At 42.4% G+C, this 133,480-nt stretch overlaps 1 protein-coding gene across 4 annotated transcripts; it reads left to right on the top strand.

The window, feature by feature from the left end:
- Positions 1-16,253: 16,253 nt before the first annotated feature.
- Positions 16,254-91,943, top strand: HSD3B7 (hydroxy-delta-5-steroid dehydrogenase, 3 beta- and steroid delta-isomerase 7). 4 transcript variants are annotated; one of them, XM_087714098.1, is made up of 10 exons: positions 16,254-16,403; positions 16,498-16,553; positions 18,592-18,848; positions 28,137-28,200; positions 61,349-61,513; positions 77,341-77,484; positions 83,794-83,902; positions 86,747-86,846; positions 88,839-89,001; positions 90,734-91,943. In XM_087714098.1, the coding sequence occupies exons 4-10, from the start codon at positions 28,188-28,190 to the stop codon at positions 91,171-91,173; spliced, it is 1,134 nt and encodes a 377-aa protein (XP_087570224.1). In that variant the 5' UTR covers positions 16,254-16,403; positions 16,498-16,553; positions 18,592-18,848; positions 28,137-28,187; the 3' UTR covers positions 91,174-91,943. The 4 variants fall into 4 exon arrangements, with proteins under 4 accessions (XP_087570224.1, XP_087570222.1, XP_087570225.1 ...); XM_087714096.1 differs by lacking the exon at positions 18,592-18,848; XM_087714099.1 differs by lacking the exons at positions 16,254-16,403; positions 16,498-16,553; positions 18,592-18,848 and adding an exon at positions 27,756-27,820.
- The last annotated feature ends 41,537 nt before the right edge of the window (positions 91,944-133,480 follow it).

The raw sequence follows: 133,480 nt of genomic DNA, 5'->3' as shown, positions 1-133,480 counted from the left end.
CCCCACCCTCTTCCCTAGCTGCCCAGTGGATGAATGTTTTTTTTTAATTTGCATACCTATTCTGTCTATATAAATATTATATATATAGATATATATAAATATATAAATATATTTTCGTTTGATCTTACTGGCTTCCTACTTGTAAATATGTTAATAATTTGTGGATTCATTACTTGGTGCCAGATAGCACATTTTTATAAAAGTCATTAAACTTTTATTGTACAAAAATGTATGGCTTTTGTTCTTATTTCTGTGCTCTGGATCTCCTGGAAATACTTCAAATTTCATGAATAATACTGAAAATTCCATTAGTGGGCTCCAAAATATTTAAAGGCTGCATGATGGGCAACTATAGGTAGAAATAACTGGATTGAAGTCACCAACTGAAAAGTTCACTGTGTTATTTAACCCATTTTAGTCATAGGTCCCACTAGGATATTGCAAGGGGAAAGAAGGCCAAGCTTGAAATTAAATTCTCACGAAATAACAGAAGATCATTACATCTGGTTTATCTTTTTCTAGGAATCATCTATCCAGATTTGCCTTCTCTTACTAGTGCATAATGTATCTGCACCAGCATTCCGTTCTTTCCAAGTCATTATAATTAAGTCTGAACATCAATCAGTTCTTCGTTAATTAAATCACAACATTTTGGAGAAAATGCAATTTATTTGGCATGTTTAATTATTTGTAGCTGCTTTAGAAATGTTCCATCTGATTATAGTGAAATAATTCTTCCTTTCATGGAAATTAAAATGTTTTTTTCAAAGAACGCTATGCTAAGGAGTAACAACTTAAAAAACTTTTTCAGGCAGTATGTGTGAGAAGGGCCAAACTTAGAAAAGTTAACGTATAGTTAATAATGCCAGCTTATTATAGCAGTAGCACTTACATACTGCTTCATAGTGATTTAAAGTCCTCTCTCTAAGCAGTTTAAAGTGTCGGCATACTGCCCCCAAACAATCAGGTTCTCATTGAACTGCTGGCAGTCAGCAGAATTAGCCTGCAATACTACATTCTAACCACTGCACCACCACAGCTCTTACATATTGCACTACATTATTATAATAAGTCTTCATATTGAAACACATCTCTAGTGGTGCACAAAATAGGAAAAACAACAGAATCCTGCAAATCATGGAAAAAATGATAAAACAAATGGCCTCCCATACATATACAGCTAGTCCTCGACTTACAACAGTTCTTAGTGACTGAAGTTAAATGGCACTAAAAAGTGGCGAGAATATTCCACATTATCTAAAATTATATGGCAATAAAAGCTAAAATACTTTACCCGGTAGGGAAGCACAGGTCCTTGATTTACAACAGTTCATTTAGTGACCATTTGAAGTTACAGTGGCACTGGGGGGGGGGAAGCAACATGACCATTTATCACACAAACATTGCACCGTCCCCCATGGTCTCAAGATCAAGATTCAGACGCTTGGCTACTGACTCATATTTATGACGGTTTCAGTGCCCCGGAGTCAAGGGATCATCTTTTGTGACCTCCTGACATGCAAAATCAATGGGGAAGCCAGATTCACTTTACAACCATGTTACTAACTTAACAACAACTGCAGTGATTCACCTAACAACTCTGGCAAGAAAATGGGGTAAAACCCACTTGAACACTCCCTCATTTAACAAGAAACATTTTGGGTTCAATTTGGTTAAAAGTCCAGGGCTATTGGTAACTGTGTAGTCAGAACAAATGAGGCCATTGACATATACCCAGTCATTTTTACTGAGTTTCATTACATTTATATTCATTTCAGCAGATACACTATTTATTTGTTTAGTCTCCCACTTCTGCCTCATGTTTTAAAAGAAGCTTGAGTCTGTCTGCGTTGAAACCTCCCACTTTTTAAAAAAATTACAGGACCATTTTTCATGCCCATTTCCAGACTTTAAGCAGGCAAGCCTAAATGAAATAGAAAGGTTCTAGGAAAAGGAAGGAGGAAAGGGTCAATGGAAAATGCCAATTGATCTTCAGGGGTGAGTGAGTGAGTGAGTGAGTGAGTGAGTGAGTGTGTGTGTGTGTGTGTGTGTGTGTGTGTGTTTGCAGGAACTTTTCATATGTTTCTTTATCCTTTTTCTTATTGTTTCACAGACCATTCTAAATTTTTCCAAACCATCTGCTACATGACATTCTCAAAACGTACAATACAGATTGCCCTTAGGATCATAACTCAGCCCAAAATTTCTGTTGCTAAACAAGGCCGTTGTTAAGTGAGTTTTTGCCCCATTTCACTATCTTTCCTGCACCATTATTAAGTGAATCACTGCAGTTATTGAGTTAGTAACATGGTTAGGTGAAGTGAATCTGGCTTCCTCATGGACTTTGCTTCTCAGAGGTTCACAAAAGGGGGATCACATGAACCCAGGAGGCTGCAACCTGACTCATAAATATGAGTCAGTTGCTAAGCGTCTGAATCTTGATCATGTGACTATGGGGATGCTGCAACAGTTATAGGTGTAAAAAATGGCCGTATGGCACTTTTTTCAGCCCAATTGCTAACTTTGAACAGTCACTAAATAAGGTTGTAAGTCAAGGATTACCTATATGTTCATTGCAGTGATGGTTCCTAATCGATTTACTACTAGCTCACAGAGAGGGCGTTTTATGCGTGCGCTGCTTGCTTTGCTCACACACGCGCCCGCCATGCATTGCTGCATACGTACAGTTGACTGAAAACTGTTCTGTGCGTGCGCAGAAACATGCCGATGAGAGCAGAAGAGACCGGGGAACTGGTTTGGGGGTGTGGCAGGCCTGGGTCGTTGCCGGTTCCAATGACCCAGGCCGCCACACCGCTACCGGTTCAGGCAAACCGGTCCAAACCGGTAGGAAGCGACCACTGGTTTACTGCCTCCTTTTTCTCAACTGATGTAATGCTCAAACACCTGTAATCCACCATAATCACTAACATAATTTTTAATGTACATTAATTTATTGCATTTAGTTTGGAAAATAGTGCACCTTTTGTTGTTGTTAGTTGCAAAATCGTGTCCGACCCATTGCAACTTCATGGACAACATTCCTCCAGGCCTTCCTGTCCTCTACCTGTCCTCTACCATCCTCCATTTAAGCTCACGCCTACTGCTTCAATGACTCCATCCAACCATCTCATTCTCTATTGTCCCATTCTTCAGTTGCCCTCAATCTTTACCAGCATTAGGCTCTTCTCCAGTGAGTCCTTCCTTCTCATTAGGTGGCCAAAGTATTTAAGTTTCATCTTCAGGATCTTCTAAAGAGCAGTCAGGGTTGATCTCCTCTAAGACTGACCGGTTTGATCACCTTGCAGTCCAAGGGACTCGTAGGAGTCTTCTCCAGCACCAGAGTTCAAAGGCCTCAATTCTTTGGCCCTCAGCCTACCTTATGGTCCATCTTTCACAGCCATCCATTGCAGCTGGGAAAACCATAGCCTTGACTATATGCACTTTTGTTGGCAGGGTGATGTCTCTGCTTTTTAGTATGCTATCTAAATTTGCCATAGCTTTCCTCCCCAGGAGCAAGCATCTTTTAATTTCTTGGCTGCAGTTCCCATCTACGGTGATTTTGGAGCCCAGGAAAATAAAATTTGTCACTACCTTCATTTCTTCCCCATCTATTTGCCAGGAATTGAGCGGGCCAGATACCATGATATTAGTTTTCTTAATGTTGAGTTTCAAGAAAAACCTTTGCACTCTCCTCCTTCACCTGCATCAAGAGGCTCGTAGTTCTTCTTCACTTTCTACCTCTTTACTTTCTGCCTCTAAAGTGCATCTTTAGAATGGGATTAATACATTCGTGCTTGCTCTTTGCTCAAACTTAATCAATACAGAGATTTAATTCCAAGGTCTTGTGCAGTCATGAAGACCTTGAACAAGGGTCAATCTGTTCCCTCCACACAAACTACTTTCCTAACGGGGGAAAATGCCTTTGGCCTCCAACAGATCAGCTCAAAGTTTATCACCCAATCTATCTACCAGAAAAGCAGCTATGTGCGTGTGGCATCTTGTAAAACAAGCCATTTTATTACCGCACGGATTTTCATGGATTACAGTCATGTCTGATTCATATCGGTGCAGAAATAACTATAGCCCCTGTGGTCATTTTTAAGGTGGACTGCAACTTCGTGTGGTTCTTTCAAGGCCACTCGCCGTATGAAAACTTGTGGTTCAGAGGTGGTATTCAACAGGTTCTGACCAGGTCTGGAGAACCGGTAGCGGAAATTTTGAGTAGTTCATAGAACCGGTAAATACCACCTCTGACTGGCCCTGCCCACATCTATTCTCTGCCTCCTGAGTCCCAGCTGATTGGGAGGAAATGGGGATTTTTGCAGTAACCTTCCCCTGCCATGCCCACCAAGCCACGCCTACAGAACTGATAGTGAAATAAATTTGAATCCCACCACTGCTGTGGTTCCCCCTTCTGCTCTGTTGAAACATTTCTTAATGCAGTCCATCAATAAGGATGATGGAATATCGTTTGGTTTGCAAAGTTTAGACCAAAGGTCTCCGAACTTGGCAACTTTAAGATCTGTGGACTTCAACTCCCAGAATTCTCTAGCCAGAATACGCTGATGGGAATTCTGGGAGTTGAAGTCCACAAACTTTAGCATTGCCAATATTGGACACTTTGGGTTTAGACCCCAATTTTTGCTGGGGGAAAAGGTAGGAAAAGATGACTAAAACCCAGTTAGGATGATAAAAAGCTTTTATGTTTTGTGTGTATACACATACACATATACATACACACACACACATTTATGTATATATGTCTCTGTCGGTGTGTATGTGTGTGTATACACACACGCACACGCACACGCACACACACACACACACACACACACTTTATATGAGTTTTTAAATGAAACATAACCTGTTTACCAAAGGGGAATACGGGATCAAGGGCACATTCAGAAGTATAGAGTCCTTCTTCCCAAAAATAAATATTTGTTTTCATCTTAGGGCATTTTCCAGGAGGGGGGGGGAAGGGAACAGATTTCATCCTAGTAGATCTTAACGTAGCGTAGGATCTGCTCTGTGATCACATTCCCACCATGCTGTAATTTGTAATCACTGAGTTGCCTAACACATTGAACCAATTTCAAGCGTACAACCAATATTACAGGAGTCACACAGTACGTTATGTCCAAACTAAATAAACATACTATATCTTTGGTCAAAAAAGCCATCGGTCTTTCTTTTCCTATGCTTTTTTTTTTTTTTTAACCTTGACATTCACTGCAGGGAGGCAAGAGGTAAGAAAACACACCCTTCATTTCATTGCAAATTTCACACAGAATCGTAAATTAGTTTTACCCATGGCCTAAGCATGCTTTCATTTCAGTGACTTGTATTAATGTTCAGGGAGGACTGAGCCCAAAGGTGGGCCTATCTCTTTTCCTCTCCTGCTTTAATTATGCAGGATGCAGACACAGATATCTTAATGTGTGCAGCTTTATGTCTTCATCAGATCTCTGGTTAGGACTGGTGCTGATAGTGTGCAAGATAAAAGGAACTGTTTTGTGTACAATAAAATAGAATAGAATAACGGAGTTGGAAGGAACCTTGGAGATCTTCTACTCCAACCCCATGCTTAGGCAGGAAACTCTATACCATTCCAGACAAATGGTTCTTCAATATTTTCTTAAACACTTCCAGTGTGGGAGTATTTACAATTGCTGGAGGCAATCCTTCATTGCTGGATCTATCGATTTCTACACAATCTAATATCTTCATGACTATCTCCTTATCTTGCGGTATATCTTATTTTTCCAGTATTGTGCAAATATAATCCTCACTGCTGTTAAGACATTTAATATTAAGTAAATACTTTTCTTATCATTTTTTTTCTGATATTATACCTAATAAAAACAATTCTGGTTTAAAATCTACATGTTTTTCTATCATCTTTTCTAGCCGCCTATGTATCTTTGCCCAATTTCTTTTGCTTTGACGCAAGTCCACCATATATAATAAAATGTGCCCGTTCTTTGGTTTCATTTCCAACATTTGCTAGACATATTTTTAAACATTTTAGCTAACCTAACAGGTGGCAAATGCCATCTATAAAATATTTTATACAAATTTTCTTGATAAGAGGTTGCCTTATTTAATGTATAGTTTTTTCCCCATGGGTTTTGCTATTTCTTAAGTTATAGGTTATAGCCAAAAAAATTTTCATTGTACCATTGTATCTTTTATTTGTTCATTTTCCATTTTCAACTCCAGTAAAAAGTTATATATCTTCTTAATTAGTTTTTCATCAGAGTTCAATAGTGTTTGATCAAATGAAGGAAGGAGGGAAGGAAGGAAGAAAGGAAGGAAGGAAGAAAAAGAGAAGGAAGGAAGGAAGGAAAGCAGGAATGAATGAATGAAAGGATGGCAGGAGAGAAGAAAGGAAGGAAAGCAGGCAGGCAGAAAGGAAAGTAGGAAGGAAAGTAGGAAGGAAAGGAAGGAAGGAAGGAAGGGAGGAAGGAAGGGAGGAAGGAAGGAAAGTGGGCAGGCAGGCAGATGGGCAGGAAGGAAAGAAGGAAGGAAGGAAGGAAGGAAAAGAAACAAAGAAAAGGAAGGAAGGAAACAAGGAAGGAAGGGGGGAAGGAAGAAAGGAAAGCAGGCAGGCAGGCAGAAAGGAAAGGGGGGAAGGAAGAAAGGAAAGCAGAAAGCAGAAAGGGGGGAAGGAAGAAAGGAAAGCAGGAAGGAAGGAAGGGAAGAAGGAAGGAAGAAAAATCAAATACTGTAAATTCTAAAAAGCTGGGCTTTTATCAGTGACCTCCAATCAGTTAATTTACTGCTGGATCAGCAAGATTTGATCATGACTAAATAACCTTATGCAAGGCCATGTCCAAAGAGCAAGGCCAAATGATCCCCAGGCCTTTTCATTCTGCATTGCATGTAACCTCCTTCTAGTTGTAGCTACGTGTCACTATTCAGCATGGCAGAATTGAGAACCTGTTTCTTTTGGTCTTTTGGCCCTCTGCCATTTTAGACTCAATCCTCCCTGGGGGCGGTGGGTGTTGAATGCCAGCTAGGTTGTCCTCAACATACAACCAAAATTGGGACCGGAAAATTCATTAAGTGGTACAGTTGTTAATCGAGACATCACATGACATCATTGCACCCTTTCCTTCACATTGACTTCGTGATCTTGGGACGCTCGAAGTAAAGGCAAGTTGATTTCTAAGCACCTGGATAGAGATCAAGTGACTGTGGGGACACTGCAGTGGATGTAACTGTGAGGACCATGTCACTGAATAAATGGTTGTAAGTTGAGTACTACTAGTAGAGGCTCAGAGGCCCAAATGTTTCCAAGTGCTGGAGCCAAAAATGCTATTCTACATCTAAATTAAGAAGCAGGGTCAGACTGGCCTGGAGGTTTTACTATTGGAGAGTCTTACTATTGGAGAAAAATGTAAGTTTTCCTCACAAAGGAACTCTGGCCTTTTAAAATTTACTTGTGACCACAAAAAAATTCCAGGTTACCAGTACAGTTAGTCCTCCACTTACAACAGTTATTTGAAGTTACAACGGCACTGGGGGAAAAAAAGATTTATGACCATTTCCCACCAGGGGCATGTGATTTACATTCAGATGTTTGACAGCTGACTGACATTAATGGCAGTTGCAATGGTCCAGGGTCATGTGATCCAGGAGTGGGCTTCAAACATTTTAGCAAGGAGTTCTCTGCCTGGTTACTGGGTGGATGTGGCCATAGTGGGCATGGCCTAGACGGCCTTCTGCGCCACGCTGGGGGGGGACATTTTTGCCCTCCCCAAGCTCCAGGGGTTTTCCTCGAGCCTCCGGTAGGGCAAAAGCGGCCTCCCCAAGCTCCAGAGGCCCTCTGGCAGAGGTGGGTTCCTACCAGTTCGCAACTATTCGGTAGAACCGGTTCGTCAAATCTACCGAACCGGTTAGAAGAGGTTCCACCAGTGGACCCGGAAAGCCGGCCACACCTACAGAAGAGGTTCCAGAGAATTTTTGAAACCCACCACTGGTCCTTGGATATGATTATTCTACACTATCACGCTCATATTTATAAAACTCAGTGCCTGTGTGAAAGATAAGGATGACTACTGCGTTTGTGGTGCAAGCAGAACATTGCGTGTGTTGAAGTTGTTTTAACGCAAACCAAAGATGCCTTTTAAAAAACAAGTTTACATCATCTTCTTATGCATGCCAGTGCTGTGTGTGAAGTAATTTAAGGTGGTTCTGACAAGTGTCGTTGGCATCTTCATATCTGGTCACATGGGCGGCAAGCCATTCCTATCCGGTCACATGGGTGGCAAGCCACTCCCACAAAGGAGGCCACACCCACAGAGTAGGTTCGAACAATTTTTGAAACCACCACTGCCCTCTGGAGGCCTCAAATGGGCCAATTTCTGGCCTTTGATGTATTCCCTGAAGGAACAAGGCAGGAGGCTCCTGGGGTAAGTTAACAGCACTTTATTAAAACAGAACTGAAAAGTAGACAGGCTAGCGGTAGATCGGGACTCCGGCCTGCTTGACAGCTATTTATACGGAGTTGTCAAGCAGGGAGGCCAATAGGCGCGCGTCTGACAGCCCGCGGTCAGCCATGCAGCGCCTTAGCCAATCAGGCGTGGCCTGGCTGTTTCTGGCTGTCAGTTGTAGAGACGAGGACTAGAATATTCTTGAACTTCCGGTAGGCCTGTTTTTCGCCCTCCCCAAGCCTCTACGCACATCCTGCACTTACCTGCATCCGAAATGATTCCTAGGAGGGGCGGGGTGGGGTGGTTGGGGCCAGCCGTGAGTGGATTTGGGGGTTCTCCTGCAAACCCCCAGCAATCATCCCCTGATGTGATCCCCTTTTGTGGCCTTCTGACAAGCAAAGCCAATGGAGAAACCAGATTCACTTAACAACTATGTAACTAGCCAAATGACTGCAGTGATTCACTTAACAAATGTTGCAAGAAAAGTCGGAAAATGGGGCAAAGCCAACTTAACAACTTTCTCACTTAACAACATAAATTTTGGGCGCAATTGTGGTCGTAAGTCGAGGACTACCTGTAAAGGAGAATATTTGCGTGACCCGTCAAAACCACGGTCCACTAAAGCGTGCCCGATCAAAGCGCGTACGTGACGTCATCAGCAGCGCGACAAATAAAATTAAAAATAAATTAAAATAAAATAAAATTAAAGCAAGCCGATTCACATAAAGGTAAGGGTTAGGGTTAGGGTTAGGGTTAGGGTTAGGGTTAGGTTAAGGGTTAGGCTTAGGGTTAGGTTTAGGGTTACGTTAAGCGTTAGGGTTAGGGTTAGGGTTAGGTTAAGGGTTAGGCTTAGGGTTAGGTTTAGGGTTAGGTTTGGGGGGGTTAGGGTAAGGTTTTCGCGTTAATTTTAAATTTACCGCTCACAGCGTGCCGTTTTTGTCGTGCTGTGATGACGTCACGTACGCGCTTTCGTCGAGCGTGCTTTAGTCTACCGCAGATTTGTGGTGGAACCAATATTTGTAACTCAGAGTTGGAATGAGGGGTCCTTGTTGCTCTCTGAGCTTAGTTGTTTTCTTGCAGATGTTTTATTGCTCAAACTTGGTAATATCACAATAATATTACTTTATTGGGGGGAATGAAATATCTGCCACAAAACAACCAAGCTCAGAGAGCAACAAGATCCCCTAATTTCCAGATTGCACAAGAGGCAGGGAAGTGATCCATGCCTTTAAAAAACGTGTGGATTCCTGCTGTTATATTCAGCAGGCCTGGAAGCGGTGAATTATCTTCCACAATTTTGGTGGCCCTAGAAAAATGCCATGTTTTGGCCTCTCTAAACAAAACTTGGGGGACACGGTGGCTCAATGGCTAAGACGCTGAGCTTGTCGATCAGAAAAGTCGGCAGTTTGGCGGTTCGAATCCCTAGCATCATTTAATGGAGTGAGCTCCCATTACTTGTCCCAGTTTCTGCCAACCTAGCAGTTCGAAAGCATGTAAAAAAATGCAAGTAGAAAAAATAAGAACCACCTATGGTGGGAAGATAACAGTGTTCCGTGTGCCTTCGGCTTTTAGTCATGCTGGCCACATGACCACGGAGACGTCTTTGGACAGCGCTGGCTCTTTGGCTTTGAAACGGAGATGAGCACTGCACATATATGCGGAGATGGTGCTCATCTCCGTTTCAAAGCCAAAAAGCACTAGGCATTCAAACCGCTGAACTGCCAACCTTTCTGATCGACAAGCTGATCGGCTTAGCCACTGAGTCATTGTATTCCTTGATCAGGGTATTTACTTCTTGATTGTTGGTCTGATGTTAATCTTGGTGTTAATCTTGGTGCTAATCTTAGTGTTAATCTATGCTTGATTGCTGGTGGGGAGGTGTTTCAGTCTTTTTATTTCTTTTTTTTTCTTTTTTAGCTTGTTTATTGTCTCTTTTGCACAGTATGCAGATGTTGTTTATGTCTCTTTGACCATTGATGGACAATTTGTCAGATTGCCAGGTTTCCGGGAATTTTCTAGTGTTTGGGGGGATTTGGATGGTCACAGATTCCCAATCGAAAGTATGGTTAAGTCTGTCCACATGTGAAATTTTAAAAAAATGTCATATCTTCTGACACAACCCACAAATCACTCCCACCAACACTGACCTGGCAAGCTACTAGAACACAAATTGAGAGCTAACCTCATTCCTTACTCGCACTGATGATGCTGGTTTGGGTAAGGAAACATCTCTAAGCAAACAAGCAAGCTCAGAGAGCATCAAGGACCCCTCATTTCAACGCGGAGCTACAAATATTCTCCTTTATTGAGACCCCCGCTTGCTTTGTCGCCCCCTAGTGGCCTCCTTTCTGCTAACTCTGAGTCTATGAAATTAATCCAAGTTTTTTGCCAAGCCAGATCGAGCCAGAAACCGACCCCGAGACAGAGTGACCGGACCCACGGGCGAGGCTAAAAGGCGGGTGGCAGAGAGAAGAGGTCAATACACGTTTGGTACGGCCTCTACCCCACCCAATGAAGGGAGGGGAGTTTGTCCCGAGCGGAACTTCAAAAGATGGGCGGGGAGCTGACCAGCTAAAGAGGAGAGTCAGCGCTCGCCGAGAAGAAGCTGGGAGAGAGTTGCGATCTTTGCAGAGAAATCGGACGGTCCGCGGTGTGGGTTGCAGGTGCGTATGCGGAGGAAGACGGCGGCCCGGCCAAGGGTCGCGTGCCGAGAGCAGCTGCCTTCTGCCTCTGAGCGCGTGCAGAGCGCCTTTCTGCCGCGGTTGCAGCCACTTTGGGGAGGCGGGTGTCGGTCTCATCACTGGAGACTTTCAAACCCGATTGCCTTCCCACCCCGCTTCACGGCATCTCTTGGCAAAAGATGCAATCCGGAGCCCCCGGATCGAAAGTCCGGGCAGAACTGCCCCCCCCCCTCTCGCCCTCGCCGAACGATTTAGCTCGGATCAATTCCGTTCAAACCGATCTTCCTTTTTCTTGAAAGCTTCACTTAGCCTCCCTCCGTCCTCCAGGCTCTCTCTGGAGGTGACGAGTTATACTGCCCATCATCCCCGGCCGCTAAGAGTAGCAGGTGATTGGGAGCTGCATCCTGAACCCCGGGACGCGGGAATCTGATGAGGGAGTAAGGGCGGCGTTTTGGAGAGACTCTTTTAAGTTGGTTTCTTGTTCTTTTGCATGTTGAAAGGAGTTTTTTTTTCCCCATCGAAATATTAATTTGCAAACTCATCTTTCCCAGTTTAGGGCGTTATGATTCTCCGCATTGGCTTTGTCCATAAATCACAGTTTGCACCGCGATGAAAGAAAGAATTCCATTTCCTAATTTGGGGAAAAGGCTTGCCAGGATCTCCTTTGCACGAATAACAGGCGCAAAGGTGTTATTCTGCTCTGTTGGATAAGCCCTCTGGCTTAGGGTCTGTAGAGATTCTCAGCTCTCCAGGTCATGGTTCTCCCACAGGTGCCTTTTCAGCACCCTTGGGACATCCTTTGGCTTGGCTTTCTGGCTCCAGCTCTCTGTTTTCTTCCAAAGGAGGGCAGTCATTTATCAAAGGAAGGTTTGGGCTGCACTGCTTCTCTGCAGGTGGCCACATCTGGGGGAAGAGGAAGGAAGGAGGGGGGGGGGAATCCTTGCTTTTGGCCTTACATGCAAAACAATTTGGACTGGATTAGTATTGGATGAGGGAGCATAAGGAAATGCCCTAAATGTGGTTTGAGCGGGATACAAGAGAAAATCAGTGGCAAACTATGGTTATACAGAAAACAGCTTGGGTGGATCCAATGGATCCTCTTTATTTGGTTTGTCAGGCATGTATGAGAAAACAAATATAAGTATGAATGTAGCATATAAACATATACAGTAAGTATAAGCAGGTATATGTATATACATAAGAAATTAGTACAAATAAATAAGGACGTTAGGCACGCTGGTGCGCTTATGGATGCCCCCTTACAGACCTCTTAGGAATGGGGTGAAATTCACAGGAGACAGTTTAAGGTTAAAGTTTTGGGGGTTTGAGGCTGTAACAACGGAGTCAGGTAGAGCATTCCAGGCGTTGACCACTCTGTTGCTGAAGTCGTATTTTCTGCAATCGAGTTTGGAGCGGTTTACCTTGAGTTTGTATCTATTGTTTGCCTGTGTATAATTGAGGTTGAAGCTGAAGATTCGTTGACATGTAGGATGTTGTAGCAGACAATTCTTTGTACTACGCTTAGGTCAGACCGTAGGCGGCATAGTTCCAGGTTGTCCAATAGCCCAGAATTTCAAGCCTGGTGGAACTAAGGTATTCTATTGTGAGCAGAAGAGTGGAGGACTCTTCTCGTGAAATACCTCCGGACCCGCTCAATTGCGTTAATGTCTGTTCTACAGTGTGGACTCCAGGGAGATGAGCTGTATTCGAGAATTGGTCTGGCAAAGGTTTTGTATGCCCTAGTTTATAGTAAAATGTTACCAGAGGAGAAGCTTCGCAAAATTAGGTTAACAACTCTTAATGCCTTTTTGGCAATGCTTTTACTGTGAGCTCTGGGGCTTAGATTGTGCCATACCTTCACACCCACACAGGTGATTTCTCTTCAGAATCATCCCAGGATCACCCAGGGCCATCTCTGCAGGGATATAGGGAATCCTTGACTTAAAACCATTCATTTAATGACCATTCAAAGTCGCTTACAACAATTTTTCAAACTAATGACCATTGCAGCATCCCCAGAGTCACACGAGCAAAACTCCAGTGGTTGGCAAAACTGGTTCATAATTATGACCATTGCAGTGGCCGAGGGGGTCATAGGATCCCTTTTGCAACCTTCTGACAAACAAGCATCAATGGAGAAGCCAGGTTCACTAAACAATTATTTTATTAAGAACTGCAATGATTCACTTAACAATTGCAGCAAGAATGGGGCCAAACTCACTTAACTGCCGTTCCTCTCAGTAACAGAAATTTTGGGCTCAGTTTTGGTTATAAGACGAGGACTATCTGTAAAGCCTCTCTCCACATTACTATTATACTTTGGCCCAACTATGGCTACAGGCAGGGCTGTCTTAACCCATGAGCCTGATGGCCACTTACCCCTGGGCCCCACAAGCATAGGGATCCCCCGTACTAATCTGTGTATGTTAACCCTTCAATGCACCATATATCATATAAATACAGCAACTCTACAGCTTACTGAATATTATTGTGCTTTTCAACACCGATTTCATTGGAAGTGCCAATAAAATAAATATAAGTTATCGACCATTTACATTTTTATTCCTGTGAGTTGTTGTCGTAAGGGCTTACGTACACTGCTTTGCTTGGAGACCCTTAATGCTGTTAAGACAGCCCTGGTTGGAGGGCTCTGAAGAACCTGTTTAAAATGCTCTGAATCTGCTCTAGATATGCTTCTGCTTCTCTGGCCTCTGTGGTTCTTTGTGGTGGCCTGATTGCATCTCCCATACTTGGCATAGTATGGGAGATCCAATCAGGCCACCACAGAATCAAATTGCACAATTGTTTCCCGTGACTGATTACCTCCATTCAGCTGCTGCGTTCCAGAAAGGACATCGGTCATTTAAATTTTTTTGCAGAGTCACACAAACACAGAATAAAATACAGGTAATTCTCGGCTTACGACCGCAATGGAGCCCAAACGTTTCGGTTGTTAAACAAGACATTTGTTAAGTGAGTTTTGCCCCATTTCCCCACCTTTCTTTGCCACAGTTGCTAAGCGAAACTCTGCAGTTGGTATAAGTTAGTAATCCAGCTGTTAAAATGAATCTGGCTTCCCCATTGACTTTGCTCGGCAGGGGATCACATGACCCCGGGATACCATAATGGTCATAAATAGGAAACCATTGCCGAGCGTTTGAATTTTGATCAAGGGGATGCTGCAAAGGTCATACCTATGAAAAACGGTTATAAGTCACATATTTCAGAGCTGTTGTAACTTTGAACAGTCACGGCCTAATGGAAAAAGAACTAGAGAAAAAATTTGGAACTTTGTTATTACGGTATATATGTTGACAGCAGCAATACTATTGAATGCACAAAAAGGGAAGGACACTTCAATTCCTACTATGGATGAATAGTTGCAGAAGTTGGTGGAGTTGGCTGAAATAGCTAAACTGACCACTTTGATTAAAGAAAAGAACATGTGCTTTTGTTTCTACGTGGAAACTACTTCTGAACTTCATGCTTGAACTTCATTCTCCAAGAATACAACTCTGACTTGGGTTTTACAGATTATTAGACTGATAGATCTTTATAGAAATGGCTTGTTCATATTATTATGAAAAAGCAAAAAGTTGTTGTTTGGTGTTAATGCCTTATTTTACTGCAACGGAGAAAGTCGGAAGTCAATCTTCTTTTTCTTTTCTTTTCTTATCCTTCCTCACGTCTCTTCCCCTTCTTCCTCCCCACTGTTTTCCTATTTACTTTTGTATTTTGTATCTTATAATAGATGATAGATAAATTAGATAGATAGATAGATAGATAGATAGATAGATAGATAGATAGATAGATATAGATAGATAGATAGATAGATAGATAGATAGATAGATAGATGATAGATAGATAGATAGATAGATAGATAGATAGATAGATAGATAGATAGATAGATAGATAGATAGATAGATAGAATTAATTCTTTATTGGCCAAGTGTGATTGGACACACAAGGAATTCGTCTTTGGTACATATGCTCTCCGTGCACATAAAAAGACAAGATACATTCATCAAGAATCCTAAGGTAAAACACTTAATGACAGTCATAGGGTACAATGAAACATGCTTCATAACTCACTAAAAATGTTAAACCGGTAACTTTGAACTGTCACTAAACAAACTGTTGTAAGTCAAGGAATACCTGTACAGCTTGTCGATCAGAAAGGTTGGCACTTTGGCAGTTTGAATCCCTAGCACCATGTTAATGGAGTGAGCTCCTGTTACTTGCCCAGCTTCTGCCAACCTAGCAGTTCTAAAGCTTGTAAAAGTGCAAATAGAAAAATAGGAACAACCTTTGGTGGGAAGGTAATAGCACTCCATGTGCCTTTGGCGTTTAGTCATGCCAACCACATGACCACAGATAACATATTCAGACAGCGCTGGCTCTTCAGCTTTGAAACAGAGATGAGCAACGCCTCCTAGAGTCGGGAATGACTAGCACATATGTGTGAGGGGAACCTTTACCTTTACTTTACAGCTTACAACCACAATTATAGCAATAGCAATAGCAGTAGACTTATATACCGCTTCATAGGCCTTTCAGGCCTCTCTAAGCGGTTTACAGAGAGTCAGTGTATTGCCCCCAACAATCTGGGTCCTCATTTTACCCACCTCGGAAGGATGGAAGGCTGAGTCAACCCTGAGCCGGTGAGATTTGAACCGCTGACCTGCTGATCTAGCAGTAGCCTGCAGTGCTGCATTTAACCACTGCGCCACCTTGGCTCTTGAGTCCAATATTGTTTTATTTCTTCTGCAGTTAGTATTATTTAACAGGATGAAGAGGCAACAGAGTATGACCACTAGGATTGTCATCTTTCCTATGTAAGTAGCTGTTTTATTGCTTTGTGTGCTTGTTTCATCCTTAATATAGTAGTGCAACCAATTAAAGTCTTCCTTTCTGTATCTCTTTGTGCAGGCCATTCATTGGAGCAAGGTGGTCAGTGGGTGACTTCAATACACAGAAGGACAGTAACCTTCCTTTTCTATTATTTTGTGTGCTTGTTTCACCTTAATGCAGTGCATGCGATTAAAGTCTTCCTTTCTGTGTCTCTTCTTTGTGCAGATTATTGGAGCAAGGTGGTGAGGTGGTGGTGCAGAAGACGGAGAAAAGGACAGTAACCTTCCTTTTCTATTATTTTGTGTGCTTGTTTCATCCTAATGCAGTGAATGCGATTAAAGTCTTCCTTTTTGTGTCTCTTCTTTGTGCAGATTATTGGAGCAAGGTGGTGAGGTGGTGGTGTGCAGAAGACCGGCAAGGCAGTAATCTTCCCTCTGTAAGTAGCTGTCTTTCTTGTTTTGTGTGCTTGTTTCATCCTAATGCAATACATGCAATGGAAGAGTTCATTTCTGTGTCTCTTCTTTATGCAGGCCATTCCTTGGAGTCAGCGATACTGAAGAGTGGCAAGGACAGTCATCTTCCTTCTGTAAGTAGCTCTTTTATTGTTTTGTGTACTTATTTTAATCTTATTGTAGTTTATGCATTGGGGCAAAGAATTCAGTGACATCGTCTTGGCCACTCCCATCCGGTCACATGGGCATCAAGCCACTCCCACCCGGTCACATGGGTGGCAAGCCACTCCCACAAAGAAGACCACACCTACAGAAGAGGCTTCAAAAGATTTTGAAATCCACCACTGCACCAGTGGCATTTCACTCCAGCTTTTGCCCAAAGCCACACACCAGGAAGCTGAAGCAGACCCTGAGTTAGAATTTCTGCCCACCCCTCCCACCTGCACAAAAAGACCCCAAAGGGGGAAACTCTCTGAAGGAAAACAAACATTAATTGCACGTATCCAGCCCAGGTACCGTAGTTTGAGGATCCCTGATTTAGTGCAGTATAAAAAAATGCAAATAATTTTTCTGTGGACCACCAAAATTTTCTTGCGGAGCACCAGTTGGTGGCTGTAGTTAGCAATAGCAATAGCAGTTAGACTTATATACCGCTTCATAGGGCTTTCAGCCCTCTCTAAGCGGTTTACAGAGTCAGCATATCGCCCCCAACAACAATCCGGGTCCTCATTTTACCCATCTCGGAAGGATGGAAGGCTGAGTCAACCCTGAGCCAGTGAGATTTGAACCGCCGAACTGCAGATAACAGTCAGCTGAAGTGGCTGCAGTACAGCACTTTAACCACTGCGCCACCTTGGCTCTTCCAAGAGCACCTGTTATCCTGACAGGTTTCATGTAGTCCTCGATTTCCAATCATGGATGTAGTGACTGTCTGAAGTTAGAACGACACTGAAAAAAAAATGACTTGAACTTACGGCTGTGGCAGCATTCCCCTGGGCACCTGCTGAAAATTTGTGTGCTCTGCAACTGGCCTCTATTTATGAGAGTTGCAGGATCTCAGGGCCACATGACTGCCTTCCCAGCAAGCTTCTGACAAGCAAAGTCAACGGGGGAAACTGTATTCACTTAATGACCAGAAGACTCACTTAACAACTGCAGTGATTTGGTCAGCAGTTGTGGCAAAAAGGTTTTTCCCCCTTACTTGTTTTTAATGATAATGAATTTGAATGAATCATGGCCACGATTCAACCACTGGCTTAGTTAGCAATGGAAATTTGGCTCGCAACTGTGGTTGTAAACTGATGACTACCTATACAATGCATAGGTGTGTTATCTTCAGTCTGCTATTAGTGGTCACTCAGTGATTAGAAAGAAGTGCTGCTTCGGCTGACTGCCGGCTGACTGCAATTTAGCAGATTGAATCTCAGCAGGCTCACGTTTGAATCATCCTTCCATCCTTCCGGGTAAAATGAGGACCCAGATTGTTGGGGGCAGTATGCTGACTCTGTAAACCGCTTACAGAGGCTGTAAAAGCACTCTGAAGTGGTGTATAAGTCTAAATGCTATTGCTATAGCTAACTGCACCACTGCAAGGAATTCGATCCTCATCAGGCTCAAGGTTGACTCAGCCTTCCGTCCTTCAGGGCAATGCTGAGTTCCTACCGATTCAGACTGGTTCGGCCGAACTGGTTGTGGTTTGGCAGCCTGGGTCGCTGGAACTGGCGGAGACCCAGGCCTGCCACAGAACCGTTTCTCCCGGGGGCGCCCTAGGCGGCGCCATCTTGTTTTTGGCTTCTGTGCATGCGCAGAACAATTTTTATTGTACTGTGCATGTGATGTGAACGCACGCTCTGTGCACCCATGAGCAAACCGGCAGTAGTGGCTTCCGGAACCCATCCCTGCTTCAGTGGTGGGTAAAATCAACCCCCAGATTGTTGGGGACAAAGATCCTAACTCTGTAAGCTGCTTAGAGAGGGCTGTAAAGCTCTATGAAGCGGTATATAAATCTAAGCGCTGTTGATATTGCTATCATTCAGGGTCCAAAAGTGAGCACAGCAACCATGAAAGTGTGCAGTTAATGAACATTAATTAAAAAAAAAAGATCCGAAACATCAGTTGTGTGGGTTGTGATTGTGATATTAACCGTTTTGGACCCTCCCTTCCCATCTGCAGGTGTCCTTGTTGTTAATGGAGAGCTTAGGGTGCTGACTGTAAAATCCAGCAATGTTTCTTAAAGTAGGCCTTGGCTTGGACGTGCCCGGACAACAATCCTACAGCTGCATTCGGTTATGTGCTTACAGGCATGCATTCCTGCAAGACTTGTTGAATAGCTCTCTGTTGGATGAGACTTAAGTTTGCTTCCTGAAACAGTTTGAAGCTACAGGACACACCTGCTTAGTGTGGCCCCCATCAGAGGGCTGGAGATACCTGTAAGACAGTTTCCCAACCCTGGCCACCTTAAGACCTGTGCATTTCAATTTTCAATTCAATTCAATTCAAATCATTCGTCTTAAATGGTATAGGGTTTCCTGCCTAAGGGGGAGGGTGGTTGGGCTAGAAGACCTCCAAGGTCCCTTCCTACTCTGATTCTCTCTTCTCTTCTCTTCTCCTCTCCTCTCCTTCCTTTCCTATCTTATCCTATCCTATCCATTACCTAAGAGACAGAATAGACCTGGAAGGTACTTTGGAGATCTTCTGGTCCAGCTGAAGCAGGAGACCCTATACAATTTGTGGCAAGTAGCTGTTGAGTCCAGTCCTTTCTTAAACCTTCAGTGACGAAGCACCTGCAACCTCTGAAGGCAAACTGAACCACCGGTTAATTGTTCCCACTGTTAAAAAGTTTCTCCTTAATTCCAGGTGGCTTTTATTCTTAACTAGCTGATAAGCCGGTGTTATCCGGGTATTTATTTATAGGGGGGAAATGTCCAGACCAAATGTAATGTCTAATGATGGCTTTTCCCCCTTACCAGAGGGAGCTCCCTTGTGTAGTACTGTGAAGTCATTATCATGGCAACTCCATTGTTCTCTACAGAAGAAGCCATTTTACGGCAGTACAGTAGAAGCCATTTTAAGGCACAACAGGCTGTATCTTAACAGAATACACACCCTGAGGGGTGTTAGGGGTGTCCTACCCCCACAGCATTTTTTTCCAGAGAGTAAGTCATCTGTGTACCAAGTTTGGTTGAAATTGCTCAAGGCATTCCAAAGTTATTCTGGAACACACACACACACACAAACACACACACACACACACAGAGCGAGAGAGAGAGAGAGAGAGAGCGAGCGAGAGAGAGAGAGAGAGCCATATATATAAATTGTGCAAGCACGAAACTAAAGGCACTAGCCTGAAGATGACGAGTGTGACCTTGTTGAAACGTCGCCAAAATACTTTCAATCTTACATGGGAAAGGACCCAAATACGCCCAGACCTGCATACCTATATCCGTGGAAATCTTGACAGTCCCCCAAATACTGGAATACTGCTATCATGTCACCCTTAGTTCCTCTTTTCTCCAGACTTTTCTCCAAACCCAAATCCTGCAATTGTTTTTCATATATTTTAGTTTCAGGCTTTTAATCATCCCAATTGCTCTTCTCTGTACTTTTTTCAAAGTCTCAAACATTGTTTTTGTAATGTGGTGAGTTATGCTAACTGGGTAATTCTGAGAGTTGAAGTCAAGAGGCCTTATAATGGCCAAGGTTGGAAAACCCTGCCTTAGGGGATCTTTGAAAGAAATTGACAGCTTGTCTGTCTACATCATTAAGGAAATTGACAGCTTGTCTACCGTATATCCAGCTGTTGAATGATCGATACCTGGTTCCCTGTTTTATTGCAGTAATAGTGAAAGCTAGAACTCCCTTAAAAGGAGAGTGAAAGATTGTGTGTATAATAAGCTCGCTGACCTTCTGCAGAAGCCAAATAGCTTGGGAGATATAAATGTCAGGTGACATGGGGGGGAGAGAGAGGGCCTGAGCTGACGTGTATTTTCAGGTTGTGCAAATCGTTAAAAGAGGTGATGAAACAGGCAGGAGTATACCAAAGATCTTGGTTGCAAATCTCCCATTGCCAGCACTATTTAACACTATCTTTCCCAGCACACAATTCTGCAAATCTCCATTCCTGTGCTCAGCACTGCTTTCCCCAGCATTGATTATTTTATTGATTTTGCAGCATCATCATTTTCAATGTGCTTTTCTTGATAAAAATATTGGGAATATTATTAAGGAACAATTTAAAAATACAGGTTGTCCTGCACAAGGACTCACTATATCCCTTCTTTTTTTTTTCTTTCTTTCTTTCTTTCTTTCTTTCTTTCTTTCTTTCTTTCTTTCTTTCTTTCTTTCTTTCTTTCTTTCTTTCTTTCTTTTTTGAGAAAAAAGTGTCCCACTGAATTTTCCCCACCAATTTCTGGCCTTCTTTGACCAGAAGAAGGCAGGGGAAAAATGTTGGGAAGATCAGATATGGTTGATCCACTATCAATACAGGAAGGTCTCGACTTATAACTGCAGTTGACCCCAACATTCAGTTGCTAAGCAAGACAGTTGTTAAGTGAGTCTTGCCCCATCTTACAACTTTTCTTGCTAAAGTTGTTAAGTGAACTACTGCAGTTGTTAAGTTAGTAGCATGGTTGTTAAATGGCAATAGCAATAGCAGACATATACTGCTTCATAGTGCTTTTACAGCCCTGTCTAAGAGGTTTACAGAGTCTGCCTATTGCCCCTAACAATCTGGGGTCCTCATTTTACCCCCCGCGGAAGGATGGAAGGCTGAGTCAACCTTGAGCTTGGTGAAATCTGAACTGCCGAACTATAGTCAGCTGGCAGTCAGCAGAAGTAGCCTGCAGTACTGCACTCTAACCACTGCGCCACCACGGCTCATGATTCTGGCTTCCCCATTGACATTGCTTGTCAGAAGGTCGCAAGGGGAGATCCCATAACCCCAGGACACTGCAACTGTCATAAATACATGCCAGTTGCCAAGCATCTGAAGTTTCATCTTGTGACCCATGGGTTGTAAGTGTGGAGAACATAACTCGCTTTTTTCCAGTGTTGTTGCACCTTGGAACGGTCATTAAACAGAAGGTTGTAAGTTGAGACGTACCTGTATAGTCTTGGCATACATGCCAGACATGCTTTGCTGATCCCTCCCAAGAACACACATTCTTGACCCCTGCCCCCGCTTCCCATCCAGGACAAAGCAACACAGCAGGTTTCGTTTCTTCCCCTGTACAATTCTGCAACTCCCACAAGTGTGGGAAAGAGGAGGAGGATGGGGCCTGTTGTCTTTCAAAACCCTTTGTGCCAGCTGCCCAGAAATTTCTTGCAGCCAGGAAATAGCTTTGTTAGCATTGGTTAACATGGTTCTCCAATCAAAAAATTAGGTAAGATAGGTGTGCCGATATTTGTTTTGGCAACCTTTCCCAACTTCTCTTAACCTTTGCATTGTTTTCAAGGAGCTAACAGCCATAACAGTTGCCCTGTCATTGGTCTTAGATTCTTTCTATATTCTAATAAGTAGGCAATTATTTAGATTACAGGTGGCCTTGTAAATATTAACCAGTTCCCAAGAATCTGAATATTCATCACGTGCGTAGTGCTGCAAAGGGTTGAGAAGAGGAGAGGAGAGAATCAGAGTTGGAAGGGACCTTGGAGGTCTTCTAGTTCAACCCCCTGCTCAAGCAGGAGACCCCCGTACTATTCCAGACAAGTGGGTGTTCAGTCTCTCTTTTCTTCTTTTCTCTTCTCTTTTTTCCTCTCCCCTCCCCTCTTCTCTCCTTTCCTCTTGCCTTCTCTCGTCTTCTCTCTTCTCCTCCCCTCCCCTCTCCTTTCCTCTTCTCTTCTCTCCTCTCCTCTTTTCTTCTCTTGTCTCTTCTCTTCTCCTCTCCTCTTTTCTTCTCTGCACAAGTCGTTCCATTAATTAATTGTTGTATCAGGAAATATCTCTTTAGTTCTAGGCTGGTTCTCTCCTTGCTTGGTTTCCATCTGTTGCTTGTTGCCCTGCCTTCAGGTGCTTTGGAGAATAGGTCGCGTAGATTTGGAGGGAATCTGAATAGATCTGAGCAGATTCAGAGCTGTTGTAACTTTGAATGGTCGCTAAACAAACAGTTGTAAGTCGAGGACTGCCTGCATTTGACGTTTAGAGCATGCCTCACTGAATTGGAGGGTACACAATAGTAAAAGGTTTTGCAAGCGAGCCAATGAGATGTAGTGGTTGAGGGTTTAAATTAGCAGCAGGGAGGCCCAACGTTCTCTCCCAGGCCAACCTACCTCGCAAGGTTGTTGTGGGGAAAAGCAGAAAGTTTGCCTGCTGTTTGTTGCCTTGAAGTCCTCAACAAAAGGAAAGAAATAATTAAATTTGGAGGCGTAAAACATTCAGACATCAGGTGGACTTACGTTAAAAATAGAATAAAAGGAACGTCAGGGCAAAGGTTTGAACCTCTTGCGTTGGTGGTTAAAGGTTGCTTGGGAGAGCTGAATTTCCTAAAGCTTCTTTTAAAAGCCAGTGTGGAGGATGGGTCTTCAAAATCAGCAGTGAGGATGCGGAAGCCCATCTGCAGGAAGTAGGGGCCCCCTGGGATGGTCTTGGGAATAACAACCGTACAGGAAGAGTTATTTGCTTTCAGTTGTACATTCCATAACAGCTGCATTTTTTAAAGAAGTTCAGCTGAACTCTTGTTAAATTGCACTATTTACAGCAAATCCCTGTATCGAAGTGAGATGAAAAGTTCACCCTGTTTGAAATTTCAGAGAATCAGTGCAGAGTTTGACAATAGAATGGAATCAGAGGGTGGGTTGCTCCCGCTTCGGCCCAGATTGGGTGAACTGGTAGTAGCGGCGGCGGGAGGCTCCGCCCACCTGCCCAGATGCTTCTGCGCATCCGCGAGCAGGTGCACACGAGCGAAACGGTAGTGGGGAAAAATGGAAATCCACCACTGAATGGAATGGAATAGAGTAGAATAGAATCTGGAAGGGACCTTGGAGGTCTTCTAGTCCAACCCCTGCTTAGGCAGTAAACCCTATGCCATTTTAAACAAATTGGATTGGATTGGATTGGATTTATTACATTTATATGCCGACCTTTTCCCCGAAGGGGACTCAGGGCGGCTCACAATTCAATCAGGGAAGGGGGTACAGACAGGGGAATAAAAAGACGAGACATAGCAATACAAAATTTAAAAACACACAACAACCATACCATTTGAGAAGGGGGGCAAAAACCCTTTAGCCCCAGGCCTGTCGGAACAGCCAGGTTTTAAGGGCTTTGCGGAAGGCCTGGAGGGTGGTGAGGGTTCGAATCCCCACGGGGAGCTTGTTCCAGAGGGTCGGAGCAGCCACAGAGAAGGCTCTCCTCCGGGTAGTCGCCAGTCGGCATTGGCCGGCAGATGGAATTTGGAGGAGGCCTAATCTGTGGAATCTGATCGGTCTATTGGAGGTAATTGGCAGCAGGCAGACTCTCAAATTGTTGTCCAGTCCCTTCTTAAAAGCCTCTAGTGTTGGAGCATCCACAATTTCTGAAGGCAAGTTGTTCCACTGGTTAATTGTTCTCACCATTAGGAAATTTCTCCTTAGTTCTAGATTGCATCTCTCTTTCTTCAGTTTCCATCCATTGCTTCATCTCTTGCTTTCTGGTGCTTTGGAGAATAGGTTAACCCCCTTCTTGTTTGTGGCAGCCCCTCAAATATTGGAACACTGCTGTTGTGTGTCCCCCTAGTTCTTCTTTTCAATAGATTAGCCAAACCCAATTCCCGCAACTGTTCTTCACGTGTTTTAGCTTTCAGGGTCCCCCAATCTTCTCTGCAGTTTTTCCAACTTCTTTTTTATATTGTGTTGACCAAATTTGGGTGCAGTGTCCCAAGTGTGGTTTTCCCAATCCCTGTACATGGGCTTTGTTGTAACTTGCTGGGTTTGGTATTTTTCTCAAAACGTGATCAAGACTTTCCTGATCATTAACTTTAGGCTGTCCTCGATTTACGAATCCAAAATTTCCCTTGCTAAGTAAGACAATTGTTAAAAAAGCTTTACGACCCTTTGGCCACAATTGTTGTTGAATTGTGAATTTTGCCAGTTGTTAAGTGGATCCTGCAGTCATTAAGCGGATCTGGCTCCTCCCATTGACTTTGCTTGTCGGACACTGGCTGGGAAAGTTCCGAATAGTGATCACATCATCCCAAGACAGTACAACTGTCTTAAATACATGCCAATTGCCAGATTTTGATCATATGACTGCGAGGATCCTGCACTGTCGTAACTATGAAAACCCATCAAAAGTCACTTTTTGTTGTAACAATGCCGTTGTAACTTTGAATGATCACTAAATCTCTGTTTGCAAGTCAAGTACCACCTATACTTCGATATTTCTCGTTCTTCCGTAGTTAATTCATGTTGAAATTATTGGCGTTGGAATGAATTGCTGTCTAATTCCAGTAGTAGCTTTGCTTTCTGAAGGAGGAGGAAAAAGTGAAATTTAGAAGAAAGAATATTCTGTGTACACCTGCTTGCGTGGCTACTGAAGGTGAAATCTATTGATTCTCTGAGTTAACAGGACATCATGTAATCTCCAAAAAACAGTAAATAACATTATAATATGGTGTAATGGTCCAGTTCCCAAAATTTATCAGGGTGTTCTAACTGAGGCTTCCAAAGAGCATGACACCAACTTTTGATCGTGACAAAAAACCCTTTTATTAATTTACTGAGAATTCTGCTCATTCACATCCAGCAAAGTCTTTCAAGGGAGGATTTACAGTCACAGACCTTCTCTGGCTTGGAGAGCTGCCAGGCCGATATCTGCAAAACCTGGCAAGGAGCCTCGGAGAGTCAGGAACCAATTAATCGAACCAATTGTCTCCACTCTCCTTTCGCTCCTCTTTTATTTCCTCTGGGAGGGGCTATTCATCCTCCACCTGTGGCCTTACTCCCAAGACAACTCCTGTTCTTTAGCTGTTCCCTTTATCTGACAACTCTGCGCATGCGCACACTGGGAACAGGCCCCAGCTGTTTGTCTGCCTCACTGATGTCTGACTCTGAAGGTAGCTGATAACTGTCTGATGGCTCTGGCTCCCTCTCTGCCATCCATACAGAGTCCTCATCAGAGCCTTCAGGATTGGCTCATGTTCCTCTTCAACCTCCTCACTGTCTGAATCTGCTGCCAGCTCTGCTGGCTGCTGGTGGGCCACAACACGGGGTGGATTCCCACCACACACTGGATCACAAAGTGACCCCCATTTTAGCCCAACTCACACATAGAATCCTAAGGAAGAATGACAAGCCAAGCCAAGAAATCTTCTCTATCTAATCTCATTTCATTATACTAGATCCTTCTCAGAATCCAATTAATGATAACGGGAGCAGATATGTTTCCATCGTGTGCAGCAGGAGCCTGCCTAACTCTTATATAAGGTTGTGTATGTGTCATCTGTGTGAAGCGTGTCGCCCTTAATATGCTTCTTTGTTGTGGTACTTGATGCACAATCCTTAGCCAAGACTTAGCTTTAGCTCCTTAATGCGATGACAAACCAGGCCATTTATGGATTTATCGAAGAAACCACAGTCAACACACTAGCTTGCCAATTACTGTCAGGCTCTAACAGCCATTGCACAGGAATGGTCCTAGTATTCTCCTAGTGATATACTTCAGGCCTCAATGTCTGAATCAGCGTTAGCCAGTGGTGGGATTCTAAAATGTTAGCAACTGGTTCTCTACCCGGTTCTCTACTCGGTTGCTGGGTGGGCGTGGCCATGGTGGGCGTGGCCTACTCAGCCTCCTGCACCATGGCAGGAGGGGGGTGTTTTCACCCTCCCCAGGCTCTGGGGCTTTCCTCAAGCCTCCAGAAGGGCAAAAATGGCCTCTCCGGGCTCTGAAGGCCCTTGGGAAGCCAGAAACGTACTGTTTCCGGACTTCTGGTAGGCCTGTTTTTCGGCCTCCGGAGGCTTCCCCAAGCCTCCAGGACAGCAAAAACGGCCCCCTAGGCTCTGGAGACCCTCCAGAAGCCAGAAATGGGCCGTTTCCGGATTTCCGGTACTTCCGGTAGGCCTGCTTTTTGCCCTCCCAGGCTCTCCATGTGGCCCTTGAACTTACCCATCATCCAAAATGGGCCATGTGTAGACTCCTGGGAGAGGAGGGATGGGGTTGGGTGAGTGGACCAAAGGGTCCTTCCAACTACTGGTTCGCCCGAACCTGTGCGAACCAGTGCGAACCGGCTGAATCCACCACTGGAGTTATCCCAAACCTCAATCCACTTATATTGGCATTGTTTGTTGAGATTTTTCAACTGGCAAGATTGGGGAACGAAACACGGTTTCTCTCTCATCTTTGCGGGGATGGATATTGCTTCTTAATGTTTTGCAGTTTAGGGTTTGCCATCTTGAGCTCTTGCCATCCTGGAGTTGACGGGAGTTATAGTATTTGGGGTGTTATGATATCTCGACGGCTGGGGAAAACTACATGAAATGTTTGTGGCTGCAGGTTCCTACAGCAAACAAATGTGGGTTTTGATTACAGAGAAGGGAAGGTAACGGTATGCTGCAGGAACCAGCAGACAAACCACAGCGAACAAAACTCCCCTTCTTGTTCCCGAGTTTTTAGAAATAAAGTGGGTAATTAAGCAGCCACTACCATCAGTCACCATGACAGCTTAGTACATGCTCAAACCCTTGGAAACAATCTTCTCCCTGTTCTCCGTTGCTGGCGTTTCTACCCGTGTTCCAGTCCTCCTCCTCCTCCTCCTCCCTTGGGAGACATTGACGGTCACTGTGCAAGCAAGCAGGATTGTCCCAGCCACTGGCTGTCCATTTTTCTCTTCTCTCTTCCCCTACTTTTTTCCTTCTCCGGTTTCGATTCCCTCCCTTCCTCCCCATCATTTGCCATCCTCTTCTGGCAGCAGAGGCTGCATTTTCCAGCCTTCCATTGCTTTGAAGGTGCCTTTCTGCAGATTTAATGCCTGGGGAGGGAGGGGGGAGAATTGAAATGCTGGCTCTGCAGCTTTGATGGTTTAGCGCAGTGTTTCTCAATGGTTTTAGCATGAGGGGACTCCAACTCTCAGAATTCCCCAGCCAGAGAAACTCTGGTTTAGCCTGCAACAAGGGTGGATTATTCTGTTTCCCACCTTTCCTCTGCCTGCCAAGCTTTGATTTCTACTTCTGGAGAACTTCACTTTGCAGTTGAGCGTCTTCTGTGGAGCAAATACTCCTTTTCCCTTTCCCTTCTCTTCATCCTCTCCTTCCTTTCCTCTCCTCTCCTCTCCCCTCCATTCTCCTGTCTTCTCCTCTCCCCTCCCTCCATTCTCCTCCATTCTCCTCCATTCTCCTCTCCTCTTTTTGCCATTTGGCAAAGACGGGGCCACGCGGAGCACTGCAGAATGGTTCTCGGGGCCAGGGAGTGCGAAAATGCAATGCGCGGAGGGTAAAAATTTTGTTTTGTTTTTTAAAGAAAATATTGAATGTTTTAATCTTTAAAAACAGAAAGAGAAACACCACAAGTGTTTATTGAATGTTTTAATCTTTAAAAACAGAAAGAGAAACACCACAAGAAAAAAGAAAAAAATATTTTTCTTGTTTTCCTCCAGTAAATTTAGGTGTGTCTTATAGTCCAGTGTGTCATATAGTCCAAAAAATACGGTTTCTCTCTTCCAAACAACACACAAGGAATTAAAATAATCTGAGTCATAAGGTGCATTAAGGAGGAAACATACTTCACCTTAATTGTTTTCTTTTTCTAGCATTTGAAGTCTTTGTTGATACCAGAACTGGAAGCCACCCAGGCAGTAAGAATGCAGATTCCTGGTAAGTGTCTCACAAGATACTAGGAATGCTGTAAGAAAGAAAACGGTAGCTGCAATTATAAAATGCCTTAGAGTGAATGTCTTGTCTTTCAATTCTTAAATATATGCAAGGTTGGTTTAAAGAACTTTTATTTTCTACAATACATCCATTTCTACTATCCTCTCTCCAAAGAACTCTATTTTCACCACGACTCACATAGATCTGTTCCAGACAAAGATTTGCAATGTATTATTATCCTCTCACCATACAGTACATAATTTATTTTTATCTCCAAACTAGCTGGATATCCATGCTTTGCTATGAAACCATGTGATCGGGCTGGCCAGCAGGCTGGATGAGTCACATGCTGGCCCTGTCCATATAAGGCAACTGGCAGTTAGAGCAGAGTTCCTTTCAGGTGGGGTGGGGGAGTAGAACGTCTAACTTCCTAGCATTGGCATATGTTAAAATAATACTGTTCCAGAAATACTGATGATCTGATGGTCATTTCAAAAAATCCTTTCTTAGCGAGCACCTAGAAGCCAAGAGGAACATACATGCCAAATTTCAAGTTTGTAGGCTTTACGGTTCTGGAGATTTCGTGATGATGCGTGGGTGGTATTTCGCTTTATATATGCAGATTTCTCCATCCATCATTTATGTAATTAAATAGTGCAGAAAAAAGACAAGAAGGAAACAATAGAAAGAAAGCAACACACTACAGTAAGAACAAAATTATATGTATCTTCCAATTCTTTTCAACTACATAGTTATTATGTGGAAATTGGTGGTTAGATAATGGAAATGGAATTTCTGCACTGCTCCTTCTAGAAATGCAGTCCTGCAATGCTGGATAAATAAATTTATTGACCAAATTTCATGGCGGATTGACGTCTTGATGTTCCCTGTGAGTCACGTACAAACGTAGATTAATTATTGGGTGGACAATTACAATGCAGAATGCTCAGCCTTCATGAAAACTGTTGTGGGAATTTTATACACAAATCTATTTGTAATATAAATAAGCAAAGTAAGGGGCTCCAACAGTTTCCAGGAACAACATCACAGCTCTCTATCCAGAAGCGTGCAAGGAAGGGTTAAGATCCTACACAGAACTCTTAATTTCCCAGACTCTGGTAGAAGACTTAAAATTGAGGAAGACACAGATCATCCACCATGGGTGAGAAAGGAATTTTTATAATATGTTCCTGGGTTGTTTTTCTCTCCTGCCTGAATATAACAAGGAGCTCTAAGTCTCTTGTTTTGGATCTGGAATAAGGGGCAGAGTGATAACAGAAAAACACAGTTGGAAGGGACCTTGGAGCAGGGGTGGGATGCTACGGGTTTGCTTGGGTTCGGGAGAACCCATAGCTAATGTTACGGCCGGTTCGGAGAACCTCCAAATCCCATCCCTGGCTGGCCCTGCCCACCATGCCCTGTCCCTGCCACCCACCATGCCTTTTCCAGGAGTCTCCACGCAGCCCATTTTGGATGTGAGGTAAGTGCAGGGCCTGCACGAAGGCTCAGGGAGAGTGGGGGGAACAGGCCTCCTGGAACGCCTCTGGAGCCTGGGGGAGGCAGTTTTCATAGCAATAGCAATAGCAGTTAGACTTATATACCGCTTCATAGGGCTTTCAGCCCTCTCTAAGTGGTTTACAGAGTCAGCATATTGCCCCCAACAACAATCCGGGTCCTCATTTTACCCACCTCGGAAGGATGGAAGGCTGAGTCAACCCTGAGCTGGTGAGATTTGAACAGCCGAACTGCAGAACTGCAGTCAGCTGAAGTAGCCTGCAGTGCTGCATTTAACCACTGCGCCACCTCGGCTCCTTCATCCTCCCAGAGGCTCAAGGAAAGCCTCCAGAACCTGAGGAGGGCGCAAATGCCCCCCCCCTGCTGTGGTGCAGGAGGCCTACTAGGCCACGCCCATCATAGCCATGCACACCCTGCAACCGGGCAGAGAATCCGTTGCTAAAAAAAATTAAGCCCACCCCTGCCTTGGAGGTCTTCTAATCCAGTCTCCTGGTCAAGCATGAAACCCTATACTATTTCAGACAAATGGTTGTTCAGTCTCTTGTTAAAAATCTCCAATTTTGGAGCATCCACAACTACTGAAGGCCACTGGTTGCGCCACTGGTTAATCGTTCTTACTGTCAGGAAATTTCTCCTTAGTTCTAGGTTGCGTCTCCCTTTGTTCAGTTTCCATCCATTGCTTCATCTCTTGTTTTCTGGTGCTTTGAACAATAGGTTGACCCCCCTTCTTGTTTGCGGCATCCCCTCAAATCATCAGCTTTGGAGCACCCACAAATTCTGGAGGCAAGTCCTTGATTCCCACAACTGGTCAATTGTTCTAAGAGATGGGTCCCTTGTTATTGAAACAAGCTCATCTGGTTTCAGGTTGCTTCCTTTTGATTTTGCCCAACTAAATTCTCTCAAACCATGTCATCCTATAGATCCTCTTTTTACAACTTCACTGGAGCCCTTTACCTCCCTGTCTCTTAGATGGCGGCCTCAAAGGGCACAACCTCTCTTCCACTGCTTCTATTCTTATTATTATGGTTCAATTGTATAATATTGTATAATATTGATAAGAGCCGAGGTGGCGCAGTGGTTAGGGTGCAGTACTGCAGGCCACTTTAGCTGACTGTGATCTGCAGTTCAGCGGTTCAAATCTCACAGGCTCAAGGTCGACTCAGCCTTCCATCCTTCCGAGGTGGGTGAAATTAGGACCCGGATTGTGGGGGCAAGTTGCTGACTCAATTTGCTAAAAAATTTGTAAACCTCTTAGAGAGGGCTGAAAGCCCTATGAAGTGATATATAAGTCTAATAAACAAACAAATAAAATAAAATAAAATAAAAAAATAAATAAATAAATAAATACATGCATACATACATGCATACATACATACATACATACATACATAAATAAATAAATAAATAAATATCAGACAGACTGGGTTTGGGAAGGACTCCCTCCTATCAAGTCCTTCCCAAGGACCTGGGATAGATACTTGTGAGTGTTTGGTGGTGTTAGAGGTATCGGTTGCAGGATGGAAGCTGGTGGTTTTTTTTGTCAGTGCCGATGGTGTCCATGGGATGCTCCAGATGTTTTGGAATTCTACCCAAGGCGCCTATGAAAACTGGTACCTACTTTGCTTTCTTTGGCCACAGTCGTTCTACTTCTGTTTGCAGGTTCTTTGTATTTTGTGTTTTTTTTTCTGGTGAGGCTGGTCTATCAGGGCAACCAGGACTATGCCAATATGGGATGGAGCATACTGCTTCCGCTTTTGCCTTTCAGCCCCAATCCAGGAGCATTTGCAAGTCGTCGCTTTCCATGACAAACTGTTTTTGTGTTGAATTAATGTTTTACTGACAAAAGAAATAAAGGGTAAAGATTCCCCTTGCACATGTGTGCTAGTCGTTCCAGACTCTAGGGGGCGGTGCTCATCTTCATTTCGAAGCCGAAGAGTCAGTGCTGTCCGAAGTTGTCTCTGTGGTCATGTGGCTAACATGACTAAACACTGAAGGCGCATGGAACGCTGTTACCTTCCCACCAAAGGTGGTCCCTATTTTTCTACTTGCATTTTTACATGCTTTCAAACTGCTAGGTTGGCAGAAGCTGAGACAAGTAATGGGAGCTCACTCCGTTATGCGGGGCTAGGGATTTGAACCGCTGAATTGCCAGCTTTTCTGATTGACAAGCTCAACATCTTAGCCACTGAGCCACTGCGTCCCTCTGAAAGTGAGACTAGTGTAAATCTATTTCAAGCTATTTATCTCTCATCAACTAGCCATACTCTCCTGGGATTCGAACCCTGGTGACTTTGTCTTTTGTTATCTTCTCTGGTTTGTTATTTGCCACCCATATTGGAGTTTGAAGTGATTCCAAGAGGCTTATCCTGCAGGTGCCCACAAGCAGTGGTGAAATTCATTTTTTTTACTAGTTGGTTCTATGGACGTGGGCATGGCAGGGGAAAGATACTGCAAAATCTCCATTCCCACCCCACTCTGGGGCCAGCCAGAGATATTATATGCCAGTTCTCCGAACTACTCAAACTTTCCGCTACCGGTTCTCCAGAACCTGTCAGAACCTCCTGAATTTCACCCCTGCCCGTAAGACAAGCCAAAATGTTGACATTACAGTTGTGTCTTCAACTTGACTCTCTTCATCTATCGGTGCTTCTGTAATGGAACGTGTGAATGACCTTGGGGAGATGAGGGAAAGAGGTACAGGTGGTCCTTGACTTATGGCCACAATTGAGCTCAAAATTTCCTGTTGTTAAGTGAGACCTTTGTGAAGTGAGTTTTGCCCTGTTTTACGGCCTTTCTTGCCACCGTTGTTCAGTGAATTGCTGCAACTGGTAAGTTGCTAAACCCGGTTTTCAAGTGAATCTGGCTTCCCCATGGAATTTGCTTGTCAAAAGGTTGCAAAAGCAGATCACATGACCCCAGGATGCTGTAACCGTCATAAATGTTACCAACAATCCAGGGGTGGGTTTCTCGGTTGGAACGGGGCCGGCGGCGTCCTCGTGCATGCATGCGGTGCGCGTGTGCACGCGCACAGTGCACGCATGCGTACTAGCGTCTGTGCGATGCTCCAGCTGCTCCTGGAGGATCGCGCAGGCGCTGTATGCGTCCTGCGCATGCGTGGAAGCACAGAACTCGTCAAAAACGGGTAAGAAGCGTGGGCGGGCGGGTGGGCCCTTCGCCGTTCCCGGAAGTTACTTACTTCCGGGTTCGCCGACTAACCGGTTCGCAGGGACCGCCCTGAACTGGTTGAAACCCACCCCTGCAACAGTCTGAATTTTGATCACGTGACTATGGAGGTAATGCAATGGCCATACATGTTAATACATGTATGTATTACATACATGTTTTGATCGTGTAATCCTAGAGGTTCTGCAAGGGTCATAAGTGTGATTAAACAGTCATTTTTTTCAGTGTCGCTGTACCTTTTAGCAGTCAGTAAATGAATGGCTGTAAATTGAGGATTATCTATAATCTACAATAACTTGGTAGTATGTTTGAAAAGCAAAATAAGAGCGTTCTTCTCACTGAATATCCCTAATATCTTGAAATTCTCACAACCCAAGTAAAATTATAGTTCTTATTTTGGTTGCCTTTGTTTTGATTTTTTTTTTTTTTAAAGATCTTCAAATTGATCTTTACAAAATGTCCATCTCATTATTTTGGCAACAGGACGGATTCTTTTCTCTTTGGATTTCTTGTGCTCCTCCGTTGTAATCCTTTATAATCCCATTATTTTCTTGTCTTGCTCAACTCAGTTTCTCAGCCAGATAGGGCCACTCTGATCCAGCTGCCTGCTGAAATATTTCAAATCAGAGTTTAGTCATTTTATTTAGTCAGCTCTTTTCTTAGGGCAAAGGCAAGATGTAAATTTAATCATTGGTGCCTGATTTGTTGACAGTAAGCATGTCCGCTTTCTTGGGGCTTTAAAAATGTTGAAAGGGGAGTATTCAAGTCTGCAGGCCTCAAGAGAAATGCTTTTAAAAGGGATGGATTAAACTTGGAAGCAGAAATGAAGTTGATCAGTATTTATGAATTCTTCTGTTCTTGAAAATATTGAAAACAATTGTTTCTGAGCCAGAACTGCATATAATCAGGGTGACCTCATTTGTTCTGTCAGAGATCTCCACATACCAAGAGTGATGTGAGGTGAGATATGATGCTCTTCATCTTTAAGATCATAATTTCATCCACCAATGTTTTGCATCCTTCTTTTGCAAAGCTCGGAATCTCGAAAGAAGATCTGTAGTTTGACCTTATAAATTATTTCCTAATATGTTGCTTGATGAGCTAATACAGTGATGGCCAACTTTTTTGTAAAGGTGTGCCAAAATTGGGTGTGCATGCATGATCACGCACATGCCCACACCCACAATGCAATGCGCCCCGCCCACCAGCGCATGTGTGTGCAACCCTCTGTGCATGCGCACGACCCTCTCCGCACAGTAGGGGGGAATTTCTGAACTTCCGGTTGGCCCTTGGGGCCTGTGTTTCACCCTCCCAAGGCTCCTGAAGTTTTCCTGAAGTCTGGGGAGGGGGAAAACAGCCTCCCCCGGCCCTCCAGAAGGATAAAAATTAGCTGACCGGCACACGCAATAATGAAATAGTTTCATTAGTGAAATCAGCAAAATGAACCAGTGAAAGCATATGCTTCCAGGTTTACAAGGATTCAGTGATGCCAGTTGTGTTTCACTGCATATGAATGCATATGCATATTGTGTTAAATTTTGCAACCTCGTAATCTCGGTTAGAAAGAACTAAGCTCCTGGACCTTGGGGGGAGGGGGAGGAAGAGTGTGGGCCAGGTTTTAGAATAATTGGGAAAGGGAGAAGGTTGGCTCATCAAAATGTTGGTTGTATTGTGGTCGTAAGCCAAGAACTATCTGTATAGGTTTTTTCAGCTCCATGTCTCAAAGTCATTTTAAAAGTTTTCTCGGGCAACAATGTAGAAGAAATTTGTCATTGACATTTATGTTTGACTCTGTGGACTCATTTTAGACTTCGTAAAACAGGAGTGTCAAACTCAATTTCATTGAGGGCCACATCAGGGTTGTGTTTGACCTCAAGGGGAGAGTGGGCATGGTCAGGGTGGGCGTGGCCAGCTCAACCTCACTCATGTCAGGGGCGCCTGTGGCAGCCCAAGCGCTCTGCCAGAGAAAACGGGCTCCCGAGCTCCATTTTCGACTGCAACAGTCTCCTGCAACCCTCTGACAGTAAAAACAGAGCACGAGGGGGTTCCACACTCCGTTTTTGCTGGCAGAGGCACCGTGGGCCAGTCCTTCTCTGTTTCCAGGGAGGCCCCGTTGGCTGGATCTAAGCACCTACAGGCCGAATCATGCCGCCAGGTCTTGAGTTTGATACCCCTGTCATAAAGGGACCCACTGGCCTCCCATCCAACAGCTAACCCCCATCTGACTCTGCTTAACTTCCCAAGCAGAAGTTCCCCAGATGCTCTTAACTGCTAAGGTTAAAGTAGTTTAGAATGGGGACAATGTCATAATTCTAAACATTGGATGATATCATAATTCTAAACCTTCTGCCGTAGCTTAATGTTTTTTTGCTGGAATATTTTCAGACAAGTAGGTTTGCAATGGTCTGGTTTTTACAAGCCTACATGAGAACAATGAACAAAGGGCCAAGGAAGATAAGTGTTGTGAACAATGTCATTTCCCAGTTTTCCTCTTGCTGCGTTTGCCAAAACAGACCATCACCAAAGGTTAAAATCCTTTTGTTCAGGAGCTGTGTTTTTAAGTTCAGCTGTCCAGCTGGTGAGTATCTGAATAGCAAGAGTTTTGTTCACCTGAACACATTAGTAACGATAACAGGATAACAGAGTTGGCAGGGATATTGGGGGTCTTCTAGTCCAACCCCTACTCAAGCAGGATATCCTACACCCCCTTTCAGACAAATGGTTGTCCAATATCTTCTTAAAATCCTACCGTGAGGGAACACCCCCCAATTTCCGGAGGCAAGCCTGTAAGATTTGAATGAATTTGAATGAAACTCTGAACACGAGGCTATTGACAATCTGTTTTATTTTTCCGCAGAAAGCAAAACTGGGTGACCTTTAATCTACCACCTTAAACAGAGCAGGCAGAGAGAGAAAAGCAGCTGTGTAGAGTTTGCAAATCCGCCCCCCCCCCAAAAAACCTCCTTGTAGTTTACACAGCTTGCATTGATCTGTTAGAAACATTGTTTTGTATCGTGCAAACCTCGTGATTTTTCTCAGCGCTCTGAAAACAATGGACCTTAGAAAGGGAAATAAATACATTTTCTGGCATGTAACTCTACCATTATTATCTCTCATTAGGTTGCTCAGAATACACATTTTAAGTTACAGCAAACAGAACCCACATTTTGCATTTCAAGAAGTCTATTTATTTTTATTTATTTTTATTTATTTATTTAGTTTGTCAAACATGTACGAGATGACAGGTATAAGTATAAACATGGACATGATCATATGGAATGAGAACCTACCCTGTGGGTGTGGTCTCCTTTGTGGGAGTGGCTTGCCGCCCAATAAATGACAGTAGGACAGGGACGGTAGGCACGCTGGTGTGCTTATGCACGCCCCCTTTGCGGACCTCTTAGGAATGGGGTGAGCTCCACAGTAGACAGTTGAAGGTTGAACCTATGGGGGCTTGAGGAAGTAACAACGGAGTCAGGTAGAGCATTCCAGGCGTTGACCACTCTGTTGCTGAAGTCGTATTTTCTGCAATTGGGTTTGGAGCGGTTTATCTTACGTTTGTATCTATTGTTTGCCCAAGTATTATTGAGATTGAAGCTGAAGTAGTCGTTGACTACTGTAGGACATTGTAGCAGACAATTTTGTGTACTACGCTTAGGTGAGACCGTAGGAGGCATACCTCAAAGTTGTCCAAGCCCCAAATTTCAAGCCTGGTGGCATAAGGCAGTGTTTCCCAACCTTGGCAATTTGTAGATGTCCGGACCTCAACTCCCAGAATTCCCCGTTCGCTGGCTGAGGAATTCTGGGAGTTGAAGTCCGGACATCTTCAAGTTCCCAAGGTTGGGAAACACTGGCATAAGGTATTCTATTGCGAGCAGAGGAGTGGAGAACTCTTCTTGTGAAATACCCCTGGACTACTTTAGCTAGGCTAAGCTTGGCAATTTGCCTAGAGCCTTTATCTCTGCAGTTGGCACATTAGGTTACAATGGAGCTCAGGTCAGCAGGGAATCAAAGGTCAAGTTAGGCACCCTCTGTGTATGCTCTAATCCTTCATGGACCCTTTCGAGCTGTTCCACTGATTAATTGTTCTGACTGTCAGGAAATTTCTCCTTAGGCTACCTATACAGCCCGCATGCAGACTAAGCTGTCTTCAGTTCTCATTTTAGAGTTGAAGGGGACAAACCAAATAAGTGCTACTGAAGTTCTCCTTAGCTGGGTTATTCCCCGTCTGAGCAACCTTGAGATGGAGAAGTCCTGTTTTCTATCTTAGAATCAGACGATTTCCCAACCTGTTTAGAGGAAGAGAAGAGGAAAGCCAAGCTAATGCGGGTCCAGGTTTCAAAAAGGCTTGATGCATCTTTCAAAAGAAAAAAAAAATTAGTCTAATACCATTTGCAGTTCCTCAGCATTTTCTTCCACGTTCCTGGTTAGAGACACACTACAATAGTTTGCTTTGCGAAATTGCCAACTCATGCGCTGTGAACTGCGGAGCATGCAAAAATAAACAAAGTACAGTAAAATAAAAGAGTTCTCAGTGTGCGCAAATTCCTCCTTAGTTCTAGGTTGAATCTCTCTTTGACAGGTTCCCACCCATTACTCGGGTGCTTTGCGGAATAAATTGACCCTTTCATCTCTGATAATGGAAGATGCCAATATTTCTTTTTTATTCATTTTATTCACATTAAAATCATCCCTAGTCTTTCTTTGTTAGACTAGACATATGCAGCTCCAGCAACCGTTCTTCATATGTTTTATTAGTTTCCAATCACGTAATCATTTTGTTGGTTTTCTCTGCACGCTTTCTAAAGCCACAGCATCTTTTTTGCATTAAGCTGACTAATCTTTCATACGTACACAAACAGACACTTTTTGTTATCCTCTTCTGCACCATGGTGATTTTTAGAAAACATTTCCAGTTTAGTTTCTAATTTCGTTCTCCTCTTTCGTGAGTTTCCTATTTTTGAAATGGTGGGTAGTATTTGATCTTGCTGTGTGCTTGTTTGTTTTGTGACTGCGCTAAAAGAGACTTCTTTATATTCTCGGCTTTCCTGGGTCGGCATTTCTCAGAACTCAGTGTAAGCTGAAACTGCCGGGAAAAGCTTATTCATTTTGGGAACTGGCACCACCACTATGTGGCATGCTCCAAATATCTTGATATCCAATATTTAACACTCTATTTCTTAAAAAGACTTGTAATTTAAAAAAAAAAAGCCAAATCAAATTGTAGGAAGTTAGCATCCACCTCTCTCCTAGAAAATGAAATATTTTAAGAAATATTAAAGGGCAGGATATTTCCCCCTAAAAGGGAGGAAGAAATTCATTCCCCTTATCTTTGTCAATGGACCATTAAGGCCTGGGCCAGAGGAACATATTTTTAGGCAGAAACAGACTCACTCTTAATAGCTGCCACCTTTGTCAATGGGCCATTAAGGCCTGAGCCAGTCTATTCTACATAACGAAGATCTACAGGCAGAGCTATAATAGGAATCCCAAAGTCCTTTCATTACATCACCACCCAGCAATTCTCAACCAAACTTGGATTCAAAGCATAGCCTACAGAGTTGCCTGTCAGGCCAGGCATTTAGATTTGGGATTCCACAGTTTGTGCCAACATGTCTGTCTTATTAAATTGGAACTTTAAGGATAGCTCTGCCTTGGACTCTGATTTAATTCTGCATGATATTTGGAATGCTGACATTGTGCCTGCATGGCCCCATGGGAGTATGACAGCCAATCAGAGTGCATTTCTTGCACAGGAGTAGGATCCCCCGGGGTGGGGCCCAACAGAGGGCATAAAACCCAGGGACTCTCAGCGAGCAAGTCCTCCTCCTCCTCCTCCTCCTCCTCCTCCTCCTCCTCCTCCTCCTCCTCCTCTTCTTCTTCTTCTTCTTCTTCTTCTTCTTTTTCTTCTTCAACATCTTCAAGGCATGTGATCACCTTTCCCCCCAGGACCTCAAGCCATGTGGTCCTGTCCACCATTAAAACCATCTTTCCAATTGGCCCCCATGTTTCCAGTGTCTTTTCCCCCACTTGGAACTGAACTCAGAAGGATATTTCTTCCAACAAAATAAACTACTGCTCAGAGGGAGAAAACAAACATCTTTGATCAGTATTCAAGTAAAAGCTAAAAGATGAAAAAGCATAAATCAAAATAAGGTTGTTTCTTTCTGAATTGAGCCAAGACAGTTTATTTTCATTCCAAATATTTATCCAATGGCGTTGTTGGCAAGTCTCTATCCATTAAACTTGGATCTAGGGATAGCCGATAATTAATTTAGAATGGGCACTAAACAGGCATATGATGATGATGATGATGATGATGATGATGATGATGATGATGATGATGATGTTAATCTTTGGTGAGATACGCAGCCTTTGGGGCTGGTTGGTAGCTCAACAGCTCGAGTCCTAACCAAGGACCTAGGAACTGTTAAGGTAACGTCGGAGGATATAAGCTGTTCCAAGTAGGGCGTTTTTTTGTAGAATCAGAATGTTCAAGGCTGATAAATTTAAAATTTCCAAATAGCGAGGTAGCCCTTTAGGTATTGCTCCAAGGGTTCCAATTACAATCGGGACAACACACAATTTTTCCCCCCACAGTCGCTCAACTTCAATTTGCAAGTCCCTCCCAGTACTTTGTGATTTTTTCTTGCTGCTTATCTTCAATTCGTGCATCTCCAGGTATTGCAATGTCAATGAACCATACTTTTTTCTTTTCACCTATTGTTATGTCAGGTATGTTGTGGGCCAAGTGCCTGTCAGTCTGGATTCTGAAGTCCCAGAAGATCTTGACTTTCTCATTCTCTAAAACCTTCTCAACCTGATGGTCCCAGTGGTTTTTGCTGTACTCAAATCCAAACTTTTGGCACAATTTCCAGTGAATGATCTTAGTAACGCAGTCATGGCATTGTAGGTAGTCAGTTTGTGAAATTTTGCTGCACCCACTGATCAAGTGGTCGACTGTCTCGTCTTTCTCATTACAGAGGCGACATTTGCTATTGGTGGTAACATGTTGAATTTTTGCTTCATGCAGTTTGTGGCTAAGGCTTGTTCTTGAGCTGCCAAAATAAAGCCTTCTGTTTCTTTTTTCAGTGCTCCTGATCTTAACCAGTTCCAAGTTAGCTTTTGGTCAGCTTTGCCTTCAATACTTTTCAAGTATTGGCTATGCATAGCTTTGTTTTTCCAATTTTCAGCTCGCTTCTCAATTACTTCTTTCTTATAGTCAGCTTTTGACTTAGTTGTCTTTAAAAGGCCTCCTTTATTTGCTTCCTTAATCATTGGTTCTTCACTTTTCTGGATGTAATCATTCAAGCTGTGTTGTTGTTGTTGTTGTTGTTGTTGTTGTTATTGTTATTAAACCAGAACTTCAGTCATCCAAAATTCTGTGTAATGGAATGAGGTCCTGTTACTTGTCCCAGCCTCTGCCAACCTAGCAGTTCAAAAGTGTGTAAAAATGCAAGTAGAAAAATAGGCACCACCTTTGGTGGGAAAGTAACAGCGTTCTATGCACCTTCAGCATTTAAGTCATGCCAGCCACATGACCATGGAGACGTTGAGAATGACTAGCACATATGTGCGAGGGGAACCTTTACCTTTGCTTTACTGGATTTGATTGAGGCTACATCTTAGTGTGCAGTAGGGTAATTTGAATTCAATTTTCAGAAGTCTAAGCAGGATGGACCAAGGTGAATTTACTCTGCTCAAGTCCTCAGTGTGATGTAGACTTTGGCATGTTTTTCAGCTCTTTGGAGCTTTGAAAAAGGAGGAGTTATAATGATAGTTAATGGCTGCTCTCTGTAAATTGAGGCGAAAAAGAATGTAGGCCGGAGAGTTTTGGTTTCTGTGATTTACAGATCTGTCTCTACAACAAATGATCCAATTGGCCAGACAGATTTGTTTATTCGTCCTACTCAGGTATCTGTTTCTGAAATCTGTTTTGCCTCCTTATGCATTTGGGTGTGGATGCAAAGCAGAGGTGGGTTCCTACCAGTTCGGACCTATTCGGTAGAACCGGTTCGTCAAATCTACCGAACCGGTTAGAAGAGGTTCCACCAGTGGGCCCGGAAAGCAGGCCACACCTACAGAAGAGGTTCCATAATTTTTTGAAATCCTTGGATATGATTATTCTACAGTATCATGCTCATATTTATAAAACTCAGTGCCTCTGTGAAAGGTAAGGATGACTACTGTGTTTGTGGTGCAATCAGAACATTCCGTGTGTTGAAGTTGTTTTAATGCAAACCAAAGATGCCTTTTAAAAAACAAGTTTACATCATATTCTTATGCATGCCAGTGCTGTGTGTGAGGTAATTTAAGGTGGTTCTGACAAGTGTTGTCGGCATATCTTCATATCTGGGCACATGGCCAGCAAGCCACTCGCACAAAGGAGACCACACCCACAGAGTAGGTTCGTACAATTTTTGAAACCCACCACTTATGCAAAGCCACCTAGAACATAAAGCAAGGCTCCATCAGAAATCGATTTAAAGTCACTTGCATCATTTGCCAAAACTCGAGCAGCATCTTGGAAGGTACTTTAATTTGCTGTGATCATTATCCTATCACAAGAAGATAGACATGGTAATCAGAGTTGGAAGGGACCTTGTAGGTCATCTAGTCCAACCATCCTGCCCACGCAGAAGCCCCTACACCTTTTCTGACGAATGGCAGTCCAATATCTTCTTGAAAGCCTCTAGTGATGAAGCTCCCACAACTTCTGAAGGCAACTTCTGTTTCATTGGTTGGTTTTTTTTCCTCACTGTCAGAAAATTTCTCCTTATTTCTAAGTTGAATCTCTCCTTGGTGGTCAGTTTCCATCCATTATTCCTTGTCTGTCCTTTAGGTGCCTTGGAAAATAGCTTGACCCCCTCCCCTCTGTGGCAGCCCCTCAAATATTGGAGCACCGCTACCATGTGTCCCCTGGTCCTTCTCTTCACTAAACTAGCCATGCCCAATAATCTAACCTCATTTCTTCCAGAGCATGAAAAATAAAGTTTCTGAATTGTGCTCAGATATGCTGTTCTGCACACACTCTCTCTCACACACACACACACTCACACACACCAGTGGTTTGGTGGGTTTATTAATTGGCCCAGAATTTCCCTTCACCAAAGCCCCAGAAATGAGCCAAAAGCAGACCAATGCTAGTCCATACAGCAATGGCCAATGAGCCCACGAGGAAAAATTAAATCCACAAGAAGGTTTAAGAGGCACGGTCGAAGTCAAGGCATGGTGTAAATCCGAAGCAAGGCAGTATCATGACCAGAAAACACACAGCTAGGAAACAGATGCATTGTTCCCAGCATCGCCTTTATCTGTCGGCTGTGCTAAATAGCCGGGGCGGGGCGGGGGGGGGGGGCAAGAGGGGCAAGGCTGCCTCCTCGTGAGTAATCAGGCTGACGTACTTTAGAATAGAATAGAGCTGGAAGGGGACGCAGTGACTCAGTGACGCTGAACTTGTGGATAAGAATGTTTGGCAGTTTTGCAGTCCGAATCCCTAGCGCCGCATAACCGAGTGAGCTGATTAACTCTCATGGAACAATGAGGGTGTTACCACAGGTTACTCAATGAATCAGGTTGCTCAATTAATCAAGTTGTATTGCTGCCCCCTCCTTGTTGACATAATGCCCCATTGTTTTGCAGCGTAGCGTGCAGAAAAATGCAAGGTGCAAAATGCAGACCTTCTTTTTCCTCTACTTGAGAGACCGCCTGCTGCCAATTACCTCCTCTAGACCGATCAGATCCCACAGACTAGGCTTCCTCCGAATTCCATCCGCTGGCCAGTGTCGACTGGCGACTACTCGGAGGAGAGCCTTCTCTGTGGCCGCTCCGACCCTCTGGAACGAACTCCCCGTGGAGATTCGAACCCTCCCCACCCTCCAGAACTTCCGCAAAGCCCTTAAAACCTGGCTATTCCGACAGGCCTGGGGCTAAAAAGCTTCTACCCCCTTCTCGAATGGTATGACTGTTGTGTGTTTTAAATTATGTATTGCTGCGCGTTGTTTTAATTTTTGTCTGTATCCCCCTCCCTTAGTTGAGTTGTGAGCCGCCCTGAGTCCCCTTCGGGGAAAAGGGCGGCATATAAATAAAATAAACATTCAACATAAACATTCAACATTCTAAGCTTTGTTGTTAAATGCCTGTCAATGCCCAGAAGTTTCATTTTCCACCTCTCACCTCTCTGTTTGAATTATGTTTTGAAACGTTGGTTCTGTTATTAGCTGGGTAACTTTCCCCACAACTTTGAAGAATGCTGTAGTGCAGTTTCCATCAATTCCTTGTCAGTACATTTCTTTTTTTCTAACCCTAACGAAAACAAAGGGCTCAGTGGCTAAGACGCTGAGCTTGTTGATCAGAAGTGTCGGCGGTTCAAATCCCTAGTGCCGTGTAGTGGAGTGAGTTCCCATTATTTGTCTCAGCTTCTGCCAACCTAGCAGCTCGAAAGCAAGTAAAAGTGCAAGTAGAAAAATAGGAACCACTTTTGGTGGGAAGGTAACACTGTTCTGTGTCCTTTTGGCGTTTAGTCATGCCGGCCACATGATCATGGAGACGTCTTTGCACAGCGCTGGCTCTTCGGCTTTGAAATGGAGATGAGCACCGCCCCCTAGAGTTGGGAATGACTAGCACATATGTGCGAGGGGAACCTTTACCTTTTTAACAAAAATAAAAGGGTGGTCTATGGATGGTTTTTAAGCCCAACTGAGAGCTTTGCATTCTTTTTTCAAAAATTGAAAGTATCTTAGCCATTTCACATGCTTTGTGAGTTTGAAACCATGGTTTCTACAAAATAAATAAACATGTATTCCCTTTTCATTGTGATTACAGATGATCCTCGATTTAAAGCCATTTGTTTAGCGACTGTTTGAAGTTACAATGGCACTGAAAAAAGTGACCTATAATCGGTCCTTGTACTTAAGACTCTCACAGAATCTCACGATCCAGTAATCAGAATTGAGGGCATACATTTTCAATGTTTGCAACATCCTGGGATCATGTGACCTTCCTAGCCAGCTTCCAACAAGCAATGTCAATGAGGAAAGCCGAATTTGCCTAACACCTGCGTGATTTACTTAACGTCATAAAATCAGGTGTTACTCACTTAACAAACACAGGTCCAATTCTGGTCATAAACCGAGGACTACCCATATCTGCTCACTTTTTAGTGCTGGGAAGCAGTGGCTAAATAATTCCAGCACGGATGGAAACGTTTCTGATCAAAGGACAAATAATTATCATTTTAGATGATGCTATAAGCCAGTGTTTTTCAACCTTTTTTGTGCAAAGGCACACTTTTTTCATGAAAAAAATCACGAGGCACACCACCATTAGAAAATGTTAAAAAAAATTAACTCTGTGCCTATATTGACTATATATAAAGTAATTTTCCCATGGCACACCTTACACTATGTCACGGCCACGGCACAGTGGTTGAAAAACACTGCTATAAGCAATGTCCTAGTATTTTAGAATATTTTCAGTATTTTGTCTTTTTTTTTTTTGGCTTTGATTTTGAGTGTTTATTCTAATTCACATTCTATCTTTTTGGTATGGGGTCAAATTTTGGGGATGATCCTAAATAGACGCCGGGTGGCAAGGTCTCTTTTTCGGTGTGACTGCGAGAAGCCTCCCAGCGGCCACCTCTTTGCCAGCCGCTTCCCGCCAGCAGCGACTGTTTGGAAGCTGCCGAAAGCTACCGGAGGTCGCTGAAAAAACTGCTGCCGTTGCCACACTGTTCTTCGCATCGGCCATGCACAGGCATCCCATTGCCTGCTGTGACAGAGGGACCTGGCCGGGCAACTCCAAGCAGAGCATTGCAGCAGGCAATGGGATGCGCACGTGAGCTGGCATGAAGAACAGGGCAGCAATGGCAGTGGCTTTTTCTGGTACCTCTGGTAGTTTTCAGCAGCCTCCAGCCATCGGCTGGGAAGCAGCTGGCAAAGAGGTGGCGGTAGGGAGGCTTCTTGGAGTCATACTGAAAAAGAAAGCTTGCCTTCCAAAGTCCGGATCAGCTGCTGTGGGAGGAAGGTAAGCCGAAGAAAGATCCAGTCATGGGAGAGGAAGCCGGGCTAGGTTGGGGCCTCTGAAGGAGGGGAAACAGGGGAACTGGCGAAGAGGGAGCAGGCGGCAAGCGGGTGACCACAGGGGCAAGGCCGGAGCCAGGGAATGGTGCATTCTCTGATGTGGCTGAGGCAGGCGGTGGCTCTGGGGAATGGCACGTCCCTGGGGCCCCGGGTGAATGGGTGGCATGCTTACTTACATTTGGTAGCTGAGCTGAGCGGGCAAGGCATGGGGGCAACTGGCGAGGCGAATAGCTGGGCCATCTGGTGAAGCAAAGGCAACATATATAGGGCTGGGATAGATGGGGTGAGCGTTGAGCGGGCGGACAGGGTGAGCGAGTGGTAACCAGGTAGGCAGAGCAAGCGAGTGGTGACCAGGCAACCAGGCGGGGGTGGTAGGCAAAGTCAACTTTGTTGCTGCCAATTTGGCAAATTTCCCCTAACAGTTCGCCCGAACTGGTGTGAACCGGCTGAATACCACCTCTGGGCCACTTGGAGGTTTATCTTTGTCCTCAGGGTCAGCTGAGTAGTGCAAATGGGTGTGGAGCCTTCCAGGAACTGCTGAAAAGACTGTGTTGTAGACTGGAAATAGATGATATCATATCCCTCCCGCTCTGGGGAGAGAGGGATGTTCAATTTTGATATAAATGGCCTCTTTCACCTTTTTTTCAAACCAATTATCCTTTCTGTGGAAAATGTGGACATTGCTATCTTTAAAAGAGTGGCCTTTGTCTTTTAAATGCAGATGGACTACTAGTGAATCTAGTCCTGATGGGTTTGTTCCATTGTGCCATTTGTTGATGAAGTGGTTGTTTTGTTTCCCCAATGTACAGATCTGCACATGGCCTATTCCATTGTAGTGCTTATATGTAAACTGAGCAAATGATTATGTACTATGACTCCAGAATCCCTCTCACTTGTTACTACTATTGAGTCAACTACCACCTATTCTATACCTGTGCATTTGGTTTTCCTTGCCTAAGTGTAAAACTTTACTTTTCTCCATGTTGAATTTCACTTTGTTAGATGTTAGGTATTAAACACAGAAATGATTTTTATATTAATATAATCAATCATATCACTTTGAAAGAATAATTGAAACCAAATCACTGTTCACTAATGAGCAAAAGCAATTGGTACGACAGGATTCATTAATCAAGATGAAAAATTGCTAGGAATTTTGGGGGGGAAAAATCTATCCTTATTTGTCACCATTGTGACAAGGTTTTGTATTTCAAAATCTCTTATAAACAAAAACTCAAACTTAAGATGTGGCACACCCATTTCTTCTGGTCAATTGTGCATCAACATAAATGAATAAAAAAAAGTGATGACAGAAGTTTGAATGGAAAGTGAAAATCTCTTTCTTTTTCTTTTCTGATATTTACTGGTCCCAAAAGAGGTGAGGAACTAGCCAGAAGAGAAACAGCTGCTTTTGCCAAAAAAAAAGAAAGGAAAAAAAGTGAGGGCTTTTCCATCATCTGAATAGAGAACATTTCCCACTTCCTTCCTTTAAAAAAAACAAACTCATTCTTCTAAGCTGAACAGGAATGTGTGTGTGTGTGTGTGTGTGTGTGTGTGTGTGTGTGTGTGTATACCCACATATATATATACACATTTATATATATATAGAAGTGTACATTAGTCCTCGATTTACGACCACAATGGAGTAAGGCAGTTGTGAAATGCTGTGTGCCTTATTTTATGATCTGTCTTGCCTCCATTGTTAAGCGAATCATTGCAGTTGTTAAGTGAATCATGCGGTCATTAAGCAAATCTCGCTTCCCCCAATGACTTTGTTTGTCGGAAGCCAGCTGGGAAATGGTGATCACATGACTCTGGGATGCTGCAACCATCATGAATACATACCCGTTGCCAAGCACCCAAATTTTGATCACATGATTGGGAGGATGCTGCAATGCTCGTAAATGTGAAAACTGGTCGTGTCACCTTTTTTCAATATTATTGTATCTTTGAACAGTCATTAAACAAGTGGATGTAAGACAAGGACCATCCCAGTGGTGGGTTCCTACTGGCTCGGATTGGTTTGACCGAACCAGTAGTGGTTTGGCGGCTTGGGTTGCTAGAACCTGCCACGCCCCCGTACCAGTTCTCCCGGCGGCACCGTAGGCTACACCATCTTGTTTTTTTGCTTCTGTGCCTGCACAGAGCAATTTTTATTGCACTGCTCATATGCACAGTGAACCGGCTTTAGCGACTGCCGAAACCCACCCGTGGGGCCCCCTTTGTGCCATATTCCGTAAAGTAGTTTTCATGGCTTCCCCTTCTGCTCAAAATCATCTTATGGGAAGGGATCTAAAAAGTGAGGATCTTACTGGACTGGGCAACCCTTGAAGAGTATTCGGCGACTTCAGCTTGTCCAGAATGCAGCCGCGCGAGCGATTGTGGATGCACCTCGGTTCACCCACGTAACACCTATCCTCCGCGAGCTGCACTGGCTGCCTATTGGTCTCCGGATATGCTTCAAGGTGCTAGTCGTCACTTATAAAGCCCTTCATGGTATTGGACCTGGGTACTTGAGAGACCGCCTGCTGCCAATTACCTCCACCAGACCGATTAGATTGCACAGACTAGGCCTCCTCCGAATTCCATCCGCTGGCCAGTGTCGACTGGCGACTACCCGGAGGAGAGCCTTCTCTGTTGCTGCTCCGACCCTCTGGAACGAACTCCCTGTGGAGATTCGCACCCTCACCACCCTCCAGGCCTTCCGCATAGCCCTTAAAACCTGGCTGTTCCGACAGGCCTGGGGCTAAAGAATCATTGCCCCTATCTCGAATGGTATGATTGTTGCGCTTTTTAATTATGTATTGTTTTGTGTTGTTGTCAACGGTCTGTATCCCCCTTCCTTTGCTTGAGTTGTGAGCCGCCCTGAGTCCCTTCAGGGAAAAGGGCGGCATACAAATGAAATAAAACTCTAAACTCTAAACTCTAAACAACCATAATAAATTTAATAAATGATGAGGAAAATATTAGAATGTGCAGCAATGAACAGTTTAACACTGGCGATTAAAGAGAAAGAACAAACAGATTGTTACATTACATGGGAATCATTTTATTGATGGCTAGAGAATAAATATAAGAATTAGAAGTAAAAATAGTTGGGTAAAATATAGAAAATATATCAATAGAATTAATATGATTAATACAGTTAAATAAATCAAGAAGGGGATTGTTATAGTATTAGACATTTAAGGTATTGGTAATAAGCTGGGAATAGATTAAATAATGAATATGATTGTAAATTTTAATTGCTGTTGCACAAAGTATTTGTACTCGGAATGGCACACTGTTTAATGGAAGATGGATTGTATATATTAAAATAAAACAAAAACTTTAGAAAAAACAAATTTAAGAAATCACCACAAGGAAGAGGAGGGAAAGATGGCAGTCCCAACCATGTGATCAGACAGCAATACTTAGACTTATATAGCGCTTCACAGTGCTTTTACAGTCCTCTCTAAGTGGTTTACAGAGTCATCCCATTGCCCGCAGCAATCAGGGTCCTCACTTTATTGACCTCGGAAGGTTGGAAGGCTGAGTCAACCTTGAGCTGGTCAGAATCAAACTGCTGAACTGATGGCAGTCAGCAGAAGCAGCCTGCAATACTGCATTCTAACCACTGCGCCACCACGGCTCTTATGGTTGTGACAGCCATCTTGCCTTTTTTGACATGTGGATCCCATGCTATTTGCCTTCTTTATGTATGAGATACTGGTGTACTTGTGAAGATTTGAGGCAATTTGTTTTGCAACTGAATGATTGACATCTTTTTTTTAACCATTTCTTTTTTATTTTTAATTTTCAAAACAAACATGACACAAAATCTTTTCTTTACATACTGTAGAAAGTGTTTCAGTTGGTTACAAAAGGTTTTCATGCATCTCTTCCATCGTCATCAAGTATAGATCATATTAACTCTAATATCTTATCTCAAATGTTTATACATGTTACCATAATCATACCTCCAGTTTTTTTTTGACTATCATTGTTTAGACGTGCTTCATCATAAAATATACCAAAATTTAATACATAACCACATACTGGCATTTCATTTACTATTTCTAAAATCCTCCAATAATACTGTGTCCTTATGTCCTATTCTAGCTAAACATCCATAATATTTAGTAACAAAATTTTCCAATTCTCCTTTTCAAAGCACTGTTTACAATTTACATGATTGACATCTTCTTTAAGATCAGTGTATTGGGTATTTTGGCTGGAGTGGGGTGTAAGAGCTGGTGGGATACAGTGGTTCCTTGTGAGATGCTTTATTTCTGCCTGACCATGGTAGAAATGGGTGTTGAATTATATCTGGGACATATTATTAAGGTCTTAGTGTAAAACAAAGGAGACTATTGGCTCTAGAACAGAGGTCTCCAAATTCAGCAACTTTAAGACTGGATTTCAACTCCCATTTGCTCCTTGAAAAAAAGGCAGTATTTACATTTGGCACATGAAAACTCAATCCTTTCTACTCTCATGCTTGTTAAAAAATAACTGGTCCCATAGGTAATTCTTGAACATCCTCAATCTAATGTAGGGTTTTTCCTCTCTTTGGATGTTAAACAGAGAATACTTTGCACAAACCATGGCATGGAGTAGGGTTTCTCAACCATGGCAACCTGAAAAAAGTGTGGACTTCAACTCCCAGAATTCCCCAGCCAGGATTTGCATTTGCTGGCTGGGGAATTCTGGGAGTTGAAGTCACGTACGTATATGCTGGGTGGGGAATTCTGAAAGATGGCTGGGAAATTCTAGGAGTTGAAGTAACATATATGGTGGCAGAGGAATTTTGGAGATGGCCGGGGAATACTGGAAGTTGAAGTCACACATATGCTGGCTGGGGAATTCTGGGAGATGGCTGGGGAATTCTGGGAGTTGAAGTCTACATTAAAGTTACCAAGGTTGAGGAACCCTGAGACAGAGCCTTAAAATCCATAATCTGAGGGCAAAGACAAGCCAAAGAGCAAATAAACCTGATGATTTAATGTATGATGGAATGGTTAGATTGTTGGATTAGAATCAGGGGTGGGATTGAAAATTTTTAGCAAACTGTCTTTTGCCTGTTTGCTGGGTGGGCATGGCCATGAGGGCCTCTGGCACCACAGCAGGGGGGGGTTGCCCTCCCCAGGGTCCAGAGGATTTTCTTGAGCCTCCGGGAAGAGGAAAACGGCCTCCCACAGCCTCCGGAGGCCAGAAACAAGCCTATTTCCGAACTTCCGGAATTTCCTAGAGGCCTATTTCTTGCCCTCCCCAAGCTCCGGAGGCTTTTCTTGAGCCTCTTGGAGGCTGAAAACGGCCTCCTACAGGGTCCAGAGACCCTGCAGAGGTCAGAAACATACCTGTTTCCCGACTTCCAGAACTTCCTGGAGGCCTGTTTTACACCCTCCCAGAGCCTCCACGCGAGCCCTGCGCTTACCTGTCATGATGAACAGGCTGTGTGGAGACTCCTGGGATGGGTGGGGTGGAGTGGGCAGGGCCAGCCAGTCCTTCCAACTACTGGTTTGGCGAACCAGATGTAAAATTAGCATTTGGTTCCCCTGAAGCGGTCCGAACCAGCTGAATCTCACCCCTGATTCGAATTACATCCATCCTTAATTATCAAAAAACAGCCTAGCCTACCCCACAAAGTTGCTGTAGGGATAAAACAAAGGGAGAACTACATGAATCTCATAACTCAAAACCAATCAGTGCATCTTGGATGAAAGAGGACTCTGAAAGAGCATTGATCAGTTTTGAGGGCTGCTGGGAGCTGTAGTTTAACACTATCAGAATGAGGCCTTTGTTCAGGGGTGGGTTCCTGCCAGTTCTAACCTTCTTCTTTTCTGTAGAAGAGGTTCCACAAATCTACAGGGCCGTTTAGAACCAGTTCCAGCTCCCTCCCCTCGCCCGTCCGCACATCATCAAGACTTCTCCACACGAGAAGTCCACAAGTCTTAAAGCTGTCAAGTTTGAACACTCCTGGGTTTTTTTTTTCTAAAGGGTTAGGGGTGCAAGGATCTTGTAACTTGACAGCTTTAAGACTTGCATACTTCAATGCCAGAGTTCCTGAGCCAACATGACTGGAGGAGGAATTCTGGGAGTTGAAGTCCACAAGTCTTAAAGCTGTCAAGTTTGAACATCCTTGGGTTTTTTTCTAAAGGGCTAGGGGTGCAAGGGTCTTGTGACTTGACAGCTTTAAGACTTGCGTGCTTCAAATGCCAGAGATTCTGAGCCAACATTTTGGTTGCTAAGCAAGAGCATTGTTAAGTGAGTTTCACCACATTTTACAAGTTGGCCACGCCATGTCACATGACTGCCAAGCCACTTTCACTCGGTCACATGGCCGGCAAGCCACTCCCACCAGGTCACATGGCCGGCAAGCCACTCCCACAAAGCAGGCCACACCTACAGAAGAGGTTCTAAAAATTTTGAAACCCATCACTGCCTCTGTTATACAGTAGTTCAGACAGTCTTCCCCAATCAGTCTTAAAGACACATACACACCTTAAAGAAGAGCCGGGCCTTTCTTATTAAACATTAAGAATCCTAAAAGCCTCCTTCCATCATTAAACTATGAAAAAGCAGCCAAAATAGAGTTCTGCTTTGTAAAATACAAAAATCTATTGAGCCCGCCCCCCCCCCTTTTCATATGTATAATAGGGCCAGCTATACATGAGATCAGCATTTCCACTGATGGCATTTGCAGGATTTGGAGAAAAATGGATTGACTCTAGGCTGCCCCTAAATTTTGCAGGATTTCTGTTGGATCATGATTCCTCCCAGAAATTAAATGCATGAAAGCAATTGACTAAGCCTTTGAGTAGTATGTGAAAGGATTAATTATTCTGAAATGGATTTGCCAGGAGAGTCATCCAGAGAATGGAAAAGTTCTCTTCCAACTTGAGCAACTAAGTCCACGTGCTCCCTTTCCTTTGCCATCCCTTGATGAATTGACTAGTTTACAGTACAAGATAGAAAAATATCTGAGAAACTCTAAATCACAAAAACAAAAATAAAGCCCAACCGAATCAAATCTGTCAGAGACCAAATAAATCATCCCCTCAGATTCCTGGGAAATGTAACCACAGCTGCCTATGTGCAAGTCTGCACCACTGCTATTTCCTCTATTTTTCCAACATCACATTCTCAATGAGCAGGATTCCGATTCATGGGGTAAACAGGAGAGGTGCCAGATAAATAGCAATCGCAAACGGGAAAGATTTGAGAAAATAGGATTTTCTTTCCGGCCAACTGTACCAGGAGCGAAATTCCAATGAAATCAGATGGTATTTTAATCAGATGGTACTTTGCAATGCAGATGCTTACTTCATTTTATTTTATAGTTAGCTGGAATGAAGACAATGAAATATTGTCTTCATTCTTGTTAATGCATAGGTTGGCAGCTGCTGCCCTCCAAATATTTGAAATACAAGATGATAAAATCTTTGAGACGGTTCTTGCGAAATTATGAAATCACTTCCATGGAAATTGAAATTGATTTCACCTGAATTTTTTTATGGAGTAGCAGTTATTTAAAAGGCTTAAGAGCCACTTTGGTCTATTGGTTAAGGCACCTGGTTAGAGATGTGAGTTCTAGCCCTACCTTTGGCATGAAAGCTAGCTGGGTGATGTTGGACCTGTGTTAGCCTCACTCAGCTCAACCAACCTTACAGGAAAAATAGGAGGAGGAAGGAGTATTAGTATGTTCACTGCCTTGACTTATTTATAAAAATAATAAAGTTAGATTAAAATAAAAACAAATAAGTCAATTAAAATATTACTGTTTCATGGAAATTGGTGGGAACAGGTGGCTGGGGTATTTTATACTAACCAGTGTGATTTCCCTCCTCCTTTTTTTTTAAAAAAATGGCTGATTAATTTACTATTTTATTTTACTTTTTTTTTTGCATGCTCCATAGTTTATAGCGCATGAATTGATTGTGCAGTTTTGTAGAGTAAACTATTGTAATGTGTCTCTAACCAGGGATGTGGAAGAAAATGCTGAGGAACTGCAAATGGTATTAGACTAAATTTTTTATTTTGAAAGATGCATCAAGCCTTTTTGAAACCTGGACCCACATAGCTCGGCTTTTCTCGTCTCTTCCTCTAAACAGATTGAGAAACTGCCTGATTCTAAGATAGAAAATAGGACTTCTCCATCTCAAGGTAGCTCAGACGAGGAATAACCCAGCCAGGGAGAATTTCAGCCACGTTTGTTTGATTTGTCCCCTTCAACTCTTAAATGAGAACTGAAGACAGCTTAGTTTGCATGCGGGCTGTAGGTTAAGAAGCAATGGGTGGAAACTAATCAAGGAGGGAAGCAACTTAGAACTAAGAAGAAATTTCCTGACAGTCAGAACACTTAATCAGTGGAATAACTTTCCTCCAGAAGTTGTGAATACTCCAACATTGGAAGTTTTTAAGAAGATGTTGGATAACCATTTGTCTGAAATGGTAGAGGGCTTCCTGCATGAGTAGAGGGTTGGACTAGAAGACCTCCAAGGTCCCTTCCAACTCTGTTATCCTGTTATTCTGCAGTCCTTAACATACAGCCACAGTTGAGCCCAACATTTCTGTTACTAAGCGAGGCAGTTGTTTAGTGAATTTTGCCCCATTTTGTGACTTTTCTTGCCATGGTTGTTAAGTGAATCACTACAACTGTTAAGTCATTAACACGATTGTTAAATTAATTGGGCCTCCCTGTGGATTTTGCTTGTCAGAAGGTGATAGCACATAATGCCAGGCCATTGCAACCATCACAAATAAGAGTCTATTGCCAATTGTCTGAATTTTGATCACATATCCTGGGGACTCTGCAATGGGTGTGAGTGTGAAAAACCACCATAGATTATTTTTTTCAGTGTAATTACAATTTCGAATGGTCACTGAATGAACTGTTTAGTTGAGGATTACTTGTATAGAAGTTGAAGAGTACTTGTACAGAAGAAAATTCACAACTGCTTCTTAACCACTAACTGTGGATGATATGGTACACTTACCTTCCCTACCAGTTCGCAAACATGAGTGGGCACCGCATCTGCACATGTGCACTGCCGTCTGCGCATGTGCAGTGTTCGTGCATGATGTTGGGGCTGGTGGACGGAGCCTCCCGTAGCTGCCGCTACCGGTTCACCTGAAGCGGAAAGAACCGGCTGAATACCACCTCTGATATGGTACCTTCCAAGTACAGCTAGTCCTTAACTTACAACAGTTCGTTTAGTGACCAAAGTTACAACGGCACCGAAAAATGTGACTTATGGACATTTTTCAGTTACAACCTCTGCAGCATCCCCATCGTCATGAGATCAAAATTCCTATGCTTATCAACTGGTTCATTTTTATGACGGTTGCTGCTGTGCCCCAAGGTCATGTGATCACCTTTTCCAGCCTTCTGAGCAGCAAAGTCAATGGGGAAGTCTGATTCACTTAACAACCGGGTTACCAACTTATCAACTGCAGTGATTCACTTAGCAGCCGTGGTGAGAAAGATCGTAAAGCGGGGCAAAACTCAAATTAACCAATGTCTCACTTAGCAACAGATATGGCAGGCTCACTTGTGGTTGTAAGTAGAGGGCCACCTGTATTTTGGACTGTACTCTCCATGGATGGAGCTGGCTGGGGGGGAAGTTGCCTAAAGGTCTGGGGGCCATCGGGTTGTCCACCTCTTTGACCAATTCCAGACATTCGGGGTTGTGATGGGAACTTAGCACGGGAGGAAGGAAATGAGTAGTATTACACCTTTCTCGTTATGACACTTCCTTTCTTCCATGCTTCCTCTTTGCTCTCCTATATGAGAGCTTGTGCGCCTCTGTGTTCTGAGACACGTTTCCGCACCTGGTGACTGAGACTGAGGTTCAAGTCTGCCTCCAGAAAAGTGACAACTGCCTCTTTTGTTTTTGCTCGCTGATTGTTTGGATCATTTTCCGCTTCGAGCTTTGGCTGGTAAGGCTTTCAAACACTTTACTTCGTTGTTTGTGTTAATGCACTCGTGCTAAAACTTGCTTACATTCTGCATGCATTTCAGCCTTGGGAACGTGTAACATTTCTACATTTTAACAGTGTATTTAATGCCCTTGCATAATATGAACCGCAAAATGGTTTAGTTTGAGTAATCAAAACAAATGCAGCATTTGGATCCTTACCAGTTAATTTTAGGCCAGAGTAAAACCAAGGGCATGTCTAAAAGGATGCTGTTTTTAAGACAGCTGCGAATAACCCCTTCTGCTAAGAAGGGGTTATGTGCTCAGTTCATTGTTTTTTTTTAAAAAAAAATTGTGTGAGAGTGCTTTAAAACAATAATGCGTGAAGATAAATGAGCATACGAAGGCTTAAAGAAATTATGAGTCACTAAAAATAACTGAGGAATTAAACATCATCTAAATAATCTGACATAATTTCTCTTGTTGTCTAAATTGTACGTGCCTTGGCCTTCCTGAGGAATTCTCTTAAATATTTGCCTGCTGTAGCCAAATAAAATAAAAGGCAAGTCAAGATTCTTCGCGAGATTGGTATGTGATAATAAAGACAGCGTTTTATTGCTTCAGGCTTAAAATACCCAGTTTCTCAAACTACTCCATCACTGGAGGTTTTCAAGAAGAGTTTAGACAGGCATGTGTCCAGAATGGTATAGGGTCTCCTGTTTGGGCAAGGGGTTGGATTAGAATCCACCAGATGCTCTGGGACGCTACATATCCTTTTCATGACCTCTTTTCATTGTTACCTTTGGGGAGGAGGCTTTGTGGTATCCGAAGTAGAACATCTGTCCTAGATTCAGTCACGGTTTTGTTCCATATAGCATCAAACTTGTGAACTCTCAAGTTTCCTCTTTCCGCTACGTATTCAAAGTGAACAGTGATTAATATATATATATATTGTGAGCGTTATGTATGTGTTGGATAGATATACACTTTCTCTTGAGAACAGGCTACAGAATTTCATTTTTAATGTGGGTCGGTGTGCTCACAGTAAAAAAACAAAACACAATAAAATTATCTTATAATTACATCTTGCATCTTATAATCAGAGGTGGATTTCAAATCCTGGTGCTACCGATTCGCTCTTCTTCATTTGTGTGCTCGCGCGCACATGCAATGCTTCTGTGCATGCACAGAAGCGTCCAGGCGGGTGGGTGGAGCCTCCCAGCACCACCACTACCCAGCCGATCCAGGAGCGACCCACCTCTACTTATAATCATATCTTACATCTTATTTTATATCTTATCTTATCTCATCTCTCATCTATCTTATCTCCCTTCCAACCCTATTACTCTATGTTCTGTGTTCTGTATTTAATTTGGCAAGCTGATAACACTGTTGATTAATAAATGAAATATCTCCGGGGCTGCTGGCATCTGTTGAAACCAGGGAACTTTTTCAGATGTCGCTGATCCATAAATGCTCCTCACCAGAACATTATTACTTTTGTGGAGTTGTCTAGGGTGTTTTTCTATATGGGACTGTCTCCCTCCGTATACCCCCCCCCTTCCAGTTGGATGATGAGTTCCCGTTAAGCAAAGAAATGAGATTGGTGTCTAGACTAAGAGGCATGTTTTCACTTGTGATGATGAACAGTTCAAAATAGAGGCTAGACGATCCATGATCTGTTATTTCAGAGATATTTGTTTACCAGATTCCTTCATGCCTTCAACACTGACAGAACTTCTAATGTAGGGAATGGAACAATTCGCTGCAGCCAACTCACTGTGCCATTTCACCATGGCCATATCGCCATGGCCAATTCGACTTGGCCATTTTGGTGCAGCCAACTAGCCAGGAGATAGCTGGCCGTGGCCAACTTGCCACAGGACAACTCATCACAGAAAATTCCAGGGGTGGGGGGGATAACTCATCAAAACAAATGCTATCTATCTGCCACTGTTTCTCTGACATAATTTCCATTTTTGTGAATGGAAATAATGTCAAAGAAACAGTGGCGGATAACATCGATTGCATTGAGTTATCCTGTGTGGAATTTCCTGTGGCAGGTTGTCCCACAGCAAGTTGGCCATGGCAAGTTGTCCCGTGGTGAGATGACTGTGGTGAAATGGCCACGGCAAGTTGGCCAGGGCGAATGTCCTTGACCAGAGTCCCCAATCTTTCTGAGTTGACAGTCCAAAGTGGGGGAGAGGAAAGAGGGATTGGTTCTCTGAGAGGGGTAGGCACATGTGCATGTACGTACACACACATGAGACTCGTTGCTCATGTGAGTGGGTACGTGAGTGCCTGCAATGATGCTCGGTGAGTGGGGCCACGAGCACCCACCCAATGCTTGTGGCAACGCTTTCGTGAATGAACTCTGAGCGCCACACAAGTGGGGCTTTATGTGTCCGCAATACTCATGGTGGCACACACGCAAGAGGGGGTATGAGTGCCCATGCGACTGGGGTGGTGAGCGCCTGCGACACTCGTGATGGTGACGTGAGTGGGGTCGCATGTGCATGTGCATGCACCAGCCAGCTACTCACATGGCCTGGTGCCCAATAGGCCATGGCCCAGTATTGGTCTGCAGGTTGGGGGCCTCTGTCCTAGACCCTCCAATGTACTGCCTCCATTGGAAAAGGTTCTTAAAAATTCAATGAAATATTCAGAGATGTATTTACCTTGAAAACAGCCCCGGTGAAGTACATGCCATAATTAATCATCAGGACTTGTTCTGAGGAGATGTTTTATCAGCGGTTCTTAACCTTTTCTTCATCACGGACCAGCTTAAAATACCTTTTATGGCCACAGAGAATGGCCACAGACCCCCAAGATTTAACTCAAGATTTAAATCATACCATTTCTTCATTGACCCCCCCGTGATGATATCGCCTGGGCGAAGGGGGGCAGTGGTCCGTGAACCGCAGGTTCGGAATCAATGTCTTATGACATTTTCTGTTATGTCATGGAATGTTTTATATGTTTTGCCAAATTTCAGTTCCACAGTAGCCTTCTGTCCTGGATTTTGGATACATTTTGTAAGTTGGCCCATCTGAGGTACCTTGGTTTAAAAATTGTTGCCCTACGATTAGGGGTGGGATTCAAAAATTTTAGCAACTGGTTCTCTGCCTGGTTGGTGGGTAGGTCTGACCATAGTGGGCATGGCCTACTTGGCCTCCTGCACCATGGCGGGGTGGGGGGGTGGGGGTTGTTTTCACCCTCCCCAGGTTCTGGAGGCTTTCCTCAACCTCCAAGAGAGTGAAAACGGCATCTCCGGAGGTCCTCTAGAGGCCAAAAACAGACCCATTTACAGACTTCTGGGAAGCCCATTTTTGCCTTCCCCAGGCTCCTGAGGCTTTCCTCGACCTCCAAGAGAGTGAAAACGGCATCTCCTGGGCTCCGGAGGCCAGAAAAAGGCCTGTTTCCAGACTTCCATGAGGCCTGTTTTTTGCTCTCCCAGTCTCCGTGCAGGTCCTGCACTTACCTGGCATCCAAAAGGGGGCCGTATGGAGACTCATGGGAGGGAAGGGGCTGGAGAGTGGGGCCAGCCAGTCCTTGCAATTACCAGTACAGCGAACCAGATGTAAAATTAGCACCCGGTTTGCCTGAACCAGTCAGAACTGTCTGAATCTCACCCCTGCCTACAATGCACTGTTTCACCCTGCTAATGCTTACACAGAGACAAACAGGAGAGTAAAAAGTCTTATTTGTAAGCCTCCCAGAATCACTGAGAGTGAGTAGGCGTCCATATAAATCTTCTACATAAAAACAAACCCCAATCAATCATAAGTAAGGAACACCTTGTTTTTGTATTTATTTGTCTGTTGGCAAAGAAATAGTTGGTCCTGATGTTTCAATTAACTCAGAGCATCCAAAAGACAGGGAGGTTCCACTTGGCAATATAGTCTAAAGTTTGGCTGAACTACTTGCATTCCTGCCTGCTACAGCGATCCTTCCATACTACGTTCAGTCCAAAGATCTCCCTCTCTCTCTCTGGACATCTTGGATCATGATTCACCAGAAAGCAGCCGGACTCTGAGGTTAGAGATGCACCACCCATGTCGATCTGAATATCAGAAATATCAGTGGTTTATTTAGTCTTTGTTTTCCCATTTTTGCGCTTCTTAAAAGTGGAATGTCAATGGACTGGTTTTGATGGAGGGAAATCTGTATTTGTATTTTGTTTACTTGTCTGAATTTGCTTCCCCACCCCCCGCCCCAGGCTCTTAGCTAGCATCTTCTCTCAGTTGGTTACATCTGAAAGGTAGTGCATTGGAGAAGACAGGTATATTTTTAAAAGATCTGGCTTCCCTTCTCGCTGACCATGGTGCCTGGGGGATTCTGGGAGTTGAAGTCCACACATCTTAAATTGGCTGCCAATTGAGGAAACACTGCTGTAGCATCTCGGGTTGTGGTCCAAAGTTCAAAACAGAGGAAGCCAGCAATTACCACCCTGTTTCATCTGTCAGCTTCCTTTTATTCATAATGTACATTTTTCGACATCCAGAGCAAAATAAGATATTGTGGAGATGTTTTTGCAACACATCCAACTAGGAGGAAAAATGTGTTCTTTGAACTGATGACAGGGTGATAAGAGATACAAATTAAAGAAAAAGAGACAGAACACAGGCAAATTAATCTAAACTTTAAAGTCGTCTTCTTTGGTCTTTTGAAACTAAGATATCATTAGTCCTTGACTTTCAGTCAAAATTGAGCCCAAAATGTGTATTGTTAAGCAAGGCAGTTATGAGTTTTGCCCCATTTTATGATCTTTCTGCCACAGTTGTTAAGTGAATCTGCAGTTGTTAAATGAATTATGCAGTCATTAAGTGAATCTGGTTTTCCCTCATTAACTTTGCTTGTCAAAAGCTGGTTGGGAAGATAGTGATGACGGCTATCTTAAATACATGCCGGTTGCCAAGCTCCCAAATTTTGATCATGTGACTGTGGGGATGTTGCAACGATTGTAAATGTGAAAATTGGTCATATCCTTTTCCCCCCCAGGACCATTGTTAACTACAAACAATCACTAAATGAATGGTTGTGAGTCAAGTAATGCCTGTATAGGTAAAACTAACAACCCAGAACAATAGCTGAGTTCAAATGAATTGTAGAGTTATTGTCATTGTGGTGCGGTCTATTATTTCTCTGGGTTGTGTCTCAAGCACAACGTCACAAAGTCCTTGATGTAATCTGTGGCATTATAGTAAGCTTCCTGGCTTATAAATAATGCCATGGATTTCAGCAATAATTAGAGAAGCACACACACACACACACCCTGCAATTAGGGTTGATTCGTGGATTTCTTGGTTCTCTCTTAGCTTGTTGGCTTTTTTGCAGACGTTTCCTTACCCAAACTAGGTAATATCATCAGTGCTGGTAAGGAGTGGGGTTTACTCCCAGTTTATATTCTAGTGGTTTGCCCTAGAATGGTCTTAGAGGTTCTTTGGTTGGGCTGTTTACTGTTGGCTTGTTCGGCCAACAGTTTCTTGATTGGGGTATTGTTTACTTGATTGTTGGTCTAATGTTAATCATGGTGTTAATCTACGCTCATCTGGGTGTTGATTGCTGATGGAGAGGTGCTGAGATCTCTTTGTTCCCCCCTTTGACTTATTATTTCTTTTGCAGTGTCTATAGCAGAGGTGGGTTCCTGCATAGGTAGTAACTCAGCCTGCTACACCCCCGAACCGGTTCTATTGATGGCACCGCCATTTTGATTTTTGTTTCTCGGCATGGACAGAACAATTTTCATTGCAAAAATGTAATCCCCCCCCTTTTCTAACATTGTGCGTTTGCGCAAACCTTTTTGCGCACCGAAGCATCAGTGATGCCGGCAGCAACCCACCCCTGGTCTATAGGTATTATACATGGCTGTGTATTGATAGCTAGTGCCAGGCTTCTAGAAAATCCTTAGTGTTTTGGAACTTGGTTTGGTCTAGGATGGTCACAGTTTCCCAATTGAAACTATGGTGAAGAGCTGATTCAAACCCATTTTCCCTCCTTGCCTACATCCAGAAGTTCCAAAACAAACAACTTAGAAAAATACTCAACATTTGAGTATTTGAGAACTTGGAGAAGTAGGGGAGCTGTTGTCCTTCTGGTAGACAGCAGTGATGCCAACAATCTCTAGGAGCAATCGCATGAAAGGCAGTGATGATCCGTGACTGTTGGTTCACTGCCTTTCTATTTGGAAAAGGCCACTTGGAAAGTCAGTGCATTTCCTAGAAATTGTGGGAAAGAACAGATGCATTCCAGCGGTTTGTTTTTTTTACTCCTTCCCTCCCCCTTCTGGAGTATTGTCTCAGGGTCCTTCCTTTTTCCCCATATGTGACACATGTGGTTTTACGGTTGCTCTTGAGTTTATAATCTCCGCCTAGGGAAATCTACTATTTCTGCTTTTGTTGGTTTGTCTACTTCCACTCATTCCGTTTTCTCGCAGTCCTGGTTTAAGTGTGCTCTTTGGTTCTCCTTTTCCAGCACAGATGAGGTTGACTAGCAAAAACCAGACCTACTTGGTCACGGGAGGCTGTGGTTTCCTGGGAAAACATCTGGTCGAAATGCTTCTGGAACAAGAACCCAACCTTGCCGAAATACGGGTCTTTGACTTGCATCTGGATCAAAGTATGCGCAACTTGGACAGAGGTGAGTCAGTCCCTTTTTTCTATGCATAAGGAAAGCGCACGTACCTGGTCATTGGTACGTGCTCACTTGGATTAAATCATCATTATATCCAGAGGGTGGTATTCTACTGGTTCGGACCAGTTTCCCAAACCGGTTTCCCCGAACCAGTTTCCCCGGCTCTACGGCATCCATTTAGGCCCATTTTTAGCAAAAAGTGCCTGTGCATAGGTGGGCACATGCTCACATTCATGAACCGGTAGGGAAGGTAAGTAAATACCACCCCTGATTACATCTCTGAGTTGTCCCCCTTTCTCTGAAGAGTTGTTCATTTGCATCTCCAAGCCAAAGAGATCAGAGAAACTCTGTTTCTGAGTTTGGGACCGAAGCTCCACTTATTATTTCTCCATGTTCTTTGTTCATAGCAATTTATTTCTTTGTTTGTTCAGATGCTAAGACATATCCGGCTCTTTGTGACCCCACGCACGCCAGGCCTCCCTGCCCTCCACTGTCTTCATGTTCATTGCATCAATGATACTATTTAACTAGCTCATCCCTTCTCTTCTCCCTTTGCCTTCCATCTTTCCCAACAGCAGGGTCTTTTTCCAGTGAGTTTTCCCTCTTCTCGTTTGGTGGCCAAAATATTTGAACTTCAGTATCTGTCCTTCCAAGGGACAGCCAGGGTTGATTTCCTTCAGAATTGACTGATTTGATCTCCTTTCAGTCCGAGGGACTCTCAAGAGTCTTCCTCAACACCATTTGTCTATATCCTGCCCTTATTATTTTTACAAATAACTCAAGGAGGCAAACATATCTAACACACCTTCCTCCTCCTATATTCCCGACAATAATAACCTTGTGGACAGGGGGGGGGGGGGGGCAATCACTTACCTTTCCTACTGTTTTGCAAATGTGGGCTTGCGTGCTCGCTTTGCTCGCAAGCACTACATCCATGCATGTGTTCTGCTTTCCGTGCATGCACTTTGCCTAAAAAAGGGCCTAAATGGGATACTGTAGAACCGGGGCTTATGGGCGGGGCCACTTGGAATTTCCGCTACTGGTTCGTGCGAACCGGTCTGAACTGGTAGAATATCAACACCGCTTGTGAGGTGAGTTGGGCTGAGAGAGTGATTGGCCCAATCACCCATGACTGAGGTGGGACTTTAACTTATGATCTCCTGAGTTCTAGCCTGGTGCCTTAACCACTACACCAACTGGCTCTCTTAACAATTATAGGGGGCACTTTTCCATGAAACAAAACAATAATTTTGTCCAAGAGGCCTTCTGCTGACTGCTGTCCAATACAAAAGGGTCTCTGTGTTCCATTATCTTTGGCGTGGGTGTGATAATACCATTGGGGTGACAGCCTCAAAGGGAAGGCAATTTTTTTTAACAAAAATATTTTGTATTGTGATTTATTTAGACTCTTCATTTCTAATGATTTTAGGAAGCAAATGAAATTTGTGGGCTCATAAGACATTGTAAGCAAAATCCGGATCTTTGGAAAACTTTGTACCCCAAATTGCTGGTTTAATATTACTTGCCATTGCTAGGCAGTGAGGAGAATGTGTTTTATTCTCTCTTCTTCCCAAGTTATTACTTGTTAGCATTATTAGTTTTATATTTATACCATTTGTTCCACGGAAAGAGCCCAGGGCAGAGTATGAAAGGAAAAACAACTTTAAAACAACCTGCAGTAAAAAAAATAATTTAATAAAAAACCTCAGCACTAAACCTATATGGCTTAAAACAAAACCCTATAAAAACTATAAAAATATAGCTATTAAAATAGGATTTGCTTTAAAAAGGCAATCTAATCCTTGAGAAGTTGTTATTCTATCTTATTCTGCCAGATTCTCTTACAGAGTCCTAGGTTAAATTAAGCTTTTATATAAGTGGAAAAATTAAATATTTTCCCCACCACTTTTGGTGATGAATGTATGTTTTTACAGTCTATCAGCCCAAACAATGCTAATTTTCTTAAGGTTTTTGGATGAGATCCTGTTTGTAAATGATGGCGGCACCTTCATATGCAAAGATCCTTTCCCCCCCCTTTTTTAAAAAAAGGCAGCTGTTTCCATTTTTCTCTCTCTTCAAGAGGTCTCTTCAAAAATTACGAGTAAAGTCTATATATATGATTTGTAGTTTGCAGACATAAAAATGCACAATGGCAGCCAATAATTCATTTTTTCCTCAATGCCTGACCTTTGAATTACTTTGGCACAGCTGAAATTGGCACGTTGGGGCATATTTTAAAAGAAATCTTATATTTAGAAAATTGTAACCTTGGAAAGATTGTTGCGACAAACTAAGCCCCTTGTTGGCTTACTTGAACAAAGGAGGGACTTCTTTTGGTTCTCAGTGAACATGTATTTTAACCCTCCTACCCAACTGGTTTCAAATGGGACCAGCTTCAAGTTAGCATAGGTCTGCATTTGTCAACTTCCGCATCTTTAAGATATATGGACTTCAGCTTCCAGAATTCCCTAGCCAGCTTGGGATCTTGACAGACTGGAACATTGGATCCTGTTTAACAAAATGAAATTTAATGTGGAGAAGCCTAAGGCTTTTTACACTTAGGCAGGAAAAACCAAAGGTACAAGTACAGATTACGAGAAATCTGGCTCAAAAACAGTATTTGTGAGAGGACCTTGGAGTCCTAGTGGATGATCACTTAAATACGAGTGATGTGGCAGCAGCCAAAAAAGCTAATACAATCCTTGGTTGTATAAACAGAGACATAGAATCAAAATCACGTGAAGTATTAGTGCCACTGTATAAATCCTTGGAAAGGTCACACCTGGAATACTGCATCTAGTTTTGATCACCACACTACGGAAAAAAATGTTGAGACTTTGAAAAAAAAAAGTGCAGAGAAGAGCAATTACGATGATTAAAGGCCTGGAGACCAAAAAATATGAAGAACGGTTACAGAATCTCTAGTCTAGAAAAAAGGATTAGGAGTGTCAAGATAGCAGTATTCCAGTATTTGAGTGGCTGTCACAAAGAAGAGGGGGGTGGGGTCAACTTATTTTCCAAAGTACCAGAGGGCAGGGCAAAAATCCATTCATTTGTTTCTCAATGGATGAAAACTAATCAAGGAGAGAAGCAACTTGGAACTAAGGAGAAACTTCCTAAGGGTGAGAACAGTTAACCAGTGGGACAGCTTGCCTTCAGAAGTTGTAGGGGCTTCATCACTGGAGGTTTTTAAGAAGAGCCTGGACGATCACTTGTCTGAAATATTATAGGGTCTCCTGCTTGAGCAGGGAGTTGGATTAGAAGACCTCCAAGGTCCCTTCATAAGTATTCTGATTCAAAGAGAAATTCATGAAGGAAAATCGCCTGACTAGGTGGCTCAATGGCTAAGACACTGAGCTTGCCGATCAGAAAGGCTTGGCAGTAGATGACCTCCAAGGTCCCTTCCAACTCTGTTACTGTTTATCTATGAAGGGTTGCTGGTCTTCAGGATTCAGTGTTACCTTCAGGTTGATGGTACTTATAGAACAAGATGAGAAGAATAGCATTTCTCTCTGTCCCAGTTGTGAGACCAAGGTGGCGCAGTGGTTAAATGCAGCACTGCAGGCTACTTCAACTGACTGCAGTTCAGTAGTTTGGCTGTTCAAATCCCACCAGGCTCAAGGTTGACTCAGCCTTCCATCCTTCCGAGGTGGGTAAAATGAGGACCCGGATTGTTGTTGGGGGCAATATGCTGACTCTGTAAAATGCTTAGAGAGGGCTGAAAGCCCTATGAAGCGGTATATAAGTCTAACTATTGCTAACTATTGCTATTGCTACCTTAGAAGTATCTGGTCGCTCTTTCTGAGAAACCATATGGTGGACCAAGATAAGTCTTGGCCTGAGACAATATAACTATTTTAAAACTCTTATGGCGGAACTATATGTCCTGTTCAGAATAGGCATAGATTTTAATCTATTTGATTTGTGAATTTAAAAAAAAGAACCAACATTGGGTTTATAGTTAAGATGGATTGACAGTGGAGGAACTCCGATCTTCAGTCATGGACATTTGGGGTGTGTCATCCAGTCCAGGAGATGAGTCTTCCATAAAAACAGCCAACTAAGATGACTTATTTCCATCACTGAACTGCCCTTTGGCAACCACAGACCTGCTGACCAGCTGTTAAAAGCATGGTACCCTGAGATGAGATACTGCTCTGAAGTCTCTTAAGAGGGTTTGGTCATGGAAGGAAGTGCCTTGTTCTACTTGAAGGTCACGCAAGGAAATGCTTTTCTTTCCTTAGGACCTTTTTGAACGCAGAAAAGAAAACACAAAGCCAAGCCAGCGACAAATATATATGTGCGTATGAGCAAAGAAGCAGAGAAGGGTCAGAGCTAAATAAAAAAACACACAGATGGTTGTAATTTGCTCTAAGACACACGCCTGGCCTGCATCCTTCAACCAAACCCTTTTTGACGAAGTGTTTTTGGCAAAGCGCAAAGCGCCTTCAGTAGCTAGCAACTCTGCAGAGAGATGATAAACAGGAAGAAGGGAAAATATGGACAATGCAATTTTCCTGCATTTTCCAGTATCCTTTAAAGATACTGCCAAGGTTAATGCCCAATAGGATTGGCTTCCGCTGAGATGGTGTGAATTCACATTTGGACTCTTCCCTCTTTGGATTTTGCTGCAGACCAGCTTGGTCTCCCTCCAAGACAAGCCGTGCGCAGCTTGAAAAATGTATTTCTAAAATGTGATTCTAGGAAGCGAAACCCCATTAAAATCCATCAACTTTGCAAGATTAAAATAGTTGAATAAATAAATAAATGGCAGCACAGAAAAGCCACTGAAGTCTTTTGGGCCAATATTCAATGCTGCATCCTTTAATTTAAATTCTGCACTGTAATATGTCATCATTAGATACCATCTCTTTCTCTGAAAGCAGTTGGCTTATAAACACGCACACTCTGCATTCTCCAGAGCAGGGGTCTCTAACCTTGGCAATTTTAGGCCTGGTGGACTTTAACTCCCAGAATTCCCTAGCCAACTTTGCTTTGCTGGCTGGGGAATTCTGGGAGTTGAAGTCCTCCAGACTTAAAGTTGCCAAAGTTGGAGACACCTGCCCCAGAGGCTTGCGAATGCTGGCCAGCTGATCATGCATCCCACTGTGTGTCATTTCTTTTGACCACTGAAGGATGCTTGGCATGTGACATTCTTCTCAATAATTGAAAAGTTGAAGCTCATAAGACTGGGCCTCAGTCCTTGGTTTGATGGTTTAATGTGGGATGGATATAAGTTCCACCATGCTTGGAAAGAATACAGGTCAGGAAACAGTCTCTAACCAGAATTCTTAATATTACCTGTACTAACAAAAACTGGTTTCCCCTCCCCTCCCCCTTTTAGCCCCATGAATGATGTTAGAACCAATATGAGCCAGGCTGAAATCCTATATCTTTGGAAGTGTCATCTGTGCCTTATCTCTCTGTGGTTCTCTACAGCAGGGTGTAATTGTAAACCTTGGAGCAGATGGACTTAGCGCCCCAAATATCTGTAGGATTTAGGTCTTCCGTGTCATGTGGGCAAAATGAGGCCTAGAGATTGTAAAAAGAATTATAGATAAGTAAAAGATTCGTCTATCAATGTGTCTGCCTCTGTCTATGTGTCTTTCTATGTCTGTCTGTCTGTCTATCTAGTATTTATATCTCTACCTATCTCTATTTCTATCTGTATGTATCTAGCTTTATCTACTTGTCAGTCTGCCTGCCCCACTCTCATCTCTCTGTCTATCTGTCTATCCAGCCAGCTACCCTTCAGCTATCAATGTATGTATTTATCTATCCATCATATCTGTCTTTCTCTCGTTCCATCCATCCATCCATCCATCCATCCATCCATCCATCCATCCATCCATCCATCCATCCATCCATCCATCTATCTATCTATCTATCTATCTATCTATCTATCTTCCCTTCCTCCCTCCAGCTATCATCTATCCATCCTTTATACAGCCGAGGTGGCACAGTGGTTAAATGCATCACTGCAGGCTACTTCAGCTTACTGCAGTTTGGCTGTTCAAATCTCACCGGCTCAGGGTTGACTCAGCCTTCCATCCTTCCGAGGTGGGTAAAATGAGGACCCGGATTGTTGTTGGGGGCAATATGCTGACTCTGTAAACCGCTTAGAGAGGGCTGAAAGCCCTATGAAGCGGTATATAAGTCTAACTGCTATTGCTATCCTTTACCCACCCACCTACCCATGCCCTGAGAGATGTTACTTACAACCGGACAACTAGCCCAAGAGTACAGGTAGTTGTCGACTTAAAACAGCTTAATAAGGGTTCTTCACCTAAATACTTCTGAAACCTCCAGGTCTTCCCAGGTTACGGAAGATGGTATGAACTGTATGAGACATAATAACTAGTAGGGAGGGCCAGTTGGGCGGAGCACTTGAAGCATCGCCAAAAAGTAGTGACTTGTTTCATTATAAATCCAGCTGTCATTGAAGGGTTCATTTCAGATCATTGAAAAGAGAAAGTGAAAGCAATTTGGGGAATAAACTTGCCAGGGACAAAAAAAAAAAAAGGAATGTGAGATTACTCTTAAAAATGTTTCATATTCCATTGTTCAACCATATTGCATGTTCTCATAGCTTGGCTAGCAGATCTGAACCAAACAAGCCAAGATGAACAAGACAATGCCAGGAAGGATCTGAAGATGGAAAAAGTCTAATTTAACTGGCTATTATCAGAGAACATTCCTATGATTTTTTTTAAATGACCAGGTTATGTAAGCAAAGGTTGCTATAAGCTGGAGACCTTGGGCAGCTGCTATCATCCTTGGTTATTCAAGTGTTTGTGAAGAAATAGAGTATTTTAATGCTATTTTTTGCCAGGGTCCTTGACCAAGACCATTGTAAATGTCCAGCCTCTCAACTGTTTATACCTTAATTGGACTGGAAAGCTTTAACTCAGCTGAAGTTGCTCAGAGACCGAACACGATAGAACCAGGTCCTATAATGGCCATTTGAAAGCTTTTGATAAGAAAAGTCAATGATGGAAGCCAGATTCGCTTAATGACAGCATGTCATTCAACAGCTGCTGTGATCCACTTAACAACCATGACAAAAAGGTTAGAATAGAATAAGAGTTGGAAGGGACTTTGGAGGTCTTCTAGTCCAATCCCCTGCTTAGGCAGGAAACCCTATAAAATCAGGCCTGTCTTAAAGCATTATTCAATGCCTTAACAATGGAAATTCTGATCACAATTGCAGTCATAAGTCAAGGACCGCCTATGTAAGGCAACTAGGGTGCATCTTGCAATTAAGCTTGGCTTGAGGGCTACCCAAGACTGTGTTTTTGAAAACCCCAAAACCCCAGAGATAAAATAAAAAATGGAAGTGTAGCTTCTGCCCATCTGGAGAAAAAGAAACCAGTGCGAGGCCCTTTCTGAACTCAGGGCCTAAAAGGCTGGTGGACGGAAAATGAAATAAATCTGTGGAACAAACCGGTTTTCAGGAACAGCCATGGAAAAACCCTGACAGATGGGTTCTTGGCACGTGATGTGAGCATTTTGTCACTACAGGATTTCCTGGGAGGGCATGAGAAGATTTCCGGTCTGCGCAATGGAAGAGGAAGAATGAATTATTTTCTGAATCTGAAAAACCTTCATAAAATCCAGGGAGATTTTTGTTTTGTTTTTTGTTTTTCTGTTTCCCTGGCCTTGAACTACTTTGACATCGCAAAGCCCCACGAGAATTTTCTTTCTGTTAAACACTAGCAGGATAGATCTCATTTCTGCCCTGAAAATTCATCAGTCTTGAGTCACCTGCAAGACTAGCAATTATGACCACTATTAACAGATTAACAGAGTTGGAAGGGATCTTGTAGGTCATCTAGTCCAACCCCCTGCTCAAGCAGGAGACCCTACACCATTCTTGACAAATGGCAGCCCAATCTCTTCTTGAAAGTCTCCAGTGATGAAGCCCTCATAACATCTGAAGGCAACTTCCGTTGGTTGATTGTTCTCACTGTCAGAAAGTTTCTTCTTATTTTTAGATTGAATCTCTCCTTGGTGAGTTTCCATCTGTTATTCTTTGTCTGGCCTTCAGGTGCTTTGGAAAATAGCTTGACCCCCCTCCTTTCTGAGGCAGGTCCTTAAATATTGGAATATTGCTATCAAGTCTCCCCTGGTCCTTCTCTTCTCCAGACTGGCCATGCTATTACTACAAGAAGTCCGTGTGTCCGGACCACAATTGAGCCCAACGTTTCTGTTGTTAAGTAAGACATTTGTTGAGTGAGTTTTGCCTCATTTTACAACCTTTCTTGCCACAGTTGTTAAGTGAATTGCTTCAGTTGTTAATGTAGTGACTGGGTTAAGGGAATCTGGCTTCCCCGTTGACTTTGCTTGTCAGAGAGTCAAAAAAGGGAACCCCATTTAGTGACCCTGAGATATTGCAATCGTCATAAATATATGAGTCAGTTGCCAAGCTTCTGAATTCTGATCACATGAACGTGGGGATGCTGCACCGGTCATAAATGTGAAAAATGGTCACAAGTCAATTTTTTTCAGTGTTGTTCTAACTTTGAATGGTCATTAAATGAACTGTTGTAAGTCAAGGGCTGCCTGTACATCAGCTACTATTATTACCGCTACTACTACGTATTTTTTTGCATTTTATACAAATTCAGCATAGGATTGCATTGCAGTGAACAATGTCCTGTGGATGTCTATGGAGATTCTCGGTCATCCTGGTGGTGGCTGTCCCAAAGGTGCTTTTTCCAGAGGCAACTGGACTATCCAGTTTTTCTTTGAAGATGTTTCACTTCCCATCCAAGAAGCTTCTTCAGCTCTGACTGGATGGTGGGAAATGGAAGCGGTGAAAAAGCTTCTTGGATGAGAAGTGAAATGTCTTCAAAGAAAAAAAAAGGAAGTCCAGTTGCCCCTTGAAAATAAAGCGTCTTTGGAACAATCATGACCTGGAGACTGAAAATCTCCATAAACACATCCCATGTAGGCTTCCAAGGGACAAATGTTAATCACATTTGAATCACGGGTAGCATTTTGGAGACTTTTAATCTACATTCTTCCTTTGTCTCTTAATGAGAGGAGGGCTGCTGGAGGTTCGCAGGGATTCAGAATCTAGCTAAGATTCTGTGCAGTTTGGAGAACCCCCCAAATCCCTCTCCTGGCTGGCCCCGCCCACCCTGCCCCACCCCTCCTAGGAGTCCCCACGCGGCCCGTTTTGGATGCAGGTAATGCAGGGAGGCTCAGGGAGGGCAAAAAAGGGGGCTACGGGAAGTTCAGGAAGGCCAGAAATGGGCCTGTTTCCATCCTCCAGGGAGCCTCCGGAGCCTGGGGAAGCCATTTTCACCCTCCCGGAGGTTCAAGAAAAACCTCCAGTGCCCAGGGAGGGCAAACCCCCACCACCACTGTGGTGCAAAAGGCCAACTAGGAAACTCCCACCATGGCCCTGCCCATCCAGCAACTGGACAGGGAACCCCTTACTAAAATTTTTGAAGCCCACCCATGGTCTCTTTCCAATTTAAAATGGTCGGTAAGGAAAATTTTAAGCCACTTGCCTATCAGAAGGAGGTAATAAATGCATTACCTTGGTTATGTCAGGGTTGAGGAAATCCTCATAGCCCATTCATAACACAGACCGTAACCAGAGTTTTTTGCACTAGTCCCCCCCCCATTTTAGGATTCTACAAGTAGTCCTCAACTTATGACGGTCACTTAGCACCCTTTTGAAGTTACGACGGACTCACCAAAAGCTACTTATGATCTGGTTCCAAAGTTCTGACAGCTGGCTGCCCCCTCATGGTCACCTGACTAAACTTTGGACACTCTGCAACCAGGCCGTATTTCTGGCTATTTGCCGTGTCCTGTTATCACATGACTGAAAATGAATCTTTTTTTTTTTTGTCAGAATCCAGGATTTATTTCCAATTTGCAGCAAAAAAAATTGGCCCATGGAGAACAATGAATTTGCCTAGACACTGCGGCGTTAGCCTTATAATTGCCATATGTGGCTTTCGCCTTATAATTGCCATGCTTAACGACTGCCCTAAGAAAAGGTCATAAAATCAGATTGATCGCATGATGACCCTGTGTATGACCATCATGATTGTCGGTGGTAATTTATGGCTGTAAGTCGGGGACTATCTGTATTGCAACCAGTCCATTTCCAAAGGAAGCCAGGTCAGCTAACTAAAAACCCCTATGGGCATGGTAAAAGATTGTTGTTCCAAATACACAATAATTGAACATTTATCCACACCTAATTTGCAGATAATTGCTTAATCCTACAGTTCTGGCAGTGCTTATTAACCTTATTGTTTCCATCTTAGATCTAGTTCATCTGATTTAGGATGCAGCTTGGCTTGTTTGATTAAGAGGCCCATATCAATCTTGCAAGTAATCTACTCTCTTCCAATAAGAAAAAATTTCAGGCTTCTAATGCTTCAGGGATTCTGTTCGTTTGCCAGGCATCTGGCAACGGTGCTGTTGCAACATTAAGCTGCAAAATTGATGTTGATCCCACAGGATTAGCCAGATAGGAATCACTATCGTGCAATCAGAGGAGCTAATGCTATTCATTTAGAGGTAGTCCTCGACTTACAACAGTTCATTTAGTGACCGTTCAAAGCTACGACGACACTGGAAAAAAGAGGACTTAAGGCCATTTTTCACACTTAAGGTTGCAGCATCCCTATGGTCGTGTGATTTGCATTCATATGCTTGACAACTGGTTCAAATTTCTGACTGTTCCAGTGCCCCCGGTGGGGCGGGGGTGGTGGTGGGCATCCTGCGATCTCCTTTGCAACCTTCTGACAAGAAAGTCAATGGGGGAAGCTGGATTCACTTAACAACAATGCGACTAATTTAAACAATTGCAGGGGTTTGCTTAACAAATGTGGCAAGGAGAGTGGTAAAATGGGGCAAAACTCACTCAAACAAATTTCCCACATGGCAACCTCAATTTGGGGCCCTGTTGTGATCGCACGTCAAGGATTAGTGACCTGTATTCTATTTATTGTAAAGCTACATTGACAGAGTCTTGCAAGAATGAAAGTACAATTTCCCCACCTCTCCTTTACAGCCTGAGAAACTAGGGAGGGTGTTTCCTTGTTACTTGTCCACTGTGGTGCTTCTGTTTTTTTTTATCTGATGCTTCCTTTGCAGCGTTCCTCCACCCATTGTCCCCAAGGCCTTTCCCACATACCATAACGCTGAGTTTCAAAAGTTGCTCCACATTTCTCTCCTGAAGCTTGGGGCATCGGTGGATATCAAATGCAGGCGGTGTTGCAAAATGAGACTCAAGGCAGGACCTGGGAAAGATAGAAAGATAATTCGATTAAGGCAGTTTTGCTTTTTGCTTAGGTCCAATATTTATGCCATACTTCTTAACCTGAGGAGCTTACATAGTAAGGTCGTCCTCTCTTTAATATACAGGTAGTCCTCAACTTACAACAATTAAATTCAAAGTTACAAAGGCACTGAAAAAAAATGACTTATGACCATTTTTTATATTTATGACCATTGCAGCAACCCCATGGTCACGTGATCCAAATTCAGACGCCTGGAAACTGACTCCTATTTACGACAGTTTCAGTTTCCCAGGGTCATGTGGTCACCTTTTGTGATCTTCTCACAAGCAAAGTCAATGTGGGAGTCAGATTCAGTTAACAAACAAGTTTCTGTAGTGATTCACAGAACAGCCATGGCAAGAGAGGTCGTAAACTGGAGCAAAACTCTCTTAACAACACTTAGCAACAGAAATTTGGAGCTCAATTGTGATCGTAAGTCGAGGACTACCTGTAAAGAAGTCAGAAGACATACAGTAGCGGAAAATTGTGGAAACTTTTTGGGAAAAGTGCACAGTATTTTTGAGGTTTGATGGCTAATAACACCACTTTTTTTTTGGGAGTAGTATCATAAAATTATATATCCTCTGTCCTGGTAAAATGGGTTTTAGCCCAGTTTAATCTTTTCAACCTTTGTTTGAGAGAGAAAAGTGGCTTTTTGTGTGGAATGCTAGACTGTAGGCCAAATTTCTGCAGTCTGCACCAAACAATCCTTGCCCTCAATTTCACATTGCATTGCGCCGTTTCATTTTCTATACACCCACATTATTTTCGTCACATCGCCTTCTGGGTGACCAGTCAACTCTTTGCATAATTACTTTAATTTTATTATTACGTTACAAACTCACTAAATGAAAGAATGCAAAAAAACCTCAACTAACTTGATAGCAATCACATAACACACTGACAAATGTCCTCCTCTCAACTTCAATACATGACATCAATAACTGAATCCTACTGTGATCTGGTTGGCTCATTACCAAAACAAGATGACACCTGATTGACTCTGTAAACACTCATGCTCATTGGTTACAATCAGATGAAGGAAAGCTACCTGATATCAACCTAAGCAAGTTGTGCTTCCTTTTTCTGGTTTTTTTGGCTATTACTTTTTATAGAATACAGATAATTGAACAAACTTTGTTGAATTAAATTATTTTTCCATTAATATATAATTTTATGGTACTACTAAGAAAAAGTGGTGTTATTAGCCATAAAACCTCAAAAATACACTTTTCCAAAAAGGTTTCCACAATTTTGGCCACTAGTGAGGAGGAAAGAGGGAGGTTTGGGCATTCTGGGCCCCAATTGCTAATCTCTTTCTCAGAACCAGAGCTAACTGCTACATACTCTCCAGCATAGTAAAATTCTAGAATTGCACCATGTTGTCATCCAGAGTTACAAAATTGTATTGTGTAATTTGTGGATGGTGTTGCCTAGAGTTCCCATGGCACAATTTTTGCTCCTCCTCCCCACCCCACCACGTCCTGTTGTATATAACCCAAAAGCAATGCTGTTGCAGGGAGGAAACACCTGTTCCGTTGCTCTGCTGGAGTCTGTTCCTTCCTTTTAAAAGCACAGTCCCTTCCAGGTGGTGGTTAACCCAGTTTGTGACTAAGATTAGTCATAGCGGTTGAAATAGTTCACAATTACAACGGTTTACTGAGAATATGTGCAGATGTGCTTGATAAGGTAGGTGGAAATAGGAAAATCAAGGGCCTGGTTTCGCTAAACTGCATAGAGGTTTTCCCATTATTCCCCTTTCTCTGCAGCACTCCACACCGTGATCTGAATTTTTGAGATATAGGTAGTCCTTGACTTACAACCATCCATTTAACGACCATTCAAGGTCACAACAGCACTGAAAAATGTGATTTACGACCACTGGTGGGATTAGGTTCTCGGCCCTAATAATTTCTTCCAACAACCAGTTCACCAAGCTACTCAGAAACTTAACAACCAGTACTCCCAAAGTGGTGCGGACTGGCTGAATCCCACCACTGCTTATGACCAGTACTCACACTTATAACCATTGCAGCATCCCTACAGTCACCTGATCAAAATTCAGTTGCTTGGCAATTGACATGTGTCTGACATGGTTACCAGTGGTGGGATTCAAAATCTTTTCCTACTGGTTCTTTGAGAGTGTGCTTTGCACACTTGTTCTTCGCGTGCAGCATTCAAAGACCATCCTTGGTGTCAGTGCTGGTGCTGGTGAGCTGGTTTTTAGCTCAGCTGAGGCCAGAGGTGGGTTCCTACCGGTTCGTCCCAGTTCGGTAGAACCGGTTCGTCAAATCTACCAAACCGGTTAGAAGAGGTTCCACCAGTGGACCTGGAAAGCAGGCCACACCTACAGAAGAGGTTCCAAATTTTTTTGAAACCCACCACTGGCTGAGGCGCGGCAATCTGCTCTGCTGCATGAATCACCTGAGGGTGGGAGGAGGGCCCAACCAGAGGTGGTATTGCCTGTTCTCTGAACTACTCAAAATTTCCGCTACTGGTTCACCCGAACCAGTCCGAAGCGGCTGAATACTACCTCTGATGGTTACACCATCCCGGAGTCACATTGCCATTTGCAACCTTCCCAGCCAACTTCCGTCAAACAAAGTCAAGCAGGAGAGCCAGATTTGCTTAATGACTGTACAATTTACTTAACCGAGTTTAACAACCATGGCAAAAAAGATCGTAACATTTGCCATGACTCACTTAACAAAAGTTGGTCTCAACTCCAGTCATAGGCCGAGGTCTCCCTGTATTTAGTTTTCTTCCAAGCAAGAAAAGTGACAGAAAGTTGCCTAGGTTTTCTAAACTGGGAGGTCTCAAAACTTTCTTTGTTTGATCATCTTAACCTGAGCAGTAAAGGGTTTTTTTGTGTGATACCCCTAATATGCTATGTATATTTATTTAGAAATAAAGCAGTATACCTGTACAATGCTACTATGAGATTACCTACATTCTAAAATATACCCCACAGATATTTTGTACCTCCTGTAATAAGTAAAGCTTAATTTCTTTCACTCTTTTTAAAGATTAAATAATAAATATAAATAGACAATTTATCTTTTTTAACCGCACTCCAGTTAATTGTCTTGTAGTTCCCTTGAGATGGTATGCCCCTCATTATGAGGATGATTGTTCTAAATCTGTAAGGATTCCAAGGGAAATCCATTGAGAGCAAAGTCAGAAGTAACTGTGAGCTCCCTAAAATAAATGTGAGAGCTTTCAAACCCTGATCTAGTGTACATTTAAAGTGACAATAAAGCTTCTGTTCCTATTCTATTTGATTCTATTCTATTTATTTTATTCTATTCTACTCTACTCTATTCGCGTCTACTCCACTCTACACTCTACTCTATTCTCAGTAACAAATAATGGTTTGGAAGAGTTATCAATGTTTCCCTCTTTAATAGCCTCCCTCCCCATGTTCCTGGATCTAATCTTATCAAGCACTATAGGTCAGTGTTTATCTATCTATCTATCTATCTATCTATCTATCTATCTATCTATCTATCTATCTATCTATCTATCTATCTATCTATCTACCTACCTACCTACCTACCTACCTACCTACCTACCTACCTACCTACCTACCTCTTCCGTCTCTTCCTCCCTCCCTCCCTCTTTTGTTCTCATTCTCAGCTCCCCTCCCTCCTAATTCTCCTTCCTCCATTCCTCCCTCTCTTTTTCTCCTTCCCAGCTCCCCTCCCACCCTCCCTCCCTGGAGATTCCTTCCATCTTAACAAATGACCCTGAGCGGTGAACCAAATTAAAAATAACATTAAAACCAATTTGAAGAACACTGACATTAAAAGACATTGCAGCCAAATATTGCTGCCTCAATGAACTTTCTGGTTGTTTAGAATTACACAAGGTCCAGAATCGAATTCTGGCAGGGTTTCCATTTGCTATTTTCAGGCACCATTCACATATTCCAACCCCCCCCCCCCCCAAGTTGGAGCTGTTGCTCTATTCTTGATGTCCTCTTGTTTCTCTTCTGCCCATTTGCTCTTGCCCGGGGAAAGGAACAAGTCAACAATACTGTATCAGTTTTATTCCATTGTGTGTTTCTCGCTTCTATGTGTTTTTCTCTGTTGGTACAGTTGTGCTGCAGGCTTCTGTGTAACACTTAAAAACATCATCCATCCATCCATCCATCCACTCTTTCTTTTGTTTTTTTATATGGTTTTTATTGAAACTTTTAAAAAGAAAAAGCAAAAAGGCAAGAATATTTAAGAAAAAGGGGTGGGGGAGAACTACAGAGAATTTGCTTCTGATATTCTTCACAACGGTTTTAGGAACAATTGTATTTTAACTCCTGTCTCTAAAGTTATTTCATAATATTCTCTTTTTTATAATCTATCTAATCTAAACATCAAAGGCATACATCCCAACTTCATTTTTCTTTTAAGTTTTACACAAAAAGCCCTTAAGAAGTTTTGAGGCACCCATTGATGTGGATTGTGTCTTTTCTCTAATTAAAAAAGTTAATTTATCTCTTTCTCTCTGTTTGGCTCTGGAAAATCAAAGTGACTCTCATCCAAGGAGACATCAGCAATCCAGAAGATGTGACGCCAGCAGTCAAAGGCGCCCATGTCGTCATTCACACAGCCGGTCTGGTGGACGTCTGGGGCAGAGTCCCACCCCAGAAGATCATGGCAGTTAATGTGCAAGGTAAGTTTTGGCAGGAAAACCTTTGAATGTCTGACCAGTTTCTCTACACAGCGCAAATGAGATCAAGATGCCCCTTCTGAGTTTGTGGAATTTGTCCCAGCAACAAGGGTATGGCAGGTGCACAAAATTAATTGCAGAAGGAAAAAAATCGTTTTGTTGCTGAATCTGCTTGCCTTATGGAGGTTAATGGAATTTTGTCATCGTTGTATCCATTCACGCACACCCCCATTTTGTAGAATGGAACCTTCAACGCTGTGCTTTTTTCAGCCTGTGGGAAAGATTCCACTCCACAAAGAGGATAGGAGCAGAGAAAGCCCTTTTTACATTTAGATTTGATTAAGGGGATGTCATTTCCTATATGTTGGGTTATTTACTCCATCTGCCACATCAAACGTATCTAACGTAACAGAAACGTCTGGAGGAACTTGAGTGTATATTCCAAGGCTTAAGCCAAACTTGATCATTTTTATTTGAATCCCATCTTTTAAGAATAAATAGAACTGGCTTCCCAAAAATGTTTTGGCTTTTTCTAATTTATCTCTTTCATCTGTGGTCAGAAGGGGGTGTATAATGGTGGGGCAGCATGAATGAATCTGAATGAATCATCTGTAGTTTTTCTGAGCCATCTGTTTGCAATTTTGAACCCTTTGGTTCAAAATCCCAATTTAGAACAACGGGAATTAGATTACTTGCTACATCCTTGATAGCACGTACTTTTAAAGTCTACTGGTAAATATCTGTCTGTCTATCAAAATATCTAGCCAATTCAGTAACCAAAGTTCCCTGAGTAGTTTATAACAAAACTAAACAATACAATTTTAATATAAGCGTATATTCAATAAAATCAAATGAAGTAATGGATGAAAATTAGGCCCTGGTAAACAAGCGACACGATGACTCAGGGGCTAAGACACTGAGCTTGTCAATCAGAAAGGCTGGCAGATTGGCGGTTTGAATCCCTAGTGCCGCATAACAGAGTGAGCTCCTGTTACTTGTCCCAGCTTCTGCCAACTTAGCAGTTCAAAAGCATGTAAAAATGCAAGTAAAAAATAGGAACCACCTTTGGTGGGAAAGTAACAGCGTTCCGTGCGCCTTCAGCGTCTAGTCATGTAGCCACATAACCACAGAGATATCTTCAGACAATGCTGGCACTTCGGCTCTGAAACGGAGATGAGCGACGCCCCCTAGAGTCAGGAAAGACTAGCACACATGTGCAAGGGGAACCTTTACCTTTTTAAATCTAAAACAGTATAAATTAAAGTACAATTAAAGACAATTCAAAAGCCTGATATTAAAAAAAGAAAAGTGCTCAACTGCTAATGTGGCTGCCGGATAAGTCTCTCTCATAAATGGTTAGGTCACTGATTTCCTTTTTGATCCCCAGGAAGCAACAGGCTAATCAGGTAAAAAAAAAAAATCTTGTTAGAACCAGAGGTGAAATTGAATACTACAAGAATAAACAGACAAAAGGAAGGACTTTTCTTTTCTTTTCTTTTTTTACACAACGTCTAATCCAACTTTGGAATTGGCCGCCTTGAAATGAGGTAATTTAGTTTCCCAAGAAGGCGGAAGAAATTCATGGAAATCAGGTAGATTGATGGCCCCTTGATGGTAATGCCGCTGAAGAACATCTGCTGGGAGATTGATGGGCTTCCTCCTGCAATTGGCTTTCCCCTGGAAGAACAGACTGCTGGAGTAGGTCTGCCAGAGAACCAACCCATTGATTATTTTCTTAAAACCTTGAATATGGAGACATGACATACTATAACCGTGATGGCGATACTTTGGCACGTGTGCCACAGGTGGCATGCGAAGCCATATCTGAGGGCATGCAAGGCGTTGCCCTATGTCAGCTCCAGCGCACATACACGCTGGCCAGCTGATTTTCGGCCTTCCAGAGGGCAGGAAGAGGCTGTTTTCGCTCTCCTCAGGCTTCAGGAAAGCCTCTGGAGCCTGTGGTTCTGAAATTCCGGTAGGCTCATCAGGCCCATTTTCCACCATCCACAGGCTCCGGAGCTTTACTGAAGCCTGGGGAGGGCAAAAACGGCCCAACGGGCCTACCGGAGGTCCAGAGGCTTCAGTGAGGGCTGCGCGCATGTGCAGGGGGGAGCACAGGGGGGGTTGGGGGTGCATGTGCCGCGGGAAGGGCATTGCACTATGAGTGTGGGCACAATATAATGATGGCTCATTGAACGTGATGGGAGAAGAAAATGAGATGAAAGCTGTAGGTGTTGTTTGTGAACAAATATGATCAACATTTCCAAGAACAAAACATTTATACCTCTGGCTTACAAGGCCTGAAAGAATTATAGTTGGTAACTGGAAATATTGCTTAGCTACTCTGTGAGAACAGAGGTCTCTTCTTCAGTTCCCTGGCTGCCAGGTAGGGCTGGGAAAGGGTCTTCTAGGAAAGCCAAGCTTTGTGTCCAGACTTTCTCACCAATTTTTTTTAAAATTATAATTCCTGTTCCAAATTGGTGCATGGGGTAAAATCATATTAGTGATGTTCAGTGTTGATACAAATGTTACATTGTATAGGACGGAAGGAACAGAACAAAAAATGGAATGGAACACAATAGAATTTGTATTTGAAATATCTCTTCTAGTTTTGTATTATTTTTCCTGATTTTATTTTTAACATTCTTCTGACCTCAAAGAAAGTTGCTCATCTCTCCACTCCCAGGGACCCAGCTGGAATGCCACAGGCTTCCGCCCTCGCCTTTTGCTGTGTGCCAGCCTCCAAGATCCTTGCCTATTTTCCTGGCCTTTCTGGAGCTAATTTGGTTTGTCTCCGGAGGCCCAATGCAATGATCCTTCTGATCATCAGGGAGAAGCTTCATGGGGCTTTTAAGAGAAACATTTTGCTTTTGAAGATTGTGCCTAGGATGAGTCAGGAGCAAAAATAACAAAACACACATATGAGGCATCTTTACGCTTTTGTTTGCATGATTAATGTCCTAGGGTGGATCAAGCAAGCAAAGAAAAGGATGATCCAAGAGGCATTTTATTGTTTTCCATTTAGCCTTTTGCAACAATACTTCGTAGCCAACTAACAGGCTCAGCTGTCAGGATGACAAATGCTCAATTTTCAAAAGAAACAACCTGTTGGGAAGCAGAATTGAGAGGTCTTTAGAGGAGAAATGCTCTGCTGTTCTATTTATTATATTTTAAAAACACACATTTTCTTGCTTTTACAATGACCCTGTGAGGTTGGACCACAGCTCAGCTGTTCAGAGTGAATTTCCATTAGGCTTTCCCTGAGTTCTAGTTTTAAAACTCAGCAAATCCCTTCTTCAAATCCACTAGTTTTGAAGATTATTGGGAGTTGAAGTCCATACAATTTGAAGAGTTTAGGTAGGAAAACGTGGCCTAGGCTCCCCTAAGATCCTACCAGGAGGCCTTCAAGTTGAAATTATTTTCCATCCTATGTTGAAATATATAGCTCAATGCTGGCGAATCTTTTTGGCACCGAATGCTGAAATGGGGGTCTGTGTGTACCTGCATGCACATGCCAGAAACCGGAAGAGCGGCTGCCCAGGGATTCAGGCGCACAACAGAAAGATGATTTTCTGGTTTCTTGCATGCGCATGCACATCGGCCACCTGGTCCTCTGGTTTATGGCATGTGCATGAATGTGCAATGAACAGCTGGCCAGTACACATGAGCACATCAAAACCCGGAAGATCATGTTTCCGGCGTGTGTATGCATGCTGGGCTCTTCCAGTTTCCGGCTCTCCCGCGTACCATAGGTTCGCTATCAGAGATATAGGTAGTCCTTGACTTATAACAGTTTATTTAGTGATCATTCGAAGTAACTGAAAAAAATGATACGGCCATTTTTCACTCTTTCAATCGTTGCAACATCCCCGTGGTCATGTGATCAAAATTCAAACTCTTGGCAACTGACTTACATTTATGACCATTGCAATGTCCTGGGATCATGTGATCACCTTTTACGACTTTCTGCTGAGCAAAGTCAATGGGAAAGCCAGATTCATTTAACAATCGTGTTACTAATTCAACAGTGTAGTGATTCACTTAACAACTGTGGCAAGAAAGGTCACAAAATGGGGCAAAATTCCCCTTATCTTGCTTAGCAACATAAATGTTGGGCTCAATTGTGGTGGTATCTGGGAGACTACCTGTAATATATTAAAATCCCATCAAACAAGCATGAAAAGTTGTAGTAGCAAGAAATGCACTAATTTTCATTTTCAATACTCTTTATATCTCTCTTTAATTGTTATGATTTATAATCAAGGAATCTCTGCTCGAAAACGTTTACTAGAATGAACAAATAAACGAATGAATGCGGATGTCAGTATATCTTGGGTTGAGATTTGACTTTTGACATTCACTGGATCTTAAAGCCAGCAGGTTTATTTCAAAATGCCAAACAAGACCAGATCAGACCAGACCAAGATGGCTTAAATAGCAAAGTCATTTAAAGAGAATAGTTTCCAACCTTGTAAAATTCTACATCTCTGGGTTAATCTTTTACAAACAGAGACTTTCATTTGCAAGCCAGAAAAAGGAGAGCCCCTCAGATCCCCCAGTGATTGACACCTGTCAATCTCCTTTTTTGTTTTTGTTTTTCAATGAAAGGATGCCTACCTAAACTGTTTGGATGATTCTATTTTGCTTCCTTGACAAACCTAATTTTTGTCTCAGAAATTTTGTCCCCTCCTCTTCCCCCCCCCCCCAACTTTCCCTTAGCAAATCCATAGATCAGTGTTTCTCAAACTTGGCAATTTTAAGATGTGTAAACTTCAACTCCCAGGATTCCTGAAGTAGCATCCCACCTGGAGAATTCTGGGAGTTAAAGTTCACACATCTTAAAGTTGCCAACATTGAAAAGTCCTTCCAGAGACGTTAGAAATGGAGTGTTGTAATCCTTGTTGGTTGCCTTCTCATGACACCACAAGCAGCAAACTTGTCTAGTTGCATCCTGCAAACACAACTGCTGTAGCTGGTTTATGATTCCAGAAGCCAGGTCTAACACCTGTTTTCTCCGACACTGACAACTTGCTTTGACAACCAACTAAATAGACAAACCAATACATGATCCAATCTATTCTTACATGATAGTGCTATATTTACATGGACTAAGACAGAGCTGCTCTAATTTCTGAAGTGAGTCAAAGAGTGTTCTGAAATAGCCAAGAGCCGTAATACATACAGAATTAGTAACATGGAAGACGAAAGAGACCTAAAAAAAAAAAAAAGATAATTGACTGAAAATGTAAACACTTCTTTAACCCGAGATCTCTTATTCCCTGAAACAATAAGATCGGGGTTAGAAGGAGAACAGATCATAATAATACTAAATAGATTTTGTAATTGGTTGGACCATCTGACCACGTCCTGTTATTATCTCTTCAGAGGCTTAGACTGGATCAAGTTATCGTTATACTGCCAAATCTGAAAGACAGCTGTTGTTTTCTGTAACCGGGTGTGAATTTAGCCTCCGGGTCCCACACGTCTCCTAAGGGCCATCTGGAAGTCCTAGCTTCAGGCTTCTTGTGGTTCACAAACTTGGGAAATGGGGTTTGCCACAAATCCCTTCCAAATCTTTTCCTGTTATCATTCACGCCTGCAGTCTAGAGACACACACGGCCTCAGCAGATAGCTTGCATCCTTGTCATACAATTGTGGCATGGGAAAATTCACAGGCTGACCTTGTTGTTATTCCAGGCAGCCCTGGGGGCCTGTTTTTTTTCCCCCCAGGACCACAGCAGAGGTGGGGTGTGCAACCACTCTCAGCGGTGGATATGCTGAATTACAATAATACGCCTTTCCGTTAGCTGAATCATCTGCAATGTTCGATATGAGACAAATGTGTAGGAAATTGCTTGATTTGCAAAAAAAGAAAGGGCTACTTGAACAAGGTCAAAGGTATCCTGGCTTTTACAAAATAACTTTGACTTCCCCAGTTACTTCCTTCCAAGATCTCTTCTGCAAAGGATAGGATAGGATAGAGCAGAGCAGAGCAAAATATGGAATAGAATAGAATAGAACAGAACAGAATGGTGTTCAATCACCAAAGGCAGCATAGGTAGTCCTTGACTTCACAGCAGTTCATTTAGGGACCAAAGTTGCAACAGCACTCTGCCTCTGTTTATTATAGGAAAATGAGGTGCTGAAACAATTGGTTCCTATGCAAGGAAAACCCCACAGATTTCATCGCTCCTTTTTCATTCCTGGCAGAGCTGTTTCTTTTCCAGCAGGTGAGAGCTCTGATGGACAGCCAGGTTTTGCATTGTTTCTCCTCCTTTCCTCATTCCCTTTTTCCCCCCTCTTTCTCTCTAGGAACCAAAAATGTAATTGAGGCCTGTGTCACGCAAGGAGTCCAGTATCTGATTTACACCAGCAGCATGGAGGTCGTAGGACCTAACATAAAAGGCCACCCTTTCTACAGGTATGAGTTGCTTATTTTTCAAAATGATGATGATGATGAGCTCTGTTAGACTAAGACAACCGGGGAAATTTTTTAAAGCTTCTGTTGTCTGTAGAGATTCTCAGCCATCCAGGGTGATTTTTAAAGAGGCAACTGAACTTTCTTATTTTTTCTTGGAAGATGTTTAGCTTCTCATCCAAGAGGCAGGGAAGGGAAGGATTTATACCCCTTGCAGACAGCTGGTCATTTGCATTCTGTCTCTCTGTCCTCAGGGTCACCTGAGTAGTGCACATAGGTGGAACTGATTCTTGGAACTGCTGGAAGGACTGTGTTGTGGAGCTGTGCTTTCTGCAGGATGTTTTCCTCTGTTGTCTGCACCTCGAACTGACAACACAGACTCATCCCCGACCGCCTGCACCTGTGTTCAATAGTGAAAGAACACAGGGCAGTGAAAAAACAACAACACACAGCTCCACAACACAGTCCTTGCAGCAGTTCCAAGAAGGCTCCACACCCATTCTCCCTACTCAGGTGAACCTGAGGATACAAACAAACGTCCAAGTGGCCTCAACTATTCTCTAAAAAGGTTGCAAATGACCAGCTGTCTGCAAGGAGTATAAATCCTTCTGTTCCCCACTATCCCGTTAGAGCTGAAGAAGCTTCTTGGATGAGAAGCGAAACGTCTTCAAAGAAAAAAAAAAAACTAGGAAGTCCAGTTGCCTCTTGAAAAATACAATTTCTATTGTATTTCCCTTGGGTTGGACTAGAAGGCGGCCAAGGTCCCTTTCAAGCCTATTATTCTATGTTTTAATCTGGAGTTTCTTATTCTTTTGAGTCTTCTCGCACTGTTTTAGCTATCTAAATGTGCATATATATTTTTTAAAAATAGAATGGAGCTCCTAAAGAGTTAACTGAGTTTCAGTGTTGGTTGCAAATAACAGGGAGTTCCCCTGATTTAGGCAAGCCCACATGTTTTGGCCCTATTCAAGGGTTTCCCTGGGTTCTCCTCTAGCATTGCCATGGCAACAGGGATACAGTTCATAACAGTCACAGTGGATTACTGCTCTCTGTGGGTGTGGGCCAATGGCTCTGCTCTCCCGTCTAACAAGTAGGGAAAGTTGACTGCTGTTTGTAGTTAGAAGTTTAGTCACCCCAAGGCTTGAAAATCTGAAAAATTTTCACTACAGGGTGCAAGCGACCCTCAACCGCTCTGTTACAACGGCACTGAAAAAAAGTGACTAACGACCGTTTTTCACACTTATTATGACCGTTGCGACTGGTTCATATTTACAACGGTTGCAGGGTCCCGAGGTCACATGATCCCCTTTTGCGACCTTCTGACAACTAAAGCCAATGGGGTATCCACTATGCAACCATCTTACTCACTTAACAGCTGCAGTGATTCGCTTAACAACTGGGGCAAGAAAGGTTGTAAAATGGGGCAAAACTTGCTTACCAACTATCTCACTTAGTGACAAAAATTTCATTTTCATTTTTTTTTCATTTTATTGGAAATTTATATGCCGCCCTTTTCCCTGAGGGGACTCAGGGCGGCTTACAACAATAAGGGAAGGGAGTGCGAGACAAGACTTAAAAAGAAAAGAATCGTGATAAAAAGAAAATTAATCGTAAAAACACAACATTCACTCAACATTCGGGCGGGGTTAGTGTAATCCTATCCCCAGGCCTGACGGGATAGCCAGTTCTTGAGGGCTGTGCGGAAGGCCTGGACTGTGGTGAGGGTACGGATCTCCACGGGGAGGTTGTTCCATAATGTCGGAGCTGCAACTGAGAAGGCTCTCCTCCGCGTAGTCGCCAGTCGGCACTGGCTGGCGGATGGAATTCGGAGGAGGCCTACTCTGTGCGATCTGATGGGACGCAGGGAGGTAATTGGCAGGAGGCGGTCTCTCAAATAGTCAGATCCACTACCATGGAGCGCTTTATAGGTGGTAAGTAAGACCTTGAAGTGCACCCGACGATCAACAGGTAGCCAGCGCAGCTCACGGAGGATTGGTGTTATATGGGCGAACCGTGGTGCGCCCATGATCACTCGCGCGGCCGCGTTCTGGACTAGCTGAAGTCGCCGGATGCTCTTCAAGGGCAGCCCCATGTAGAGCACATTGCAGTATTCCAGCCTAGAGATCACAAGGGCTCAATTTGTGGCTCGGTTGTGGTCATAAAGTTGAGGATTACCTGTACTTTTAACGGATGCCTGTAGGAAAAACCTATTAGATACAACCGGTGGTGAAATTCAATTTTTTTTACTACTGGTTCTGTGGGTGTGGCTTGGTGGGTGTGTTGTGACTTGGTGGGCGGAGCTTGGTGGGCATGATAGGGGAAGGATACTGCAAAATTTCCATTCCCACCCTACTGTGGGGCCAGCCAGAGGTGGCATTTGCTAGTTCTCTGAGCTACCCAAAATTTCCACTACCGATTCTCCAGAACTTGTCCGAACCTGCTGTATTTCACCCCTGGATACACCCCTTTCCATCATGGGGAGTAAAGACAAGCAACAGATCCCCCCCTCCTTTATCCCCTTCCCCATATCATTTCAGGAGCATTATCCTCTTCTATGTAATGCAGGGGGCAGCAGCCACTGTAGCAATTACACTGGATTTAAACGAACAGCGCTAAAGTGTATTTAAGATTCTTTCAAGAAGAGATTGGACTGCCATATGTCAGAAATGGTGTAGGGCTAGAGTCTCCTGCTTGAGCGGAGGGTTGGACTACATGACCTATAAGGTCCCTTCCAACTCTGTTAATCTGTTAAGAAAGATACATAACTGTTAACTGTAACCTGGTTAACTGCTCTTGTTGTAAGTATAGGGTTTTGATGGCCTGTGATGCTTTCTTCCTTGCTTGCAGGTGCAACGAGGACACAAAATATGAGGCCATACACCACCATCCTTACCCACTTAGCAAAGCCAAGGCCGAGCGGCTTGTCATCGAAGCCAATGGGCAAGTGGTAAGCTAGAATTTGAGAGAGGATTTTGAATGTCTTCCGAGTTAACCAAGCCATGTGCTTCTTGGCCTCCTTCTATCTCAAACCCAGACCTGTCTCTTGGTCTGTTTCCTTGAAACTGGCACTCTGCAAAAGATTTAGACAGCATGTGATGACTGCGGATTGATCTGTGCATTGCAGGTCACGTTATCTGCAGAGTTCAGGCGTGGGGAAGACTAACTTGCAGCAGCTGTACCTACGTATATACTGATATGGTTTATTTGGCCAAGTGGAGTTAGACACACAAGAAATTTTTCTGTACTTGCAAAACAACACAATATAATAACAATACTGAAGCGTACTGCCAATAAAGAGGAGGAAGTAAAAAATAATAACAGGGATAAATAATAATCCTTCAGCCATACCCTATGAGTTCATATACATACACCTCAACCAAAAACAAACAAACAAAACACTTAGCAGTCACTCTATTTTCCATCAGCTGCGAGAATTACCATATTTTTCAGAGTATAAGATGCACCAAGGTTTTGGAGGCTTTTTTAAAAAAAAAGTAGGTAGGTACATAGAGGGATAGAAAGGGAGGGAGAGAGAGAAATACAGTAGGTAAATGGGGAGAGAGAGAGAGAGAGAGAGAGAGAGTAGGTAGGTAGGTAGGTAGGTAGAAATAAATACAGTAGGTAGGTAGGGAGAGAGGGTAGGTAGGTAAATAGGTAGGTAGAGAGATAGAGAGAGAGAAATAGAAAGAGAGAGAGAAATACAATAGATAAGTAGGGAGAGAGAATAGGTAGGTAGATAGATAGAGCCTGTTTTTTGCCAAAAAAAATTGCATGCATAGCCTTATGGGGCCTTATAGAGCGCTACTGGGATGGCGGGGGCAAAAATGGCCCATTTTTTGCTCATTTCTTCCCTTCCCAGCTTCCAGGAGCTCTCTAAAAGCCTCCATAACGGTATGCTCAGACTTTTTGGTGAAGGGGCCGGTCTTCAAAAAAGCAAAAAAATGCTGTATTCGATGTATAAGACACACCCAGATTTTTACCCTCTTTCTTATACTACGAAAAATGCGATAGGTGTTCAGCAGAGTGAGGGCACAAGGGAAGAAATTGTCTAGTTGTTTTGATGTACAATGCTGTATAGTGTTGTTACATTGCCTTCTTTTCCCCCAGTCATTTTTGTGGGCTTTGAACCCTAGACCCCTTGATCCAATGCTGTTGTCTTGATTAAGTGGCGAAGGAAGGCCCAGATTCAGGGGTGAAATCAACTTACCTTTGCTATTGGTTCGGTAGCAATGTGAGTGAGCGCGCACGCTCCGTGCATGCGCAGGACCTTTCACTCATGCGCAGAGCGTCACAAATGGATGTGATAACGTCCGGGTGGGTGGGTGGAGCTTGCTACCGAGTGTGCCTGCAAAGGCAAGTAGAACAGCAAAGGGGGGGGGGGAATCCGCTGTGCCACACACAATTTAGATTATATAGAAAGCAGAAAATCCTGTTTCTAGCTAATATAAATCGTGTGTCACAGGTGATCATCGGAAATACCGGTTTGCCTGAACCGGTAGCATTTTTTTACTATCGATTTGGTGAACCGGTAGTATTTGACCCTTGCCCAGATTCAAATCCATCCTCAATGATGGACTTTTGTTGGGTGACCCTTGGCCATATAAAGTCTTAGCGCGATCTATCTCACCGAGCTCTTAATGGAGTCCGATTGGAGAAGCCCAGGTGTAATCCACTTTCAGCCATGAAATGTCACAGGAAAAGTGACTTTGGACCTTGGTCTTCCTCTCCATTGGCCCAACCTATCTCTCAAGCTTATTGTTAGGGGAACCCAGGAGGAAGGGTGGCTAAATCCCTTGCTTGAATTGACATGAAAGCCCAGCAAACGAACACATAAACAAAGATTTTGCCACCAACTTCTAACTTGCCTCGATGGTGGATTGTCCACCCACAACCTGCTCAGATGTGCCAATCAGCAACAGAGAATCTTTCTTTTCTGCAGATGCCGAATGGGAAGCGGCTAGTCACTTGTGCCCTTCGCCCAACGGGCATCTATGGGGAGAACCATCTGCTGATGAAGGAGTTTTATGAGAACGGGCTGATGACAAAGAAATACATGATCCGGGCCATCCCAGCCTCTGTGGAGCATGGCAGGGTCTATGTAGGTAGGTTATGATGGTGCCTGGTGCATTCTTGACCCACCTTCTTTTATTTAGATACTTTTACTCTTCTTGGGGGTGTTCCCGTATACACGTACATCTTTATATCAGGTTCTTCTTAAGAACTGTGGAGTCCTTGGTGCCCTCTGAGCTTGGTTGTTTGCTTGCAGACATTTCATTACCCGACTAGGTAATATCATCAATGCCAAGGAAGGTGGGTTTTGCTCTTATATACAGTACCTTCCCCTGCCTTTGTTGGTGGAATGTGGTTTTTCCCCCCCTTGGTAGTCCCTTGATTAGGGTATTGTTTTCTACTTGATTGTTTCCCAGATGTCACACCTCCACTAACATTGGCAGGGCAAACTGCTATAAATAAACAGGGAGCAAACTTCGCAATCCTTTGCAACACTGATATTATCTGATCAGGTAATGAAATGTCTGAGAGCAAACAACCAAATTCAGAGAGCACCAGGAACCCCACAATTCAACCCTAAGCTGGAGATATTATTTTTAATTGGGACTTCTTAAGAACCATCGCCCTACTCTCTGCACTTCAAGTACATCTCTGAATTACCATTTGGTGGTAAGAGCTCCTGGATATAAATTTCGGACCCAAGAAACAAGCCAGATATGGATTCATATTAATTTGACGTGTTCTCAAAGTGTGGGGTACTCTGGGCCCTTAGAGGAAAAAGTGAATGTATCCTTTCCCCATGAATAAAAATAATGTTTATTTAGGTTAGATGAAAGAAAAAAACAAATTCACGCCTTAGTAATTCTCACAACATTTCTCAAACTTTCCAAGCCAGCAGTCACCCTCCTTTTCCAAGGAAAAAAGGAGCAAAGTTTGCAGTGAGTCTTGACGTTGTTTGCATTTTGTCTGCCTGATCAGGTTTCAATTTTTTTAAAGTGTGTAGCCCCCACCAGTTACTTATTACTCCCTCAGAGATTTGGACAGGAAACTTGAAAACCCATGTTGTAAGAATTAAAAAGAAAGAAAGAAAAGGAGATGAGTTCAGTTTAGCTGCTGGATTTATTTGCCATCTCCATTGCAGTATAAATAAAAGCAAGGACTAACCCAGGGCTGTCAAACTCGCAACCTGCCAGATGCATCACACGCTGGCCATGTCCATGCTGGCAGTGTAGCAAAGGGAGAAAAGTCACAATATATCACATAAAGACGCAAGTTTGACGCTCCTGGCTTAACCCTTTCCCCAAAATCCCTGTTCTCAGTATAAATTGGAAAATAACAGAATAATGAAATTGGAAGGGACCTTGGAGGTCTTCTAGTCCAACCTCCTGTTCGAACAGGCGACCCTAGGCCACTCCAGACAAATAGTTGCCCAATCTCATCTTAGAAACCTCCAGTGTTGGAGCACCCACAACTTCTGCAGGCAAATCATTCCACTGATTAATGGTTCTAAATTTCTCAAAAAATAAGCACACCTCTATTCACACACACACACACACACACACACACACACACACACAAAAGCACACAATTCCTATTTCAGTGTCTTGTGTGATTGGATCTTGTGTTAAGACTTCTAACAGGGTGCAGGAAGCACTATTTTTAGAAATGCATTTGAGATCTTATCCCTGCTGTGTCTTCTTGAGTAAACGGTGCTGCGTTATTGTGTCTCTATGTTATCTCTGCGTTTTCACAAAAGTGACATTGGCTAGTGAAACGTCTCTCACTTGATCATCTTTTTGGTCTCCTAACTTGCCCCTTCTGTAGGCAACGTGGCTTGGATGCATCTCCTGGTGGCTCAGAAGATCCAAGAGGACCCCTCAATCATCGGGGGCCAAGTTTATTTTTGCTACGATGACTCTCCATACAAGAGCTACGAGGACTTTAACATGGAGTTCTTGAGGCCATGTGGCTTCCGCCTCCTGGGGTCCCGTCCCCTGCTGCCGTTCTTTCTCCTCCATCTGATAGCTCTGCTCAATGCTCTCCTGCAGTGGCTCCTGAAGCCCTTCTGCGTCTATGCCCCCATCCTCAACCCCTACACCCTGATCATTGCCAGCACTACCTTCACCATACAGACCGACAAGGCCCTGAAACACTTTGGATACCAACCTTGTTTCACCTGGGAAGAGAGCCGGAATCGCACAATTGGGTGGCTCCAAGAGGTTACGGCAGAGAAGCAGGTGGAGAAGCAAGACGGGTCGATGTGAATGGCGTGATCTCTGCAGGGAACCTGGTTGGGGACTAGAAATCTGGATTTTGGATGTGCTAAACTCAGAACAATTGCAATATCAAGCTATGGCCTTATATTGACTGGTTTTAGACGGTGATGTTAGAAATTTGTACGGTAGCTACCTTTGCCCTTAGGTGACCTTTGGAAGCAGCTCTACAGCCTTGCAAGAATGGGTGGGCCCTCTGTTTCCCCAGGTGGAAATGTCAAATACCAAAAAAATGCATTTTAGATTTTGGCTGAGTGCACCAATGTCTCCTTCTCAAACTCGATGAAGCCTTTTTTTCCCCCAGCCAAAGTCCCAAACAGAATGACTTTTGATGATGGTCTTCAATGTTTCCATCATGTCATACATTCCAACCTACTCGCAAGGCTTTGATTTAGCATGCTCCAAAGTTTAACTGGAAGGTTGCAAGGTCAGCTCATCTTCTACCATTCCTTAGCTTTGGAAGACAGATTGTTGATCCATTCCTTGTCACTACAGACTAGTTCCGTGTTTTTCTTCCTACCTCAGTGACCCCTAAGTGCAATAAGGATGGAAATTCATGTTTTTGATGTAATCTAGCTAGTCACTATTTATCTGAGTAAGCAGATACTCTTAAGTATGAAAGGAGACTAATAAGCTGTTATATTATTTTCTAGCCTCAATTATCTTACATGACTTGTGCAATAGAAATGTATGACTAGAAAACCTCCTTGGTGGCCAACAATTAAGTTAAACAAGCAAATAAATATATTATATTCCCATGAGAGCTAGCGTTATCTTTTATGATGTCTGTGAGAAGTTTAAAAACTAAGAAAGAGGGATATAGTGGATCAAGAGACAGAGCTTGAGGGGACATATTTGAATGGTATATGCTGGAAGCAGTGGATGATGGGAATTAGTGGCCTTGAGTAAAATCTGTTGCTGTATAACCAGTAGTGTTCTTTAGGCCCTTCACCTAGAAGTCTATAGAGATTCTCAGTCATCCAGTTCATGGCTGTCCCAAAGGTGCTTTTTCAAGAGGCAACTGGTCTTTCTTTTTTTTCTTTTGAAGATGTTTTGCTTCTTATTCAATAAGCTTTTTCAGTTGAAGAGCTGAAGAAGCTGCTTGGATAAGAAGCGAATCGTCTTCAAAGAAAAACCAGAAAGTCCAGTTGCCTCTTGAAAAAGCACTTCGCGGGCTTCACCTACAAATTTGTTTATATTGTTGAAGATTGGATGCCATGAAGGGTTTTTTTTTTTAACCTTGTATATCATCTACAATTATTTTTAGCTTTCTTCCATAACAATGAATTTCTCTGTTTTTTGGCTTCCGTCTGTGAAGAAAGCTACATGTTTCATTTCCATAGGAATAGCTATGGATGGGTAGTTCAAAAAAACAGCAAGGCAACTGCAGCTTTGTTCGTCTTTTCACTTTATACCTCTTATAAGAGAGCCCTGGATGCAACCTGAAATTATCCCAAGTGCTGAACACAGGTGCTGCTCCCCTGCACAGCCCCTTAAGACTCTGAGCCACAGTTTGTTATGGGCTATGGTTTGTTGATTAATTAAGTCTAGTTTGTTGAACTGTGGCTTGCTGACTGAATTCACATGTCAGCTGTATTTGCTTCTTAAGGAAATTCAGTAAAGCACAAGAACTCCACAGAATGACTTAACCAATGATTGATCCTAGCCAATATTTAAATACAACCTCCAGATTGTAACTAGGTAAAGATAAAGGTTCCCCTCGTACATACATGCTAGTTGTTCCTGACTATAGAGGGCAGTGTTCATCTCCATTTCAAAGCCGAAGAGTCAGCGCTGTCCAAAGAAATCTTCGTGGTCATGTAGCTGGCATGACTAAACACTGAAGGCGCACAGAATGTTGTTACCTTCCCACCAAAGGTGGTCCCTATTTTTCTACTTGCATTTTTACATGCTTTCGAACTGCTAGGTTGGCAGAAGCTGGGACAAGTAACGGGCGCTCACTCTGTTATGCGGCGCTAGGGATTCGGACTGTTGAACTGCCGACCTTTCTGATCGACAAGCTCAGCATATTAGCCACTGAGCCACCACGTCCCTCCAGATTGTAACTAACATCCGCTAATTTCCCCCTCCTTTTAAAGCAAGTTTGTTGATACAAAGTTCTAGAGCACTTTATTTTATTTATTCAACTTCTATAGCTGCCCATCTTAATCAAGTAATGAAGGAATCTGGGCAGCTTACAGTTCAAATGTCATGCTGTTACTTTGTCCTCTTGACCTTTCCCAGTATAAGCCTACTAAGTCCCCTTTTGAGTCCAGCTCCTGGATTTATATGTGCAGCTCCACTTCCAGACCTCAACTGAAGTGAGAAGTTCCTTCTAGGTTCCAAGAAACAGACAGGCCCAAGACCTAAAGGAACATCCATCTTTTGACAAATGTTACATGTTTGGCCAAAGCGACTTCATTTGAAATTTTCCTGAATTTGAGATGAGTGCCAGCAAACTGCTATCGTAGATAGTTTAACAAACAGATGAGTGGGAGGTGAAAAGATAAAAAAAAAACTTTATCATTTGTTAGAAAAAGGGAAAACTGTGTCCAAAGCTGATGGGTGATCCTCCACTGATGGGTGGAACAGGGAACCAATTCAGATCAGATCAGATCACAAAGGGCCCAGCTGACCACAACCATGTGTAGCAAGCCACATTTGACTTGACAATCTAGATCAACCAAGTTGTTCCAGGTCACAATGAAATTGTGATGGACGCTGCTGCAGGTCTCTGGTGGAAGAGCCCTTTGTCTGAACGCCACCTATCCTAAGTAGTACTTCTTCAAAACCAAAGCTAGGTATAACCAGCCAAACTGTGGAAAGTTTATTTAGTGAACGGCATATAACCAGGGGTGGGATTCAGTCGGTTCAGATCGGTTCGGGCAAACCGGTAGTTCCAGTGAGCAGTTGAATGTTTGAATGTTTATTTAATTTGTATGCCGCCCCACTCCCGAGGGACTCGGGGCGGCTAACAACCAAAGGGGGGAAGAGGATACAAATAGGACAAAAGACAGACAGAGTAAAAAACAACAACAGTCACAATATTTCAAGTGGGGCTGGAAATTCATCAGCCCCAGGCCTGCCGGAACAACCAGGTCTTTGTGGCTTTGCGGAAAGCCTGGAGGGTGGTGAGGGTCCGGATCTCCACAGGGAGATCGTTCCAGAGGGCTGGAGCAGCCACAGAGAAGGCCCTCCCCTGGGGATTTGCCAGTTGGCACTGGCTGGCAGATGGAATTCAGAGGAGGCCTAATCTGTGGGATCTAATCGGTCTTAGGGAGGTAATTGGCAGGAGGCGGTCTCTCAAGTACCCAGGTCCGATACCATGTATGGCTTTAAAAGTAAGGACTAGCACCTTGAAGCGTGTCTGGAGCCCAATAGGCAGCCAGTGCAGCTCGTGGAGGATAGGTGTCACGTGGGTGTACCGAGGTGCACCCACAATCGCTCGCGCGGCTGCATTCTGGACAAGCTGAAGTCTCCAAATACTCTTCAAGGGCAGCCCCATGTAGTGTGCGTTACAGTAGTCCAGTCTTGAGGTCACAAGGGCGTGAGTGACTATTCGAAGGGCCTCCCGGTCCAGGTAGGGTCGCAATTGGTGCACCAGGCAAACCTGGGCAAATGCTCCCCTGGTCACAGCCGACAAATGATGTTCTAAAGTCAGCTGCAGTTCCAGGAGGACTCCCAAATTGCGAACCCTGTCTGAGGGGCGTATAATTTCACCCCCCAGCCTGAGAGATGGAGTACATAGCCAATCTTTGGGAGGGAGCATCAATAGCCGCTCAGTCTTGTCAGGATTGAGTGCAAGCTTGTTCATTCCCATCCAGACCCTGACAGCCTCCAGGCACTGACACATCACTTCAACCGCTTCACTGAGTTGGCACGGGGCGGACAGATACAGTTGTGTATCATCCGCATATTGATGATATTTTATCCCGTGCCGACGAATGATCTCACCCAGAGGCTTCATGTAGATGTTAAATAGGAGGGGGGACAGGACCGAACCCTGTGGCACCCTATAATTAAGAGGCCTAGGGGTCGATCTCTGCCCTCCGACCAACACCGACTGCGACCTGTCCAAGAGGTAGGAGGAGAACCACCGAAGAACGGTGCCTCCCACTCCCACCTCCCGCAACCCCTGCAGAAGGATACCATGGTCGATGGTATCAAAGGCGCTGAGAAGTCAAGGAGCACTAGGATAGAGGAGTGACCCCTATCCCTGGCTCGCCAGAGATCATCGATCAGCGCGACCAAAGCAGTTTATATGCTGTAGCCAGGCCTGAATCCAGACTGAAAGGAATCCAGATAATTGGTTTCATCCAAGGACCGCTGGAGTTGAAAGGCCACCACTTTCTCAGCAACCTTCCCAATGAAGGGGAGGTTGGAAACTGGACGGTAGTTACTCAAGATGGCTGGATCCAAAGACGGCTTCTTCAGGAGGGGTCTCACCACCGCAGCCTTTAAAAGGAGCAGGAAGGAGCAGTTGGTCCCAGCTGCCCACCCATGCCTTTTCTTGTCCTATATTTCCCTGTTTTTTAGCTCAGCTGATTCACGCGATGCGCGTCAGCTGTTTTACTCACCAATGCTGACATAGAAAGTAAGTTTTAAAACTTAAAATGGGTGGTTTTTTTAACGCTGTGTACGTGTACAAAAGCATGCATAATTTCTGTGTGTGTGCAATGTTTGTGCGCTCATCAAGCCAGTTGTTAAACCGGTTGCCTCCCACCACTGCATATAATACATGGATTTGCAATGTACTGTATATTTACCTTTCACCTACCTAGATCAAAGAGCACAATGAAATATGAATGTTAAATAAGATCTATATTTAGATACCATTAAAGTGCAGCGTCATTTATATGACCATATATGCCCTCAGCTTACAGCCGGTCACAACGTGATCTACAGTTTGACGTGGGATCCCACAGTCATATTGAGGGGAGGATACCCTGTCCCATTGATACAAAGAGCCCCAGCAGATGCTGTGTGCAGTGCGAATCCTATCCAGGATTCTTCATTGCTGGTGTGGCAGTCCAAAGCCAGGCACCTTTTTTGTGGCATCATTTATATGTCTTCCTATGACTGGACATTCAACAAGCAAATTGGCTTTCCATTTGGAATTGGTGTTAAAGTTGTTGAGCAGATATTGAGCAAGTGCCCGGGGGGGGGGGGGGGGGGGAGGCTTCCTAGATTTGAGTTTTCCATCTGATAAATGAAGAAGGTTGGCATGGGCCAGTCAGAATGATAGTAGCTGTGAGACAGTAGGCAACCTGTACAAATAGTCCTCAACCTACAACCCCAACTAAGCCAGAAATCTATGTTGCTAAGTGAGACACTTGTGAAGTCAGCTATTTTCCCATTTTATGACCTTTCTTGCCACCATTGTCAATCGATGAGGTTGTTAAGTTAGTAGCCTGGTTGTTCAGTGAGTCTGGCTTCCTCATCGACTTTGCTGGTCAGAAGGTCGCAAAAAGGGGATCCCGGGACACTGCAAACAAAAGGTCATAAATATGAGTCAATTGCCAAGTGTCTGAATTCTGATCATAGAACCACAAGGATGCTGCGAAGTGTGGAAAAACTGTCATAAATAACTTTTTTTCCAGTGATGATGTAACTTTGAACAGTTACTAAATATGTCAAGGACTACCTGTACAAGCCAGCAAAGGTTTCCTTGATTTATTAAATGATCTTTGAATAAAACTAGGGAGTTTTATTGATGCTCAGGGCCAGAGGTTTGGTTGTTCCAGGCATGAGGCTTTCTTTCCGCCTCACAGCCACTCCCATATTGACAAGATACAAACTACCAACCCAATTGTAACGGGGATTTTTAAAAAGGCCATCTCCTTGGAGCTGCATTCCTGTGCAACAACAAGCAAAAGAGATTGAGGCATATATTCCCCAGCTCCTTGCCAGCTGACGCAGACAAGCTTGTCGAACTTCAGTTCCTAGAAACAATCCAAAGGTAAACTGTGTTCCAGGATGATTGATCGGAGAGAAAGCTTGGGAATTTAAACTAGGCTGATAATCTGCAAAGAATCTGTGAACAAAGTGAAGAGAATCTGGCAAAAGAGAGGGACTTTTAAAAAAAAAATCTGGGGTTTCAGGTTTTGTTTTTTTTAAAGTTCTGAGCTTATGGAGTTGTGTGATCAGCCATCAAACAGAATAGAAAAGAACAGAATAGAAATTGTTTAATGGGCCTAGTGTGATTGGACACAAAAGTAATTTGTCTCCGGTGTGTAAGCTCTTGGTGTACATACAAACCACAAGATAATATAATCAGTGTAGCTGCAAACATGCAAGCACCCATCTACATAATGGAGGCTTTCTCTGCCTACCATAATACATCCCTAAGTGTTGGAAACACTTTACACACACTGTATGTATATCTGTAACATCAAGAGATCAACCTTTGGAGCAGTTTTTCTCAATCTCAGGGACTATAAAATGTGTGGACTTTAGCACTAGACTAGAATAACAGAGTTCGAAGGGACCTTGGAGGTCTTCTAGTCCAACCCCCTTTTTAGGCAGGAAACTCTATACCATTTCAGACAAATGTTGTCCAATCTGTTCTTAAAAACCTTCAGCGCTGGAGCATTCACAACTTCTGGAGGCAAGTTGTTCCACTGCTTAATTGTTCTGCCAGGAAATTCCTCCTTAGTTCCAGGTTGTTTCTCCCTTTGATTAGTTTCCACCCATTGATTCTCGTCCTGCTCTTGAAGGCAGAACAAAAAGCCATGGATGAAAACTAATCAGAGAGTGATCCAACCAAGAACCAAGGAGAAATATGGGGGAACAGTAAGGAAATTTCCTTACTGGGAGAACAGGTTTGCCTCCAGATGTCGTGGTTGCTCCAACACTGGAGGCTTTTAAAGGTTCCACCACAAAACCGCGGAGAACAAAATCGCGCTCGACAAAAGCGTGCATTTGACGTCATCACAGCGCGACGAAAACATCGCGCTGTGATCGAAAAATGTAAAAATAAAGCGAAAACCGTACCCTAACCCCCCCAAACCTAACCCTAACCCTAAACCTAACCCTTAACCTAACTCTAAATCTAACCCTAAACCTAACCGTTAATGTAACGCTAAACCTAACGCTAACCCTTAACCTAACGCTAAACATAACCCTAACACTCTAAACCCAACCCTAACCCTAACCCTTACCTTTATGTGAATCGGTTTGCTTTAATTTTAATTTTATTTCAATTTTTAATTTTTTTCGTTGCGCTGTGATGACGTCACATGCGCGCTTTCGTCGAGCGCAATTTTGTCCTCCGCGGTTTTGATGGGTCACGCTTTTAAAAAGGAACTGAACAACCAATTGTTTGATTACAGGGGTGGGCTCTTGGGGGTTCGCCGGGGTTCAGGAGAACCTCTAGCTAAGGTTCTGTGCAGTTCAGAGAATGCCCAAATCCCACTCCTGACTGCCCCCCACCCCTTCCAGGAGTCCTCACACGGCCCATTTTGGATGCAGGTAAGTGCAGGGCGCATGCAGAGGCTCAGGGAGGGCGAAAAACAGGCCTACCAGAAGATTGAGAAGGGCCTCCGAAGCCTGGAGAGGCCATTTTTGCCCTCCTGGAAGATCAAGAAAAGCCCCCGAAGCCCAGGGAAGCCAAAAACGCCGCCTCCCTGTGGTGCAAGAGGCTGACTAGGCCACGCCCACCATGGCCACGCCCACCCAGCAACCAGACCGAGAACTCCTTGCTAAAATTTTGGAAGCCCACCCTTGGCTCTGAAATGACATTGGGTTTCCTGCTTGATAATCTACAAAACAAAGGTTGGCCTAGATGACCTCTACAGCCCCTTCCAACTCTATCGTTCTGTTATTCTGTTACTCTAGGTCAACCTCTCTTTGTCCTGCCCTGGCTATCTTACCTACACTGCCTTGAACCTGTAAATAAAAAGAAGATAAAAATCAAAGGCACCAATAAATCCCTACATCACTGCTAGTTGTGAAAGAAGCAAACAAATATCAGGACATTCGGTCAAGCTTTAGAACTCGAGGGTGGCTGTGGCCTTGGTCTCTCTTTGCCATGTGAGCAAAAGGGGGAGTATTTCAAAATAAAAATATATCTGACCAAAAAGAGTACAGAACTTGGGGGCAGTTCCTGCAGTAGCTGCCAAAAGAGAGATCTGTGTGTCTGAGCAGTTCTTGGAATAATAATTTTGTAAGATTTAGGAGAAAGAAGAAGCCAGAACTCTTTTTGGATTTACAAAGATCAAAGGGCTTCCAAGCCAAAATCTCAGAATTTGCTGACCGCTGGGATTTAAATAAATGCTAGTGTCTTGTTTACCAGCTGCCCTAACCCATTATTTGTGCCGCGTTTCCATAAATCAGGATGTAACCACATCTTCTAGGTTCAAGTATGATGGGTTAGTGTGAATGTTTGCACAACGCCTCAAAGCACAAATTAAAGGTAAGTTTTCAGAAATATAGATGTTGGGAGGCCATCAAAGTCAACCACGTTCTTCATGCAGGAATCTGAATTAAAACATCTCCCAGAGAGGAAATGTGTCCTCTATGCTTGAACACATTTTACCATTAAACATATCTTTTTTTTAAAAAAAAATATTTCCAAGCATTCAGTTCAAAGGTGCTTCCTCGTATCTTATATTCATTGTTCTGACTCTTGAACTCTGGAAAAACAGAGAAGAGGTTTTTCTCTTCGGTGAAACATCTTTCAAATACTTGGAATGTTCACTGTTCTTCGTTTATTTTATTTTTTCAAGGTTCAGCATTTTCCAGATTCTTCAATCTGTATAACATTTTCTAGACTGCTATTTTCCTTTAGCATTCTCTGAATCTGTTCCAGAATGCCTAATTCCTTCCTTAATGTCATGTGCCCAGAACTGGACACACCATTCAAGGTGGGCAATGACGCCCGAGAATGCCTGGAGAAAAGAATGGTCCAAGTTACCTTCTTGTGGCCTGGCTATTAGTGATCCTCTACCAAACCAGCCAATTTAAACCTGCCTCGCTCTGTCTCGATAAAACTGAATTAAATGTGAAACTGGAAGAATTGCTTCTGCCCTGAATCAATGGGACTGGAAAGATTCCCTTTGCTGTGATTGTGGTGCTGATATGCAAACTGTCTAATACAGAATTGGGATAAATAAATATTCTGGCAACACCAGGTTATCAGCTAGTAATAAATAATAACCAACACAGAACAAAGTGGAATTCTTAGAAGCATGCCTTGGCTTTAATTGAGACATGCTGCACTAAAATGTTCTGGGAATTAGAAACAATGGGATGGTGCAGTGATTTATCTTAACAAATCTTAGGTACATCTTCTCCTAGACTGTTATCTGCTAAAATTCCCTGGAGAAAGAGGGAAAGCTTCCTACATTTGTCTAAATGTATAGCTTGATGCCTGTGAATAGCACAACCTTGTAATTCTATAAATTGATAATCCAATTTGATTTCCAAATTTACAAGCTCTCTAACGTTTACGTTTTTTCAGCAGGCAAGAATTTTTTTTTTAGATAATATGGCAAATGTTTTTCAGATGCAAGAAAGGAAATCCGTGACAATTCTTTTCTCTTTTACCATAAATCCTGTCGTTTGTACTTTCCATTTTAATTTTTTTCTTCTTTCAACTGTAGCACAAACATCCTGTTTTCCGAGACTTTGTCCATTTCCCTCACTTCAGGGCACTGCAGAGAAATCCACTTCTACCAGCTGGCAAAGTGAGGTTGCTGACTTTAGCAGCTGGCTTTTTTTAATCCCCAAAGGGCAGGCAATATTATTTGAGTTATTACAATATACTGATTTTCTTTGTTGCGTTGCTGGAAAAGACATTTCTGGGAGTTTTCCCTTTTCCAATAATCTGGGGGCTATTTCACAAGCTGGAAGGCCATTTTATCGTTTTCTGGTTACATAATAATTCATCTAGTCCTGAATCAGACAGATGTCCAAGAATGGCCAGTTGAATGATGCACGCCATTGACCAGTCCCAGCTGAGTTCTAATAGTACTTGACATTCTCTTCTGGCTGCTCTTTTTTGTACTTTTCTGAAAATGAAGAGGATTAGGGGACTGGAGGTCAAACATGAGGAATGGTTGCAAGATTGGGTTAGTCTAGTCTAGAGAAAAGAAGGAGTAGAGATGATATGATAGTGGTGTTCCAATATCTGATGGGCTGCCACAGAGAAGAGAGGAACAGCCTGTTTTCCAAAGCACCTGAACACAGGACAAGAAGCAATGGATGGAAATTTATCAAGGAGAGAACCAACCTAGAACTAAGGAGAAATTTCCCAACAGTGAGAATAATTGATGAGTGGAATGGCTTGCTTTCAGAAGTTGTGGGTACTACTGGGTGCTTTTAAGAAGAGACTGGTTAGCCACTTGCCTGGAATAGTATAAGGTCTCCTGCTTGAACAGGGGGTTGGATTAAAGACCTCCAAGGTCGCTTCCAATTCTGTTATTCGCATGATACAAAGGGAGAATGGTGTACTAAAGGCTGCTCTTTGCCTCATCTGACACATTGACAAGGAACCCATCCAACAAAATGCAATTCAGTGGTGAAGAATGTAAGGTAGAATACTTGGGCAAGAAAAAAAAGACACACAGTTATAGAAGAGGTGGCACCTGGCTCATCAGCAGCAATTGTGAGAGGGATCTAGATGTCCTAGCAGACTACCCCTTCAGTGTGAGCCAGCAGCATGCTGCAGCTGCCAAAAAAGTTAATGCAGGCCCAGGTTGAATCAACAGAGGGATAATTTCAAAATCATGTGCAGTGATCATACTGCTTTATACTGGCTTGATGAGAACAGAAAGATGTAGAAGTGATTTGATAGAAGGCTTCCAGTACTTGGAGGGCTATCACTGAGAAGAGGAAGGTCAAGATATTGTCCAAAGCACCTGAGGGTAGGGTAAGAAGCAACAGTAACACCTGGAGGAAAAAGTTGCACATGGATGCTGCAGCTGGACACTTCTTTTTTCAGAGTATGGGGTGGATTGGATTCCCCCTCCCCTTGATTGAACCCTGTGGGGCAAGGGGCATTTATAGTCAGCGAGCCTTTATTTAGCCTTTGGAAAAGCTGGCCACAACATCATCCTTCAACATCTCTACAAAGAGAGCACACAGAAGAGTTTAATTAAGTTAAGTTAGTTCCAACTTCCATTCAAGATGGCTGCGCCCATGGATGAACCCTGTGGGGCAAGGGGGGGGGGGTCTATAGTCGGCCAGCCTTATTACAAATTGGATTGAAATGTGAAAAGACTGTTACAGGCAATTTTATACTTTCTCATATAATACTGGAGGAGGCAGCTAGGACCCCTGAGGGAGCCATGGATTACTATCCCTGCAAGGAGGAGGAGGATGCAGAGAAAACTGTGGGACAGGAAGAGAAAGAGAAGATGCTGTTCATGCATTTTTTTAAGCTGAGAGGAACTGAAGATATATGTGGAACATCATCCTTGCAGAAATAATAAGGTTCCCCCCCCACCACAACATTCTTTCAAAAAGCATGGTTTTGTCAGCAGGCCAGAGACCCCAGGGTACTACAGAGCCCATCAAGTGGTTGATCCAATGGTGCAGGAGGTACACCCTGGTACGCGCGTACCGGAGTCTGTCCGGAGCACCGGGTACTTTCAGGTACGGTACTCTGGAGGGCCCACCCATCCGCCCTCGTTACCTGTCTTTAAACTCTTTGGCGCTTCTGCCCATGTGCACGGCGTATACAGCACCTGTGAGATGCTCCGCCATGTGGAGGATGCCGGGCCCCGTTGCAACCGGTACGGTTGCAATGGAATCTGGAACCCACCACTGGGTTGGTCCGATTGTTGTCGTCAGGGGTATCATTATCCTTTGTCAATCATGAAAGATAGGGAAGGGTTTTTGACTATAGAGGTAGTCCTCACTTAGTGGCTGCTTGTTCAGCAACCATTTGAAGTTATAACAGTGCTCAACAAGAAGACTTATGGCCGGTCCTTGAAGTTCTGGCTGTCACAGTATCCCCACAGTCACAGGATCATGATTGGGGTACTTGGCAACCGGCACACAGTTACAATGGTCACAGCTTCCCAGTCATATCATCACTACTTATGATTTCCACTGCCAGCTTCCAATAAGTCAGGTCAATGAGGAAACCAGCCACCACCTGATGCTATGCTTAATGACTGCACATGATTCCTTAACAACCACAACCTGAACTGTCATTGTACACTAAAGATCACATTTAATTTCATTGTACAGGATGCAATGGCAATCCAGAAGTTGTGACCGCCCCATCGTTAGAGATTTTTAAAAAGAGACGGGACAGTTATTTTTTGGGAGTGGTATAGGATCTCCTCCTTGAGTAGGGAGTTGGACTAGAGGACCTCCAAGGTCCCTTCCAAACCAACATGATTCTATGTTCTATCTCCTCTTACAATTTGGGAGACTCTGAAGGATCTGGTCAGAGAATCCATTTTTATAGAACTTTGGTGAAAGAACTCTCAGGACACCAAGGCCAGGATGGGAAGGTCATTGTGACCGAGACACACTCTTCCCCTAGCTGTATAATTTCTCCACTTTGTTTACCGCTAGTGAGATCTTGAGGATGTTTGATATGTCTCAGTCCACTCGACTGAATGGAAAAGTCATATGCTGACAGCTGGTGTTGGCTTGACAACAAAGGCTAATAAATATTAAGTGGGTTGCCAAAAAGGCGTAATCCAATAAATGAGAGTCACCTTTGGCTGGTGATCAAGTAAGATGTCTCAACTGTGAAATGTTACAATAGGTGCGGTCACCACATGTTTTCTTCTCCTCTCCACCCATGTGGCCACCTTGGGAATCCTCGACATTTCAGCATGATTAGCTAGAAGGGGCCTATGAGGAATATCTGGGCTCCTTTGCAAAATTTAGCCTGGGGAAAGAATGACCTTCTGGCTCACTAGTTTAGATTAAATCCAACGGCCGCACACATAACAAGAAAACGCTGTGCAGCAGTTTCCAACTGTCACACAGTGTTTTTTAATGTCTTAAAATATGACTTAAAATATTCCCCCTCCCTCCCTCCTCTCTCTGCACCGAACTCTCTCCTCCAGTGGGTGAAGTCAAGGATGACTCTGCCTGGAGACCAATGATGCTGCAGAAGAGAGAATTCCCATTGGTTCATCTGGGGCTTTGTCGGTTCCAGAGAAAACAGGCTGGTTGTAGCCTTCATTTCTCTGCACATCCCATTTTGCTCAGGCATTGTGTCGTCTGAAGGCCCGTTCTGGGCTCAGCAGCCTTTCTGCGATCCCTTCACTTTGCGGAGAGAGGAAAGCAGTGTGGAGTTGGACTGCCTGAGCCAAAGGAGTCCACGGGATCTTGAGACTTGATTTTTGAGCAATACCAATCCATTCCACTCTTTCCTTTCCCTTTCTGTCCTTCTATCTTCCTTTCCTTTTCCTTTCCTTTCTCTTTTCCTTTCCTTATTTCCTTTTCCCTTCTTTTTTCTTTTCCCTTCCCTCTCCTTTCCTTCTTCATCCTTTCCTTTCTTCTTTTCCATTTCCTTTCCTTGTTCCTTTCCTTCTTTTCCATTTCCCTTCTCTTTTCCTTTCCTTATTTCCTTTTCCCTTTTTTCTTTTCCCTTCCCTTTCCCATCCTTCTTCGTCCTTTCCTATTCTTCTTTCCCATTTCCTTTCCTTTTTCCTTTCCTTCTTTTCCATTTCCTTTCTCTTTTCCTTTCCTTTCCTTATTTCCTTTCCCCTTCTTTTTTCTTCTCCCTTCCCTTTCCCTTCCTTCTTCATCCTTACCTTTCTTCTTTCCCATTTCCTTTCCTTTTTCCTTTCCTTCTTTTCCTTTCCTTTCCTTATTTCCTTTTCCCTTCTTTTTTTCTTTTCCCTTCCCTTTCCCTCCCTTCTTCATCCTTTCCTTCTTTTCCATTTCCTTTCTCTTTTCCTTTCCTTTCTCTTTTCCTTTCCTTTCTATTTCTTTTTCCCTTCTTTTTTCTTTTCTCTTCCCTTCACTTTCCCTCCCTTCTTCATCCTTTCCTTTTTTTCTTTCCCATTTCCTTTCTCTCCCTCTCCCTTCCCTTCCTTCCTTCCTGGGGGTCTCAGGGAGAGGGAGGGGACCCTTTTCCCCCTTGCCCACCTCCCCAACATCTGCTCTGATGGCAATTATAGCTAAAAATATTCAGGTACTCGGGCATGAAAATGTGCCACTGCCACTCAAACACTATACTTTTCCACACACACTGAAAAAAAAATTAGAGGGAACATTTCCTGCCAGTTGCCAACCATCCATATTTTGATCATATGACCCTGGGGATGCTGCAATAGTCGTAATTATGAAAATGATAATGAATAGCTTTTTTTCAGTTCCCTTGTGCTTGCAACTGTCACCAAACAAATGGTCGTAAATTGAGGACTACTTATACCATTTTTGTTAGCCTTCCTCTTCTAAAAAAAATCAAATAGATGCAGAGACTGGAATTATGAATGAATAAACCAGAATGGGCTGATTTTGCATATCACACTTTACAAGCTGCAATGGCTTGGATATGCACCACCCAATCCAGTTCTTGATGGTTTAATGCTATGGATTGGCTAGGTGGTTTCTTCTGCCTTATTTTTGATCATTTTACAAACAGTAAAGGATGGAATTGAGTAACAGTTTATACAATTTCATAATAAGCAGCAGTTGGTAAGAAGGGCGATTTTGGGTGCCTGGAGAACAACTTCAGCCAAGATTAAAAAGAGACTATTCCATGTGCTTCATTGCCAAAGTGGAGAAAGTAGGTGTGCCATTAAGAAAGCTTCAGCAGGATCAGGTCACCCAAGAATAAGGTGACCAGATGTCCCAATTTTGGCGGGACAGTCACAATTTCTAACAATTTGTCCCGTGTTCCGGGGCGTTTTTAAAAAGTCCCGATTTTCTGGCTTCATGTTGAAAGCCCAGTGGATTTGCTTAAGAAATCCTAACCGGGGCAAGACAAAAGACACCCTGTCTATCCCTCTCTCTGTCTCAGTACTTTCATTGAAGATATTAAAACGTTAAAGCAACAAAACGGACCCCCTCCCGCCGCTTTTACTTACTTTTATAAGAAAAGATGACTCAGTACCATAGAGCTCCAGGAAATACTTTGGCTAGAGAAGTAAGGGCTGTTTCTTCCTGAATTTCCCAGAGGGAGGGGCACGGAGGTTGGAAGTCGGCTCATGTGGAAAAAATGGTGGCAAATTTTTTTTGAAAAATATTTTCAAATATTTTGAATATGGGACTAATAATTTCACCATTTTAATTTGCTCAGTTCTTTGTATTAACATCTACATCATTATGGATTGACTTGGAGTGTCTGCCTGCTGGTAAGTGAGTCGGGTTTTTTCTTTTATTTTTTAATGTATTTTAAAATAATATTTTATTTATTGTGCATAGGATTTTTTAAAATAGTTTTATTCTGTGTGGATTCTTTTTTAAAATTGTCTTAAGACTATTTAAAAAAGATTCTATCCAAAATAAATTAAAGTGAAACCATTTTTAAAAATTCTATGGACAATACTTTGACATATATTGCGCATAGAATTTTTTAAAATAGTTTTACTTCAATTTATTCTGTGTGGAATAGTTTGAAATGTTTTACTTCAATTTATTCTGTGTGGATTCTTTTTTTTAAATTGTCTTAGACTATTTAAAAAAAGATTCTATCCAAAATACAAAATACCAGCTGCAGTTATTCACTTAAGAATTGTCGCAAGAAAGGTGGTATAGTGACCAAAGTTACAATGGCATTGAAAAAAGTGACTGATTACCATTTTCACACTTAGCAACCATTTTCACACTTAGCGACCGTTGCAGCATCCTCATGGTCACGCGATCAAAATTTTGATGTTTGGCAACAGATTCGTATTTATGATGGTTTCAGTGTCCTGGGGTCATTTTAATTGCCTTTTGTGACCTTTGACAAAGTCAAATGGGGAAACCAGATTCACTTATGTTACTAACTTATCAGCTGCAGTTATTCACTTAAGAACTGTGGCAAGAAAGGTGGTATAGTGATCAAAGTTACAATGGCATTGAAAAAAGTGACTGATGACCATTTTTCACACTTAGCGACCATTTTCACACTTAGCGACCGTTCCAGCATCCTCATGGTCATGTGATCAAAATTTTGATGTTTGGCAATAGTTACAATTTATATTTGTAAATTGTAGTTATGTTGAAATAAAAAAAATATTACAACACTATTTTTGCGTTATATAAAATTGCTCCGTATAAAATTTTTTATCAAGCCCCCCCCCCTCCCGGTCAAAGGTGTCCCTCTTTACCAATGTGAAAATCTGGTCACCTTACCCAAGAACATGACTGTGACTCCAGCAGCTTTTCTTCTGACCAAGATGAAATTTCAGATGAAATTGCCTGAACCAAAAAGGCTTCTGAATTATAGAACAGAGGTCAATTGGGCTTGTGGTTTTCAAACAAAATAAACTCAAAAAATATGAGTGCTTTTTTCATGCGGGGAGGTAAGCTTGATAACTGCTGAAGGAAAGAATGAGTCACCCTGTGATCAACTTTGAGGAATTCTGGCCAAGGTTGAAATGAAAAAAACAAAACTTCCAGGTTTATTTGAAGGGCGTGTTTTAAGTCCTTCTTCTCCAAGAAGTGAGCAGAAGACAGAGGCTACAGATTGGAAGGAGCAACAAACGGGCAGCATGGCTTCTATAGACTTCATTTCTAATTGTAACCAGGGGTGAGCTGCTATGGCCAGGTTCGGGTGAAGCCAGAGATAACATTATGTCTGGTTCGGAGAACCTCCAAATCCCATCCCTGACTGGCCCCTCCCACCCTGCCCCTCCCAGGAGTCTCTGTGTGGTCCGTTTTGGATGCAAGGTAAGTGCAGGGCCCACGCGGAGGCTCAAGGAGGGGGCGAAACGGGCCTTCTGGAAGTTCCAGAAGGTTGGAAAGAGGCTAGTTTCTGGCTTCCGGAGGACCTCCAGAGCCCAGGGGAGGAAGAAAAACCCCTGGAGCCTGGGGTTGGCAAAAATGCTCTCCCCTCATCCTGGTGCAGGAAGCTGACTAGGCCACACCCACCATGGCCACACCCATCCAGCTACCAGGCAGAGAACCCATTGCTGAAGTTTTTGAATGCCACCTCTAGGTATAACCTTTCTCCTACTGCTTGATAGCTTGGCCATCATCAATTTGAAATCTCTGTCTCTGGGAATATGTTCCTTGTCACCTGAAAAAGCTGGGATAAGAGATGATTTACTTATGCACTGAATGATGACCTACAGTTGTGTTTCTCAAGCTTGGTGACTTTAAAGTGGGTGGACTTCAACACCCACAATTCCACAGCCAGGAAAGGGAATTAGAGCAGGGATTCCTTGCACTTGGGAAATGCAAGGCCAAAGAATAACCGGCACCATTGGACTGGGCAGAAATGTTTCCCTGTATTCTCCCCAAACCTAGGCTCAGCTCATCCGTTCCTCCCAAAAAAGGAATTAAAGAGTTGTACAGATGCAGAGATCTGAGAGGGAAAGCTCTTGTTTCTTTCAGTTTGGTAACAGAGGTATGCTTACCAACCAAGACTCATCCTAGTGGCATCCATGGAGCGCCCATATCCTTTCTTTTAACAGAATTAACAGATTTGGAAGGGACCTTGGAGGTCTTCTAGTCCAATGCCCTGCCCATACCATTCCAGACAAATGGCTGCCCAATCTCTTCTTAAAACCTGCAATGATGGAACATCCACAACGTCTGGAAATATGTACACCATTCTACTGATTAATTCTTCTCACTGTTTGGAAATTTCTCCTTAGTCCTAGGCTGGATCTCTCCTTGATAGGTTTCTTTTTTATTATTATTATTACTTACAAACATGTAAAATACACACACACACAAAACTTAAGACGTACATCACATTTACACAATACAATACGAACAGGAGCTTCCTATTTTTCTAACAGCAATTATCAATCGATACTGCTCACCTTATATTATTTCCCCTTCTATTGTATTTCATTTGGATTTCATCATTCTTAACCCTCTTATTTTATTCATAAAATATATTTATTTTTTGAGTTTTATTATATTCCTTCATTGATTCTTATTTCTTTCCTCCATCCACCTATACCATTTATCCCATATCTGGTAGAATTCTGATTCTTCTTTTCCCTGAATTTCTTTAGTTAGTTTGTCCATTTCAGCATAATCCATAAAATTTCTTATTATTTCATCTTCGCTTGGAGTTAATTTGTTTTTCCATTTCTGGGCAAAGGCAATCCTTGCAGATCTAATTAGATGTAGTATTAAATACTGGATTTCTTTTCTGTATTTCACAGATATTATTCCTAATAAAAAAACTTCAGGTTTCCATTCTATTTTAACCCCTATTATTGCCTCCAGCCAATTTTTGATCCTTTTCCAAAAAAATTTAGCTTCCTCACAGGTCCACCATAAATGGTAATATGTTCCGTGTATTGATTCTCATTTCCAACATTTTGGGGAGGCATTTGTTAAGATTTTAGCTAGCCTTGTTGGTGCCAGGTGCCATCTGTAAAACATTTTGTACTGTTTTTTCTTGTATGCAACTGATGGTGTCATTTTTAAGTTTGTTCCCCAAATTTTTTCCCATTTGTCTAATTCAATATTATAGCCAAAGTTCTGCACCCATTTTATCATTTGTTCTTTCACAATTTCCTTTTCCATTTTATACTTCAGGAGGAATTTATATATTCTCCCTATCATCTTTCTATCTGAGCTTTGAATAATTTTATCCAATTCGTGTGGTTCTGTTTCGATGTCATATAATTTAGTATCATTATTGTATTTAGTTTTGATTTGAAGGTAAGTTAGCCAGTCAACTTTCATGTTCTGTTCTGCAAATTCTTCAATTGTTTTTAAATTTCACTGTCTATCAATTAAGTCTCTGTATCTTAGCATTTTGTTCAAATCTATAAAATTTGGATGGGTCATCCTTTCTGTCGGTGATAGCCAATTCGGGATTTTAACATAGTGGATTTTTTTTTAATTTTAAGCCAATTTTGCAATAACACTCTTCTAATTAAATGATTTTGAAAGTATTTGTGCGTTTTATTTTTATCATCCCATAGGAATGTATGCCAGCCTGCTTGCAAATCATGGCCTTCTAAGGTCAAAATTCTTTTATTCTTTATCTCTATCCAATCATTCACCCATGTTATTGTTACTGCTGATGCGTATAATTCCCAACTTGGTAATGCTAAACCTCCCCTCTCCTTGCTGTCTTGCATTGACTTTAGTTTAATCCTTGCTTTTCATCCCTGCCAAATGAACCTAGCGGTTATTTTGTTTAATTCTTGAAAGAATGTTTTTTTTTCCTATTTTCTAAATCTTTCTTTATTTGTGTTACTAATTTATTATGATTATCACCTTTAATTGTGGAACATTTTGCCGACACGCAGATCCCCAAGTATTTCATTTTCTTAGTTATTTGCATTCTGGTTGCTACTTCCAGTTCATCTTCTTGCTTTTTTGTCATGCTCTTGGTTATCATTTTTGTTTTGTCTTTATTGATCTTTAGTCCTGCCACTTCGCCATATTCTTCTAATTTTTGAATTAATTTCAGGCTGGATTCTAATGGATCCTCTAGAACAAATACTAAGTCATCGGCATAGGCTTAGGCCTTAAATTCTTCATTTTTGAGTCTTTTATTCCCTGGTCCTTCCGAATTTCATTTAATAAAATTTCCAAAGTTAATATAAACAGCAAAGGGGAGAAGGGGCATCCTTGTCTGACTCCTTTTTTTATTTCTATCTTCTCTGTTAGTTCTCCATTCATCAGAACTTTGGCTGTCTGACTGTTATAAAATCCTTCTATCATTTTTATAATTTTTTCTCTGAATTTCATCTCGTTCAATAGTGTTATTATAAATTTCCAGATTATGTTGTCAAATGCTTTTTGTGCATCAAGGAAAACCAGTACCATTTGTTTTTCTGGGTGCACCTCGTAATACTCTATTATGTCTAGGATGACTCTCATATTATTTTTAATGTGTCTGTGAGGTAAAAATTAATTTTGGTCCGGGTGTATTCGTTCATTTAAAACCTGTTTAATTTTTCCTGCCATAATTGCTGCAAATATTTTATAATTGGAGTTAAGTAATGAAATTGGCCTGTAATTTTGAATTTCTTGTAGGTTGGTTTCTTCTTTGGGATTAGCAATATTATTGGCTTCTGTCCATGATTCAGGTATCTTGGCTTTTCCTAAAACTTTGTTAAACATTTCCACTCCTAGCTTTTCCAATATTATTTTATTATATTTGTATACCTCCACCGGTATTCCGTCTGGTTCTGGGGTTTTATTATTTTTCTGGTTTTTCAGGACTAATTCCACTTCGGCTAATATTATTGGCCTGTTTATCGCCTCCCTTTGTTCTTTTGAGATCGGTGTTACCTTTTCTGTGTTTAAATAATGTTTTATTTTGATTTCCTCCATACTATCTTGTGCGTATAGTTTTGCAAAGTATTTATGAATAATATGCTTCTTTTCTTCCACTTTGTATTGAATTCTTCCCTCATCATCTTTTAATTGATATATCATCCTTTTTTTTTTCTTTCATTCTTCAATCTGTATGCCAGCCATCATCCAGATTTGTTGGCTTGTTCAAAGTAATTTTGTCTGGCCGCTTTAATTTTCCGTGCTAATTCCTTTCAAGTTATTAAATTGATTTTATGTTTTATCATCTCTCTTTTTTTCTTTTTTAATTTTATTCTTTGCGTCTTTCTGTAGTTCATCTTTGGCTTCCATAAATTCTTTGTGCATACATTCTTGTTGCTCTTTTTTGTTTTCTAGTTTTTCTCACCATGTAGGCAATCGTAAGTCCTCTTGTGCAGTGTTTCTCAACCTTGGCAACTTGAAGATGTCCGGACTTCAACTCCCAGAATTCCACAGCCAGCGAATGCTGGCTGTGGAATTCTGGGAGTTGAAGTCCGGACATCTTCAAGTTGCCAAGGTTGAGAAACACTGCTCTTGTGTATGCTTTCATAGTGCCCAAGAGATTTTGAATTGAGGTGTCTTCTTTTTTATTTATTCTAAAAAATAGTTTTAATTCTTTCTCCAGCATTTGAGTGTATTCTTTTTTCATTTACAGTATTTGAATTCAGCATCCATCTTTTTCTTCTTCTTTGAGGTGGCGCAGTGGTTAAATGCAGCACTGCAAACTACTTCAGCTGACTGCAGTTCAGCAGTTCGGCTGTTCAAATCTCACCGGCTCAGAGTTGACTCAGCCTTCCATCCTTCCGAGGTGTGTAAAATGAGGACCTGGATTGTTGTTGGGGGCAATATGCTGACTCTGTGAACCGCTTAGAGAGGGCTGAAAGCCCTATGAAGCGGTGTATAAGTCTAACTGCTATTGCTATTGCTATTGGACCTTTCCATCTTAATTTTATTGGATTATAATCTGCCCACTAATTTGCTTTTATTTCAATTTGATTAATTGATTACATAGACCAGATGAAATCCAAGCCATGTCAATTCTTGATAGGGAGTGGTGGGGTTTCGAATAAAAGGTATATTGCTTTCTTGTTTTGTGCCTTTCTTTCCAAATATCATGTAATTTATATTCCATTGCCATCTCAAAAAAGGATTTGGGTAACTTTTTTTTTTGCTTTCATAGTCCATTTTTTTATCCACTATTGCATTATAATCCTCAATTAAGCAAATATTTTCATATTGTAATTCATTTATTTTGTTGTGTAATTTCTTATAGAATTCCTCTTGTTTCTGATTTGGTGCATATATGACTATTAATAATATTGGTTTTTCTGTTGTCTCTAATTCAATCATTAGCATCCTGCCCTCTTCATCAGAGTAGTCTTCTTTGGAGTTTTTTCCTTTATATAGGTTGCTATCCCTCTTTTTTTTTAATCTGACAGTGTTGTATATAATTTCCCCAATTTTTTGTTTTCCAGTAAGTTCCTATGTTCCCTTTTAATATGCACTTCCTGTATACACCTTCAGTTTATTAAACATCTGTGGTCTTTTTTTTGGTGCGTTCAGTCCATTCAAGTTTATCAAGATTGTTATTTCCTGGTCCATCTTTAGATAGGGTGTTTTTTGTCGTTTCTGGTTTGTATCTGACTTTTCCCTCTTGCGCCTTCCTTTTCTGCTCTCTCTCTTTCTTGCCTCTGTTCTTCTTTCCTGTTTCTTTCCTTGTCTTCTGATGTTTCTTCCTCTTGACTCCTACTTTCTAGGTCCTCTTTACTTCCTTGTTCTTCTTCCCTTATGTAGTGCTTTTCATAGAATTCCTGCGCGTCTTCTATATTCTCTCTCTTATATCTTTTTCCTTGCCAAGATAACAGTACCACTTCTGGTACCAACCATCTGTACATTATTCTGTTTTTATTTAACTGATTTGTTAAAAATTGGTATTGTCTACGTTGTTCACGAATTCTCAGTGGAATCTGTTTAAGCGTAATCAACTCTTTTCCCTATAATGTAATCGTCCCTTCTCTGGTTTTTTTGTACACTTCATCTCTAGTTGTTTTTTTTGGCAAATCTTATGTGCACTTCTCTCGGGAGCCTATGTCTTCTGGCATAATTAGTATGCACACGGTAAGCTTCATTGATGTCCCCTCTCAACTCTTGTTCTTTTCTTTGTAGAATTTCGGTGAAGATTTCAATCATTTTTCCTTTCAGGTCTTCCTCCTTCTCTTCTGGTATGTTTTGGAATCTTAGATAAAATGTAGCTCTTTCATTTTCAAGTCGGATTATTGATAACTCTAATTCTTTATTAACTTGTCTATATTCCAGCTCCATTTTTTCCATCTTCTGATCTGTTTGTTCTATTTTTGTTTCGATGTTCTGGATTTTCTGTTCGTTGATTGCTAAGGCATACTGTATCCTTTCAATTTTGTCATCCACGTTTTTGATATTTCCTTTCAATTCTCCCATTTCATTTTCCATTTCTTCATGATTCCTCCTTCTCTCTTCATGATTTGTAGCCGTCACTTCTTGGCTTTTCATCAATGTTTCTTGTATCATCTGGAGCATCAATTGCATACTCTGCATTGTTGGTGCTGGTCCCATTGTTCCTGCCATCATTCTGCCTTTCTCCAGCCCCAATGCACTCTCAAGTGATCTTTGATTTGAGGAGAGGGGTGTTGCTGAAGTCAGATTGGGTGTAGTTTTTTTCACTAATTTTGCTGAAGTTGCCATTCTTATCCCTCTATTTATCCTTGCCCACAATTGCATATAAATTCTACTTTACTTCTACTTTATCAGCAATATCAATGGTATCAATAATTATATATCTCAATATTTAACAATAATTAACCTTCCTTAATATCACGTTTCAATATCTAAACATTGATATGTATTATTCTATTCTGCTTTTGATCCTTAATTATTATATATCACAGAGTTATATATCACAGTGTTATCTTATACAAATAGATGTCTTTCAATTGTGTCAGTTATACAGGTATTCAATTCTAGTAATTAGTTTCTTTATATATATATATATATATATATATATATATGTATGTATGTATGTATGTATGTATGTATGTATGTATGTATGTATATCAGTTTATGTCACCGTTGGTTTTCTTGCATCAGACTTCACGATTCAAATTTATAGTCCACTAGGTGTTACCCTCTCCTCAGTATCACTGTTAGTGTCAATCAGTTAATACAACAAGTCCAGCGGCAAAGGAAAATAAAGGGTGGGTGGGTAAAGAAGCCCTCTAATCATTCCAAAACAGTTCTCTCTCTACTGTCTCTGGGACCATTCCAAGGTGCGGGAAGAATAAATGCCATATACTTGTAAGTTCAGCTATTCTTTGGAAAAACAAAGCAGTAGAAGGAAGAGCAAGAAGAAAAAAAGTCAACAACCCACACAACTGTTAAACAATCCTTTCTGTGCTTTCCAAGTCTTCTTGGCAGCTACTATGTCCCACTCCTGTTGTCCATGCTGGGTTTTTGTTCTCACTGTGGCCACTTTTGTTCAAGTTATTCACGCTGTCAATTCCAACTCAGTGTCTCTGCTCTCACTACTTTTCAGCAAAAATCTGAACTGCAAAAACAGTTTCCTTCCCAGAGCCTCTTTCTTTCCAGCTCACCCTCTCTGCCAATTTCGTATTGTCCTCCTTTTTTGGGGGGTTGTCAATAATAATAATAGATGTCTCGATTTCAACTGCTTTCTCTCTCTGCTTCCTTTTTATGCGGTCGCCATCGCTCTGGTCCTGACCAAGTGGCAGGATAGATCCTCATCCGTTTAGTGGGTTTCTCCTACCCACTGGGAGATTTGCCTTATCACCCCAGAGTTTCCCCCTTAATCTGCCAGTCCCTTCAGGACCCAAAGCGCTCAGAAATGAGCTCAAACGAAGAAGTTAGAGTTAGAGGTTAGGAGAATTCCCGATCCTCAGCTCCAAGCACGATGACGTCACCACAGGAAGTCTCTCCTTGATAGGTTTCTATCCATTATTCTGTAATTCATGTATTCGGTTGGAAGTAATTTCTTTTTCATGCAGAACTTTTTTTCTTAGAGATATTCCACTCTCCCTCCTTTTCCATACATGAATATGAATGCTTAAACCACACAGTCAGAATGGGTTTTTTACTTTCCTGAGCAGATCCTATCCAGATAATTGCCATTCTCGGATTTTTGAATTGTTGGTCACTATTTATTTATTTATTTATTTATTTATTTATTTATTTATTTATTTATTTATTTATTTCTATTCTTATGTCACATTGTCACTACTAATTTATGTCACCAAATAGGATAAATCTTTCACTTAAATCACATTTATTCTGGGTTTTTTTTCCTTCAAATTCATCTCTAAATCTTCCATTATTATCATTCACTGAAGGGAAACATGCCCAAGGGATTCCCAATTTCCTTCATCTTAACAAGTCAGATTAAACAAATTTTGACATTTCAGGCGTATCAGTTATAATTATGTCCCCACATTGAATTCCCTGTATGTATTTGTCAGCTCCACTCTGCCTTCAGATTTATTGTCCTTCCTACTTCCCTTAACTTCCCGAACATATAATACGCTTATTATTTTTTGTACTTAATTACCTATTTTACTTCTCTCCGCTTCTGCCAACCTATCAGTTCGAAAGCATATAAAAATGCAAGTAGAAAAATAGTAACAACCTTTTGTGGGAAGGTAACAGCGTTACGTGCTCCTCTGGCTTTTAGTCATGCTGGCTACATGACCAAGGAGATGTCTTTGAAACTGAGATAAGCACTGCCCCCTAGCGTCGGGAATGACTACCACATATGTGCGAGGGGGACCTTTACCTATTCTTACCAAGCCCCTTCATGGCTGTGGTCGCCTGCTTCTTTCATTTCATTTCATTTCTATTTTATTTTTTATTTTATTTTATTATTTAGAAAGTTAAAATACAAATTCAAAAAAAATCCCTCCCCCAAAAAATACAAACAAAAAGAAAGCAAAAATATATTAAACATTAAAAATGTGCATTAAAAAGGAAGAAAAAAACAAAAATCACATATACAGTACATATATTATCCCCCTGGCTGATTACTGCAATAACGTTAATTTCTCCTTCTTGCAAAGCAGGCCCACAATTTATAAACTTCTACATCTATTTAGGACTGACTTGGCCTGCCCTCTGTTTAGTACAGAGGTAGACAGACAGACAGACAGACAGACAGACAGACAGACAGACAGATCTACTACAGAGCCAAGATGGTGTGGTGGTTAGAATGCAGTATTGCAGGCTAATTCTGCTGACTGACAGCAGTTTGATCCTGCTGGTTCAAGGCTGACTCAGGCTTTCATCCTTCCGAGGTTGGAAAAATGAGGAGCCAGATTATTGTGGGAAGGGCAATATGCTGACTATATAAACTGCTTAGAAAGAGATGTAAAGCACTATGAAGCGGTATATAAGTCTAACTGCTATTGCTATTACTATTCTATGTAGTAATTTTTTTGCTTTTTAACCCTTGCTTAACTCTTAAAAGGCAAAAAATTCCTTATGCAAAGGAGGCCCATAGTTCTCTAGCCTTCCCCTACAGTTAACACTAAGCAGACTCAAAGTCACTGTGAACAAAGTCACTGCCAACTACCTTGGCCTTTTTAATTATTTTTTAAAAAATCTGTAAAATTCTTTTCTTTTCCTCATGACCGGTGAGGCCACACCTCCCCTGCCTCTAGTAACTGCACGTCCCTGGTACACTAATCCTCAACTTACATTTGTTAGTTGTACACTATGTTTGTCCCAGGCTATAGGACTAATGAAACAGTCAATGTTTTATATTTTGCTCTTTTTAAAAAAAATCAGTCCATTTATGAAATAGCGCTCTCTCTCTCCCCCCCTCCCCCCCTCATTTTTCCCCATTCAATTGGTTCCATGGAGGGGGGGGGGAATAATCTACCACTGGGAAAATGGTGGAGCGACAGGAAACCTGATGGTAGCTACTAAGGTGGGGAACCCAAGAAGGAAGGAAGGATGGGGGAAAGAAGATCTCTCTTGTGGCTGTATGCCTGTACTTGTGTGTAATGTGCATGCATGCACATGGATTTGCTCGTGCAGGAGGACACCACAAGGAAGTAAGCAAATCTCACACATCTTTCTGGCAAGGGCATTATGAAGAGGGTCGAAAAATTCACTTCTCCCTGTCAATTCTCTCTCAACATAAATGCAAAGTGCCCCGCCACCACCGAGGCCAACATTCACAACACCACTGATGCCGCCGCCCGCCTGCTGCCCTGGCCTGCAGCCAGCCCAGCACCGTGCTGGGATGGCTGCAGGCCGGGGCAGTGGGCGGGCGGCGGCATTGGCGGCAGCAGGGCACTTTGCGTCACGGGAATTTCATTGGCCGCCGCTGTTGCTTCCTCTGCTGCCACCGCTTTCCCCTCTGCCCTGGCCGCGGCTTATGCCACGTTCAGAGTGCTGCCCTTGGGCAAGACGCAGAGCCCGGAGTCCCTGCTGGACATCATGGCGCGGCGTTTGGCAGAGAAGTGGCCCTTCCAGCGGGTGGAGGAACGGTTTGAGCTTATCCCAGAGCCTGTGCAGCCCCGCATCGTCTACTGGTCCTTCTCCCCACACCGGCCCTCCCCCTCCCGGTAGCTTCTCCTCATTTAAATCTCTTTTTGCCCGCTGTCAAGCCACTTTTTTCTTTTTGCCTCACCAGCCATAAGCTTCACTGCACGTCACTGTAGTGTACAGGCAGTCTTCAACTTACAACCACAATTGACCCCAAAATTTCTGTTGTGAGGTATTTGTTAAATGAGTTTTGTCCCATTTTATGACTTTTCTTGACGTGGCGATTAAGTGAATCACTGCAGAAGATAAGTTAGAAATTCAGTTGTTAAGTGAATCTGGCTTCTCCCTTGACTTTGCTTGTCAGAAAGCCGCAAAAGGCGATCACATGACCTTGGGACACAGCAATCATCATAAGTATGAACCAGCTGCCAACCGTCTGAATTTTGTCCACGTGATCATGGGAATGCTGCAAAGGTCATAACTGAAAAACGGTCATAAGTCACTTGTGACTTGAACAATCACTATACGAGCTGTTGTAAGTTGAGGACTACAGGGACATAGATAAATCCTAATTACAGCCGTGCCTTGTGAAATCTCTCCTGCTAATTTAAAAATACAATGGTTGCCAATTGTGACGTAAGCTGGCTAGTATCTTATAAGCATCACCAGTTCATGTTTATCCCAAGCACACAAATGTTTTTCTATGCAAACCAGGATGTCTATTTTAGAGATTATTTTGTGAGTCAATATTATTATCTTAATTATTTCTATCCCATGTTTATTATCTTTACAAATAACTCAAGGCAGGAAACATGTGCAACATACCTTCTTCCTCCTATTTTCCCCACAACAACAACTCTGCGAGGAGGATAAGGTTGACAGAGAGTGACTGGCCCAAAGTCACCCAGCTGGCTCTCATGGCTAAGGCAGGACTAGAACTCATGGCCTTCTGCTTTCTAGCATGGAGCCTTAAGCATCACACCAAACTGGTTCTCTCTGTTGGTGCTTTTATCCTATTACTCTAGGACAGTGATGGCAAATCTTTTTGTAAAGGCATGCCAAAACACGATGCCTAGACCCACAATGGAATGCGCCCCCCCACCTGTGCATCCCCCCCGCACATGCACACATGACCCCTGCGCGCACATGGGGGGGGGGAGTTTTCACCTTTTCCAGACTTTCCTGAACCCCAGGGAAGGCGAAAATGGTCTCCCCCAGCCCTCCGGAAGGCCAAAAATGAACTGGCCAACACGTGCATGCACACTGGAGCTGATGGCTGGCATGCTGGCAAATATGACTCCGCATGCCACCTGTGGCATGGATGCCATAGATTCGCCATCACAGCTTTAGGAGGAACCTTAAACATACTGGCCAAAAGTGGGATACGCTTCCTGTTTCCAACTTTTTTCAACTTTTTAAACTAGTAGAGTAAGTTCAGGTTTGGGACTTCTTACTGGTTGTCCATTGTAATACTTTTACTTACATCCACAATTGAGCCCAGAATTTAGGTTGCTAAGCAATAAATTTGTTAAGTGAGTTTTCTCCCTTTTTACGACTTTTCTTGCCACGTTTGTTAAGTGAATCCTTGCAGTTGGTAAGTTAATAACCCAGTTGTTAAGCGAGTCTGGTTTCCCCATTGACTCTGCTTGTCAGAAGGTCGCAAAAGGGGATCATATGATCCTGGGACGCTGCACAGGTCGTAAATATGAATCAGTTGCCAAGCATCCAAATTGTGATCACGTTACCATGGAAATGCGGCAGCGGTCATAAGTATGAAAAATGGTCAGAGGTCACATTTTTGGTGCTGTTGTAACATTGAACGGTCACTAAATGAACTGTTGTAAGTCGAGCACTACCTGTAATGAGGTCTGCAAATAATGTAAGTGATGGACCTGAACATATGCAAGAGTTACTTCGTCTTGGTGCTTTCCCCTAGAATGCTGCTAATTCTCCTTTTCAAAGCTGCCCCAGTAATTTACGTAAGTAAAAGATTAAAAATGCAGGGCTTATTTTGAGGATGGTTCCTTCTGGTCACCCATCCCCAGAGAGAGGGAGAGACGAATGCACAAAAACATGATTTTTGCATACTGTATTTAATTGACTGCTCCTGACCAGCAGAGGGCAGTAAAATAGCACCGAATCACTGCATTCCAAAATGGGGGGGGGCGGGGTGGTGGTGGTAGAAAAAATCCAAACAAAACCAGCTTTCCAGACCTTGGAGCCTAAAAATAAAACAGAGTCTGCAAGGAAGGGGGAAGGAAGAATATTTTTAAACCAGATTTAAGTCAAAATAGATGAGAACGGACAGAGCACCGCCTGCTTATGATGGAGAGCTGACAGGTCAGAATGCCCAGGCCGGCTGTGTATTTGTGTGTGTGATGTAAGTCTTTAAAGAACTGCCCACAAGGTGGCCTGCTTGGGAAAAATGTTCTCACTGATAACCCACCTGCCTTATCTCCATTTTCATTTGGGTTTAGGTGGATTTCAACCCAGAAGGAAAAAGTGAAGAATCAAAGCAAGGCTGTTGGTACAAAGAAATCACTACTGATGTTTTTATCTGCTGAGAAAATGTGCTATTTAGATGAATTTTTTTTTTAAAAGATGGTTAGAAATGCAAAGGATGGTATTACGGACTCTAACATTCAACAGGATTTCACCAGATTATGATGTTTTAGAAATATACCACTCTGTGGAACTGGAATAATCAACTAACTGGGGTAGAGGACTGAAGGGACATTTCTCTCTCTCTCTCCTTCATATCTATCTATCTATCTATCTATCTATCTATCTATCTATCTATCTATATCTATCTATACATACATACATTATATATACATATACATATATACATATACATACATATACATATACATACATACATACATACATACATATATAATCTCTTTCTATCATCTGTCTATTATCTCTGTTTGTCTGTCTTCTTTCTGAGCCTTGAGCAGAAGGCACACATTGCCAGATATATATTTTTTTTCACAGCATGAAAACCTAGGCCTTGCAGCTATGGGGGTGGGGTGCAGGGGAGAGATGGAAAGCCCAAGCAACCATGGAGATGCAGTGCCTAGATTGGTCTCTCTTGGACTTCATCTCCATCTAGGTTAACCTCATGTCTCCACAGCTGGCCAATGTAGTTAGTTTTAACCCTATGTACAATTGGGGCTATTTAGGCCTAAATCTAATTCTTTATGGGTTAGCTGAATCAATTTTCTACTTGTTGAAGTTCCCACTTATACATTAAACAGGGACGTGCAGTCACTAGAGACAAGGGAGGCGGGACCTCACCAGTCTCCTCAGGGAAAGGAAAGGATTTTAAATAATTTTCTTAAAATAATTAAAGCCAGGGTAGTTGCTACCAGATTTCAAGTCACAGTGGCTTGGTGTCTGCTCTCAGTATTAACTAGGAGGAGGCCAGAGAACTAGGGGCCTCTTTTGCATAAGGAATTTTTCGCCTTTTAAGAGTTAAGCAAGGGTTAACAAGCAAAGAATTCCTTATACAAATGAGGAACGTATTCTCTCGCCTCCTGTAAAGGGCATTTTTAGAGGCGTTTTAGAGTTCTCTGGGAGCAACTAGCTCAGTCTGACAAAGCTCTGGCTTTTCAAGAGGGGAGGGCAGGGAGAAGCAGAGTTGAAATCATCTCTGAAACCGCTGGAAAAGGTCCGTGTGGGGAGGGGGGAGGAATTCAAAAAGTTTGATCGGAAGACAGCAGGGGAAGGGGGGGGATGGCAGAGGAGCTGCTTTCAAGCCTTTGGAAAATATATCCAATCCAACTTCTGTGTTTGTGTTTGAGAGTGAGTGAATGAGAGAGGGATCGAAATTCTCTGTGTGCGTGTGTCTGTTTGAGGGGGGGGGAGGGAGGGAGAGAGGGAGGAAGGAGGGGGAGGGAGAAGAAAAAGAATGGGAAAACTTATTTTGCAAGCGGGGAAAATGCTGTCGCTTTAAATCGGAACTGAGCATGCCTGGCTGTGGAATTCTGGGAGTTGAAGTCCACAAGTCTAAAAAGTGCTTCACCAGGGCTAAAGCTGACCGCACGTCACTGACATTAAATGACTCAGTGAAACACATCCTAGAAAGAAAGCTGTAAGAATCATCAATGAAGGCATCTAAAAACATGGAAGTAAAAACGGTTGGATTCCAAAGTCTTTCTGCAATTTAATTGAAGTCTATTTAAAAAAATCTTTCAGTCAAACCAACTCTTAGATATGTTTAATTTACCAATTTTTTTCTAATGCTTTCCCTTCCAGCTCACTATAAACCATTTCCAAGTGGTTTGCTGCTGAAATACAATCCAGTTCTTCTATTTTTTTTTTAAAGGAAGTCAGGAAACAATGTACAAAAATACAGCTATTTACGGCAAAGAGAATGCCCTCAAAATTAAGTATTTGAGAAAACCGATTCTGGAAATGCACAGGGGGATGGGGATGAGGCAGGAATGTCTGTAAAACTGGGCATGAATTCTAGTTCATAGGAGAAGCCACATGGAAATAATTTCTGAATTATATTAAACAGAAGTCATAGCAACAAAGCGAGTGACAACTGGGACTGTCTGTAAAGTGCAGAATTGGAAATGTAAGAAGCCGGATCCTGGCAAAGGGATTTGACTCCCTCCTTGCCTTCTCTCTCAGCACGACCCCTTTGCCATGTATGCCAGCTAAAAATATAATTGTGGAAAATTGTGGATTACTGCATTTATTTACGATGGAAAAGTGTTGCGTTTCAGATTTAAGTGTATTATGTATCTCTTTGAGGCCCAAAAACCATGCTCGAGGAATATTAAAGGGAGAAATGAAATTGGCGGCTTTGCAAGCATAAAGGCAACAGAACAGGTCATCAAGCAACTAAGAAGATAAAGGTCAATGTTCAAATCCCCTGCATCCCTGGCAAGGCATTGCCTAGGCCACATCCAGCTGTTATGAACATCTGAAATGAGATCAGAATAACAAGATTTCCCATTATCAATCCAGGATTATCCGCCCCACCCGATTAGTGGACAATCCGATTAGATCCCTAATCGGTCAAGCCTGGTCTGCCAACTACTGGCAATTCTGCTACAGGAGGGCTCTAATGGGAATTCACTGAATTGTGCTATCTGTGACATATTAGCCAGGAAGTAAACTGGGTTTGCATCAAGTCATGGTTGCATTCCAGGTGCAAGGATAGATCTCTCATCACGTGGGCTTCCCCCTTGTCTGAAATGAATGGAAGCTGCATTTTGTGTGGTGTGGATGTCAAGAAAGAGCTGCCATTGCAATTCAAGGAGGAATAAGGTTCTTGTGCCTGAGAATGGTTGGATTAGGGGAGAATGTGTGAATGCCAGAATCAGGAAATGGAAGGTCACTAAAGCAAGGAAACAATTAAGAATCCAACCATTCTCAGGCACAAGGACGGACGTTCCATTTCAGAAATGTTTTAGCCCCTTTAGATTTGCTATTTTTGTTTGTTTTCCTGTGGCAAAGAAGGAAAGTTAACAATCTGTTATTCTGCCCGTATCCACCAACACACATAGATGTTTTTAAGTTTTTTATTTTATTTTAATTGACATATGCACACATTCTCCTCCCACATCCCCAACATATTAAGAAAAGCAGAAAATACATCTCATGGTTAATCTGGGACTAAACCCTGAAATACTTGTGAGGAGGATGATTTGTGGATAGAATGAGCTCTTCAAATATTCATAAAGGTTGCCTTCTGTGAGCATTTAAGTTACAATTCCTTCCTAAATATACTCCTCTCATAAAACCAGTTTGGACTCTGTGCTTTAATGAGTATAATACGCCTAAATGGTTAAGTGGCCAAGATCCTGCAAGGGTTGTCTAGATACTTACATCCATTTTTAAAGAAGCCATTCACTGTTACAAGGGCAATGAAAAAAGTGACTTATAAGTGGTTGTCCACTTACGACCATTGCTGCATCCCCACCATGTGATCAATATTCAGGAGCTTGGCAGCTGGCATGTATTTATGATGGAGGCAGTCATTTGCAACTTTCCCAGCCAGCTTCTGAATTTGGGAAGCCAGATTCACTTAACAGCCATGCGATTCACTTAAGAACTGCAATGATTCGCTCAACAACCATGGCAAAAAAGACCATAAAATCAGGTATGAGTCACTTAAACAACCACTTTGCTTAGCAGTGGATGCTGACTCTGTAAACCACTTAGAATGGGCTGTAAAGTACCGTGAAGCAGTATATAAATCTAAGCTCTATTGCTATTACCAGTATTGTAACATGTTAGTTATCATATAGAAAACATGGAACTCTAAAGACTTGGAATTCCTTATGAAATCAGTACCATGGACAGCAACCAGCGGAGAATATTGTATTTGCATAGCAAAATTTAGGGACTAGGAACGGCAGAAAACAGAATTATAGAGGTATTCAGAATGGTGTGTATTTAAGGCCCACTCTCCTTGGGGCAATTAATCCTTAGCTATTGTTTAAGAATTTGCTAGTTGTGATCCATAACTGATATGTAACAAAGATGAGATTTTTTTTAAAAAGAGAGAAAACACTTTTGGTCAGATTAAAAGTAGACTCTCCTTTGAGTCAATCTCGACACCAACCATATAATATTACAATACTATCATAAAAGGCAACTAAGATGACAAAGACTATAAACTAGGCTGAATGGTTAAGGGAACCAGCCAGATATGTCTAGCCTAACAAAGAGAGGGATTAGGGGGACGTGATAGCTGTATTTCAGGACTTGAGGGGCTGCCACAGAGAAGAGGGGGCATCTGAGGGTAGGATAAGAAGCAATGGGTAGAAGTTCCTTAAATAGAGATCCAATTCAGAATGAAGGCGAAATTTCCTGACAGTTAGAACAATTAATCAATGAAACAGCTTGCTTCCCAGAGTTGTGGTTGCTCCATTACCGGAAATTTTCAAGAAAGTATTGAACAAGTATCATTTGTCTGGGATGATGTAAATTCTCCCGTCTTGGGAAGGGGGTTGGAGAAGAAGACCTCCACCCCTATGAGTCTGTTTCTTCTTTGAACGTTATAGAGGTGTTTGCTCTTCTGGAGTGCCTTTTTGATCCCAGACTAGTTTACGACTATGGGATCTAGGATCTGCCATCCAAGTGTTAAATAGATTCAACCCAGGTTTATTTTTCAAGATCAAGTAAGGAAATTTTAAAGTCAGCAAAGTGAACTAGAGGATCAATTCACTTTTTTAACCCCATCAAATGTATTGGTAAAAAGGGGGTATTTTAATAATGAAATGAAGCCATGGCTGAATTTGAGCACCTGTCAAATTCTTAGAAATTCAGTTTCCATTCTGTGAAGTAGAAAGCCAGTGAATGAGAAAGAAGAGATGAAAAGGAAAAGTGGAAGTAAAAATTGGTAGGAAAAAGGGGTGTTGTTTAGCTATGGTATCAAACACAAACACACGCACATGCACATACACTTGTAATGGGAGAACCAGTGTGAGTTGCAGACAGTTCTTGATTTATGACCACAAGTGAGCTCTGAATAAAGCGTGACAGTCATTAAGCAGGTCACCACTTGACTTCATCTAATTTTACAACTTTTTTTGCAGCAGTTGTTAAGCAAATGCCATGGTTGTTAAATAAACTCTGCAGTCATTAAATGAGCCTATTTTCATCAATGGGCATTTTGCTGGAAACTGGAAATAAACAGTAGAAATGGGTAAAACACATCGAAAATCAGTTCATATGACTGCAGAACACTGAACACACTATAAAAGTAAGCTGATTGCTAAGCACACAAAATGTTAATCACTTGACTACAAGGATGTATGTGTATCCATAGGAACATCTAAAACAGTTCATAAGTAACTCTTGGGAGCCCCATCATAACTTTGAACAGTAACAGTCAATAATGTGGACAAACTGTACTCTAGAAGTAACTCTTACTTCTAGCCAGACATCGTAATGAAAATGGCCAGCATGTGAAGACCTGCTCTGGAGGATTTACTGTTATTTGAATATTGGACTGGAGAATTTTTTTTTCTGGAGAAGGCCTCGGAGCTGACTCTAATAGTCTAATTCTTCAAAAGAAGCCTCTATGAGATTCCTCAGTGACTGCTTCCTGGGACAAGGGATAATTTCCTTTCTGGCTAAGGTCAAACCATTATGTTGTTCTACTTTTTCACGTCAATGTTTTCCATAGCATTTGAAAAGGATATCAGGTACCTCACCGACTTTCCAGGATCCATTTGTATGTATTCCAATCTTTCTTCCTCCATCCTGATGTTCTTTCTTCTCTTCACTGCACATGGTCCTGAGAAGCTCCCTCTAAGTTGAAGCATCCAAAATGCTTCTTTGCGTCACCGAACTGCCCAGTGCAAACCTTAACCAATTCTATCCCACGGTCTGCTTTGGCTCGGGAGTCCTTGCCTTTATGTTCCTTTTTTATTGTTGTTGAAACTCCAGTTAAATTACAGAAGTGTGCTATTTGCCTGACTCTTTCATGCAATTAATTATATCCAAGGTTTTCTTTATGGAAAATAGCAAAAGCAAAATATCATCATGCCTGTAAGAGAAAACTGCAAGACACTTGCAAAACCAGCCCAATATGGTGTGCTTTTTTTTCAACTTGGTGCCCTCCAGATGTGTTGGACTTTGTCAGATAAAACCAAAACATCTGGAGGTCGCTTCACTTGGGCTGGGAGCTGAAGGGTTGAAATCAGGCTTACTGTGTTTAATTTTCACACATTTTTTCTTTCTTTTTTTTAAATCGAACTGTTTCAAACTTGGAACACCCTGTTTGAGTTCCAACAATTCACTTTCAAAATGAGACGTCTCTGTCATTTGGGGATGGTTTCAAAGGAAGGTGGAAAAAAAAACCCTAGACCCAATTTACACGTGGAGACCCCACAATCTGCTTAAGTTTATTCAAGCAGTGCTAAGGGAAGTCCACCAAAGGTGGGCACAAATCATCTTTTATATATTCATATAATAAATGCTGGCCAATAATGATGCCAAATAAAGATCATTATAGGGATTAGATTTTTTTTTGTTTATGAAGAGATAAGGAGAATAATAAGGTGGAGGTCGATACAGATCAATTTTTGTGGTTAGTTATGTTCTGGTTTCCATCTAAATACACTATACCTTTGCTGATTTCAAAGATACCTTATGGGCCAGCATTTGCAAATGCCTAAGCAAGATCTTACTTGAGTTTAAGGGGCTTGTTAGTTTGATAGACTTGCTTGAGCTATTTCCTTTCATTCCTTCACAACCTCAGCAGGACCTGTTCCCCTCAATTTGTGATAGTTTGAAGCTCAGACGACTTTCAAACTGATGGAAACAGCCTGGAGAAGCTCACACAAATGGCGCTGAACCCAAAACTGGGTTATTTGGAAAGATTTTGCACAAGCCTGCAAGGAAGATTTAGGGAATCAGTTAGCATTCAGGTCCATTTATCTTGCTCCAAGAAGGGAGAGATTTAAGGTGTATTGCTTTGAATTCTTTGGAAGAAATCAAAAGAAAATGACAAGAAAAAAGAAAAGTAAAGTAAAAGTAAAGTTTCCTTTAGGGGCTGAGAAATTCTTGACCCTGCTATTTAAATGGCCCTATGGGGAAAGGAATAGCTGGCTCCGTTCCTTATAAAGGTCACGGAACACATTAAGGGTGAAAACGTTGTTAATTTACCCCACTGTGAAGGGGAAGGAGATGAGAATGAGAAATTCTCCTGCCTCTTCCTGTTTTCCCAGATTTCAAGTGAGATATTCGAACTTCAGCATTAAACATTAAATTATGTTACAACCCCCAGAAAGAAGAGAAGAAGGATACGCGCAAGAAAAAGGGAAGGGAGAGAAAAATACAGAGATGGTTGGTTCAACACACACACACAGAGACAAAAGGTGATACCTTTTTATTAGACCAACTTGCGTTGGCGAGAGAGCGTGCAAGCCATCGAGCATTTGGAAAGATTTAGCATTTAGTCACTGGCTTTAACTAAGCACATTTGGACAGACATTGAAAAATAAACCCAGAAACGAAGAGTTACCTTTCGGAAAGGAAAAAATGGAACAGACCTTTTGTTAAGAAATAATAATAATAAATACTTTTTTTAAATGAGAAAATTAATAAATTGCTATACAAACAAATTCAGAAAGAAAATTTCCCCAGGCGGGGGAAAAACACTCAGACCTTCCGAAGTCAGCCAGTTAAAGCGCATTCAGAACAAAACAAACACAAGGTTTTTTTTTTGTTTCCACAAAAAACAGGGGGAAGGAGGAGAAAGAAGAAGGAAGAAATCACCCGTTACACACAGCAGCTGGTATTTACACACGGAGGAAGGGAAGGAACTAAAGAGTGAAAGGGGGGAGGGAAACTTGAAAAAGAGAAGGAGGAGGAAGAGGAGAAACTAAAGATATGAGGTGAGGAAATGTTTCCTTTACATATTTGGGTCCCGAATGCTGCTAAGATTCATACGGCAATCTAACTTGGATTAAATTCAGCACTGATCCTTCTGCCACATGCCAACTTCACTTATGACCCAGGCAAGGGTAGGTTGGACATAAGACAAGTTCTCTGCCCACATTGAGTAGTACCACTACCGCGTGGTTGACGTTCTCTGGCACCAGCACACATATACCTGATTAGATGTCTAAAAATCCTGTGTTTTGAGCATGGATGTTCTTCTGTTTATTGCAAAAACACTTACCCTTTAAAGCTAGGTCAGCCCTGTTTAAAAGCTTGGCTTTTCTTTCTTTCTGCCTCAGATGTACACTGCAAATGGAAGGCTGTTCCTTCCAACTACAGACATTTTTCAGACTTTAACCTTGCAAAATCTGGAGCCGGATTCTCTAATGGGGAGTTTTCAGCATGATCTGTGCCGCATCAGCCTACATTCCCCAGGATGCTTTGCACAGAAAGCAAGGAGCTAAGCAAAACGTGAAAAAAAACTTCTATCTAGAAAATGGGGCAAACTAAAGATCTAGCCAGCTTGAAATGCCCAGAGGATTCTGTCCTTGAAAGATTCATGGATTACAAGAGACAGTTAATGTTTTAAAAGAAGTCTTTTAAAACTCAAGATGCTCAGATTATCCCACTGCTCTTTTGTCATTTAAAAATATAAAGCTATTTGTGGAAATGGGGCAGATCTTTCTTCTGGTTCAGACTGGGAGACTCTGAAATAGTTTGGGAATAGATCTGTCTGTCCAGGATATATTGATACACTCCTCACATAATAGTGGGATAATTTATGTCATTTGTTATTTATTTGTTGACTTTATTTGTGTACTACAAGCCTACTTTTTGCATAAATGCGGGGTAGAGTTTTTTGAGTATATCCATTGCTAGATGGATTGGCACATGCATTGTCCAAAACCTCTTTATGTTCTTATGCTCCCTACATACATATCAATGAGATCCAGGCTAAACAACCAACATTTCTGTCCCTCACTTTCTCTGGAATCCTGTGGTTAAACTGGTTTCTAAACAAGGCTGACTTTGGCCAAGCGCTTTTGCAAAGGGTCTTGCCAAGAGTATTAAACCCAGATTCCCTCTTTCAAGTTAAATATCCCCACAAATCTCTGTGCACTCGAGGGCCTCAAGCCCTTCTGTTTCTTGAAAGCATCACATGAGAGGAAAAGAGAGAGGAGGGGAGTAAACATATTTTAACCAGGAGATGAATATATATTTCTCTTTTAAAAAATAAAAATAAAATCCCCCTTTTCTTTGGATCGAGGGAGATCTTCTGGATGTAAAAAAGAAAAAGAAGGCAAGAAGGCAAAAACTGATATTTCTTTTCTGGTCTAGAGTGAATCATATTTAGACTACGGTCAATGGAACTATTTTAAGATTTTAGTTTTTAACCAGTTCCAACCCTGTGTTTTAAAATATATTTCAGAGACAGCTGAAATTTCACTACAACTCCTTATTGGGAAAGGTGCTCTTTGACCACAACTTCCCACTTTCGAGTTGATTTAATCATTCCTAAATCAAGGATGCAATTATCTATTCACATGTTACAAGAGATTCATATTAGGGTTTTCATCTCTGTTAAGTGTATGAGTTTTATACCGCATTGGATTATGTTGTCCATAAATATTTATATTAAATGGGGGGGAGCTTTTAAAGCTGCTGTCTCTGCATTTGGGGCACTATTTTAGTTGACCACAATGTTTTTAATGGATTAATAAATTACATGTTATATCTTATGTTATATCCATTACCCCAGTGTTTCTCAACCTAGGCCACTTTAAGACATGTGGACTTAAAGCAAAGCTGGCTGGGAAATTCTGGGAGTTGACATCCACATCTCTTAGAGGTTACCCAGCTTGAGAAATATTGCTTTACCTGGTTTATCTGGGTTAATTCTTCTGTAGATGAAGCTTTTCTGTGTGATGTTATCCACCTTTCTTGGCTAGGAGAAGGGTGTTCCAAACTTAAGGCTAAATCGTGGCTTGCGTCAGAGAGTGACAATTTTATCCTAGTTCTACAAAAGGAGTAAGGGCTGACCTCTTCAAAAAGCCACCATCTGAGATATCTAGACAGCCATCTCCAGTAGGTGCAAGACAGAATGATCAAGAGTAACTCTGGGACCATGCTTCACAGGGGGAATTATTGCATGCTGGAGACATAATTGGGTATCTTTACAAAAGGGAGACTTCAAACAAATGCTCCCAGGCAGGACTGGCAAATAAAAACATTAATAAAAGAGTATGTAGGCCACATAATTACCACAGGAACATATTGTCTTACTCCAACATATTGGAATCATGAAGGTTTATCTTTAGAGTGGACAAAAGAAACTCCTGCAATAATTTTAGACAGATGATATTTACCAGGGTACCCATCACTTTTTTAGCGTCTTTTCAGAGTTTTGTCAGAGAACCTCAAAGTTGCTAATGAGGGAGAGGAGGAGGACACCAATCATGTCAGACCAATATAATTCTGTTACACATCTGCAGTTATGCAAGAGAAACCATGTTCTGGTAGCTTCATTCCAGCTTAAGTATCACAGCCGTTTTCTTTTCACTGTCTCCTGGAAAGTCACAGCCTTAGCTCCGTGCAATAAAGCTTGATAAGGTTTTTCCTCATATTGATGGGACAATTCATGAAGGACTGAGGTGCCATATTAGGAATGCCATGTGATGATGTGTACCAATGCTGAGCATCTCCAAGGGCATGCTTCAATAAGGCTGGACTTCGAAGTCCAAAGTCCATCCTACTGTTGATTTCAGAAAGAAAGTCAGCCAGTGCTTACTCCATCAGAGGCTGCTATAAGCATCTCGGTTTAAAAAATTTAGAGCCACTCTCTTGACCATTTTATAGAACGTCAGCATAAATATGGACTGCTTCCTGTGGAACACCCTGCTCCTAGTTGGTGAATCAGTTCCTATTGTCAAGATCACTAGATCTCATTAAATCAGGGAGTGTGGATTTTTCTCAGGCCCCAGGGCTACATTTAATATTTTTGAGGTGCTTAGGAACTGGAATGTGCAGGGCAATTAGCAAAGTTTTTTGTCAGTTTGGGAACTATCTTGGTTTTTCCAACTCTGTTAAGCCTAACAGGATTACAGTAGGGTTTCTATGCATTTTCTATTAAAGAAAGATAGGAAATTGCACTAAACATTTTCAGCAATAATTTCAGAGGAACTTAAGAATGCAATTGGAGCTACATGTGACTTTAACGCTCCAGATAGTTCATTCCAGAACTAAACCAGATTCACCATTTAAAGAGGGGGGGAGGGTGCCTCTAGAGAAGAAAATCTCCAGAGAATGAGATGCAGAGTGGCTTCATCTACAGAAAGTGTCCTTCTAATTTTTGACATGTGCAAAACAGAGGCTAAGGGCAGAGGTGGGCTGCCAATTTTTCTATTAATGGTTTGGGCGTGCTCCTGTGTGCATGCAATGGTTCTGTGCATGCGCAGAAGAATCCGGGCGGGAGGGTGGGGCCTCCCGCCATCGCTACTACCAGTTCGCCCAATCCAGGCCAAACAAGCAGCAACCCACCTCTGGCTAGGGGTAAAGTTACTTTGAAATGATTTTTAGATAAGGGGGAACAAGAAAGTGAATCTTATTCTATCCATAAAATAGGTTATATGATAAGATGGAAAAAATATGCTTGAGTTTGTTACCCCGTTTTGTTTGGTTTTTTTCATCTTAATATTGTAAACTTGAGCAAAGAAAATAATAATAACTGAAGGGAAATGGAAAAGTAAAGGAAAAGAAAGATATGTCAATTAAAAAAAAAGAATGCTTTTTTTTATAAAGGAAATTTTGTGAAAAGTTGTTGTTTTAGCAAATACGTCACAGACTACAATAAACCGCCTACATTGAAACAATACACAGATCAATACCCAAAATGGAGAGTCGAGGGGATTTCAACATGTTTGTAGGATTTGTCTTTCGTCTTTGCGATGCAGTTAACTTTTTTTTTTCCAGAACAGTTGCTTTTGTTGGTTTGTGTGTGATATTGGATACGTTTGTAAAAAAGATCAAAAAATCTAAGTTTTTTTTTGTTCTTTCTTTTCTGGAGTTTGATCTCTTATCCAGAGATGACGGAATGAAGACTTTATAAAAAAGAAAAATAAGAAAAGTATGTACATATATACACACACAAAAAAAGAAAAGAAAAGCAAATCACGAAGCTGAATGGTTCTGAAGTCATTGCTGCAGTTACCCCCTCCAAGACATCCTTAAGGTTAATACAAAACAATTAATAAAACAAAAACACTTCATGGGAAATGGAAAGATGGATCTGAACCTACAGATATCTCCTGAAAGTGTCTAAGGCATCATTTAAAAATAATGCTTTCCAAAACAACGTGGAAAAACAGTCAATTCACAAATGGTAGCCTTTGAGAAGAAGTCCTATCTCGGCTAGGTCTCTTGCTGTCCAGCCAGACATGAATGAGCCTACCCCTTAAACTATGTATTTCTCTTGGTTGAGGGTAATTACAGGTCACATTTTAAGAATATATACATGAGTTAAATTATATCCCAGGGTGTTTGTGTGTGTGTGTGTGTGTGTGTTTCAATTATATCTACGTGTGTGTGTGTTTGAATGCAAACACAGACACATATGATCAAATAAAGATGAATGGCATATTACTCACCTTAATAGGGCACTCTTGTGTGTTCAATATATACACTACTACCTACACATTAATATACTGATATAGTGTAGGTTCTGAATTTACAATAGTGTATATGTGTCCCAACAGACTGATTTATTTCTAAAACAGACCAACTTTAAAATTAAGTTTTTATAATTTATAACTAAATCACTTTGGAGACCATTGCTGTATTAAGTGTTCAAATCTCGCCTTCTACTCGTAATTGTGGCCCCTAAAGGGGCCCCTAAATGCCCATTGCATTTTACTAGTCTGCTGCAGATCAAACTCGTGCATATACCAGTATATAAATAAGCGTTATCTTGCAGTTCTCC

Source organism: Thamnophis sirtalis, unplaced genomic scaffold (genome assembly GCF_051295495.1).
Source record: "Thamnophis sirtalis isolate CommonGarterSnake01/CBP01778 unplaced genomic scaffold, rThaSir2_p1.2 scaffold_4, whole genome shotgun sequence".
NCBI classification, from domain to species: Eukaryota; Metazoa; Chordata; class Lepidosauria; order Squamata; family Natricidae; genus Thamnophis; species Thamnophis sirtalis.
Note: the sequence above shows the minus strand (reverse complement) of the source record. Positions and strands in the feature narration are given on the sequence as shown.

Excerpts from the sequence above, each read along its gene's own strand:
- HSD3B7 (XM_087714096.1), top strand. Across the intron at positions 61,514-77,340 it reads TATGCGCAACTTGGACAGAG|TGACTCTCATCCAAGGAGAC; the intron begins GTGAGTCAGTCC and ends GGAAAATCAAAG. Across the intron at positions 86,847-88,838 it reads TCGAAGCCAATGGGCAAGTG|ATGCCGAATGGGAAGCGGCT; the intron begins GTAAGCTAGAAT and ends TCTTTTCTGCAG.